Source organism: Bombina bombina, chromosome 9 (assembly GCF_027579735.1).
Source record: "Bombina bombina isolate aBomBom1 chromosome 9, aBomBom1.pri, whole genome shotgun sequence".
NCBI classification, from domain to species: domain Eukaryota; kingdom Metazoa; phylum Chordata; class Amphibia; order Anura; family Bombinatoridae; genus Bombina; species Bombina bombina.
Genome location: NC_069507.1, coordinates 265,960,045 through 266,104,223, shown reverse-complemented (window position 1 = coordinate 266,104,223; position 144,179 = coordinate 265,960,045). Strand labels below are relative to the sequence as shown.

The 144,179-nt window shown below is 40.1% G+C and overlaps 2 protein-coding genes across 2 annotated transcripts; both read right to left on the bottom strand.

The window, feature by feature from the left end:
• Nucleotides 1–31,252: 31,252 nt before the first annotated feature.
• Nucleotides 31,253–57,053, bottom strand: LOC128639704 (claudin-10-like). The gene is made up of 5 exons (XM_053691822.1): nucleotides 56,834–57,053; nucleotides 35,280–35,441; nucleotides 33,486–33,567; nucleotides 32,769–32,876; nucleotides 31,253–31,850 (listed from the first exon to the last, which is right to left on the bottom strand). The coding sequence occupies exons 1-5, from the start codon at nucleotides 57,051–57,053 to the stop codon at nucleotides 31,724–31,726; spliced, it is 699 nt and encodes a 232-aa protein (XP_053547797.1). The 3' UTR covers nucleotides 31,253–31,723.
• Nucleotides 57,054–64,117: 7,064 nt separating this feature from the next.
• On the bottom strand, nucleotides 64,118–138,929 carry STYK1 (serine/threonine/tyrosine kinase 1). The gene is made up of 11 exons (XM_053692799.1): nucleotides 138,833–138,929; nucleotides 137,658–137,707; nucleotides 104,931–105,027; nucleotides 87,449–87,577; nucleotides 85,168–85,404; nucleotides 81,001–81,182; nucleotides 75,436–75,519; nucleotides 75,127–75,335; nucleotides 72,780–72,820; nucleotides 70,996–71,092; nucleotides 64,118–64,456 (listed from the first exon to the last, which is right to left on the bottom strand). The coding sequence occupies exons 3-11, from the start codon at nucleotides 104,998–105,000 to the stop codon at nucleotides 64,252–64,254; spliced, it is 1,254 nt and encodes a 417-aa protein (XP_053548774.1). The 5' UTR covers nucleotides 105,001–105,027; nucleotides 137,658–137,707; nucleotides 138,833–138,929; the 3' UTR covers nucleotides 64,118–64,251.
• Between the last annotated feature and the right edge of the window lie 5,250 nt (nucleotides 138,930–144,179).

Here is a 144,179-nt window from a genome sequence, read left to right as displayed (position 1 = left end):
TTGTTTTCAGACAGACAATGTCACAACTGTGGCATATATCAATCATCAAGGAGGGAATCACAGTCCTCTGGCTATGAAAGAAGTATCTCGATTTCTGGTTTGGGCGGAATCCAGCTCCTGTCTAATCTCTGCGGTTCACATCCCAGGTATAGACAATTGGGAAGCGGATTATCTCAGTCGCCAAACGTTGCATCCGGGCGAATGGTCTCTTCACCCAGAGGTATTTCTTCAGATTGTTCAAATGTGGGAACTTCCAGAAATAGATCTGATGGCGTCTCATCTAAACAAGAAACTTCCCAGGTATCTGTCCAGATCCCGGGATCCTCAGGCGGAGGCAGTGGATGCATTATCACTTCCTTGGAAGTATCATCCTGCCTATATCTTTCCGCCTCTAGTTCTTCTTCCAAGAGTAATCTCCAAGATTCTGAAGGAATGCTTGTTTGTTCTGCTGGTAGCTCCGGCATGGCCTCACAGGTTTTGGTATGCGGATCTTGTCCGGATGGCCTCTTGCCAACCGTGGACTCTTCCGTTAAGACCAGACCTTCTGTCGCAAGGTCCTTTTTTCCATCAGGATCTCAAATCCTTAAATTTAAAGGTATGGAGATTGAACGCTTGATTCTTGGTCAAAGAGGTTTCTCTGACTCTGTGATTAATACTATGTTACAGGCTCGTAAATCTGTATCTAGAGAGATATATTATAGAGTCTGGAAGACTTATATTTCTTGGTGTCTTTCTCATCATTTTTCTTGGCATTCTTTTAGAATACCGAGAATTTTACAGTTTCTTCAGGATGGTTTAGATAAGGGTTTGTCCGCAAGTTCCTTGAAAGGACAAATCTCTGCTCTTTCTGTTCTTTTTCACAGAAAGATTGCTAATCTTCCTGATATTCTTTGTTTTGTACAAGCTTTGGTTCGTATAAAACCTGTCATTAAGTCAATTTCTCCTCCTTGGAGTTTGAATTTGGTTCTGGGGGCTCTTCAAGCTCCTCCTTTTGAACCCATGCATTCATTGGACATTAAATTACTTTCTTGGAAAGTTTTGTTCCTTTTGGCGATCTCTTCTGCCAGAAGAGTCTCTGAATTATCTGCTCTTTCTTGTGAGTCTCCTTTTCTGATTTTTCATCAGGATAAGGCGGTGTTGCGAACTTCTTTTCAATTTTTACCTAAGGTTGTGAATTCCAACAACATTAGCAGAGAAATTGTGGTTCCTTCATTATGTCCTAATCCTAAGAATTCTAAGGAGAAATCGTTGCATTCTTTGGATGTTGTTAGAGCTTTGAAATATTATGTTGAAGCTACTAAATCTTTCCGAAAAACTTCTATTTTTAGTCTATTTGTTATCTTTTCCGGTTCTAGAAAAGGCCAGAAAGCTTCTGCCATTTCTTTGGCATCTTGGTTGAAATCTTTAATTCATCATGCCTATGTCGAGTCGGGTAAAACTCCGCCTCAAAGGATTACTGCTCATTCTACTAGGTCAGTTTCTACTTCCTGGGCGTTTAGGAATGAAGCTTCGGTTGATCAGATTTGCAAAGCAGCAACTTGGTCCTCTTTGCATACTTTTACTAAATTCTACCATTTTGATGTGTTTTCTTCTTCTGAAGCAGTTTTTGGTAGAAAAGTACTTCAGGCAGCGGTTTCAGTTTGAATCTTCTGCTTATGTTTTCATTAAAATTTATTTTGGGTGTGGATTATTTTCAGCAGGAATTGGCTGTCTTTATTTTATCCCTCCCTCTCTAGTGACTCTTGCGTGGAAAGATCCACATCTTGGGTAGTCATTATCCCATACGTCACTAGCTCATGGACTCTTGCTAATTACATGAAAGAAAACATAATTTATGTAAGAACTTACCTGATAAATTCATTTCTTTCATATTAGCAAGAGTCCATGAGGCCCACCCTTTTTTTGTGGTGGTTATGATTTTTTTGTATAAAGCACAATTATTCCAATTCCTTATTTTATATGCTTTCGCACTTTTTTCTTATCACCCCACTTCTTGGCTATTCGTTAAACTGATTTGTGGGTGTGGTGAGGGGTGTATTTATAGGCATTTTGAGGTTTGGGAAACTTTGCCCCTCCTGGTAGGAATGTATATCACATACGTCACTAGCTCATGGACTCTTGCTAATATGAAAGAAATGAATTTATCAGGTAAGTTCTTACATAAATTATGTTTTTGCTTACTTATATATGTTTTCAATCATTGATGACATCATGTGGGTGGCACTACGGGAGCTGACCTTCCCATTGGTTATCTGGGAAGTCTATTCGGATTGGCCCTTGGTCACCACGGAAACGCATCCTTTAAGCAGTTAAATCTCAACAATCAGACATAGCAACATTTGAAACAACTTAAATCAGTATTTTTATGAAATGGTTATTCATTTTATCATAATTTACTGCAACAACTATTCACAATATTTGTTTTGGATAAGTTATATCTTAATGAATTTTCTGATCATTTTGATATGAAATATCAAATACATCTAACATATTAAAATAATTTATATTTCATTTAGTCTAACAAAAAAAAAAATGTATATTTCATAGTCATATCATATCAAAGTAACTTCCATATCTTCATCTCACTATATTTTAAAAGATGTATTTAAAACTTTATAAACATTTATTGCACATTTATATGATATGACTTATTGTCATTAATTATTTCTTTCCAGGTCCACAAATATTTATTTAAAAACACAGAGGTTAAGATATTCAATGCTTTCAAAATATACATATATATATTCATACACATATATATATCTATCTATATATATATATATATATATATATATATATATATATATATATATATATATATATATACATATATATATATATATATATATCTATATATATATCTCATATCCACTAAAATATATACAGTTGTTTTGAAATCATAATGTAAGCCATGTGTCTTCACTGTGTGCTGTATGTTCAGAGTCATACCTTAGCATTTGTCTGTGTTTTCTCTGTGTTATCAGCCACACAGCATGAGCCATTCAAGCAAAATCTGTGCTAATTATCAGTCCTTTGAAGAATGTTTGTATCTCTCACATCTTTTCAGACGGATCGGCATTTCCCTTGGAGGAAACCCATATATGGGCCTGTATCCTGTTCTCTTTCAAAATTACTTCCCCCCACATTCCTCTAAGTAACTGTATTAAATTGGGCAGGCCAAATGTTCCATTTTCTCCCCCTGTGTGTTCAGCATAATTTTACATAATGAGTGTGGGAGATCTCTTAGAAACAAACCTTTGTCTACAGACCATGTGCACATCCACAGATTTATTTAATAAAGTTAAATATACTTCTATATATTATTTAATAATATTTCAAATACCTTGACATCCTCAATTCCGCATATAAAAGGCATTGAAGCTGCAGAACATGTTTTGGAATCTAGAGGCCTAACATATAAAAATCATACTTATTTCATAATCTCATTGCTCCAATTTGTTCTCCAAAACAATGTGTTCATGTTTGACAACAACATGTTTAAACAAAAAAGAGGTAGAGCAATGGGGGCAGTCTGTGCCCCCACATACACCTTCCTCCATCTTGGATCCTGAGAGATGGACATTTATGAACAATTTAATATGATTGTTGAGGAAAATATATCTGTTTGGATACGTTATGTGGACAACATCCTTCTCTTTGGGGATGGTCCACTCACAGATCTAAAAGAATTTATTGGGAAATTGAATAAAAATATTTTTCTGACCTATGAAGTAAATGAGAAAAGTCTTCCATTTCTGGATGTTCTCATTAGCAAAGAAGGTAAAAACATTGCTACAGAGAACTACAGAAAATACATAGCCAGTAATAGTATTTTACAAGCTGAACGTAGTCACCCAGATCACCTAAAGAGAGGAATTCCCTTTGGACAGTTCCTCAGGCTGAAAAGAAACTGTTCATCTAAGGCCAAATGCAATAAACATGCAGAGCTAATGAAATCTAGGTTTATCGACCAAGGGTATTCTAAAAAATGCATAGGAAGAACAATGTCTAAAGTTAAAAATCTAAAAAGAGATGAAATACTTTACAAGAAAAGGAAAGGTTTAACCACTAATGAAAGGATAAGGTTTATATCCACCTATAATTGCCAATGGGAACCCATAAAATTGATAATGCAAAATCACTGGCATCTTTTGACTTGCAAAGAGAAAATCAAGGAAAAGGTTGGGTCTTTTCCCTTGATGGTAGCACGAAAATCGCCAAATTTGGAAGACAAATTGGTTAAAAGTATGTATACTAGAAGCCCATCCATGGCTTATTGGTTAAGGAAAGATAGGGGTGTGAAAGGCAATTACCCGTGTGGCCAATGTGTATACTGCCCCTTTATAGAGAAAGCAAAAAAGTTCTCTGCAGGAGGGTAAAAGGTATTTAATGTTAAATATTTTTTCAATTGTAACTCTATAGGAGTAGTGTACTTATTACATTGTTCATGCCCCAGTTTCTATGTGGGAAAAACGAAAAAAAGGCCTTGAAAGACAGGATCCAAGAACATAGGGATGACATATTGAATGATAGTGACACTGCCATAGCAAGACACACATCCTATCACCAATCTAATGCTTCACTTTTGAAAATCATGGCAATAGACTAAGGGATCACGAATGGTAGAGGAGGGAATAATGATACAGTGTTGTTGCAAAAAGAGACCCGCTGGATTTACACTCTAAAAACGAGATACCCTAAAGGGTTAAATGAAAAATTGGAGTTTGCTTCCTTCCTATAATAGGTTACCTATCTATGTAATATGGGGATGATCTGGTAATTTTTAGGATCAAGGCAAGATGAAACATGTTTAAATGTATCTATGTATATATTTTCTTTCTTTGTATATAGTCTTAACCATGACTTTTATGTCGTCAAGTTCCGGCCCCTTCAAAACCACATTCTTACCTTTCAAAAAAAAAAACTTCCCCAACAACCCTGTAAATAAAGACATTAGACTTAATTGTTGGTGCAACTTGGCCGCAGTGCCTTTATTCAATAAATAACCTTTATTTATTATAATATTGCATTATTATTATTAATAAATATTATTTATTATAATATTGCAATAACATTGTTTTAAATTACACATTAAGCGGTGCTAGTTTGATCTAATATTTTTTTATATGACTGTCATTCCACTGGACCCAACCGTGCATGTGATTGAGCCCGTCAACGATAACTAACATAAGTCTCTATGGAACCCCTTGCCTTTAGAGACCCCAAATTGCATTCCACCCCATGGGAAAGCAAAATTCCGCCACAATAACAATTGGCAATAACCACTGTAATTGCAAGGACTAGCACCCCCACCAACGACTGGCCTGACACCTCAGTCCAGTCCCGCCAACCCTCCAACCTTACACAAGGCCTCCTTTAAATCAAGGATAAAGAACTGCTGACCAAAGTCATTTAAATGCACCTCATCCGGTAAATAAAATTCACCCTGCCCAACCTCCTCCAAATCTGGGTGATGCACGACTGAACCTCCAATCCTCCTATCTATGTAATATGGGGATGATCTGGTAATTTTTAGGATCAAGGCAAGATGAAACATGTTCAAATGTATCTATGTATATATTTTCTTTTTTTGTATATAGTCTTAACCATGACCTTTTATGTCGTTAAGTTCCGGCCCCTTCAAAACCACATTCTTACCATTCAAAAAAAAAAAACCTTCCCCAACAACCCAGTAAATAAAGACATTAGACTTAATTGTTGGTGCAACTTGGCCGCAGTTCCTTTATTCAATAAATAACCTTTTAAATAACATAAATAACAGTGCAAATATTGCAATAACATTGTTTTAAATTACACATTAAGCAGTGCTAGTTTGATCTAATATTTTTTGATATGACCGTCATTCCACTGGACCCAACCGTGCATGTGATTGAGCCCGTCAACGATAACTAATATAAGTCTCTAAGGAACCCCTTGCCTTTAGAGACCCCAAATTGCATTCCACCCCATGGGAAAGCAAAATTCCGCCACACTAACAATTGGCCATAACCACTGTAATTGCAAGGACTAGCACTCCCGCCAACGACTGGCCTGACACCTCAGTCCAGTCCCGCCAATCCTCCAACCTTACATAAGGCCTCCTTTAAATCAAGGATAAAGAACTGCAGAGCAAAGTCATTTAAATGCACCTCATCCGGTAAATAAAATTCACCCTGCCCAACCTCCTCCAAATCTAGGTGATGCACGACGGAACCTCCAATCCTCAGAACAAAAGACCCCATCAGCTTATTAATCTTGCGTCTGCTTTTATCTAAACCAACAGAGTCCCATGCCGCCCTCCAAACCATTTGTGGTAAAATATCAGACCACACAATCTGCAATGTGGGGTATAGCTCAACTAACCTCCCTAGATCTCTCTTAATATGCCTTACCAATTCCCTCTGTGGCACAAAACCCAGATCATTACCCCCAGCGTGCACCAACAACACAGTTGGAGGCTGAAACTGCCTGCAATAATCCACCACCAAAGGCAAGACTCTGTCCCATCAAAGTCCCCGGACACTAAACCACTTTACTTCACAACGGGACTTATGAAAACCCAACTGCAAGCTATCCACCTTCACAACTGCCGCTCTTCGTGCCCAATAAATAAAAGAGTGGCCGACCATCCATAACCATTCCAGACCTAAAAAACAGAAATAAAAGTTAATGCACAACACCGTCACATGCCCAATTCCAGATGGACATACAGGTGGTACCTCCCAGATCCCCACCTACTGATGCCCTTAACTACAGTCTCAGACAAACCCCTAACTGAAGCCTCAGTAGCAGCCCCAATTCGGAATGAATGGGTTCCGAAATCCTCCGCAGAGAAACCCAACCTCCGTAACGATTTATCAAGAACAGCCCAAACTGGTACTGTGAAAAGGTTGACCATCCTGATGCACCAACAACGAACCCCCAACCATGGGTTGAACACCCAAATAAGTCTTTAGACAATTCAAAGGACAAACTTTAAAACCACTAGGAAAAAGGACCACAGTCTGACCCATCCCCACCTGATCTGTTTTACTCCGCCTCAAAAATATTTCAACCTTGGAGTCATACAACGCCACATCTGACACACCCAAACCAACCATGGTCTTCAAATTTCTACTGACCAACTCAGAAATCCTAAAAGCCCCAAAAAAGGCTAAAACAAACGCCAAACAAAATAAACAAACCTCAAAATCCGACAAACACACCACTGACAACACACCATAAAGTCGATGCAACACTGAGAACGTAATCGGACGCCTACTATCAGGAAGACTAACACTAGGACCCTTCTTCAAACCCTTCAGAACTTGTCGAACACCAAAAGCCTTTGGAAATATCAGGTAAACCCAAGAGCTTAAAACGGAAAGCCAATGCAGCCAAGCATCTATCCATAGCAGTAGATGACAATTTTCTGGACCCCCACATCCAATCCAACAAAACCCCAGTAAGGTCAATGCCACCTTCACTGATACCATGTGAAGCCAACAAGGCCTCCCACTCCAACCATACTCTAGAGTAAGCCCCCAAAGTACCTGGCGCTAGTGAGGCTTTCACCAGTCCAGCCAGTCCTCCACTCCAAGCCGCAACAGGGAATTTGGACACGGACAACCCTCCTTGTCTTCATGCGGAGTCAATGCTGAAAACCGCTGCCACTGGGAACGAGATAGGGAGTCTGCTATAGAATTACACACACCTGGAATGTGTTTTGCCCTAATGCAGACATTCATCTTCTAACATTTCAAAACTAGCAATCTTAACAATCACAATACAGGAAGAAACGTTGCCGTCAAGGTATTCAAGGCATACACCACTCCCATGTTGTCCAAATAAAAAAACACTGACTGATCGACCAAATAAGCTTCCCACACAAACAAGGCAACCACAATTGGAAACAATTCCAAAAAGACCAGGTTCTTAACCAACCCCAATGAGGACCACTCCTCCGGTCACTGAGCAGAACACCAATGGTCCATAAAATAGGCCCCAAAACCACAACCACCAGCTGAGTCAGTCACCAAACCCAGCTCCTCGTTAGACACCCGCAACTTTTGAATCATAGTCGAGCCATTAAAACCCAGTAGGAAACGCTTCCACACCCTCAAATCATCCTTAAGTTCCTTGGAAAGCCGCACAAAATAATGCAGCTTTACAACCCCAGCAGTGGCCAAAGATAGTCTCCTGCAGATAACCCTCCCAATTGGGATAATTCTGCATGCAAAGTTCAACTTGCCCAACAGGGATGGGAGTCCATTTTAACAGAGTCAATGGTAATGCCCAAAAAACTGAGTGACGTTACAGGTCCCTCAGATTTTTCAAGTGCAATGGGAACACCAAACTCCTGCCACCTGGTAGTAAATGTCCCTCAACAGCCTACAAGCATCCGAACCGGCCGGACCCACAAACAAAAAGTCGTCAAGGTGGTTCCCTGATCACCCATTGAAGGAATGTACTGAAACATTCAAAAAGTGAACAAGAAATAGAGCACCCCATAGGGAGAAACAGGTCTATGTAGTAAAAACCATCGACGCAACAACCTAAGAGATGATGCAGCGTCGGGTGCACAGGCAGCAAACGAAAGGCGGCCTTAATGTCAATTTTGGCCAACAAGGCAAAACGCCTGGCCTCCCTTACCAAACTAACAGCTTGATAAAAGGACGTATATTTCACCAAAGACAACTCATCAGGAATACCATCATTCAATGACCCCCCTTTTGGAAAAGACAAATGGTGGATTAACCGGAGTTTGCCCGGTTCCCGTTCAGGAACAACCGCGAGTGGTGAAATCCTCAAATCTGCAATGTGAGGACCATCAAATGGACCGGCCATGCGACCCAAAGACACCTCCTTTTGAAGTTTATCACACACCACCTCTGGCCATAGGTGAGCAGACTTCAAATTACCTCAAAATACCCCACTACTCCCTTGAAAAGGGATAAGGAAACCATTTGCAAATTCTTTCATTATAGGCAAAACAAAACCCTCTCTTAACCGACGTCGGTGACCCCCTGTTAGATTGGCCACCGACTCCAGACCGAAAGGACTGAGAGGTTCTCAGTGGCATCATAAACATGAGCAACAGCCCCATGGTTTCTTACGCTCCTCTTCCTCCTTCTTGGCAACCTCTTTCTTTGAATCCTCTGGGATCTCAAAAGACTGCTCAAGCGAAAGAAGGGAGAATAATTCAATAAATTCCCTCTTATATATTTTTTCCTTTACCTCCGCCGTCAAATGCATACCCAAGGGGCCAATTGAGCAGAGGCAAGACCTAGACATGGCCGTGTCCGCCACCCTCAATTCAGCCCCCCCCGACCCGTTTAGCAACTACACTAGCAGGTGTTTCCACCACCCCAACCCCTGAGCAGCTGGGAGAACACCGGTGTCCTTACTGTCAGCAATCACCTCACTGCACACATCGACCCTTCCTAAAACTGGCGCACTTGCCGCCCCAGACGCCGGCACCCAGGCCCTCTCCACTGAAGCACTAGGAGACACCGTGCTACCTTACAATTTTAATAGCAATTCCCTCAAACCAGCCACTACTTGACCTGTCACTGACTCACTTTCACACCCATGAACACACCACTCTACAACTTCCCTCCCCCCAACATTCAGCAACCCCGTCTCACCTGCCAATGCATCCGCCGAATGCTGCCTCGAGAAGCTGTCAGGCACCGACTGGAGCCCGCCCACGTGTTGCTCCGTTGTCCTATGACCACCCTTCGGAATTATGGCAGCCGCCCTCCAAGGCGGATCCGACTGTAGTAGCTGATCCTGAAAAACAGCAGCACGTGAACACATATCCAGGGGAAGGAAACCTTTACCTCCCCGTCCCCCCCTGTGCAGGCTTGTACCCCTAGCCATAACACCACCCCTCTCTCTCTTAGGGGCCACACTTCCCCCACCACCAGACCAGGCAACTTCAGACACTGGCTCTCTCTGCAACCTGCCCCTTGTTGCACCAGCATAGTCCCCAGGCCTACCTGGCCATTTAATTCCTACCCTACTTCCCCTAGTGGCAGCTGTAGACAACCTGGCCCCACTCTGACCTCTGGCCAACTCTAACACCCCGGCCGTACCCCCCGGGCCTCACCTAGCTAACACCAACAGGACAAACCTCCTGCTGCAGGCTGTCATTAGGCTCCAAATGAACGGACTCCGTCCAGGAGCCATGCAGACCAGAGAAGTCCTCCTCAAGGCCATCATTCCCATCTCCTGCTGCGGACGGGCCTGGCTGGGACACAGGCCATTTTCCAGAAGAACTATAACCTGAAAAAGAAAGACCACCATGTGAGGTACCCTCCACACAATCCTCAACCACCCTCGAAGACCCAGACACCCCATGAGGAGACTGAGAGCATACAGACCTGGCCGCAGGAAGGGGCCTATCACCCACTCCCTTAAAATGGACAACAGGCCGACCCTGGGCCTGAGGTGAAGGGGGGACATATTCATCCTCTGAGGAATTCAAATAAAGCTCAACTACCCCAGTATCCAATTCAAATTCCTCCTCATCTCCAGACCCATACTCCACATCAACCAACATCCTCTCAAATACAACCCCACTACCATGGAATTGGGCCCCCTCAAGAGGAAGCTCCAGGAAGCTCCTCCCCCAAGTGTTCAGGCCCACACGGACCATGCGCCACCTTACCACTACTACTTGGACCCTTGGTGGCTAGCCTGGTACAGGCAATCCAGACCCGCTCCCCGTAGCTCTGCGGATGACCCTGCAGCCTACCCCATGTGCTCTGCCGACGCCTTCTCAGCCTCCGGTCAGGCCGACCTCTTCACAGAACTCAAGCTGCTCCTCCTGCCGCCTCCTTGGCACCTCCCACCATCAGGGTTGAGACTATCCGGAGGCCTGGAACGCCTAGAGAACTTCTGCCGCGTAATGACCTGCTCCACGAACGGAACATCAGGCTGGACCTCCAGAAGGGATCGCATTTGGGACTCCAGCCAAGTAGGTCCTTTGTCATCGGCAGCCTCCCTGTGTTGCTGCAAAAGGTCCTCAACAGATGCCATGCCGCAGGCTGAGCAGGAAAGACACGCAGCTATAGATGTTTGCCCTAACCAGTTTACAACAAACTGCTGTCTTTACCGCCAGTCTTCCTCTAAAAACAGCCTTCTTAGCTCTACCCTTGACACTCCTACACCCAATCCTGGGCCTCCTCCTCCTTAGGTCAAAGCTCCCTCCAGCTAGGCTCTGCCCGCCTCCAGGAGCAACTTACTCTAGGGATTTAAAGTAACAGCATGAAGATAAATATGCTAACTTAGTAGGTCCTCAGGATAGAGTGGACGCCTTTAGAATGTATACATTTCTATGCATTATATTTTATTATTTTGGTCCTTTCATGAATGGTTGAGTCAATGTTAGCTTATATTGAATATTCGGATTTATGCTAATAATGATTTAATGAAAATAGGCGGGGCCTACAGGTATAAAAGGAAGCACCTGTATCACAAAAAGTAACCCTGATGAAGCCCCTGTTTGTTGGAGCAATATGGCAAGCTCCTGACCATTATGCACATTCTGCTGCCAAGCCATTTGATTACGCTATGCACACGGACACATGTTAACTTAAAGAGAATAGGGGTAATAAATACTCTGTGAAAGAAAAAAGTGCAGCTGAAAATCTGCTGAAGTAGTGAGAAGTAGTCGTATTCCGGTACTGACACCTGCCCCAGAAGGAGAAATTGACGTGAAGATGAACACATCTCCTGGGAAGACCGGTAACGGAGTGTCTAACAGGCACGTCTGGACAACCTCACAACTGGGGTCCTCCCCACACTCAGCTGACCGCTGACCTTTGAAAACTTGTAGCCCGACGCGAGCGGGAGGTGCTGGTCTAAGTGCACACAGACACAGGTTTTAGAAAACAATACGGATAAGGCCCTTTCATGTAAGCTGCTTGACAGAAGACATCGGGGTGCCAGTATGAACGAGACGGTAACAAACCTTTCCGTATTTCTTGATGTTTTGTATCAATCTGTGGCAAACAGCGGTAACTACGGTTACCATTGACTCTTGTACTACAGTCTTTTTTCTATCATAGGCTCTGTGACATCTGAGACACGTTACAGTGTAGCTTTGAGGTGTTACATCCTTAGGTCTTATCACCGACATTTGGTTATCGGGCCTTTAAGGCTATTTTTTGATGAACTGGATACCTATATAACGTTATCTTAAGACACCTGTGTTTTGATTTGGGACATTGCTTACAATCCTAGCGTATACCGCTGTATACATTCTAGTGGGTTTTGCTTAGGATTGTACTTTCTATTTATGTTTTTATATGAGACCTCATATGAATTTATATTGGCTGCCCAGCACAGTGCATAGAAATTTTTAAATGTATAGTTTTGTGTATAGGAATTTTTTCATTCACCATCAATAGTTGTTTAAACTGTGTTTATTAATATAATATATTTTATATATTTGATTAAAAGAGTGCTGTATTCCCTCGCTTTATTCAGGATTTTCCAAAATCCTGTCCAATCTTTCTTCTTTTTTGGTTAAATTACTTTTTTGAAGGTCTGCACTAACTTTGCTGCTGCAAATTAAATTAGAATTGAGACTAACTTCCCAATTCTTTTAGTCATCTCTCGTCCGCTTCTTTATATCTACATTATATATAAAGAATATATTATTTGTAGAGCAACAACTGATTTCGCAGTGCTATATACTGTATAAATATATATATATAGCTATTTGCGATCTTTAATATAAACACCCGATCGCTACTAATTGAAGTAGTAGTGACGTATTCATGCATACCCCCAGCACGTCACTAAGACAAATAACAAACCTATTGGATAAAAAGGAGGAGTGTGTACATTCACACCCCCAATACGTCACTATGACATTACTTTCACCTCCAATAAGAATTAGGAGTTCTCTTAGGGGCGGGCCGCACCACCTCCGTTTTCTCCTATTTAAGGAACGATCCTCTCCACTCCCTCACATTTATCCTCTGACGAAGAAGACTAGTATTATCTGTAAAACACCTTTGATACGCGTTAGGAAGACATTTGGTGAGGTTCACGCTCCTTGGGCTATTACTTTGATCACTGTATGGACTGTTATATACAAAGTTTTCTTTATACCTCCAGTGTTATGTGAGTGGTTATACCACTGTTACAATAAGTGCTACTGATACCTCATATGAGGATTGAGGTTGCTAAATGTGAGCAAGTTTTACCTATGTGCTTTTAATTAATAAATACTAACGGCTAGATTAAGAGTTTTGCGTTAGGGTAAAAAAGCAGCGTTAAGAGGTCCTAACGCTGCTTTTTTACGCCCGCTGGTATTACGAGTCTTGAAGGTTTAGGGGCACCGCACACTTTTTTGGCCTTACCGCAAAACGACTTACGTAAACTTCATAAAGTTTTTTTTCTATGGAACTTCCATAGCGCCGGTATTACGAGTCTGTCCTGGGAGGCCAAAAAGTGAGCGGTACACCCTACCCCGTCAAGAGTCCTAACGCATTTAAAAGTCAGTAGTTAAGAGTTTTATGGTACAACGCCGTAACATAAAACTCAGAACTAAAGTGCTAAAAAGTACACTAACACCCATAAACTACCTATTAACCCCTAAACCGAGGCCCTCCCGCATCGCAAACACTATAATAAAATGTTTAACCCCTAATCTGCCGCTCCGGACACCGCCGCCACCTACATTATATTTATGAACCCCTAATCTGCTGCCCTCAACATCGCCGCCACCTACATTATATTTATTAACCCCTAATCTGCCGCCCCCAATGTCGCCGCAACCTACCTAAATTTATTAACCCCTAATCTGCCGCCCCCAACGTCGCCGCCACTATAATAAACATATTAACCCCTAAACCGCCACACTCCCGCCTTGCAAACATTAGTTAAATATTATTAACCCCTAATCTGCCGTCCCTAACATCGCCGCCACCTACCTACATTTATTAACCCCTAATCTGCTGCCCCCAACATCGCCGCCACTATACTAAATGTATTAACCCCTAAACCTAAGTCTAACCCTAACCCTAACACCCCCTAATTGAAATATAATTAAAATAAATCTAAATAAAATTACTATAATTAACTACATTATTCCTATTTAAAACTAAATACTTACCTATAAAATAAACCCTAAGCTAGCTACTTTATAACTAATAGTTACATTGTAGCTAGCTTAGGGTTTGTATTTATTTTAACTAGGTACAATATTTATTAAATAGTTATTAACTATTTAATAACTACCTAGCTAAAATAAATACAAAAGTACCTGTAAAATAAAACCTAACCTAAGTTACAATAACACCTAACACTACACTATAATTAAATAAATTAACTAAATGAAATGCAATTACCTAAATTAAATTAGCTAAATTACAAAAAAAAAAACAACACTAAATTACAGAAAATAATAAACAAATTACAGATATTTAAACTAATTACACCTAATCTAATAGCCCTATTAAAATAAACCCCCCCCCCCTCAAAAAAAAAAAACCTAGCCTAAACTAAACTACCAATAGCCCTTAAAAGGGCCTTTGCGGGGCATTGCCCCAAAGTAATCAGCTCTTTTACCTGTAAAAAAAAAATACAAACAACCCCCTCAACAGTAAAACCCACCACCCACACAACCAACCCCCCAAATAAAATACTATCTAAAAAAACCTAAGCTCCCCATTGCTCTGAAAAGGGCATTTGGATGGGCATTGCCCTTAAAAGGGCAGTTACCTCTTTTGCAGGCCCAAACCCTAACCTAAAAATAAAACCCACCCAATACACCCTTAAAAAAACCTAACACTAACCCCCGAATCAGCCAATAGAATGCAAGCTCAATCCTATTGGATGATTGGATCAGCCAATAGGATTGAACTTCAATCCTATTGGCTGATTGCATCAGCCAATAGGATTTTTTCTACCTTAATTCCGATTGGCTGATAGAATTCTATAAGCCAATCGGAATCTAAGGGACGCCATCTTGGATGACGTCACTTAAAGGAACCTTCATTCGTCGTGTAGTCATCGGATGAAGAGGATGCTCCGCGTTGGATGTCTTGAAGATGGATCCGCTCCGTGTCGGATGGATGTAGATAGAAGATGCCGTCTGGATGAAGACTTCTGCCCGTCTGGAAGACCACTTCGCCCGGCTTGGATGAAGACTTCTCCCGGCTTCGTTGAGGACTTCGGCCCAGTTGGATGAAGACTTCTGACGCTTCCTTGAGGATGGATGTCCGGTCTTCAGAACTGTAAGTCGATCTTCAGGGGGTTAGTGTTAGGTTTTTTTAAGGGTGTATTGGGTGGGTTTTATTTTTAGGTTAGGGTTTGGGCTTTAAAAGAGCTAACTGCCCTTTTAAGGGCAATGCCCATCCAAATGCCCTTTTCAGGACAATGGGGAGCTTAGTTTTTTTTAGATAGTATTTTATTTGGGGGGTTGGTTGTGTGGGTGGTGGGTTTTACTGTTGGGGGGGTTGTTTGTATTTTTTTTTACAGGTAAAAGAGCTGATTACTTTGGGGCAATGCCCCGCAAAAGGCCCTTTCAAGGGCTATTGGTAGTTTAGTTTAGGCTAGGGTTTTTTTTATTTTGGGGGGGGGGGGGGGGGTTTATTTTGATAGGGCTATTAGATGAGGTGTAATTAGTTTAAATATCTGTAATTTGTTTATTATTTTCTGTAATTTAGTGGGGTTTTTTTGTACTTTAACTAATTTAATTTAATTTAGGTAATTGTATTTAATTTAGTTAATTTATTTAATTATAGTGTAGTGTTAGGTGTAATTGTAACTTAGGTTAGGGTTTATTTTACAGGTACTTTTGTATTTATTTTAGCTAGGTAGTAATTAAATAGTTAATAACTATTTAATAACTATTATACCTAGTTAAAATAAATACAAACTTGCCTGTAAAATAACTATTAGTTATATTGTAGCTAGCTTAGGGTTTATTTTATAGGTAAGTATTTAGTTTTAAATATGAATAATTTAGCTAATTATAGTAATTTTATTTAGATTTATTTTATTTATATTTAAGTTAGGGGGTGTTAGGGTTAGGTTTAGGGGTTAATACACTTAGTATAGTGGCGGAGACGTTGGGGGCAGCAGATTAGGGCTTAATAAATGTAGGTAGGTGGCGGCGATGTTAGGGACGGCAGATTAGGGGTTAATAATATTTAACTAATGTTTGCAAGGTGGGAGTGCGGCGGTTTAGGGGTTAATATGTTATAGTGGTGGCGATGTCCGGAGTGGCAGATTAGGGGTTAATAAGTGTAGTTAGGTTGCGGCGACATTGGGGGCGGCAGATTAGGGGTTAATAAATATAATGTAGGTGGCGTCGATGTTGGGAGCAGCAGATTAGGGGTTCATAAGTATAATGTAGGTGGCGGCGGTGTCCGGAGCGGCAGATTAGGGGTTAATAAGTATAATGTAGGTGTCAGCGATGTCGGGGGCGGCAGATTAGGGGTTAATAAGTGTAAGATTAGGGGTGTTTAGACTCGGGGTTCATGTTAGGGTGTTAGGTGTAGACATAACTTTTATTTCCCCATAGGAATCAATGGGGCTGCGTTACGGAGCTTTACTCTGCTTTTTTGCAGGTGTTAGACTTTTTCTCAGCCGGCTCTCCCCGTTGATTCGTATGGGGAAATCGTGCACGAGCACATACGACCAGCTCACCGCTGACTTAAGCAGCGCTGGTATTGGAGTGTGGTAAGGAGCAAAATTTTGCTCAATGCTCACTTCTTGACTTTTAATGACGGGTTTGTAAAAACTTGTAATACCAGTGCTGCAGGTAAGTGAGCGTTGAGACAAAACTGCTCGTTAGCACTGCATAGCCTCTAATGCAAACTCATAATCTAGTCGTAAGTGTGTTATGTGAAAAAACGATATTGCACTATTTTGTATTTATTTTTGTTTCCACATTGAAACCTGATGGGACCACAACACATTTGAGAGAGGAAACAGAGAAGAGATCGATATCCGGAGACGTTCAAAGGGCGGATCAACTTTCAGCTGGAGAGCCTACTACTTAACAATCTGTGCGGCACTTACCTCATTCTGATTGAGGTAGTTTTTTGTAAGTAGGCAGTTCTTCTGTTACCACTGGTCTTTTGGGCACACCAACTTACCTGAACTTTGGATTCAAATTTTCTTTACCTGGGAACTTTGAGACTTTTATGATATATATTTCACTTTTGGGACTCTTGAAGGCTCTTTTCACAGTGTGCTCAATCTCTCAAGTACTTATAGCCTAATGATATTTGTATTATTGTACACTGTAATGTCCTTACATAGCAAACATTAAAGGGACACTATACCCAAACATTTTCTTTCATGATTAAGGTAGAGAATATAATTTTAAACAACATTCCAATTTACTTCTATTACCTAATTCGCTTCATTCTTTGGATATACTTTAATGAAGAAATAGCGATGCACACGGTGAACCAATCACAGGAGGCATCTATGTGCAGCTACCAATCAGCAGCTACTAAGCATATCTAGATACGCTTTTCAGCAAAGAATATCAAGAGAATGAAGCAAAATAGATAATAGAAGTAAATTAGAAAGTTGTTTGTAATTGTATGTTCTTTCTAAATCATGAAAGAAAACATTTGGGTTTTATGTCCCTTTAACTTATATGAATGATGTACTTGCAACTTCTAAATGTAAACTGGCACTTTATTTACTGGATTACATAACAAGGTGCTCCTGTAGATTTGCACACAGTAATATGGATAGACACACACATATATAGTCCTTTATAATGAATGGCTGCTGCACTCCTTATTAGCAGTCCTGTACACTGTGTATGCAGCACTATAGTAATCCAGGGAAACTTATAACTGTATAACTGTATAACTGCAATATAACTTATAATGTGTAACTGACAGTTCTTACTCTTCCTGACTAGCTGATGCTGTATCCTCTGCAGTGATCTGTAGCTGACATTACACTTATTATTATTATTATTATTAACACTTGTCAGTGCCTGAGGTTCAGTCCTTGTACTTTATAACTGCATCACAAACTGTCACAAGATGGCTTCTCTGAACTGTTTTGATTCTAAGCACAGCCCACTTGATGATATCATCTTTGTATGGAAGCCTCAATGTGCCATCTAACCAAACCAGGAAGTAAGCACAACACTACAGCTCCTTTCCTACTTTTTTTTTTTTTTTTTTATAAACTTAACTGCACAACAACAACTGTAAGATAAATCAGTCTTCTCCAGCATCCTCTTGTATTGTGGAAGTGAAAGTTGCTTCTGGTTTCTTCCGTTGACGAAAGTTTCTCTGATATGTTGCATGTTGTCTCCGTCGAGTGTCTCTGAGATTCACTTCAGGAGACCAACGAACAACAGGTGTTCGTTGCCTGGGAGTATGAGCATGGCTATTGTGGTCCTGGATAGAATTTCCTGACTCATCATTACAAGGTTCTTCTATTGAGGCTGGTATTTCTGAGTCATCTTCTGTAGTTGAGTCAGAGCCTGTGTTTGGATCATGCCAAACACCACCCCAGATATCAAAGTCATTGTCTGATTGCATTTTTATGTGATGGTCCTCACCAGCCTGTTCTCTCCTTTCTAGCCATGGTCGTAGTTGGTTCACATGGCGGCGACACACACCTGATTGAGTGGTTATCACATACATCTTTGGACCCTCAACCTGGGCAACAACACCTGGTGCCCATTTTTCCTCTGTATGGTACACCCTATACCAAACCAAGTCTCCTTCTGTATAGGTCCGTGAAGGTTTTCCCACTCTCATTTTATCTTGCATGATGCAGACTGTTTCTGCTACATCTGGTGGGATTAAATCCAGCTTTGTACGGATCTTCCTGCCAAACAATAGTTGAGCTGGGGCAACTCCCGTGGTGGGGTGTTGAGTAACCCTATATTGTTGCAAAAATTGTAAAATGTTTTTAGTATTAACCTGCTTCTCTGCTTTTAGTGCTTTCAGTGCCCTTTTAAAGGTTTGGACAAATCTCTATGCTTGCCCGTTGGTGGCTGGGTGATATGGTGCCGTCCGATGATGGTAAATTCCATTTGTATGTAAAAAATTCTGAAAGTCTTGTGACACAAACTGGGGACCATTGTCTGTGACCAGTTTTCTTGGCAACCCAAACACTGAAAACAGTCTTTCTAATGCTGATATGACTTCAGTAGTTGTAGTCCTTGTCATTGGAATTACTTCTGGCCACTTAGAGTGTGCATCAATTATGATTAAGTATGAGATTCCATCAATAGGACCGGCAAAGTCCAAATGTAGTCTCTCCCAAGGAGTAGTAGGCCAGTCCCATGGTTGTAGAGCTCCTCGTGGAAGCTGTCCTTGAGCTTGAACACACCCTTTGCATGCCATAGCATAGTTCTCAATGTCCTTATCAATGGCCGGCCACCAAACATGGCCCCTAGCCTTCTGTTTCATTCTGACAATGCCTGGGTGTCCTTCATGAAGGAGTTTTAACGTAGCTTGCCGTAGCCTGTTAGGAACCAGAACTCTCTCACCCCATAAAATACATCCATTTCTGAGTGTGAGTTATTTCACTCGTAGTATGTATGCTCTAAAACAGAAAACAACAGAGGGGCGCCTCATGTGTAGTATTATCATGGTGATGACAGAGATATAATTGAATAGCCAAATAGGTACTCACATATTCCACAAGCACACTTATGTGCTGGTAGGGACAGGCTGTAGATTTGTATAGGTGTAACAGCTCACCCTTTCTGAGATATTTCCAATACAGTGATGCTGCAGCAAATGGAAAAGCCAATAGAAAGAACTATATGTGCAGACCATTAAAAGTAAAACATAGGTGTGTACTTAGTAGCAGAAGGTGGGTACTCACATACTCCCATAGCACACCAATGTGCTAGTAGATGCAGGCTGCAGATTCAAACAGGTGTGGCAGCTCACCCAAACAGATAATCCTTCAAGTATTGATGAAATGAGAAGAGATGCAGGTTTAGAGCTTTCCAGTGGCTGTGTCCTTCTCAGTACAAATGAGCAGATGGTAGGAAATGAATTCCACTCCAAAGATAGAAGTTAAAAAATATTTATTAAAAACAAGTAGAAAATTAAAACAACACCAAGGTTGTTACATAGAGTGGATTGTGGGGTCACCCAGTTGGCCCCAATAAAAACTGAGTGACCCCACAATCCACTCTATGTAACAACCTTGGTGTTGTTTTAATTTTTTACTTGTTTTTAATAAATATTTTTTAACTTCTATCTTTGGAGTGGAATTCATTTCCTACCATCTGCTCATTTGTACTGAGAAGGACACAGCCACTGGAAAGCTCTAAACCTGCATCTCTTCTAATTTCATCAATACTTGAAGGACTATCTGTTTGGGTGAGCTGCCACACCTGTCTGAATCTGCAGCCTGCATCTACTAGCACATTGGTGTGCTATGGGAGTATGTGAGTACCCACCTTCTGCTACTAAGTACACACCTATGTTTTACTTTTAATGGTCTGCACATATAGTGCTTTCTGTTTGCTTTTCCATTTGCTGCAGCATCACTGTATTGGAAATATGTCAGAAAGGGTGAGCTGTTACACCTATACAAATCTACAGCCTGTCCCTACCAGCACATAAGTGTGCTTGTGGAATATGTGAGTACCGATTTGGCTATTCAATTATATCTCTGTCATCACCAAGATAATACTACACATGAGGCGCCCCTCTGTTGTTTTCTGTTTTATAGTTCTTCTCTGGATCATCTGGTGAAGAGGAGGCTGCCAAATACCAACTATCAGTTCATCATACAAAAAGACTTTTTCTTTTCTTTTCTTTTCTCTATACTAAAGGAGATTTTACTATATTATATTTTGGTCTGTATTAAGATCTGTTTGCACTATTTACCATATTTACAAATTGCCTCTAGGGGCCAGTATTGATCACTTTTACTTTTTTTATATATAACCTTGTGCGCCCCCTCCACAGTGATTGTATCACATATTAGTATGTATGCTCGCTGCACATCACAGCCAGTTCTTGGCCAGCCATCTCTCAAATACTTTGCCAGAAATTGTAATTCAGTATCACAAACTGTCTCCTTTGCAATTTGTTTGGCATGTACTATACCCGTAAAACACACACTTGGAAGGCTTTCTTGAACAACTGGTAAGGAATTCATTAGTGGAAGCCTGGACATGGCATCAGCATTGCCATGGGAATCATGGGCCCGGTATTTGATGCAGTAATGATATGCTCCCAAAGTTAGAGCATACCTTTGCAATCTAGCCGTTGTAGTGGTTGAAATTCCTTTCCTTGGATTAAAGATGGTCAGCAGTGGCTTATGGTCAGTTAAAAGAGTAAATTGTCTACCATAAATATAGTTATGGAACTTCTTAACAGCGTATACAATGGCCAATGCTTCCTTGTCTAATTGGGAATAGTTCTTCTCTGCCGTCGTTAGAGAACGGGAAGCAAAGGCTACCGGTCGGTCTGTCCCATCTGGCATTGTGTGTGACAATACAGCCCCTAAACCATAAGACGAAGCATCACATGCTATCATGAGTGGTTTCTGAAGATCATAGTGCATTAACATGCGGGAACACTGGAGTAGGTTCTTGGATTCCTGGAAGGCTTTATTGCATTCACTGCTCCACAACTAGGGTCGATTTGTCTCAAGAAGCTGATGTAGTGGGTGTAACGTATGGGCTAGCTGGGGAAGAAAATGGTGGTAATAGTTAAGGAGACCAAGGTATGATCGTAGTTGTGATGCATTCTGTGGTATAGGAGCTTCTTGCAAGGCCTTGACTTTGTCATCAGCAGTGTGTAGACCATGCCAATCTATAACATGGCCACAAAATTCTAATTTGTCACGCATGAAAGCACACTTCTCCAAGTTGACCTTCAACCCGTAGGTCATTAGCCGCTCCATGGTGCGTTGCCAGATGGCTGGTGCAGGAGCAATGCCAAAGACCATACGATTATATTGAAATAAACCACAGTGAGTATTGATGGTGAGTAACCTGCGGGAATCTAGATGTACTTCAAGTTGAAGGTAAGCATTTTTTAAATCAATCTTTGTGAAATGTTGTCCCCCAGCTAAGTTAGCAAAAATCTCTTCTGTTCTGGGTAATGGATACTTATCCACTGCTAACTGTTCATTCAACACCATCCTAAAGTCTCCACATATTCGGATCTGTCCATCTTTCTTTCTTACCGGTACAATAGGAGAAGCCCACTCACTACAATGCACTTGGGTTATAATCTTTAACTCTTCTAACCTCCTCAGTTCAGCATCAACTCCTGCCCTTAAAACGAATGGCACAGTTCGTGCTTTGAAAAACTTTGGCCTTGCTCCAGGTTTTAACTGTAACCATACCCTTTTGTTCTTAACTTTTCCCAGAACATTTTCAAACACCGGGGCATATTTAGTCTTAATGTTCTGAATCCACTGGGCACGATCAACTCCAATATGATGAACTTCACTGTTTTTGAGGCTCTCAGGCATGCCAAGGGTCCGTATCCAGTCCCTTCCATAAGGAGGTGGGCCACCTGATTTTAGTATATATAGTGTAAGACTGGCAGTTTTACTGTTTGTACACACAGATACAGATGCACACCCCAGTGGTGTCAAGACTTATCTGGAGTATGTTTGTAGCTTCAAGGTAGTGGGCTGCAGCAATACTGGAATTTTCAGCTGTTTCCAATCTTTAATTGTCATAACTGAAACTGCAGCCCCAGTATCTAAGTCCATGGTCAAATCTTTTCCTTCAATATTAACATGAACGGTCAAAGGCTCAGACCCTGCTGCCATGGTGTATACAGTCAAACTCTGAACAATCATTTCCTCTTCTGAATCTGATGTGGCTCCCTTATAAGCCATGTGGTAATTTCCCTTCTTATGAGTTTTGCTTGAGACACTCTGCTGAGATCCTCTGCAAGCCTTCTTTAAGTGTCCTATTTTACCACAGCCATGACGAGCATTTTTAAATCTGCATTCAGAAGCTACATGATTCTGTGCTCCACATCTGTAACAGTTAATAGGCAATGCTGCTTTTGCTGAATATTTACTGGCTGGTTTAGTCTGTTGCTTCACATTAGAGAAAAATACCTGTTCTTCCTTAGTGTGAGAATGCGTCTGCAGTAAACTAGTGTCTCGTGTCGCCTGTTCCAAAACAGAAGCAATCTCTAGTGCTTTATGGAAGGTCAGGCTCTCCTCTGTCAAAAGTCGCCTTTGAATAGATTCTGTACTGATACCCATAACGAACTGATCTCTAAGGGCCATATTCAGATACTCCCCAAAAGCACAATTGCTGGCCAATTTCTTTAAACTGATTGCAAATGTAGATACAGTCTCTTGTACCCCTTGGCGCCTGCTATAAAACTTGAACCGCTCAGCAATCTCTAATGGCCGTGGTTGGAAATGTTGTGTTAAGATCTGTATTATTTCAGACAAAGACTTGGTGGCTGGCTTTTCTGGGTGTAGCATATCTTCTAGAATCTCATATGTTTTAGCACCAATAGTTGTCAGACAGACAGCAACAGACTTAGTATCTCCAATGTCATTGGCAAGTAAATACTGCTGTAGCCTTTCAGTCCAGGAAACCTAGTTATCTGTGTCAGGGTCAAATTCTTTCAATGCGCCAAATACAGCCATTATAGCGTGAGTTTGTGGTAGTATACTCGTCGCCAGATGTAATGTCCTTACATAGCAAACATTAACTCTTTATATGAATGATGCACTTGCAACTTCTAAATGTAAACTGGCACTTTATTTACTGGATTACATAACAAGGTGCTCCTGTAGATTTGCACACAGTAATATGGATAGATACACATATATAGTCCTTTATAATGAATGGCTGCTGCACTCCTTATATTAGCAGTCCTGTACACTGTGTATGCAGCACTATAGTAATCCAGGGAAACTTATAACTATATAACTGTTAACTGTATAACTGCAATATAACTTATAATGTGTAACTGACAGTTCTTACTCTTCCTGACTGACTGATGCTGTATCCTCTGCAGTGATCTGTAGCTGACATTACACTTATTATTATTATTATTATTATTAGCACTTGTCAGATTCAGTCCTTGTACTTTATAACTGCATCACAAAACTGTTAATAAGTGTAGTTAGGTTGCGGCGACATTGGGGGCGGCAGATTAGGGGTTAATAAATATAATGTAGGTGGCATTGATGTTGGGGGCAGCAGATTAGGGGTTCATAAGTATAATGTAGGTGGCGGCGGTGTCAGGAGCGGCAGATTAGGGGTTAATAAGTATAATGTAGGTGGCGGCGATGTCGGGGGCGGCAGATTAGGGGTTAATAAGTGTAATATTAGGGGTGTTTAGACTCGGGGTTCATGTTAGGGTGTTAGGTGTAGATATAACTTTTATTTCCCCATAGGAATCAATGGGGCTGCGTTACGGAGCTTTACTCTGCTTTTTTGCAAGTGTTAGACTTTTTCTCAGCCGGCTCTCCCCGTTAATTCGTATGGGGAAATCGTGCACGAGCAGGTACGACCAGCTCACCGCTGACTTAAGCAGCGCTGGTATTGGAGTGCGGTAAGGAACAAAATTTTGCTCAATGCTCACTTCTTGACTTTTAATGACGGGTTTGTAAAAACTTGTAATACCAGTGCTGCAGGTAAGTGAGCGTTGAGACAAAACTGCTCGTTAGCACCGCATAGCCTCTAACGCAAAACTCGTAATCTAGTCGTAAGTGTGTTATGTGAAAAAACGATATTGCACTATTTTGTATTTATTTTTGTTTCCACATTGAAACCTGATGGGACCACAACACGTTTGAGAGAGGAAACAGAGAAGAGATCGATATCCGGAGACGTTCAAAGGGCAGATCAACTTTCAGCTGGAGAGCCTACTACTTAACAATCTGTGCGGCACTTACCTCATTCTGATTGAGGTAGTTTTTTGTAAGTAGGCAGTTCTTCTGTTACCACTGGTCTTTTGGGCACACCAACTTACCTGAACTTTGGATTCAAGTTTTCTTTACCTGGGAACTTTGAGACTTTTATGATATATATTTCACTTTTGGGACTCTTGAAGGCTCTTTTCACAGTGTGCTCAATCTCTCGAGTACTTATAGCCTAATGATATTTGTATTATTGTACACAATTTTATTTTCCTAAATATTATTGTGACAAGTTATGTGAGGTTTGTTCCCCAGTGTGACAAATTATGTGAGGTCTGTTCCCCATTGTGACACGTTATGTGAGGTCTGTTCCCCATTGTGACACATTATGTGAGGTTTGTTCCCCAGTGTGACACGTTATGTGAGGTCTGTTCCCCAGTGTGACAAGTTATGTGAGGTTTATTCCCCAGTGTGACAAGTTATTTAAGGTCTGTTCCCCAGTGTGACAAGTTATTTAAGGTCTGTTCCCCAGTGTGACACGTTATGTGAGGTTTGTTACCCAGTGTGACAAGTTATGTGAGGTTTGTTCCCCAGTGTGACAAGTTATGTGAGGTCTGTTCCCCAGTGTGACACGTTATGTGAGGATTGTTCCCCAGTGTGACACGTTATGTGAGGTCTGTTCCCCAGTGTGACACATTATGTGAGGTCTGTTCCCTAGTGTGACAAGTCATTTGAGGTCTGTTCCCCAGTGTGACACGTTATGTGAGATCTGTTCCCCAGTGTGACAAGTTATGTGAGGTTTGTTCCCCAGTGTGACAAGCTATGTGAGGTCTGTTCCCCAGTGTGACAAGTTATGTGAGGTCTGTTCCCCAGTGTGACAAGTTATGTGAGGTTTGTTCCCCAGTGTGACAAGTTATTTAAGTTCTGTTCCCCAGTGTGTCACATTATGTGAGGTCTGTTCTAAATTGTGACACGTTATGGGAGGTTTGTTCCCCAGTGTGACAAGTTATTTAAGTTCTGTTCCCCAGTGTGACAAGTTATGTGAGGTTTGTTCCCCAGTGTGACAAGTTATGTGAGGTCTGTTCCCCATTGTGACACGTTATGTGAGGTCTGTTCCCCAGTGTGACACGTTATGTGAGGTCTGTTCCCCAGTGTGACACGTTATGTGAGGTCTGTTCCCCAGTGTGACAAGTTATGTGAGGTCTGTTCCCCAGTGTGACACGTTATGTGAGGTCTGTTCCCTAGTGTGACATGTTATGTGAGGTTTGTTCCCCAGTGTGACAAGTTATGTGAGGTTTGTTCCCCAGTGTGACAAGTTATGTGAGGTCTGTTCCCCAGTGTGACAAGTTATTTAAGTTCTGTTCCCCAGTGTGACACGTTATGTGAGGTCTGTTCCCCATTGTGACACATTATGTGAGGTCTGTTCCCCAGTGTGACAAGTTATGTGAGGTCTCTTTCCCAGTGTGACAAATTATGTGAGGTCTGTTCCCCAGTGTGACATGTTATGTGAAGTCTGTTCCCCAGTGTGACACGTTATGTGAGGTTTGTTCCCCAGTGTGACAAGTTATGTGAGGTCTGTTGCCCAGTGTGACACGTTATGTGAGGTTTGTTCCCCAGTGTGACACGTTATGTGAGGTCTGTTCCCCAGTGTGACAAGTTATTTAAGTTATGTTCCCCAGTGTGACACGTTATGTGAGGTCTGTTCCCCAGTGTGACAAGTTATGTGAGGTTTGTTCCCCAGTGTGACAAGTTATGTGATTTCTGTTCCCCAGTGTGACAAGTTATGTGAGGTTTGTTCCCCAGTGTGACAAGTTATGTGAGGTTTATTCCCCAGTAAGACAAGTTATGTGAGGTTTGTTCCCCAGTGTGACAAGTTATGTGAGGTCTGTTCCCCAGTGTGACAAGTTATTTAAGGTCTATTCCCCAGTGTGACAAGTTATTTAAGTTCTGTTCCCGTGTGACACGTTATGTGAGGTCTGTTCCCCAGTGTGACAAGTTATGTAAGGTTTTTTCCCCCAGTGTGACAAGTTATGTGAGGTTTGTTCCCCAGTGTGACAAGTTATGTGAGGTTTGTTCCCCAGTGTGACAAGTTATGTGAGGTCTGTTCCCCAGTGTGACAAGTTATGTGAGGTTTGTTCCCCAGTGTGACAAGTTATGTGAGGTCTGTTCCCCAGTGTGACAAGTTATTTAAGGTTTATTCCCCAGTGTGACAAGTTATTTAAGTTCTGTTCCCCAGTGTGACACTTTATGTGAGGTCTGTTCCCCAGTGTGACAAGTTATGTAAGGTTTGTTCCCCAGTGTGGCAAGTTATGTGAGGTTTGTTCCACACTGTGACAAGTTATGTGAGGTTTGTTCCCCAGTGTGACAAATTATGTGAGGTCTATTCCCCAGTGTGACACGTTATGTGAGGGTTGTTCCCCAGTGTGACAAGTTATGTGAGGTTTGTTCCCCAGTGTGACAAGTTATTTAAGGTCTATTCCCCAGTGTGACAAGTTATTTAAGTTCTGTTCCCCAGTGTGACATGTTATGTGAGGTCTGTTCCCCATTGTGACACGTTATGTGAGGTCTGTTCCCCAGTGTGACACGTTATGTGAGGTCTGTTCCCCAGTGTGACACGTTATGTGAGGTCTGTTCCCCAGTGTGACACGTTATGTGAGGTCTGTTCCCCAGTGTGACACGTTATGTGAGGTTTGTTCCCCAGTGTGACAAGTTATGTGAGGTTTGTTCCCCAGTGTAACACGTTATGTGAGGTCTATTCCCCAGTGTGACAAGTTATTTAAGTTCTGTTCCCCAGTGTGACAAGTTATTTAAGGTCTATTCCCCAGTGTGACAAGTTATTTAAGTTCTGTTCCCCAGTGTGACACGTTATGTGAGGTCTGTTCCTCAGTGTGACACATTATGTGAGGTCTGTTCCTCAGTGTGACACATTATGTGAGGTCTGTTCCCCAGTGTGACAAGTTATGTGAGGTCTGTTCCCCAGTGTGACATGTTATGTGAGGTTTGTTCCCCAGTGTGACAAGTTATGTGTGGTTTGTTCCCCAGTGTGACAATTTATTTAAGGTATATTCCCCAGTGTGACAAGTTATGTGAGGTCTGTTCCTCAGTGTGACAAGTTATGTGAGGTCTGTTCCCCAGTGTGACAAGTTATGTGAGGTCTGTTCCCCAGTGTGACATGTTATGTGAGGTCAGTTCCCCAGTGTGACAAGTTATGTGAGGTCTGTTCCCCAGTGTGACATGTTATTTGAGGTCAGTTCCCCAGTGTGACAAGTTATGTGAGGTTTGTTCCCCAGTGTGACAAGTTATGTGAGGTCTGTTCCCCAGTGTGACAAGTTATGTGAGGTTTGTTCCCCAGTGTGACAAGTTATGTGAGGTCTGTTCCCCAGTGTGACAAGTTATGTGAGGTTTGTTCCCCAGTGTGACAAGTTATGTGAGGTCTGTTCCCCAGTGTGACAAGTTATTTAAGGTCTATTCCCCAGTGAGACAAGTTATTTAAGTTCTGTTCCCCAGTGTGACACGTTATATGAGATCTGTTCCCCAGTGTGACACGTTATTTGAGGTCAGTTCCCCAGTGTGACAAGTTATGTGAGGTTTGTTCCCCAGTGTGACACGTTATGTGAAGTCTGTTCCCCAGTGTGACAAGTTATGTGAGGTTTGTTCCCCAGTGTGACAAGTTATGTGAGGTCTGTTCCCCAGTGTGACAAGTTATTTAAGGTCTATTCCCCAGTGTGACAAGTTAAGTTCTGTTCCCCAGTGTGACACGTTATGTGAGGTCTGTTCCCCAGTGTGACAAGTTATGTGAGGTTTGTTCCCCAGTGTGACAATTTATGTGAGGTCTGTTTCCCAGTGTGACAAGTTATTTAAGGTCTATTCCCCAGTGTGACAAGTTATTTAAGTTCTGTTCCCCAGTGTGACACGTTATATGAGATCTGTTCCCCAGTGTGACACGTTATTTGAGGTCAGTTCCCCAGTGTGACAAGTTATGTGAGGTTTGTTCCCCAGTGTGACACGTTATGTGAAGTCTGTTCCCCAGTGTGACAAGTTATGTGAGGTTTGTTCCCCAGTGTGACAAGTTATGTGAGGTCTGTTCCCCAGTGTGACAAGTTATTTAAGGTCTATTCCCCAGTGTGACAAGTTAAGTTCTGTTCCCCAGTGTGACACGTTATGTGAGGTCTGTTCCCCAGTGTGACAAGTTATGTGAGGTTTGTTCCCCAGTGTGACAAGTTATGTGAGGTTTGTTCCCCAGTGTGACAAGTTATGTGAGGTTTGTTCCCCATTGTGACATTGTGCTGTCTGGGGTTCATTAAGGGCTCGGGGTCTATGGAATCGGGAGGAGTCGGTTCTTCCAATAAATGTTTTGGAACTGAGAGCAATTTTCAATGCTCTTCTAACCTGGCCTTAGCTAGATTCAACCCAGTTTATCAGGTTTCAGTCGGACAACATAACGTCAGTGGCTTACATCAATCATCAAGGAGGAACTCGAAGTTAATTGGCCATGACAGAGGTAGCCAAGATTATTCAGTGGGTAGAGATTCCAGTGGTGGACAATTGGGAAGCGGATTTTCTGAGCAGACAGACTTTTCATCCGGGGGAGTGGGAACTTCATCCAGAGGTATTTTCCAGCTTCATTCTAAGTTGGGGGTAGCCAGAGTTTGATCTCATGGCATCTCGTCAGAATGCCAAGCTCCTGAGGTACGGGTCAAGGACAAAGGATCCTCAGGCAGTTCTGGTAGATGCTCTGGCAGTACCTTGGACTTTCAGTCTGGTATATGTGTTCCCTCTGTTTGCTCTTCTTCCTCGGGTCATTGCTCGGGTCAAACAAGAGAGGGCATCAGTGATTCTCATTGCTCCAGCGTGGCCTTGCAGAATCTGGTTTGCAGATCTGGTGGAGATGTCTTCTCTTCCACCTTGGCATCTTCCATTAAGGAAGGACCTTCTTCTGCAGGGTCCCTTCCTTCATCCAAATCTCGTTTCTCTGAAGCTGACTGCTTGGAGATTGAACGCTTGATTCTTTCTAAGCGTGGTTTTTCTGAGTCAGTCATTGAGACTATGATTCTGGCTCGTAAGCCTGTGACTAGGAAGATTTATTATAAGATTTGGCGAAAAAATATTTGTATTGGTGTGAATCCAAAGGCTACTCGTGGAGTAGAGTTAGGATTCCTAAGATTTTGTCTTTTCTTCAGGAGGGTTTGGAGAAAGGTTTATCTGCTAGTACCCTGAAGGGTCAAATTTCTGCTTTATCTATTTTATTGCACAAGCGCCTGGCGGATGTGCCAGATGTTCATTCTTTTTGTCAGTCCTTGGTTAGAATTCGGCCTGTGTTTAAGTCTACTACTCCACCTTGGAGTCTTAATTTGGTTCTAAGAGTCCTTCAACAGGCTCTGTTTGAACCTATACATTCTTTGAATATTAAGATGTTATCCTGGAAGGTTTTGTTTCTGGTGGCTATTTCTTCAGCTCGAAGAGTTTCAGAGCTTTCAGCCTTACAGTATAAATCGCCTTTTCTTATTTTTCACTCTGATAAGGTAGTTCTGCGTACTGCCTTGGGTTTCTTCCAAAGGTTGTTTCTGATAAGAATATTAATCAAGAGATTGTTGTTCCTTCTTTGTGTCCTAATCCTTCTTCTCATAAGGAGCGTTTGTTGCACAACCTGGATGTAGTTAGTGCATTGAAATATTATTTGCAGGCGACTAAGGATTTTCGCCAGTCTTCTTCTTTATTTGTTGTCTTTTCTGGGAACCGTAAGGGTAAGAAAGCTACGGCTATATCTCTTTCTTGTTGGTTGAGGAGTGTTATTCGCTTGGCATATGAGACTGCTGTTCAGCAGCCTCCTGAGAGAATCACGGCTCACTCCACGAGGGCTGTTTCATCTTCTTGGGCTTTCAAAAATGGAGCTTCTGTAGATCAGCTTTGCAAGGCTGCGACTTGGTCATCTTTGCATACTTTTTCTAAATTTTCTAAATTTTATACTTTTGCTTCAGCAGAGGCTTCTTTTGGAAGAAAAGTTCTTCAAGCAGTGGTGCCTTCTGTTTAGGTTAACTGTCTTGTCCCTCCCTTATCATCTGTGTCCTCTAGCTTGGGTATTGGTTCCCAACAGTAATTAAGATGATCCGTGGACTTACCGTGTCATTAGAAAGAAAACATAATTTATTCTTACTTGATAAAATTATTTATTTCTTGACACGGTGAGTCCACGGTCCGTCCTGTTTTTCAGACAGTTTGCTTTTCTATAAACTTCAGGCACCTCTGCACCTTAGATTACTTCCTTTCTACTTTCCCTTTGGTTGAATGACTGGGGATTGTGGATAGGGGGAGTTGTATTTAACAGCTTTTGCTGTGGTGCTCTTTGCCTCCTCCTGCTGGTCAGGAGTGATATTCCCAACAATAATTAAGATGATCCGTGGACTCACCATGTCAAGAAATAAATACATTTATCAGGTAAGAATAAATTATGTTTTAATTTATATTAAAGCAAAAACAAAAATATTTTCTTAAAACAAAGGTTTATTTATTATTACAAAATATTTAGATTTCAAATGTTCTTAGATCATCTTAAACCCAGTAAACCTGAGCAATAGGTTGGAAGAAGACGGTAAATTAAAATAATGTTTCATTAAGACTCAGTCGTAAAGAGTAAGGAAGCATTTGTATATCTGGTTTCTTTCCAGGAAAGCATTTCTGGGGACATAAAAAAGATATGTGACATAATGAGCACTGTGAGATTGTTTGACAAATGCAAGTGCTACGTATTGCGCTGATAACCAGGAAATAGGTTAATATGACAGCATATGAATTTAGTTACTTTAGGAGGTCCACACTCTCACTATAAATGCACAAGGGTCCTGTTGTCATTTTGTCATCTCTTTTTGTCCCAATCCAGTGAGATCTGTATGGCTGCACCTGCCACACATGGGTTTCACACATAAGCGTTCTTGTCAAAGTGTCTGGGTATCCCACGCTGTGCTCCTCGCCCGTTGCTTGTGTCTGCCAGATGTGTACGAGCTGATCTCACTGAGGTGACTCCGTTGTAAGAATAATTAACCCTATAAGAGACAAATACATATGTTTGGTGAGGGTATGAACATAAACATTGTGCCATAACTACACAATGAGAAAAGCATGTTCCCTCACTGTCAATAACACATCAGTAGATCCCTAACCTAGCAACCTCACCATCAACACCTCATTAGTAGATCTCTAACCAAGCACCCTCACCATCAACAACACCTCAGTAGATCACTCACCTAGCCCCCTAACCATCTACAACACATCAGTTGATCACTAACCTAGCACCCTCGCCGTCAACAACACATTAGTAGATAACTAACATAGTGCCCTCACCATCAACAACACATTAGTAGATCACTAACCTAGTGCCCTCACCATCCACACCACATCAGTAGACTAACTTAGCACCCTCACCATCAACATCATATCAGTCAATCACTTACCTAGCGCCCTCACCATCAACACCATATAAGTAGTTTACTAATCTAACACCCTCACTATTAACACCACATCAGTAGATCACTAACCTAGTACCCTCACCATCAACAACACATCCGTAGATCACTAACCTAGCACGCTCACCATCAACAACACATCAGTAGATCACTAACCTAGTACTGCCTTCACTATTAATATATCAACCAATAACTGTTAACAGCCAATCACTAACCTAGCACTGTCCTTAATATACAGGTCAATCAATCACCAGTGAGAACAAACCCATGCTCATCTACAGTGCAGCTGTCAGTACCCTCACTATTGATATATTAACCCATTCTCAGCTACAGTGCAGATTATTGTCGCTATTGATCTCTTAACCCATTCTCAGTGTTAGCGCGTTAACATATTGGCTTTGAGTTGTTATGACTATATAATCCAACCTTAGTATGGACAAAACACAATTAACCACTAGTATCCTCACTATTAATTTAATAACTGGATTTTCTGGGTACCTGGGGGCCCTGATGTTGTCACTTAAGGAGAAGCAGAGAACACATCCTCCAATGACACTGAGAGAGGATCCTCCCCAACCGATAAAGAGTGCGGCTCCCAGTTCATACCTACAGAACACAAGTAACAAAAGTCCTAGATCAGAGACATCTAGTAACAACGGGAACAAGTTTGTGAGATCTGATCAACTGAAAGAAAAATATTCAAACAATTCTTCATTAAAGGGATATGAGATATGTTGATATTGTTATATAAAATATTTATTAATGAGTAGTAAAACTTTTTGTTATACCCTCTGCACATACATTATTATACTGCAAAACAATGCACATTTGTCTAACAAAATGACAGTGACAAACTCATCTACTTCAGTAGCAAGTCCCTAGTGGTGAGGGGAGTTTGGCCAATAAAGTACAACTGTATTCAGAAAATATGTTCATTTATTGCATCACTGCACAAAAACATTGTACTTGCAAGATGGTCTATGTCCCTTTAAGATAGCACAAAGTTATAAATACACATGGAACCAAACACACAAAGTCCATTGGCTCTGCACAGCATGAATGCACCACCTGTAAGTAAGTGCAACACCGAGTTTAGCAAATGAGCAGATACAAAGCAATCAAAGGCACCAGTTTGTCCCCAAGTGTTAAGTTAGACAGTGTTTTCGATGAACCATCAACTGGCTATGGCTTTCTTCACAATATATATTCACTCACTTCTGCTCCAGAAATGTTGGGTCAAAGAATTCTGAGGTTATTTTGTGGGCATAAAGTGACACCCCAGTCAAGGCACAGATACCTAGAACACAAGCATATGGGATCATTATACCCTGGTGACATCCAGTCAAGGATTGTCAGCAACACAGAATACATATACAATACAAATTCACACACATACCCATAAGTACACACAGAATACATATACAATACACACACACACATACCCATAAAGTACACACAGAATACATATACAATACAAATTCACACACATACCCATAAAGTACACACAGAATACATATACAATACACACTCACACACATACCCATAAAGTACACACAGAATACATATACAATACTCACTCACACACATACCCTTAAGTACACACAGAATACATATGCAATACACACTCACACACATACCCATGAGGTACACACAGAATACATATACAATAAACACATACTCATAAAGTACACACAGAATACATATACAATACACACTCACACACATACCCATAAAGTACACACAGAATACATATACAATACAAATTCACACACATACCCATAAGTACACACAGAATACATATACAATACACACTCACACACATACCCATAAAGTACACACAGAATACATATACAATACACACACACACATACCCATAAAGTACACACAGAATACATATACAATACAAATTCACACACATACCCATAAGTACACACAGAATACATATACAATACACACTCACACACATACCCATAAAGTACACACAGAATACATATACAGTACTCACTCACACACATACCCTTAAGTACACACAGAATACATATGCAATACACACTCACACACATACCCATGAGGTACACACAGAATACATATACAATAAACACATACTCATAAAGTACACACAGAATACATATACAATACACACTCACACACATACCCTTAAGTACACACAGAATACATATACAATACACACTCACACACATACCCATAAAGTACACACAGAATACATATACAATACTCACTCACACACATACCCTTAAGTACACACAGAATGCATATGCAATACACACTCACACACATACCCATGAGGTACACACAGAATACATATACAAAAAACACATACCCATAAAGTACACACAGAATACATATACAATACACACTCACACACATACCCTTAAGTATACACAGAATGCATATACAATACACACTCACACACATACCCTTAAGTATACACAGAATACATATACAGTACACACACACACACAAAAAGTACACACAGAATACATATACAGTACACACTGACACACACATAGCCTTAAGTACACACATAATACATATACACACACACACACATACACGCACATACATAGACACACACATATACACACATACTGTACATATAGACACACACACATACATAGACACACACATACATATATACACACACATATACACACACATACTGTACATATATACACACACATACATAGACACACACATACATATATACACACACATACTGTACATATATACACACACACACACATATACACACATACATAGACACACACATATACACACACACATACATATATACACACACATATACACACATACTGTACATATATACACACACACACATATACACACACATACATAGACACACACATACATATATACACACATATATACACACACACATACATAGACACACTCATATACACATATTATCTGTCTGTCTATCTATCTATACATACATACATGCACACACTAACATATTTATATACTCACCACACAAGATGTAAAGCAGGCCAGAGAAGCAGGTGATTTTGGATTTTGTGGTTTCTGAGCCACCAATCTTGGTACATTTCATCCCAACAAGAGCAAAGATTGATCCAAAAAATCCCAGACTGACCGCAGCTATGAGCAGCCCCCGGCAGGCCTGGATATACCCTGTGATACAGACAGAGACACCTGATAGGCAAGGCGTGTCCTGGTGCCAAGTAAACCATTTCCATATATAAACATTGTTAACTCTATGGCATATTTATGGGCACAGAACAATGACATCTTTTAACATGGACCATGTGGTTTTCATCCTCAAAATTATAAATGGGACATAGTGAATATTTATTTATTTTGAAAGAATAATCTGGAGAATTGTAGAACTGTACTCGCCATTACTACATCCTAGATGTTTAACTAAATATGGTTCTCCTGGTGACATAACCCAGCTCTGCTACTCATTTAGCAAAACTAAACCTAAAAACTCATGGTCAGGTCATAGAAAGAGGACAGCGCTATATAATATCTGTCCCAAGGAGGAGAGAAATTCCCAAGAACTGAAGCAAATGTTTATTTGTGAGCTGATAATGGAACACTTTGGGCACTTTCAGGAAGTCACCACTCAACAGTATGAAGACATCTCTTGAGTTGCGCCTCACATCATGTTCAGTTAAACCCTATAGAGCAGATAAACTGAGAATTAGATCGGTGGCATAGTTAGGTTTTGTGTTGCTTGTTGCCCATCTCAGGTCAGCTGTCTTCTAACTAACACACACCAAGAATACAAGTTTTGCGCTATACCGGGTGCGTAAATAACACAAAAAAATGAGCGGTATCGCACTTTCCATAGCGCTGCCATTACAAGTTACTGAAAAACCTTCTCTTGTTGTGCGGTATGGTACGATAAGCTTCATACCGCACAAAACCCAGGGCCTGACTTGACGTACTCGTGCACGCTTTCCCCCATAGACGTCAAATGGGAGAAAGTGTCAGAAAAAAACTAACACCTGTGATCGTGGAATGGGGATTTCCGCAACGCAACCCCATTGATGTCTATGGGGAAAACAAAGTTATGTTAAAGCCTAACACCCTAACATAACCCCCTAGTCTAAATACCCCTAATCTGCCACCCCCGACATCGCCGACACTAAATAAAATGATGTACCCCTAAACCGCCACCTCCCCACATCGCTACTACTATAATAAACCTATTAACCCCTAAACCGCCAGCCCCCCACATCGCAACTACTATAATAAACCTATTAACCCCTAAACCGCCAGCCCCCCACATCGCAACTACTATTATAAACCTATTAACCCCTAAACCACTAGCTCCCCACATCGCAACTACTATAATAAACCTATTAACCCCTAAACCTCCGGACCCCAACATTGCAACTACTATCGTAAACCTATTAACCCTTAAACCGCCAGCCCCCCCACATCGCAACACACTAAATTAAACTATTAACCCCTAAACCTAATACCCCCCCCCCCCGATTTTAAATAAAATTTACAATATAACTATTTTTAAATAAATAAAAACTTACCTGTGAAATAAAAGAAAACTAAGTTTAAACTATAAAGTAACCTAACATTACTATTTAAAACAATAAAATTAACGAAAAATAAAAAGACTAAATTAAAAATTAAAAACATTCTAACACTACGAAAAAATTTAAAAAATTACTTTGCAAAAAAATAAAAACTCTAAAATTACGAAAAATAAAAAACTCTAGGATTAAAAAAAATAAACAAAATCATCCAAAATAATAAAAATGACACCTAATCTAATACCCCTATAAAAACAAAAAAGCCGTCCAAAATAAAACCACCCCTTAACCTAACAATAAACTACCAATAGCTCTTAAAAAGGGCCTTTTGTAGGGCATTGCCTTAAGTTAAACAGCTCTTTTACATAAAAAATTACAAAGTCCCCCTAACAGTAACCCCTCCCAAATAAAAAAACTAAGTCTAAAAAAAACCTAAGATACCAATTGCTCCTAAAGGGGCATTTGTATGGGCATTGCCCTTAAAAGGGCATTCAGCTCTTTTACTGCCCATACCTAATTTAAAAAATAAACCCACACAAAAAGACCTGTGAGTTAGCTCAGTTGGTAAATGCCCTGACTATAAAAAAAAAGCCTGTTTAAAAGATCCAAGGTTCAAGTCCTGGCAGGGCCGACTCAACCCTTCCTCCTTCCGAGGTTGATAAAATGAGTACAATTAAATTGGGTAATAATAACAACTACTATTACTATTCAGCTGCCGATTTGGTTAATTCCAAGAGCGAGCGCTGAAAAAGCATTTTGAGTCCCACTGGGAGAAAGGCACTATATAAATACTAGTCATTATTATTAAAAAAAAATAAAAAAGAAACTAACACTAAACCCAGAAAATCTACTCACAGTTCCTGAAGTCTGGACATCCATCTTCATCCAGGCAGTGAGAAGTCTTCATCCAGGCGGTGACACATTCATTAATTTGCGGGAGCATCTCCTATCTTCATCCCGGTGGCGCGGAGCTGTGGAGGCATGGAGCATCATTGCTGGCGGTGGGGACATCCAGCGTGGAGGATCCTCTTCATACGATCACCACCGTACACTGAAGCTTGAATGCAAGGTACATGTTTAAAAATGGGGTACCTTGCATTCCTATTGGCTGACATTTTTAAATCAGCCAATAGGATGAGAGCTACTGAAATCCTATTGGCTGTTCAAATCAGCCAATAGGATTTCAGTAGCTCTCATCCTATTGTAATTTAGTTTTTTTTATTGTTCGTTAATTTTATTGTTTTAAAATAGTAATGTTAAATGACTTTATAGTTTAAACTTAGTTTTTTTTTATTCACACGTAAGTTTTTTGTTATTTAAAGATAGTTATATTGTAAATGTTATTAAAATTAAGGGATATTAGGTTTAGGGGTTAATAGTTTAATTGAGTGTGTTGCGATGTGGGAGGCCGGCGGTGTAGGGGTTAATAGGTTTATTATGGTAGTTGCGATGTGGGGGGCGGTGGTTTAGGGGTTAATAGGTTTATAATAGTAGTTGAGATGTTGGGGGCCGGTGGTTTAGGGGCTAATAAGTTTATTATAGTAGTAGCGATGTGGGTGGCTGGGGGTTTAGGGGTTAATCATTTTATTTAGTGTCGGGGAGCGGCTGATTAGGGGTTAATCATTTGTTTTAGTGTCGGCGATGTCGGAGGGCGGCGGATTAGGGGTTAATAGGTTTATTTAGTGTTGGCTAAGTGGGTGGGCGGCGGATTAGGGGTTAATAAGTTTAATAAAGTATTTGCGATGCGGGAGAGTGGCGGTTTAGGGGTTAATAGGTAGTTTATGGGTGTTAGTGTACTTTGTAACATTTTAGTTATAGGTTTTGTGAAACATTTTTGATTTGCAAAATCCATAACTACTGGTCTCAGATCGCAGAATGGATCAGTGCGGTATAGTCCATAACGCAAGCATTTTAGCCGGACCACACAACCTGTAATACGGTGCTATGGAAATCCCGCACTCAAATTAAGAAATATTTTATTTTCCTCTGATCTTGCCGTTGTGGTACATTAAGGTTGCCAACAAGCCCTTATTTGCCCAAACCATAGTCTCCCTGGCTTCCTTGTTTATCTGCTCGTTTTACTCTTTTTCTTTTTGTAAAATCTTTATTTTAAACATTTAGTAATGTTCTCTTATTTAGCTAATAATTTTATGTATCTGACAGTTTAAAGGGACAGTCAACCCATAAATAGTTTTAAGTTATATCTATAAAGTTTCCATAGATCGTTTTTTTACAAATGTAGCCCAGTTTTTACATATATTAAATTTTTAAGTTAAAGCACTTACTTTTGGCGCCGCTGCCGTTTAAGAATGTCTGTCTGGCTCCGCCCCTTTTTCATCTTCAGTGACATCATGATCTTCTTGTGATCGCTGTAATTTTTCTATCTTCCTCGTAACCGGCTTTAGCGCATGCACAAATTGTGTTCCTTGTGGTTGACATTTTCTTTTAGCTCTTGCAAGCTGGGAAGGGAATCAAATCTCTTGCTTGGTGGTTAGTGTGTTGTATACAGTCTGCTTTTGATATATGTGTCTTTTCCTGTAGAACATTTTCCGCTATTATATAATTCTGTTGCTACAGTGTTGACTTTTGCCAGCCCTGTATATAGTGTTTATGGTGACAGTTTCTAAACATTTGTAATCATCTTATTCTAAAGTAGGTCTAAATAATACAACAAACAAAGGTTGCATTTAACAAGATAGAGAGGAAGACTTTAACGTCATTCATGCTGAACACTTTAAAAATAGCTTTACGAAAATGGTATAAATAAATCTAGTTTTAAACTGCATCTGGGTGTGGTACATACAAGATATGGGGCCCCATCTGATATGCAGCGTCGCCCGCAAAAGCCGGCGACGCCGGTTTTTGCGCAGGTTTGGTATCCTATATACAGTGCCGCATATAAATGCGGCACATATATTTCACCCGTCGGACGTAGTTTTTTCCCCCATAGAATAACATATAAAACCCGCGCAATTTGGTATCCAATATCCAGTGCAAGGCCTTACATGGCGAAAATGGAGAAAATTTACTCCATTTTCACCTCGCCATAAAAAGCAGCCATAGCAGGCCTTGCGCTGAGTATGGGAGCACCGTAACTCCCTAAAATGCCTACAAAAAAAATCTAACACCTAACGCATGCGCAATGTCTATCTACCTGTCAACCGCAATCCCCCACCGCAATAACTAATAAAGTGTTTAACCCCTAAACCGCCGCTCCCGGGCCCCGCCGCCAGTAAATAAAGTGTTTAACACCTAAACCGCCGCTCCCGGACCCCGCCGCCACCTACATTAAATTTATTAACCCCTAATCTGACCCCCCTACACCGCCGCCACCTACATTAAATATATTAACCCCTAATCTGACCCCCCTACACCGCCGCCACCTACATTAAATATATTAACCTCTAATCTGACCCCCCCTACACCGCTGCCACCTACATTAAATATATAACCCCCTAAACCTAAGTCTAACCCTAACACCCCCTAACTTAATTATTATTTAAATAAACCTAAATAATATTAATATTATTAACTAAATTATTCCTATTTAAAACTAAATACTTACCTATAAAATAAACCCTAAGATAGCTACAATATAATTAATAATTACATTGTAGCTATTTTAGGATTTATATTTATTTTACAGGTAACTTTGTATTTATTTTAACTAGGTACAAAAGTAAGTAAAATAGTTAAAATAATTACAAAATTACCTGTAAAATAAATCCTAACCTAAGTTACAAATACACCTAATACTACACTATCAATAAATTAATTAAATAAATTAACTACAATTATCTTTAATAAAATACAATTAAATAAACTAAACTATATTACAAAAAATACAAACACTAAATTACAAAAAATAAAAAAATATTACAAGAAGTTTAATCTAATTACACCTAATCTAAGCCCCCTAATAAAATAAAAAAGCCGCCCAAAATAATAAAATTCCCTATCCTAAACTAAATTACAAATAGCCCTTAAAAGGGCCTTTTGCTGGGCATTGCCCCAAAGTAATCAGCTCCTTTACCAGCCCTTAAAAGGGCCTTTTGCGGGGCATTGCCCCAAAGTAATCAGCTCTTTTACCTGTAAAAAAAAGAAATACAATACCCCCCCCACAACATTACAGCCCACCACCCACACACCCATAATCTAAAACCCACCCGATCCCCCCTTAAATAAACCTAACACTACCCCATTGAAGATCACCCTACCTTGAGCCGTCTTCACCCAGCCGGGCCGAAGTCTTCATCCGATCCGGGCACAAGTGGTCCTCCAGCCGTCTTCATACGATCGGGGCAGAAGAGGTCCTCTATCCGGCAGAAGTCTTCATCCAAGCGGCATCTTCTATCTTCATCCTTCTGGCGATGAGCGGCTCCATCTTGAAGACCTCCGGCGCGGAACATCCTTCTCGGCCGACGACTACCCGACGAATGGCTGTTCTTTTAAATGACGTCATCCAAGATGGCGTCCCTCGAATTCCGATTGGCTGATAGAATTCTATCAGCCAATCGGAATTAAGGTATGAAAAATCCGATTGGTTGATTTAATCAGCCAATCGGATTGAAGTTCAATCCGATTGGCTGATTGGATCAGCCAATAGAATTGACGTCGCATTTTTTTATTTTCTGTAATTTAGTGTTTGGTTTTTTTTGTAATATAGTTTAGTTTATTTAATTGTATTTTATTATAGATAATTGTAGTTAATTTATTTAATAAATTTATTGATAGTGTAGTGTTAGGTGTATTTGTACTTAGGTTAGGATTTATTTTACAGGTAATTTTGTGATTATTTTAACTAGGTAGCTATTAAATAGTTATTAACTATTTAATAGCTATTATACCTAGTTAAAATAAATACAAAGTTGCCTGTAAAATAAATATAAATCCTAAAATAGCTACAATGTAATTATTAATCTTAGGGTTTATTTTATAGGTAAGTACTGTATTTAGTTTTAAATAGGAATAATTTAGTTAATAATATTAATATTATTTAGATTTATTTAAATAATAATTAAGTAAGGGGGTGTTAGGGTTAGACTTAGGTTTAGGGGGTAATATATTTAATGTAGGTGGCGGCGGTGTAGGGGGGTCAGATTAGGGGTTAATAAATTTAATGTAGGTGGCGACGGTGTAGGGGGGGCAGATTAGGGGTTAATACATTTAATGTAGGTGACGGCGGTGTACGGGGGTCAGAATAGGGGTTAATAAATTTAATGTAGGTAGCAGCGGTGTAGGGGGGTCAGATTAGGGGTTAATAAATTTAATGTAGGTGGCGGCGGTGTAGGGGGGTCAGATTAGGGGTTAATAAATGTAATGTAGGTGGCGCCGGGTTCGGGAGCGGCGGTTTAGGGGTTAAACACTTTATTTAGGTGCGGCGGGGTCCGGGAGCGGCGGTTTAGGGGTTAATACATATAATGTAGGTGGCAGTGAGCTCCGGGAGTGGCGGTTTAGGGGTTAATACATATAATGTAGGTGGCGGTGGGCTCCGGGAGCGGTGGTTTAGGGGTTAATACATATAATGTAGGTGGCGGTGGGCTCCGGGAGCGGCGGTTTAGGGGTTAATAATTAGGCTTATTGCGTTGTGGGGGGTTGTCGGTCTAGGGGTTAATACATTTATTATTAGGAGTGAAAGGGGGGATTGCGGATATAGGGGTATACGTGCCGGGCTTATTTTTGGGAGGCGTGTTAGACAGCTACGGGAGATTTTATACTTTAGTTAGTTTTTTTAGGCGCAGGCAGTTTCTAAAGTGCCGTAAGTCACTGGCGACTCCAGAAATTTGTAGTAACGCTCATTTCTGGACATCACTAGTTTGTCCGACTTACGGCACTTTAGCAACTGCCGGCAGGGTATATGTAATACCCCGATGTACGAGGTGAAACTATGGGCGGCGCGGGTTCCCTTGTTTGCGCCGAAAACTACGCCGTATATCGGATCGCGCCCATGTAGTCTAGGATTAGGTGGTAGACTATTAACAGGTTAACTGACTTAAATCAATTGTAGTAGACAGCCAAACCTTTATTTAGGATGTGGTGAATACCATATTTCTAAAGATAAGGACTGGAAGCTATGTATATTCAGCCTGGGTAAAATGTAGACATGTGCATGGCGAAAAAATTCGGTTCGGTTCGGATCGATTCGGACTTTTTTTAATTTTGGTTCGGAGCGGTTCGAATTCGGAAAAATTTGAATCAATTCGGTTCGGATTTGTTTCGGATTCATTCGGATTTGAATAAACTCGGTTCGGATTTGTTTCGGATTCATTCGGATTCGAATAAATTTGGCTGGATTTGATTCGGTTCGGTTCGGAAATTCGGAATTTCGGTAAGTGTTAGGTGGGATTAGATTTATACTGTACAATACTAGTGTAGTCCATGGCCATCCGAATTTACCGAATAAATCCAAAGTAATTCAGATTTATTCGGTAAATTCGGCAGTTTTTTAATTCGGAAATTCAGGTCGATCCAAATCACCGAATTTACCGAATTTTCCGAAACGAATCGCACATATCTAGTAAAATGTGTGTCTTGTACATAGGTCTGCGAGACGGTTTAAGAAGGCAAATACATAACAGGGCTGGCAAAACTCAACACTGTAGCAACAGAATTATATAATAGGGGGAAATGTTCTACAGGAAAAGACACAGATATCAAAAGCAGACTGCATACAACACACTGGGCTACATTTGTAAAAAACGATCTATGGAAACTTTATAGATATAACTTAAAACTGTCTCATTAATCTCTTTGCTCCCACTGTGCCTTAAAGGGATAGGAAAGTTAAAGTTATACTTGCATGATTCAGACAGAGCAGGTTATATTAATTCACTTCTATTTTCAGATGTGCTTTGTTCTCTTGATATCCCTTGTTGAAAAAGAATACGCACATATCCTACACTAGTGGGAGCTAGCTGCTAATTGTTGCCTGCACACATGTGTTCAGCTAGCTGCCAGTTGTGCAATGCTGTTTCTTCAGCAAAGGATAACAAGAGAATGAAGCATTTTTTTTAATAGAAGTAAATTGGAAAGTTCTTTACATTTTATATGTTCAGTCCAATTCACAATAGAACATGTTGGGGTTTCCTGTCCCTTTTAATGAGAAATAGAAATGATGGATTTGCAGAAAGTTGTAGAATGTATTAAACTGTGACTGAAGATAAATTCTATGAAGAATTTTGGCTTTGGTACAAAGAAATAAAATAGAAATCATCTTCTGTATCAAAAGTTTTTTGCTTGTTTTCAGTATTTACTGTATAATATGTTACTTTCCTACACTTTATCAATTCCTTAGTCTCACTGATTTTCTTCAAAACAAGTTGGCAACCCAATCGTACATAGACAAACTGCTGTTACTCTCCCCTGTATGAGGTCACATGCACAGGCAAGGCTTTCCTCTCATCCCCTTGTCCTCAGCCAATCAGAATGCAGACATGGATCACAGCCCCCAAAAGTCTACAGGCACTGGTTCTAATTCATAGAGGTTTGTAAATGTAAACACATTCATTCCTGTAAAAACCAGTTACAAATGTGTGAAGGCTGATACACGGTTCATATCATTACTGGGGCCTTCATCAGAGACACTGCTGGTAGTTCACTTCTGCTTACAATTTAACTACAATTATTGCAAACCTCCATTACTCACTTCTACCTAGATTACAAGTTTTGCGTTCAGGTTTTAATGCTGAAAAAACAGCACCACAGCCATTGCAAGTCTTGTTGGTATAGCTGTACTGCAAGCCTTTTAGCCTGTAACGCAACGTCAGTCCTGCACTCGTAAAAATTATATTTTTTCATGGGATTTCCATAGCGCAGCCATTATGAGTTTTGCTTTGAGGCTAAAAAGCTTGCGTTGCAGCCTATACCGACAAGATCCGTTTTGCAATCTGAGAGCAGTAGTTATGAGTTTTGCTTTCAGGCTAAAAAGCTTGCGTTGTAGCCTATACCGACAAGATCCGTTTTGCAATCTGAGAGCAGTAGTTATGAGTTTTGCTTTCAGGCTAAAAAGCTTGCGTTGCAGCCTATACCGACAAGATCCGTTTTGCAATCTGAGAGCAGTAGTTATGAGTTTTGCACAACAAAACTGTTACATAAAACTTACAACTAAACTGTTACAAAGTGCACTAAACACCCATAAACTACCTACTAACCCCTAAACTGAGGCCCTCCCGCATCGCAAATACTATATTAAACTTATTAACCCCTAATCTGCCACTCCCGACATCGCCGCCACTAATAACATTTATTAACCCCTATTCCGCCTCTCCGCGACATCGCTGCCGCTATACTAAAGTTATTAACCCCTATTCCCCCGCACCCCAGAATTGCCCACACTATACTAAAGTTATTAACCCCTACACAGCCACCACTATAATAAACCTATTAACCCCTAAACCGCAAGCCACCATAATGAAATATACTAAATTAAACTATTAACCCCTAAACCGAAAGCCCCCAACATCGCAATAAACTAATTTAAACTAGTAACCTCTAAACCTAACGCTCTCCTAACTTTGTATTAAAATTACAATTTCCCTATCTTAAATTAAATTAAAACTTACCTGTCAAATTAAAAAACTAAGTTTAAACTAACAATTAAACTAATATAATTATTAAACTAAAATTAAACTAACTACCAATTAAAGAAAACTAAAATACACATTTAAAAAATCCTAACACTACTATAAAAATTACAAAATATCTAATTACAAAAAATAAAAAATACTACTATTAGTTATATTGTAGCTAGCTTAGGTTTTATTTTACAAGAAAGTTTGTATTTAGTTTTAAATAGGTATTATTTAGTTAATAATTGTAACTTTAATTTAGCTCTATTTTAATTATGTTAAAGTTAGAGAGTGTTAGGTTTAGGGTTAGGGTTACAGTTAGGGGATAATAGTTTAATTTAGGTTGTTGCAATATGGGGGGCTGGCGTTTAGGGGTTAATAGCTTTATTTAGTGGTAGTGATGTTGGAGGCTAGAGGTTTAGGGGTTAATAGCTTTATTTAGTGGCGGCGATGTCAGGGAGCGGCGGAATAGGGGTTAATAACTTTAGTATAGTGGCAGTGATATTGGGAGGGGCAGATTAGGGGTTAATAGATTTATTTAGGTGGCTGCGATATCGAGAGCGGCAGATTAGGGGTTAATAACATTATGTAGGTGTCGGCGATGTCGGGGGCAGCAGATTAGGGGTTAATAGATTTATTTAGGTGGCTGCGATATCGAGAGCGGCAGATTAGGGGTTAATAACATTATGTAGGTGTCGGCGATGTCGGGGGCAGCAGATTAGGGGTGTTTAGATTTAGGGTTTATGTTAGGTTTAAACGTTACTTTTTTTACGGAGCTTTTTATTCCGCAATTGCAGGTGTTAGTTTTTTTTCTAACCCGCTCTCCCCATTGACGTCAATGCATTTAACTCGTAATCTACCTGTTTGTTTCAAATGCATCTAATATTAACAGTATGACTCTTAAATTACCGAATACGCACAGGAATTATCTGCAGATCTTCATAATCATAATCAGTAAAACAATCAGCAAAACTGCAAATGATAGATACAAAAACTAACAGCAGCAACTAAAGTACATGTTTCTTGATGATGCTTAAAGTAAATTACAACAAATAATGATGTGAAAACAAACAGTTTTCCTGCTTTAATAAAAACTACAACTATTTCTCAGGTGACACTAGGAACATGTTAACAACTTAAAGGGACAGTCAACTCAAAAAATGTTATTGTTTAAAATGATAGATAATCCCTTTATTACCCATTCCCCAGGTTTGCATAACCAACACCTTGTATCACCTTTGCATATTACCTTGTATCTAATCCTCTGCAGACTGCCCCTTATCTCAGTTATATTAATATACTTTTTACCTCTGTGATTACCTTGTATCTAAGCCTCTGCAGACTGCCCTTTATCTCAGTTATATTAATACACTTTTTACCTTTGTGATTACCTTGTATCTAAGCCTCTGCAGACTGCTCCTTATCTCAGTTATATTAATATACTTTATACCTCTGTGATTACCTTCTATCTAAGCCTCTGTAGACTGCTCCTTATCTCAGTTATATTAATATACTTTTTACCTCTGTGATTACCCTGTATCTAAGCCTCTGTAGACTGCTCCTTATCTCAGTTATATTAATATACTTTTTACCTCTGTGATTACCCTGTATCTAAGCCTCTGCAGACTGCCCCTTATCTCAGTGATATTAATATACTTTTTACCTCTGTGATTATCCTGTATCTAAGCCTCTGCAGACTGCCCCTTATCTCAGTTATATTAATATACTTTTTAACTATGTAATTACCTTGTATCTAAGCCTCTGCAGACTGCCCCCTGATCACATGACTTTTTATTTATTATCCATTGACTTGCATTTTAGCTGTGTTGTGCACAATCCACGGGCGTGAGCACAATGTTATCTATATTGCCCTCATGAACTAGCAGTCTCCTGTTGTGAAAAGCAAATAAAAAGTAGAGTATAGTACAGTGGCTTATAAACAGGCAGAAATTTAGAGGTTTGAATGTTATAAAGTTTATTTATATAACAATGTTGGTTGTGCAAAGCTGGTGAATGGGAAATAAAGGTGTTGTCTATCTTTTTAAACAATAACAATTTTAGTGTTGACTGTCTGTTTAAATACGATCAACAGAATCTCATGAATGTAATTTAGTGTTTTGATGTTAAACAAAATATGTCAGTGACAGAACGTCACACTCTGCTATGAAACTAAGCTAAAAACTGTTCACTCACATCATGCAATTAACATAACAAATCAATTTGCTGCAGTGTTTTCGTTTTGTTTTGGCCGCGTATCCTTTGTTCCATGTAGGTCAGTGGGGAAAAGCTTATGAAACACTGCTGTTTTATTTATTGTGTGTTTATTCAATCTTTTACAATCTCTTTATCTTTTTCTCTCATTTCTTCTATCTATTGTTTCTCCTTTCCTGCTTTGTGTCTCCTCTCTTTTCTTATATCTAGACTTTTTTTTTTGGTATTCTTCTCCACTACACACTACGTAGATAAAAACAATAGTGCTTAGCATCCTTGAACCTTATGGGACCAATTTAATAATGTGCGAGCGGAGATGATACGATGTAGCGTATCATGTCCGCCTCACATCGATAAATGCTGACAGCATACGCTGGGGTATATATATCAGAGGTTGAAAATTATCAGAAAATGCAACTTTTTTGGTGTAATAAAATAAACGTCTTTATCCAGACTCCTAACTTTTAAATGAAAATTGAAGGAGCATATAAATGTATTATTTACTGCTTTGTATATTTGTTCTGTTGCATTATACAGTTATAAAGAAGAAAAACATAATCAAAATGAAACACAAACATAAGTTAACCTGTACATATAAAACCTAAAACCACTGACAGCACATTACCTAAAATATACAAAATAAATATTCCTTCAAAAAAAAAAACTTGAGTGCTAACGACGGCTCTGAGCCGTCACAGAGTTTCTCACTCAGGTGCTAACGACGGCTCAGAGCCGTCGCTAGCACTCTCCCACCTTGAGGGAGATCTGGGGGGCTCCCACCTGCTCTTACCCCGGCGATTGTGCCTGTAGACTGACAGGCATCGCCGGGGCTTCCCGTTTTGCGTGGTGACGTCACGCACAACTTTATGTAAAAAAAGACAATTAACAATATAGGGAAAGGGGGCATGCTGGTATGGTATAAGTCTTGGGAATCTGAAATGAAAAGAAAAAAGTAAAAAAAATAAAATAAATTAAAAATGTAAAATTAAAAAACCCTCAAATGTGCTTAGCACCCAGGTGGGAAAGTGCTTAGCACTCAAAGGGTTAAACAATTTATCCCAGTATATAAGTAGGAGGACTCTGCACAGGAAGTGTTAACACATTGTTATTAATAAATTAATGTGATACATTATTCTTTACTGCTCTTAAAAAGGTGGTGGGAGTGAAAATCCCCCTACATGGCTCATAGCACACACAGGATGCAAAACTTTCTGCCTTCTATGAAGCTCAATCCCCACTACTGTACAATGCATGCTGGGAATCAAAGTCCAGAACTGTGGTGGCACAATACTGAGAGGTAAATAGTGAACTACAATTCCTAGAATGCTATGTAACTCCCAAAAGTCTGTGTTTCTTCCTCTTAAACAGAGCAACATTCAGGGGAATTAAAAGAAAGGGATAAAAACGTACATCCAGTTGTCCTTTTTTTCTGCAGTTTTTACTCCAGGTGGGAGGAATATCCAGGGGGGGAGGGGGTAAGATACACCCCCCCTTGTCCTTCCTTTTGGATGCCTATGACCAGACTAATAATCATTTAAATACAAGTTGGGTTTTTGCTCTGATTTAGGAACTTTTACAACTATTTTTTATGCCACAACGTCATAAGACCTTCCAGCACTGTGCGTGGATGTGGGCCGGGGGAAATGTAGACATGAAAATAAACTGCTCTAAGAGTCTAAGGTGTTTAAGCAGTTTAAATTGCACTATTGGTCCTCTATTACTATGTTACTATGTGTTTAAACACTGCATTTTGTTTGAAAAACCTGAGGCCTAGGCTTAGAGTTGGGCGGTAGCCGTCAAAACCAGCGTTAGAGGCTCCTAACGCTGGTTTTTACCGCCCGCTGGTATTTGGAGTCAGTCAGGAAAGGGTCTAACGCTCACTTTCCAGCCGCGACTTTTCCATACCGCAGATCCCCCTACGCCATTTGCGTATCCTATCTTTTCAATGGGATCTTTCTAACGCCCGTATTTAGAGTCTTGGCTGAAGTGAGCGTTAGAAATCTAACGACAAGACTCCAGCCGCAAAAAAAAGTCAGTAGTTAAGAGCTTTCTGGGCTAACGCCGGTTTATAAAGCTCTTAACTACTGTGCTCTAAAGTACACTAACACCCATAAACTACCTATGTACCCCTAAACCGAGGCCCCCCCCACATCGCCGCCACTCTTAAATTTTTTTAACCCCTAATCTGCCGCTCCGTACCCCGCCGCCAGCTACGTTATCCCTATGTACCCCTAATCTGCTGCCCCTAACATCGCCGACCACTATGTTATATTTTTTAACCCCTAATATGCCGCCCCCGCTATCGCTGACCCCTGCATATTATTATTAACCCCTAATCTGCCGACCGCACATCGCCGCCACCTACGTTATCCCTATGTACCCCTAATCTGCTGCCCCTAACACCGCCGACCCCTATATTATATTTATTAACCCCTAATCTGCCCCCCACAACGTCGCCTCCACCTACCTACAATAATTAACCCCTAATCTGCCGACCGCATCTCACCGCTACTATAATAAAGTTATTAACCCCTAATCCGCCTCACTCCCGCCTCAATAACCCTATAAGAAATAGTATTAACCACTAATCTGCCCTCCGTAACATCACCGACACCTAACTTCAATTATTAACCCCTAATCTGCCGACCGGAGCGCACCGCTACTATAATAAATGTATTAACCCCTAAAGCTAAATCTAACCCTAACACTAACACCCCCCTAAATTAAATATAATTTAAATCTAACGAAATAAATTAACTCTTATTAAATAAATTATTCCTATTTAAAGCTAAATACTTACCTGTAAAATAAACCCTAATATAGCTACAATATAACGAATAATTATATTGTAGCTATTTTAGGATTAATATTTATTTTACAGGCAACTTTGTATTTATTTTAACCAGGTACAATAGCTATTAAATAGTTAAGAACTATTTAATAGCTAAAATAGTTAAAATAATTACAAAATTACCTGTAAAATAAATCCTAACCTAAGTTACAATTAAACCTAACACTACACTATCAATAAATAAATTAAATAAAATACCTACAATTACCTACAATTAAACCTAACACTACACTATCAATAAATTAATTAAATACAATACCTACAAATAAATACATTTAAATAAACTAACTAAAGTACAAAAAATAAAAAAGAACTGAGTTACAAAAAATAAAAAAATATTTACAAACATTAGAAAAATATTACAACAATTTTAAACTAATTACACCTACTCTAAGCCCCCTAATAAAATAACAAAGACCCCCAAAATAAAAAAATGCCCTACCCTATTCTAAATTAAAAAAGTTCAAAGCTCTTTTACCTTACCAGCCCTGAAAAGGGCCATTTGCGGGGCATGCCCCAAATAATTCAGCTCTTTTGCCTGTAAAAAAAAACATACAATACCCCCCCCCCAAACATTACAACCCACCACCCACATACCCCTAATCTAACCCAAACCCCCCTTAAATAAACCTAACACTAAGCCCCTGAAGATCTTCCTACCTTATCTTCACCATACCAGGTTCACCGATCCGTCCTCCAAAGTCTTCATCCAAGCCCAAGCGGGGGCTGGCGATCCATAATCCTGCTGAAGTCTTCTATCAAGCGGCAGCTGAAGAGGTCCAGAAGAGGCTCCAAAGTCTTCATCCTATCTGGGAAGAAGAGGAGATCCGGACCGGCAACCATCTTGACCCAAGCGGCATCTTCTATCTTCATCCGATGACGAACGGCTCCATCTTGAAGACCTCCGACGCGGATCCATCCTCTTCTTCCGACGTCCAAATGAAGAATGAAGGTTCCTTTAAGGGACGTCATCCAAGATGGCGTCCCTCGAATTCCGATTGGCTGATAGGATTCTATCAGCCAATCGGAATTAAGGTAGGAAAATTCTGATTGGCTGATGGAATCAGCCAATCAGAATCAAGTTCAATCCGATTGGCTGATCCGATCAGCCAATCAGATTGAGCTCGCATTCTATTGGCTGATCGGAACAGCCAATAGAATGCGAGCTCAATCTGATTGGCTGATCCAATCAGCCAATCGGATTGAATATGAATCTGATTGGCTGATTCCATCAGCCAATCAGAATTTTCCTACCTTAATTCCGATTGGCTGATAGAATCCTATCAGCCAAACGGAATTCGAGGGACGCCATCTTGGATGACGTCCCTTAAAGGAACCTTCATTCTTCATTTGGACGTCGGAAGAAGAGGATGGATCCGCGTCGGAGGTCTTCAAGATGGAGCCGTTCGTCATCGGATGAAGATAGAAGATGCCGCTTGGGTCAAGATGGTTGCCGGTCTGGATCTCCTCTTCTTCCCGGATAGGATGAAGACTTTGGAGCCTCTTCTGGACCTCTTCAGCTGCCGCTTGATAGAAGACTTCAGGCGGATTATGGATCGCCAGCCCCCGCTTGGGCTTGGATGAAGACTTCGGAGGACGGATCGGTGAACCTGGTATGGTGAAGATAAGGTAGGAAGATCTTCAGGGGCTTAGTGTTAGGTTTATTTAAGGGGGGTTTGGGTTAGATTAGGGGTATGTGGGTGGTGGGTTGTAATGTTGGGGGGGGGTATTGTATGTTTTTTTTTACAGGCAAAAGAGCTGAATTATTTGGGGCATTCCCCGCAAATGGCCCTTTTCAGGGCTGGTAAGGTAAAAGAGCTTTGAACTTTTTTAATTTAGAATAGGGTAGGGCATTTTTTTTATTTTGGGGGTCTTTGTTATTTTATTAGGGGGCTTAGAGTAGGTGTAATTAGTTTAAAATTGTTGTAATATTTTTCTAATGTTTGTAAATATTTTTTTATTTTTTGTAACTTAGTTCTTTTTTATTTTTTGTACTTTAGTTAGTTTATTTAAATGTATTTATTTGTAGGTATTGTATTTAATTAATTTATTGATAGTGTAGTGTTAGGTTTAATTGTAGGTAATTGTAGGTATTTTATTTAATTAATTTATTGATAGTGTAGTGTTAGGTTTAATTGTAACTTAGGTTAGGATTTATTTTACAGGTAATTTTGTAATTATTTTAACTATTTTATCTATTAAATAGTTCTTAACTATTTAATAGCTATTGTACCTGGTTAAAATAAATACAAAGTTGCCTGTAAAATAAATATTAATCCTAAAATAGCTACAATATAATTATTCGTTATATTGTAGCTATATTAGGGTTTATTTTACAGGTAAGTATTTAGCTTTAAATAGGAATAATTTATTTAATAAGAGTTAATTTATTTCGTTAGATTTAAATTATATTTAATTTAGGGGGGTGTTAGTGTTAGGGTTAGACTTAGCTTTAGGGGTTAATCCATTTATTATAGTAGCGGCTAGATCCGGTCGGCAGATTAGGGGTTAATAATTGAAGTTAGGTGTCGGCGATGTTAGGGAGGGCAGATTAGGGGTTAATACTATTTCTTATAGGGTTAGTGAGGCGGGAGTGAGGCGGATTAGGGGTTAATAACTTTATTATAGTAGCGGTGAGGTGCGGTCGGCAGATTAGGGGTTAATTATTGTAGGTAGCTGGCGGCGACGTTGTGGGGGGCAGATTAGGGGTTAATAAATATAATATAGGGGTCGGCGGTGTTAGGGGCAGCAGATTAGGGGTACATAGGGATAATGTAGGTGGCGGCGGTGTACGGAGTGGCAGATTAGGGGTTAAAAATAATATGCAGGGGTCAGCGATAGCGGGGGCGGCAGATTAGGGGTTAATAAGTGTAAGGTTAGGGGTGTTTAGACTCGGGGTACATGTTAGGGTGTTAGGTGCAGACATAGGAAGTGTTTCCCCATAGGAAACAATGGGGCCGCGTTAGGAACTGAACGCTGCTTTTTTGCAGGTGTTAGGTTTTTTTTCAGCTCAAACAGCCCCATTGTTTCCTATGGGGGAATCGTGCACGAGCACGTTTTTGAAGCTGGCCGCGTCCGTAAGAACCGCTGGTATCGAGAGTTGCAGTTGCGGTAAATATGCTATACGCTCCTTTTTTGGAGCCTAACACAGCCCTTCTGTGAACTCTAAATACCAGCGGTATTTAAAAGGTGCGGCCAGAAAAAAGCACGCGTAGCTAACGCACCCCTTTGGCCGCAAAACTCTAAATCTAGGCGTGAGTTATTCCAGGTAGCATTTGGTAAAATACAAAAATTAATAACAGTTACAATTTTCTGTGCATTTTCTGGCTAAATGTGTCCTGTACTGAGGAATAGAGGTATATGGGGGGGGGGGGGGGGGTGACACAGTAGCCGGATAAACAAAATGGAATGTGTGTATTGTTAGCCATTAACTTCCACATTAGTTGCCTCATTAACTCTAGGAACTCTAAGAATAAAGATTTATGGGACATCTTGGCAAGTTGGGACTTATTTATTTCTTTGGAACAGGAAACCTGGGAATGTAATTACCACACACGATCTCCGTGGTGCCCAGGTTGACTCCTAAGGACTTTTATCATGTTGTTACAATTATTTTTTTATTTTGAAAAGTAAATGTTTTTAAAGTCATATTAATACATTTGTGGATCAGATTGATCAGCAATTACCCCGGCACTAAATCCCTGCGGCCATAATAAGTGGTTTAAAAGCATTTGAACTGTCATGTTGATTTGTTATCAAACTAATCAATGTTGTGCAGTCTAGGGGCAGACACACTTCTTGAGTATATACTTATCCTAGCCCCTTATCTGCGGACAATTAGGGGCAGATATAAATAATCTCTGGCACTGATAAAGCAATTACTGTGTATCATGTTGCAGGGTCATTAATTTACTGTAGCCTCTTTGGGGAAGTGGAACAAAAACAGAATTTTCAGAGTTAAAAAATGCAAAAGAGGGCAAAATAAATATTGAAAGGGGTTGGTCCTTATCTTTGTTCCATCTGGGATTAAGTAGCATCTTTAACAAGATGTTATACAGAGGGTATTCCAGTATATGCATTCAACACAGTTCTAAGGGAGTTATAAAAAAACTCTTTTTGAAGGTGCTTTTGGGCTTCACAACATGAATTCAAGATGCAGCAGTAAACTGTGACTCTGTGTCAGTGCTAACAGGCACACAAATAGACTCTGTTTTAACCCTAGCCACCTAATGAGGTCTGCAAAGCAATGTAGGGGGTTAATAGACCTAAACCTGTGTCTATATTATTTTGTAAGAAAGTCTTATAGCTTTAAAGAATAACAAACTCTGAGCATATTCATTCGCTCATTATGCATTGCCAACCTATCTGGCAGTTAAGGAGTTAACCCTCAATTTCACAGGCCTTTACTGAGCATATAATGTGGTGCATCTGTCTCCAGCAGCCAACAGGTTAAATATCAATCATTTAAAGAGACCTCTGCCCTAGAGACACCGAAAAGTTCTCATTTATACTTTGCTGTTATGTCAAGTCAACAAATATGAAAGATACAAATTAATTAATTTATCTGATTTGTTCCATTTCCAAATGAAAAAATGAAACAGTCTCTCCGACTCTGCACTCAGATGACCCCAGCATGTGTGATAATTGTTTTGTTTATAGCACTAGGCTCTGGTGTAAATATGAGCCCACTCTTTGACTAATTAATTGTTTAAGAAACAGTCTCATAAGATGCAAAGACATAAGGCTAAATTACTACAAGTGGAGCGTATTTTAACATGTGCCCGTAAAGGGGCAAATTTGCCCGTTTATAGGTGCACATTAAATAACCAGCCATTACGAATGTCTGGTTAATGCTACCAGGAGCTCGTCAAGCACGCAAAAAAAATGTGCCCCAATTGCCCTGCAAATAAAGTGAACAGTTCTGTGACATAAATAAAAAAATACGAGCATTTTTCTTTTAAAGTGAGAGGATGTGCCTTTACATTGATGTAAACGGGGAATGTGTTTGTAAATATATATGTATATGATTATTTACATACATTGTTATTTGTTAATATGTGTATATACACACATAAAACATAAATATATATGTGTATGATTATTTACATACATTGTTATTTGTTAATATGTGTATATACACACATAAAACATAAATATATATGTGTATGATTATTTACATACATTGTTATTTGTTAATATGTGTATATACACACATAAAACAAATATATATGTATATGATTATTTACATATATTGTTATTTGTTAGTATGTGTATATACACACATAAAACATAAATATATATGTATATGATTATTTACATATATTGTTATTTGTTAGTATGTGTATATACACACATAAAACATAAATATATATGTATATGATTATTTACATATATTGTTATTTGTTAATATGTGTATATACACACATAAAACAAATATATATGTATATGATTATTTACATACATTGTTATTTGTTAGTATGTGTATATACACACATAAAACATAAATATATATGTATATGATTATTTACATATATTGTTATTTGTTAGTATGTGTATATACACACATAAAACATACGTTATATATATATATATATATATATATATATATATTCATATGCATATTATTTTTATTTTGCTGCCCAACACCGTGCAAATTTCCCCCTGTGCTGTGCTAGGTGCTTTGCTGTGTCTGAAGGCATGAGAACAAGGCTCCCATTGGAGCCTGTGGAAGCACGCTCTCCAGACTTCCAGGCAATGTGAACGCGAGATCGCTTTTGCATTGCGTCTTACTTGTAAAACAAGCGCACATTAACGTGCGCTGGTATTACTGAACGGAGCAAATATTGTGCTCCCGAAAGTGCAACATTGTGCTCCACTTCAAATCCAGGCCATATTGTTTCCAGATCATACAATAAACCAAACCACAGAATCAATTTTCCCTTTCTGCAACACATAACCCTAGAGCCACAAACACTAGAATTATGTATCTATGTATCCTCTGTTTCCTATCGTATTGTAGGCAGTTTATTTGCTAAAACTCACTCATCTCTCAGTACTTTGGTGAACAGACTGTTTTGCAGTGCAATACTGACCGACTCTAGGTTGTGACTCTTAGAAGAATCGCCACTTACAGAATTACTTTAGATTAGGCACTAACCTCTGTGCACTGTTTACAAGAAATTATCATTTACTCATTGTCCTTCCAATAAAAATAAAAATGTTATTTCCCAAAGTATCTATTGATAAAATGGTATCTTCTTTGACCAGTGTACTCCATGCGTACACCTCAATCCATCATTAGCCGCGTCCTTTCTTCCTGTGCCAGAGAACATCAGGTATGTCTCAGCCTAAAACTACTCAAACACCAGAGTAACCTACCTTCCAGAGCCAGCATGGATGGGAAGTCTTTACAGTTTGACACACCAGTGGAGTCAGTGACACATGTCTTCCATAGGTTGGACCAGAAGGTGGCTGTGGTTATAACTGTACCATCAATGCTGGAGACCTTCCAGTAATCAGTTGGAAGAGTAGAGCTGATCAGCACCCAGCCGGAGACGGCCAGCATAAAGGCAATAATCTCAGATGCCATATGAGACATCTTCTGAGTAGGACACAGCTCCAAAACCAGAAGAAAAGTGACCAGAATCTCATAAACTAAATTAAAACAGGGGCCTAAAAATAAAGAAAACGTATAGGCAAGGATGCATAGTAGAGACAGCAGTAAGGAGAGGAAAATCTGTCCAAAAAAAGTGAGGACAACAGAACAACGACAATGTCCCATAAACTTCAGGGTCAAAGAAAGCCCTCCCTTACCCTAGGGTCCCTCCCTCCTATAATTAATTCACTTCTAGGTCCATAATGAATTCACTACTTGCCCAGACATAAAAACAGGACCCATTCCCTGGGGTCACAAAGGTAAGGCTGAGGGGCAGAGATAGAGGGCAAACATTGGGTGTCACTGTCACCTTATGTTCAATATCTGGATATGAATTGGATTTAATACATATGAGTGTAAATAAGACACTTACATATCTCTGATCCCTGATGTATTACCTGACACACAGACAGGTGTTTTGTCCTTAAGGAGGGGCATATTTGTGTCACAGAATGCCAAGTCCCCACTCACAGATGGCACATTGACCCACTCATTACATATACAGGTATGTTACTTAGATGCTTCTCTCCCCTACACACCCTGATGTGGGGCACAGGAGCTGGGAAACACTGTTGTCAAGTCCAGTTCCCATAAATCAGTTTATGGATTCCTAGTGGCTAATGATCCCTGAACTTAACCACTTTACTGGTTAATTAGCGACTAGTAGGGGCGTGGCACTCACCTGTCAGGGCTATAATTTAGCATTGCTACTAATTAGTTTGTGTGCATTGATCTACAGGACCTGGCTGAAGTAAAACAATATAGAGGCAATGTGTGCTTAGGATACACAGATACAGACCAGAACAAATCATAATTACTCCTGGGCACCAATACAAAGCTGGAGGAGATAAAATAAATGTGCCAACCTGTATGAGGAAGGGGAGGGCATTATAAGGGCAGTGGTGTCACAGTCCTTCACTAAGGTGTGTCTAAAGTTTTTCTACAATATTCACCATTAAAGTCTAACGGGATAAATTATTTGATAAATGTTACTAAAAGATTGTGATCCAGAGTCAGATGATCAGAGAGATATTATTATTATTATTTTATTTGTATAGCAATTCCATAGTACTGGCTAGAAACAACATAAAAACATGTCTGACATCTGAGGTAGGTTTCTGTGCAATGTGCTGCTGGTCTGTAGCTGAACACAGTGAGCCAATGACAAGAAACATGTGCATAGTAGCCAATCCTCAGCCAAGTTTAAATGTAGATCAGAACTTCATAGCTGCTCTGGATATGACTTTAACTATGTGTTTAACCCATTATGGGCCAGATTAAGAGTGGAGCGGTATTTAATGCTACTGTAAATCGTGATTGCGCTCACAAATTCACGTTTACTTTCAACTTGAAATACAAGCGATACACATGACACGTACTAATACCTGTGATAAACCCCTTTTTGTGCAATAACAGAGTGCTCTAACACATAGATAGATGATATATAGATAGATAGATAGATAGATAGATAGATAGATAGACAGATGATAGATAGACACACAAACAGACAGACAGATGATAGATAGGCAGACACATAGACAGCTAGCTAGCTAGATAAACAGACAGACAGGCAGATAGATAGATATACAAATTATAGACAGAAAGATAGACAGATAGACACACAGGCATAGATCGATAGATAGATGATTGATAGATAGATAGATAGATAGATAGATAGAAATAGAGATAGACAGAGATAGATATAGATAGATGACAGATAGACAGAAAGAAATAGATAGATAGATAGATAGATAGATAGATAGATAGAGACAGACAGATACAGATAAATGATACATTATAGACATATCATCAGACAAACAGACAGATAGCTAGACAGACAGACAATAGATAGAAATTCTTATTGAATTAAACCATTGTGACAAATTATGGGAGGATAGAGCTATAGAGTTTAAAGGGACACTGCACTGTAATTTTCTATAGATCATATACAAGATCAGTAGGTAAATATACTGATTTTGTTAAGTAAAAGCTGTTTAAATGTACTCGCAAGAAATAAACACATAGATAAAGTAAAGTGTTGCTTGCATCAACCGAGCAGGCGGCAGCCAGGGATAGGCGGAGTCATGCAACTACAACTTCTGATTGGAGGACTGGCTGTGTCTTGTTTGGGACTTTACCTCTATTTAACCCCTTTTTGTGTCATTCTTGCACTGAAATATCCCTTAAATTAAAACTAATACAGCAGTTTCAGTTCCTACTGCCCACCAGTGGGTGATAATTAACTCCTACAAATGCTGATTAGCCAATAGCTCCTTCCTTCTATTGCTCATTGGTTGATACTATTGAGTACGTTGCCCCTCTTGTTCGTTATGCAACTTCTGTTGTGTTTAATTCATTTTATAGTTATAGTCTGTGCTCTTTCTGGGAGGGTAAAATGCATGATAGAAAAAGGTGCTGTCTCTTGTCCATAGACATTAGTAATAAATATACTGGGTGCTAGTGGTGTTTATGCAAAACTATTGTTGTTGGTTTTATTTGTAATTAAGGTAGCACCGGCTGTGTAACCATCTGCCTTCATATATTACTGAGACATCAATACATGCAGATGACACAGGAGGTGACACAGAGAGATATATACATGCACATGACACAGGAGGTGACACAGAGAGATATATACATGCACATGACACAGGAGGTGACACAGAGAGATATATACATGCACATGACACAGGAGGTGACACAGAGATATATATACATGCACATGACACAGGAGGTGACACAGAGAGATATATACATGCACATGACACAGCAGGTGACATAGAGAGATACGTGCACATGACACAGGAGGTGACACAGAGAGATATATACATACACATGACACAGGAGGTGACACAGAGAGATATATACATGCACATGACACAGGAGGTGACACAGAGAGATATATACATGCACATGACACAGCAGGTGACACAGAGAGATACGTGCACATGACACAGGAGGTGACACAGAGAGATATATACATACACATGACACAGGAGGTGACACAGAGAGATATATACATGCACATGACACAGGAGGTGACACAGAGAGATATATACACATGACACAGGAGGTGACACAGAGAGATATATACATGCACATGACACAGGAGGTGACACAGAGAGATATATACACATGACACAGGAGGTGACACAGATAGATATATACATGCACATGACACAGGAGGTGACACAGAGAGATATATACATGCACATGACACAGGAGGTGACACAGAGAGATAAATACATACACATGACACAGGTGGTGACACAGAGAGTTATATACATGCACATGACACAGGTGGTGACACAGAGAGATATATACATACACATGACACAGGAGGTGACACAGAGAGATAAATACATACACATGACACAGGAGGTGACACAGAGAGATATATACATACACATGACACAGGAGGTGACACAGAGAGATATATACATACACATGACACAGGAGGTGACACAGAGAGATATATACATGCACATGACACAGGAGGTGACACAGAGAGATATATACATACACATGACACAGGAGGTGACACAGAGAGATATATACATACACATGACACAGGAGGTGACACAGACAGATACGTGCACATGACACAGGAGGTGACACAGACAGATACGTGCACATGACACAGGAGGTGACACAGAGAGATATATACATACACATGACACAGGAGGTGACACAGAGAGATATATACATACACATGACACAGGAGGTGACACAGAGAGATAAATACATACACATGACACAGGTGGTGACACAGAGAGATACATGCACATGACACAGGTGGTGACACAGAGAGATATATACATGCACATGACACAGGAGGTGACACAGAGAGATATATATACACATTACACAGGAGGTGACAGAGAGATATATACATGCACATGACACAGGAGGTGACACAGAGAGATATATATACACATGACACAGGAGGTGACAGAGAGATATATACATACACATGACACAGGAGGTGACACAGAGATATATACATACACATGACACAGGAGGTGACACAGAGAGATATATACATGCACATGACACAGGAGGTGACACAGAGAGATATATACATGCACATGACACAGGAGGTGACACAGAGAGATACATGCACATGACACAGGTGGTGACACAGAGAGATATATACATGCACATGACACAGGAGGTGACACAGAGAGATATATACATACACATGACACAGGAGGTGACACAGAGAGATATATACATACACATGACACAGGAGGTGACACAGAGAGATATATACATGCACATGACACAGGAGGTGACACAGAGAGATATATACATGCACATGACACAGGAGGTGACACAGAGAGATATATACATAAACATGACACACGAGGTGACACAGAGAGATATATACATGCACATGACACAGGAGGTGACACAGAGAGATATATACATACACATGACACAGGAGGTGACACAGAGAGATATATACATACACATGACACAGGAGGTGACACAGAGAGATATATACATGCACATGACACAGGAGGTGACACAGAGTGATATATACATACACATGACACAGGAGGTGACACAGAGAGATATATACATGCACATGACACAGGAGGTGACACAGAGAGATATATACATGCACATGACACAGGAGGTGACACAGAGAGATACATGCACATGACACAGGTGGTGACACAGAGAGATATATACATGCACATGACACAGGAGGTGACACAGAGAGATATATATACACATGACACAGGAGGTGACAGAGAGATATATACATGCACATGACACAGGAAGTGACACAGAGAGATATATATACACATGACACAGGAGGTGACAGAGAGATATATACATACACATGACACAGGAGGTGACACAGAGATATATACATACACATGACACAGGAGGTGACACAGAGAGATATATACATGCACATGACACAGGAGGTGACACAGAGAGAGATATACATACACATGACACAGGAGGTGACACAGAGAGATATATACATGCACATGACACAGGAGGTGACACAGAGAGATATATACATGCACATGACACAGGAGGTGACACAGAGAGATATATACATACACATGACACAGGAGGTGACACAGAGAGATATATACATGCACATGACACAGGAGGTGACACAGAGAGATATATACATACACATGACACAGGAGGTGACACAGAGAGATATATACATGCACATGACACAGGAGGTGACACAGAGAGATATATACATGCACATGACACAGGAGGTGACACAGAGAGATATATACATAAACATGACACACGAGGTGACACAGAGAGATATATACATGCACATGACACAGGAGGTGACACAGAGAGATATATACATACACATGACACAGGAGGTGACACAGAGAGATATATACATACACATGACACACGAGGTGACACAGAGAGATACGTGCACATGACACAGGAGGTGACACAGAGAGATATATACATGCACATGACACAGGAGGTGACACAGAGAGATACATGCACATGACACAGGTGGTGACACAGAGAGATACGTGCACATGACACAGGTGGTGACACAGAGAGATACGTGCACATGACACAGGAGGTGACACAGAGAGATATATATACATACACAGGGATGGCAGATTAGGGGTTAATAAAACTTAACTAGTGTTTGTGATGCGGGAGGGCGGCGGTTTAGGGGTTAATATATTTTATAGTGGCGGCGATGTCCGGTTCAGCAGATTAGGGATTAAAAATATTATTTTATGTGGGGGGGCCTCCGTTTAGGGGTTAATAGGTAGTTTATGGGTGTTAGTGTACTTTTTAGCACTTTAGTTAAGAGTTTTATGTCACGGCGTTAGCCCATAAAACTCTTAACTACTGACTTTTAAATGCGGTACCAGTCTTGACAGGAGAGGCTGTACCGCTCACTTTTTTGCAGACTCGTAATACCGGCGTTATGCAAGTCCCATTGAAAATATAGGATACGCAATTGACGTAAGTGGATTTGCGGTATTTTCTCGTCTGATCAAAAAAGTGAGCAGTGAGCCTGTCATTTCAATACTCGTAATACCAGCGTTAGGAAAAAAAGCAGCGTTAGGACCTCTTAACGCTGCATTTTAACCCTAATGCACAACTCGTAATCTAGCCGACAGGTTCTTATATATTTATCATCTACTGCATTACACCACTATAGATATATTGACGCCAATATAGACCCTGTCATTTGGTCCCACATATTACTTTATATCCCATAGTAGTTACCCTAATTGCTATCCTTAGCGCTGCGGAATCTGTTGGCACTCTACAAATAACCAATAATAATAATCCTTAGCGCTGCTCCCCCTTCCATGTGCACAGGAATTCATACACATGACACAGAGCAGTAAACACGTGTCTCAGGGCAGTTACAGAGAGACATCAGTATGACAAAAACATATTTATTACACGGACAATATTTATACAATCACTACAAGGTGCATTTCACTTGTCAAAACTCAATCGTTTTACAAATGTATCTTAGGCAGAGACACAAAGCCTCTAAGGTACCAGTACGTGTCCGTCTCCCGTCACGTACTACAAACCCGTATTCTTCACCTTACACCGGAGGTAACTGTTGTACATTTTTGCTGAATAAATTTGCTGCCTGGGCAGCATTAATATAATTATGTTTTACATCCATTCCAAAACCGATCAACAATCAGATTACATTTTGTAGTCACAGACCACCCATTGAAATTGGCAATGTGCAAAGGAGATGCAATCCGTCAATTCAAACATGGTTAGTTTTTCATTGTCAGAACTGCACATTATTACAGACTGTAAATATCTGCTGCTAAACATAAATATGGCCCTGATTTGTCAGCCAAATAAAGTTTGTAAACAGAGTTTGTGGATAAGAACTCATATTCAGAGTCATCCAGGATGCCAGAAACAACAGCACAGAGAAAGTATCCGTCCCCTCAAGACTGGTGCTGAGTTACCCATAACTGGTGACCTGGCCAGTGCTGGTTCTTCCTGAGTGTCCTATTCTCATTTACTCATAGAGACGTTCTTGTAACTAAGGCTGCTTTGTATAGAGCAAGGAGTGAGATTTTATGGACCCTGCCTTGATATGAGCAAGTCTTTGACCATCCGCTGTGTGTGTGTTTCACCATTATAAGACAGTGTAATCAGTCTCCATTTTCAGAGCTTCGGTCCCCGCTACACCTGCATACAGCTCTGGTACCACAAGCTCAGGGACCAGCAGAACCGTCCGGTCATCAGAACTCTTCTTCCCCACTTCTAGACGTCTTTGTAGGTCTGAGATGGAGAGGCGGTCACGTGCCTTCCAGGCCCAGCAAGCCTTCATGATGTTGTATCTGGGTCAGAATAACATGGTGCAAATGCTTATTATTACATCTGGTAAACATCACTATAGCCAGACATCACAGAGCAAAGATAACTAACGTGAAAAAGACTTTATAGAGCAGTTTACAATATGTATAAAATACAGAACTAATTTTGTGTTCTCTATCACAAACTATAACTATATACCCCATAAGTGAGAGATGTATATACAGTCTTCTCTATGGGCTTTTCCTGCCTGGAGGGTGAATAGGTGTTACACCTTAGGTATGTTGGCTAGGTCTTTGCTGCGTCATATAAAGCCTGCTTGTAGCGTTATTCCTCTACATAAGGCTAACAATTACTTCTCATTCAATAGAAGCCTTTAATTTAAAGTAATAAAACATTATTTATGTTAGAACTTACCAGATAAATTCATTTATTTCATATTAGCAAGAGTCCATGAGCTAGTGACGTACGGGATAAACATTCCTACCAGGAGAGACAAAGTTTCCCAAACCTTAAAATGCCTATAAATACACCCCTCACCACACCCACAATTCAGTTTAACGAATAGCCAAGAAGTTGGGTGATAAAAAAGGAGCGAAAGCATCAAAAATAAGGAATTGGAATAATTGTGCTTTATACAAAAAAATCATAACCACCACAAAAAAGGGTGGGCCTCATGGACTCTTGCTAATATGAAAGAAATTAATTTATCAGGTAAATTCTTACATAAATTATGTTTTCTTTCATGTAATTAGCAAGAGTCCATGAGCTAGTGACGTATGGGATAGCAGATACCCAAGATGTGGAACTTCCACGCAAGAGTCACTAGAGAGGGAGGGATAAAATAAAGACAGCCAATTCCGCTGAAAAATTAATCCACTACCCAAATCAAGAGTTTCAATTTTTAAAATGAAAAAAACTGAAATTATAAGCAGAAGAATCAAACTGAAACAGCTGCCTGAAGTACTATTCTACCAAAATCTGCTTCTAAGAAGAGAAAACATCAAAATGGTAGAATTTAGTAAAAGTATGCAAAGAAGACCAAGTCATTGCTTTGCAAATCTGATCAACAGAAGCTTCATTCTTAAAAAGCCCAGGAAGTAGAAACTTACCTAGTAGAATGAGCCGTAATCCTCTGAGACGGGATTAACCCGACTCCAAATAAGCATGATGAATCAAAAGCTTAAACCAAGATACCAAAGAAATGGCAGAAGCCTTCTGACCTTTCCTAAAACCAGAAAAGATAACAAATAGACTAGAAGTCTGTCTGAAATCTGAATAGCTTCAACATAATATTTCAAAACTCTTACCACATCCAAAGAATGTAAGAATCTTACCAAAGAATTCTTAGGAATAAGACACAATGAAAAGACAATAATTCCTCCACTAGTGTTGTTAGAATTCACAACTTTAGGTGAAAATTGAAATGAGGAAAAACCACCTTATCCTGATGAAAAATCAGAACAAGGAGATTCATAAGAAAGAACAGATAATTTAAAACTGTTCTAGTTGAAGAGATGTCTAAAAAGAACAATACTTTCCATAAAAGTAATTAATGTCCAAAGAAAGCATATGCTTAAACAGAAGAGCCTGTAAAGCCTTCAGAATCAAATTAAGACTCCAAAGAGGAGAAATTGACTTAATGACAGGCTTGATACGAACCAAAGCCTAAACAAAACAAAGAATATTAGAAAGATTTAGCAATTCTTACTGTGAAACAGCACAGGAAAAGCAGAGATTTGTCCTTTCAAGGAACATGCAGACAAAACCTTATGAAGAGACTATAAAAACCTAGGAATTCTAAAAGAATGCCAAGAAAATTCATAAGAAGAGCATCATGAGATGTAAATCTTCCAAACTCGATAATAAATCCTATAAGACACAAATTTACGAGCCTGCAACATAGTATTACTTACTGAGTCAGAGAAACTCCTATGACTAAGTACTAAGCATAACATTTTCATACCATCAAATTAATAATTTGAATTCCTGATGAAAAAAATGAAAGTTAAGATATAAGGTCTGGCTATAATGGAAGTAACCAAGATTGGCAACTGAACATCCGACCAAGAACTATATACCAAAACCTGTGTGGCCATGCTAAAGCCACCAGCCACACCAAAGATTGCTCTCTGATGATTTTGAAAATCACTTTTTAAAAAAAGAACCAGAGATGGAAAAATATAGGCAGATTGATAATTCCAAAGAAGTGTCAATGCATACACTACTTCCGCCTGAGGATCCCCGAACCTGAATAGGCCCCTGGGAAGTTCCTTGTTTAGATGAGATGCCAACAGATCTATTACTGGAAGCCCTCACATCTGAAAAATTGAAAAACATATCTGGGTAAAAAGACCATTCTCCCGGATTTAAAGCTTGATTAACAGAGATAATCCGGTTCCCAATGTCTATACCTGGGAAAAAGACCACAGAAATTAGATAGGAGCTGAATTTAACCCAAGCAAATATCCAAGATATTTCTGTCACAGCCTAAGAACTGATAGTCCCACCCTGATAATTGACATACGCCACAGTTGTGACAATGTCTGTCTGAAAACAATAAACGTCTCTTCTTCAAAAAGAAACCAAACTGAAGAACTCTGAGAATGCACGGAGTTCCAAAAATATGAAATGGTAATCTCGCCTCCTGAGATTTCCAAACCCCTTGTGCTGACAGAGATCCTCAGACAGCCTCCCAACCTAAAAGACTTGCATCTGCAGATCATGGTCCAGGTTGAAAGAACCGAAGAGACCTATAGAACTAAATGATGGTGATCTTAACCACCGAATCAAAGATAGTTAAACATTAGGATTCAAAGATATAAAAAGTGATATCCTAGAATCCCTGCACCATTCTTCAGCATAAGAAAACTGGAAAGGTTTCCTAAATGAGCAAAAGGAATCGAATCCAATGGTGCAGCCATGAAACCTAAAACTTCCATGCATATATAGCAACTTGAAGGAAATAATAGAGAATGAAAATTCCGACAAACGGAACCCAATAAACTTGTCACTTGTCTGTTAGAGACAAAAACATTGACACAATTAATCTGGAAACCTAAAAAAAGGTGACCCTTGTGTGAGAAATCAAGGAGCTTTTGATAAGAAGATCCTCTAACCATGTCTTGAAGAGACAACAAAGTTGAATCGAATGAGATTCCACAGAATGAAAAGACTGAACCAGTACCACCATACCGTCCAAATAAGGAACACTGAGAAGCTTAGAAAAGATTCTTAGAGCTGTCGCTAGACCAGAAGGAAAAGCAACAAATTGGTAATACTTGTCAAAAAAAGAGAATCTCATAAAATAAAATAATCTGAATGAAAACAGAAAATGAAGATATGCATCTATTGTATCCATTGTAAACAAATAATGCCATCACTGACTAAAAAGGCAGAATAGACCATATAAACTCCATTCTAAAAGATGGTACACTTATATGACAATTCAAAAAGATTTTCTATCTTTGGAACAATGAATAGTCTTGAATAAAACCCCAAAACCCAGTTCCTAGAGATGGAACTGGAATAAATACCCCAGAAGACTCCAAGTCTGAGCAGTGCTTGAGCCCCAACGGGTGACCAGCCGCGCTTCACCAGTACCCAAAACATATAGGTCTGAATACACTTCAGGAAAGTGTTAGTCTTACTGAAATAGCTGGAATACGATAGAGAAAAAAGACTTCTCACAGATGGTTTTACTCTGAATCCTATTCTGTACCCAAAGTCTAAGAAGTTTGGACCGAATAGAACCAAACAAATTTCAAAAAAGTCTTAACCTGCCCCTTACCAGCCAAGCTGGAATAAGAACCGCACCTACATGCAAATTTGGGGAGCTGACTTAAAAAAGGCTTAATTGAATGATGAAAAAATACTTCCAATTATAAACATGTTACTTGGGGAAGAATTCAGGACTCCATTCTTTAGTAAGAACAGAAAACTAATATAAGCTTAAAGTTTTAGTCTTAGAACTCAATCTTGAAGCCCATAGTAACAGTTAAAGAATTGAATCCAATTATGAACCAAATAATTGATTACCTTGGAAAAAAAGAAATATGGATTTTAGAAATCAAATTAGCATTCCAAGATTGAAATCACAAAGTTCTTCTAGCTAAAATAGCTAAAGACATAGATTAAACCTCATTTGCGAAAAATATTCAATAAAATGAAGACACAAATGAAATTATTAGCATGTTAATTAAGTTAAAGGACCAGTCAACACACTGGACTTGCACAACAAATGCAAGAAAACAAGACAATGCAATAGCACTTAATCTGAACCTCAAATGAGTAGAAGATTTTGTCCTTTTAACAATGCTAAACAAATCATAATCCGATACTTGATCTAAAGTATCCAACCAGAAAGATGAAGCAATTGCAACATCAGCCAAATAAATGACAGGTCTAAGAAAAGTACCTGAAAATAATTTTCCTTAAATAAGATACAACCATCTGAAGGAAAAAAATAAATACTATTTGCTATAAGAATAATAGTATATTTAACAGGAGTAGAGATAGCCCCATTAACTTGGGGAATCTTTCCTCAAAACTAACTGCCGGCAAAGAATATAATTTAAAAACCTTAAATAAGGACTAAAAGAAAATTCTCAAACTATTCCATTTCCTAGTATCAGGAAGTGGAAAAAACCTCTGAAGAAATCACAGAAGATAAATAAGCAGAATTTAAATGTTAGCTAGTCTTTAAAATCCAAAGAACTAGTTACTTAAATATCCAAAATAATCTTTTGAACAAAGAACAAATGTACTCTATTTAAAAAATAAAAAAGTAGATTTGATAGTGTCAATATCTGATGAAGAAAAATTCTGAATGAGAAAAAAAAATACCATCAGAGAAGGATAATTCAATATGTTGTTGGTCATTTGAAACTTCATCAACTAAAAAAGAAGTTTGAAAAAGACCTAAAAATTTATTAGAAGGCGGGATGTCAGACAAAGCCTTTAAAATAGAATCAGACAAAAATTCTTATAAATTTCTAAGTATATCTTGTACATAAGATGTAAAAAGAATAGCAATATATAAAGCATAAATACTAATGGATTCTGCATGTAAAAGTTTATCATGATAACATATTACACATCATAGCTAAAGATAAACATTCATAACATTTAAAATAAATGAACTTAGCTTTGGTAGGACTGATCTCAGTAAACAGGAATCCCTCAGTATGTTCTGATCCAGGAACAATGAATGGAAAAATCTTGCAATATGTAATAGAAAAAAACAACATATAAAGCAAAATTATCAAATTCCTTAAATGACAGTTTCAGGAATGGGAAAAAATGCAAAACAAACAAGCTTCTAACAACCAGAAGCAACAAAAAAGTGAGACTTAAATAATGTGAAAAAAGTTTTGGCGCAAAAAAATGTCTGAACACACATGCGTCAAAAAATGACGTAACAACGAACAAACTTCCGGCGTCAACTACGGTGCCGGAAATGACAAAATTTTGCGCCAAAAAAGTTTGTGCCAAAAATGATGCAATAAATTGAAGCATTTTCTGCCCCCGCGAGCCTAACAGCCCGCAGGGAAAAAAGTCAATTGAAAATTTTCAAGGTGAGAAAAAAATATTAATTCATATGCATTATCCCAAATAATGAAACTGACAGTCTGAATGAAGGAATACTGATTATCCTGAATCATGGCAAATATAAGTTTAAAGACATATATTTAGAACTTTACATATAAAGTGCCCAACCATAGCTTAGAGTGTCACAAAAAATAAGACTTACTTACCCCAGGACACTCATCTACATATAGTAGCTAGCCAAACCAGTACTGAAACGAGAATCAGTAGAGGTAATGGTATATAAGAGTATATCGTCGATCTGAAAAGGGAGGTAAGAGATGAATCTCTACGACCGATAACAGAGAACCTATGAAATAGATCCCGTAGAGGAAGACCATTGTATTCAAATAGGCAATACTCTCTTCACATCCCTCTGACATTCACTGCACTCTGAGAGGAAAACCGGGCTCCAGCCTGCTGCGAAGCGCATATCAACGTAGAATCTAGCACAAACTTACTTCACCACCTCCATGGGAGGCAAAGTTTGTAAAACTGAATTGTGGGTGTGGTGAGGGTGTATTTATAGGCATTTTAAGGTTTGGGAAACTTTGCCCCTCCTGGTAGGAATGTATATCCCATACGTCACTAGCTCATGGACTCTTGCTAATTACATGGAAGAAATTCATTTTATATCAGTTGTATTAACCTAGATAACTATCTTTGTATTCCAGTGGAGTATTACCTATAACACTAGAGATATTACGTTTTTATACGTTTACTTTATCTTTGTAAATGTATTATAGTTAATGAAAATGTTACATATTGACTTGCTATGTCTTGTAAACTTGACTTATAAATTTCAATAAAAACTAAAGTAATAATAAAAATTACAGAACAGAATATAGAACATTACTGATTTATTTCTAGGTGTGTTAATAGGGCCAATAGCCAGCAAGTAACAACCTAAAATGATGTTACAGAGAAAGGAAAAGTCAGTAAGATGGCTGGCTGTGTCATCCTATGATTTGGTACTTACAAAGCCGGTTTGCAGCTGGAGGGTCTTTTCATGACATTTCCTCTCTGTAGGTACTGCAGGATGCTGGATGCAGGAACCTCGGGGTATGGAGGGGCCCCTAGAACAGAGGATTCATAGGAACATGTAATGTAGAGTGATCAGTACATCAGTTTAGGAGGTCTGATGGTGCTCAGGTAATGGGGACAATATTATACTCTACTCACTGAGTACAGCTCAGGTAATGGGGACAAATAACATATTATACTCTACTCACTGAGTACAGCTCAGGTAATGGGGACCAATGACATATTATACTGTATTCACTGAGTACAGCTCATATTATACTCTACTCACTGAGTACAGCTCAGGTAATGGGGACCAATGACATATTATACTGTACTCACTGTGTACAGCTCATATTATACTCTACTCACCGAGTACAGCTCAGGTAATGGGAACCAATGACATATTATACTCTACTCACTGAGTACAGCTCATATTATACTCTACTCACTGAGTACAGCTCAGGTAATGGGGACCAATGACATATTATACTCTACTCACTGAGTACAGCTCATATTATACGATACTCACTGAGTACAGCTCATGTAATGGAGATAAATGACATATTATACACTACTTACTGAGTACAGCTCAGGAAATGGGGACAAATTACATATTATACTCTACTCACTGAGTACAGCTCATATTATACGCTACTCACTGAGTACAGCTCATGTAATGGAGATCAATGACATATTATACTCTACTTACTGAGTACAGCTCAGGTAATGGGGACAAATGACATATTATACTCTACTCACTGAGTACAGCTCAGGTAATGGGGACAAATGACATATTATACTCTACTTACTGAGTACATCTCAGGTAATGGGGACAAATGACATATTATACTCTACTCACTGAGTACAGCTCAGGTAATGGGGACAAATGACATATTATACTCTACTTACTGAGTACAGCTCAGGTAATGGGGACAAATTATATATTATACTCTACTCACTGAGTTCAGCTTTGTATTTAGATTACACTCACTTAACACTCATATTACACACACTTTACAATTAGATTACATCCACTTTACACTCAGATTGCACTCACTTTACATTCACTTTACAGTACACTCAGATTACACTCCTGTTAGACTTGCACATTTATACATTTTATGTTCACTTACATTACACTTATGTACCTTTTGCACCTACACTCACTCATTACACTTGTTTACCTTATGCACCTACACTCACTTAAACATTACACTTAGTACCTTATGTATCTACACTCACTCACTTACATTACACTTACGTACCTTATGCACCTACACTCACTCATTACACTTATTTACCTTATGCACCTACACTCACTTACACATTACACTTAGTACCTTATGTATCTACACTCACTCACATTACACTTACATACATTATGCACCTACACTCACACTACACTTATGTACCTTACCCACCTACACTCACACTTACATTACACTTATGTACCTTATGCACCTACACTCACATTACACTTATGTACCTTATACACCTACACTCACTCACACTTACATTGCACTTAGTACCTTATGCACCTACACTCGCTCACATTACACTTAGTACCGTATGCACCTACACTCGCTCACATTACACTTAGTACCTTATGCACCTACACTGACTCACACTTACATTACATCCTTCTTACATTCACATTATACTCACAAACTGCACAAATGACAGTTGCTCACCTAACCTTTACATACCTAACTTTTACACTAACACCTAGAAATTCCTTACCCAGTGTTATCATCTCATACAGGAGGATTCCAAAGGACCAGCTGGAAATATAAATAAAAAAAAATCACTATCAGTGTAACAAACAGATTGCACGTATCACAGTATAAAATGTTTGAGGAATTGTTTATTTAGGTTTGAAACTACAACCCATTAAAATAGGTTGAGCTTGCAGGTAAAATCTGATCTCATTATCAATTTCTGTACACACAAATGCTTCCTTATCTTATATCTGTCATAAACCAATGCCCTGTACTTGGGCTTGATGATCAAAATTTCTTTAGTGTGGAGAGAAATCACAAAAAAATATTTGAGGTTTATTTGTAGACCTTATGATGTAATATAGGAATCTATCCTTCTCATATAGAACCTGCAAAGTGAGATAACATCTATCAAGGTAAAATTTGTGTTTTTAACATTATTTGAGGAACACAAAACTTCATAGACCATCTCGCTTGAGCAGAGAGCTTTAGATCATCTCGCCTGAGCACAGAGCTTTAGATCATTTCGCCTGAGCAGAGAACTTTAGATCATCACACCTGATCAGTGAGCCTTAGATCATCTCACCTGAGCAGTGAGCCTTAGATCATCTCGCCTGAGCACAGAGCTTTAGATCATTTCACCTGAGCAGAGAACTTTAGATCATCTCGCCTGGGCACAGAGCTTTAGATCATTTCGCCTGAGCGGTGAGCTTTAGATCATCTTGCCTGAGCAGTGAACTTTAGATCATCTTGCCTGAGCAGTGAGCTTTAGATCATCTCAACTGAGCAGTGAGCTTTAGATCATCTTACCTGAGCAGTAAACTTTAGACCATCTGATCTGAGCAGAGAGCTTTAGATCATCTCACCTGAGCAGTGAGCTTTAGACCATCTCGCCTGAGCAGTGAGCTTTAGATCATTTCGCCTGAGCAGTGAGCTTTAGATCATCTCCCCTGAGCAGAGAGCTTTAGATCATCTCACCTGAGCAGTGAGCTTTAGATCATCTCGCCTGAGCAGTGAGCTTTAGATCATTTCGCCTGAGCAGTGAGCTTTAGATCATCTCACCTGAGCAGAGAGCTTTAGATCATCTCACCTGAGAAGAGAGGTTTAGACCATCTCGCCTGAGCAGTGAGTGTTAGATCATCTCGCCTGACCGGAGAGCTTTAGATCATCTCGCCTGACCGGAGAGCTTTAGATCATCTCGCCTGACCGGAGAGCTTTAGATCATCTCGCCTGAGCAGAGAGCTTTAGAACATCTCGCCTGAGCAGTGAGCTTTAGATCATCTCGCCTGACCGGAGAGCTTTAGATCATCTCGCCTGAGCAGTGAGCCATTCGGACTGATATTCTAAATCTCGTCTCTAAGGCAAGTTGATCTAAGAAGTCTCATCAGTATGACTAGGTCCCACCAATAATTAGAAAAACACAAATTTTAAACTTGAGACTTGGTTATGTCGCTATGTAGTTTTCTTTATGTGAAACAGAGACTCCTACGTTACAATACAAGGTCTAAAAAAATTAAAGTTAGCAAGAGAACGAAGAAAAATTAATAGGAGTAAATTAGAAAGTTACTTAAAATTGCTGCTCTATCTGAATCATGGAAGAAAAAAATGTGGGTTTAGTGTACCTTTAATGTATAGCGCACTTAATGCTATTAGCGCATTAATTTCTCTCGTAGTACTAGTCGTTAGTTAAGTGTTTTGCTTGAGCACGTTCAAAAATACTACTGTAAAATTTAGCACTTTTGAGACTTGAGGTAAACCATAATTATTATATAGTATAGCACAGAAATACACTACATCAGTTTAGCGCAACCTCAGCTCAGTGCACTGTCGGCTTAGCAGTCGAGAGATATCCAACATGAATTTTACTGTGTGCTCCCATAGAAGTCTTTTATATGGGGCATTTAGCACAACCAACATGCACTCATGAAGATGATAGCGCTTCCTAGACTATCGCTCAAGCAATAAAAAACAAACTTTAGACTTAATATGGGACAAAAATAGAAGCAATATTGATTGCACTTAAGTGATGTTATCGCACAACAGTGCTAATATTTTTATGCTCCACTTGTAATCTAACCTTTTATCTTTCTCTAACTGGCCACAGTAAAGCAAATAAGATAAACATTCTAAATAAGTTTTCCAAAGGGTGTGATCCTGGACCTCAAAACAGTGAATTTTGCTAACACAATGACATTTTTAAATATTTGAAAATATTTATTTTGTAGAAAGATCTTTTGTAGTAATGCACTTAATTTCTTATCCAAAAATAAAAATACTTTCATGTTCCTTTAATGAATTTATATTACTGGCTTGTTTGATCACTTCCCATTTTGCTCTGACAATATATGTTTAGCGCACGTCACACTCACACATCAGACTTAGTGGTGATGGGTAAGTGCAGGAGCCGCTCTGGTGCCATCCATTTTAAAGGAGCAGGACGTCGAGAAGGGAATGACCCCAGGAGATGCATATCGCAAGCCCCACCTAGACCGGCCAGCTTGACAGTGAAGTTGCGCTGGATGAGGATATTGCGAGTCGCCACATCACCATGCAGGAGGCTGCGATGGTTCAGGAACTCCTGTGGTAGGAAAAGGAGAGATAAAGTAGGGGCTGAAGGATAGGAAGTAGCTAGGTCATGTAATTTAAGTGGGGCGTCTGTGCGCAGGAGAGGTACCTACCAGTGCGGACACAATCTGCAGCCCTATCGTATACACCTGGCACTCGGTGAGGTCATATAGTATCCCATCCATTGACATGACATCCTGTGACAGAGATACAGTATATCAGAGCAGTCAAATCACGCTATGAGACAGTGTGACACACTATTTGTAGTCTGTTCTCCAGATCACGCTATAGATAAGTAAAATAACACCACTAAATCCCATTGTGCAATTAGGTTGCTGTGTGATCACCCAGGATTAGAAATGTGCAACAGGTTTGCATTTATCTTATCTAATGCTTAAAGGAACAGGGAAGGAAGTGTTAAACTTTCATGATTCAGACGGAGGATACAATTTTATCATTCCAGTTTTTTTTTTAATTCTACACAGTTCCTCAATCATGAAAGTTCACTTTGCGTTCCCTGGCCTCTAGTTATGAAAGTCTGGCGGACCTAATCAGCCAGTGCGGATCAGGTCCGCCAGACCTCGCTGAATACGGCGAGCAATACGCTCGCCGTATTCATCATTGCACCAGCAGCTCACAAGAGCTGCTGGTGCAACGCCACCCCCTGCAGACTCGCGGCCAATAGGCCGCCAGCAGGGGGTGTCAATCAACCCAATCGTATACGATCGGGTTGTATTGTTGCGATGTCTGTCCGCCTGCTCAGAGCAGGCGGACAGGTGTGGAGCAGCGGTCTTTGTGACCGCTGCTTCATAACTGCTGTTTCTGGCGAGTCTGATGACTCGCCAGAAATACGGGACATCAAGCTCCTTTCGGAGCTTGATACATATGCCCCCATGTCTCTTATTGTGTCCTGTCACATTAAAAAGAATAAAATACTAATGGAACAGTAAAATAACCTTACAGAAACTAGATAAGGTTATAAACCAGATTACTACATTATCTAAAAACATCATTTTAAAATGAAAAAAATTATATTTATCAAAGCACAATAACGCATTATCGGCTAGATTATGAGTTTTGCGTTATAACCTGATAACGCTGCTTTTTCAGTATAACGCTGCTTTTTCACTACCGCTGGTATTACGAGTCTTGCAGGTTTAGGGGCACCGCACACTTTTTTGGCCTTACCGCAAATCAACTTACGCAAATTGCGTATAGTCTTTTTTCTATGGGACTTCCATCGTGCCGGTATTACGAGCTTGTCCTGGGTGGCCAAAAAGTGAGCGGTAGACCCTATCCTGTCAAGATTCGTAACGCATTCTAAAGTCAGTAGTTATGAGTTTTACACTACAAAGCTGTAACATAAAAGTCATAACTAAAGTGCTAAAAAGTACACTAACACTCACAGATTTTATCTTAGGGGATAGACTGGTAGCGCTGGATGCTCTTGCTCAGAACTGCAACATACATCCCAAATTTCGATTCATTCTACTCAGACTTTCTTCTATACTCAGATCACTGACTCCTTGGGAAGGACGATTGTCCGCGAACACGCAGCATATATCCCCCTTGTCCTTCCATTAGCGAATTCTACTAGATGCCTCTGAACTTGTTAAAACAAGACATATGGAGGAGTGGGAAGAGAATGGGGTATGACATTACCCACAGAGGTATGGGCGGATGCGATTCTACACACAAAGTCATCCATTCACTGTATCACACTCTTTGAGCTGTTTTATAAGCTTCTAACCAGATGGCATTATGTGCCGGCCAAATTGCATAAAATGTTTCCCAACAGCTCACCCCTCTGTTGGAGAGGCTGCCAGATGGTAGGTGACCCTCATCATATTTGGTGGGCATGTCCTGCAATAGCCCCATTGTGGTCCAGGGAAAGATTATGCTGCCGTCTGGGACTAGTCAGCTCCCTACCTTCGGAGACGGCTCTTGTTCATGCCGGTCTGCGTTCTTCTCCCGTGCCGAGCCGCATATTGTTTATAACAATCATAATGGCCGTCAAATTATCTATTGGAAGAAGCCTAACAGCCCTTCTTGGCAAGGTGTGGTTCACCTCATTTCATATTTTCGCTCTATGGAAAGCTATGTCTACATCTCCCGTCAACAAACGGACCTATATGCTGTGACATGGGAGCCTTGGGACCTACTTGGAGAGAAATCAATTCTCCTGATCTGAAAAGTAGGCAGATGGCTCCTGAATTAATTATATTCTGCCTGGCGGAGACTTGCTACAGTCTCCTCCCTTATACTACATTCCCCTTCCTGTCCCTATATGATACACCCTCCACATGATTATCCCCCTCCCCCCCCCCCCCCAATTTTTTTTTCTTCCTCTCTTCATCTCCTCCCCCTCCCTCCTGTCCTCCCCCCGCTCTCATTTCTTGGCTGGTGACCTAGCATAAGGATTTTTTTCCTTTAGTAATCCTGCTCAAATCTAGTTCTATATGTAATATCCTAGACTCTATTCGGACACTCAGATAAGGTTCCACAAACCAACTAAAATGGTTGATTTCTCACTGTTTGTAGTTTATTGGTTCATGGCGAGAGCCCCTGTTTGCCATTCTCGCTGCCTGCCTATGGTAGGCTCATGTTGTACCTTGGCTCTTTGTTGTCAATGTTGAATTAACCGTGTTATTTATACACTGTATTGTATTGTTATTTACTTCTCAATAAAAATTATTTAATAAAAAAAAAAGTACACTAACACCCATAAACTACCTATTAACCCCTAAACCGAGGTCTTCCCGCATCGCAAACACTAAAATAAAATTATTAACCCCTAATCCTAACACTAACCCCCTGAAGATCCACTTACAGTTTTGAAGATTTGAAGATGGGCAGCAATAGAGCTAAATGCCCTTTTAAGGGCAATGCCCATCCAAATGCCCTTTTCAGGGCAATGGGGAGCTTAGGTTTTTTTAGTTAGGGTTTTATTTGGGGGGTTGGTTGTGAGGGTGGTGGGTTTTACTGTTGGGGAGGTTGTTTGTATTTTTTTTTCAGGTAAAAGAGCTGATTTCTTTGGGGCAATGCCCCGCAAAAGCCCCTTTTAAGGGCTATTGATAGTTTAGTTTAGGCTAGAGTTTTTTTTATTTTGGGGGAGGCTTTTTTTTATTTTGATAGGGCTATTAGATTAGGTGTAATTAGTTTAAATAACATGTAAATTGTTTTTTATTTTCTGTAATTTAGTGTTTTGTTTTTTTGTAATTTAGCTAATTGCATTTAATTTACTTAATTGTATTTAATTTAGGTAATTTATTTAATTGTAGTGTAGTGTTAGGTGTTAGTGTAACTTAGGTTAGGTTTTATTTTACAGGTAAATTTGTATTTATTTTAGCTAGGTAGTTATTAAATAGTTAATAACTATTTAATAACTATTCTACCTAGTTAAAATAAATACAGACTTGCCTGTAAAATAAAATTAAACCCTAAGCTGGCTACAATGTAACTATTAGTTATATTGTAGCTATCTTAGGGTTTATTTTATAGGTAAGTATTTAGTTTTAAATAGGAATTATTTAGGTAATGATAGTAATTTTATCTAAATTTATTTAAATTATATTTAAGTTAGTGGGTGTTAGGGTTAGACTTTAGGGGTTTAGGGGTTAATAAATTTAGAATAGTGGCGGCGACGTTGGGGACGGCAGATTAGGGGTTAATAAATGTAGGTAGGTGGCGGCGATGTTAGAAGCGGCAGATTAGGGGTTAATAATATTTAACTAGTGTTTGCGATGCGGTAGTGTGGCGGTTTAGAGGTTAATATGTTTATTCTAGTGGCGGCGATTTCCGGAGCGGCAGATTAGGGGTTAATAAGTATAATGTAGGTGTCGGTGATGTCGGGGGCAGCAGATTAGGGGTTAATAAGTGTAAGATTAGGGGTGTTTAGACTCGGGGTTCATGTTAGGGTGTTAGGTGTAAACATAAAATGTGTTTCCCCATAGGAATCAATGGGGCTGCGTTACTTAGCTAAACGTTGCTTTTTTGCAGGTGTTGGACTTTTTCTCAGTCGGCTCTCCCTATTGATGTCTATGGGGAAATCGTGCACGAGCACGTACAACCAGCTCACCACTGATTTAAGCAGCGCTGGTATTGGAGTGCAGTATGTAGCACAATTTTGCTCTACGCTCACTTCTTGCCTTTTAACGCCGGGTTTATAAAAACCTGTAATACCAGCGCTGTATGTAAGTGAGCGGTGAGAATAAAGTGCAGGTTAGCAACGCACCCGTCTTACCGCAAAACTCGAAATCTAGCCGAATGTTTTTAATGATACCTCTATAACAACATATTAAATTAAATAAGAATACAATAAGAAATAAAATTAATATATTAACATTTTTGCGAGACTTTGCAAATATGATACACACACATATACTCACAGACACACATATATAGATAATACATAAACACACACACAAACATATATAGAAACACACACACACATGCATACACACATACACACATATGCATACACACAAACACATACACACATATGCATACACACAAACACATACACACATATGCATACACACAAACACATACACACATATGCATACACACATATGCATACACACAAACACATACACACATATGCATACACACAAACACATACACACATATGCATACATACAAACACATACACACATATGCATACACACATATGCATACACACATATGCATACACACATATACATACACACACATATGCATACACACATATACATACTTATACATACACACACACAAACACATGTGTACACACGCACACACACAAACATATACACTCGTATACACACAGATATGTACACACACAATAAAATTAATATATTAACATTTTTACGAGACTTTGCAAATATGATACACACACATATACTCACAGACACACCTATATAGATAATACATAAACACACACACAAACATATATAGAAACACACACACATATGCATATACACATATACATACACAAGCGTACACACACACAGACAAAAAATTTACAAACACACACGTATACACATGTATACACACGTACACACACACATACACACACACACACACACACGTACACACATACGTACACACACACACACATACGTACACACACATACACACACATACACATACACACATACACACACACACATACATACACACGTACACACACACACATACACACACATACACATACGTTCACACACACACACACATATACAAACACATATACACACACACACACATACACATACGTACACACACATACACATACGTACACACACATACACATACGTACACACACCCACACATACACACACATACATACACACACACACACACACATACACATATACACATACGTACACACACACACATACGTACACATACACATACGTACACACACATACACATACGTACACACACACACACACACACACACACACATGCACACACATGTTACTTACTGAGATGTATAATAACAGTTCTCTGTTCCTCTCCCTTCCATCAGAGCAGTTATGTGTGCTATGTTTGTGAGCAACCAGCAGTTGTCCCGCAGTAATTACTTATCCTGGATTATTCAGGCTCACATACATTGCTCTGTGTAATATCCCTGTTCTATCTACTATTATATGCCCATATCCCTCGGCACACAGTGCTGGACTTCCTAGTTATCTCACCCTGCGACAGTCCCATAGGAATTGCAGCAAAGAGCCGGGCTCCAGACTCTCTAATACCATACAGTACGGCTTCTGCATAGAGTGACACCCTAACAACCCCACCAGGTAGGGGTGACGTCCCAGCCAGGCCTGGAATCTTATCCTGTACAGGAAGGTTTGCACCTCACGGGGTCCTGCCGAGTCTGCACCAGAACACAACAGGGAATCAGAAAACAAAAGGAGAGAGAAAAAACAATGGTAAATTGACAGGTGAGGTAGGTTTCACATTTATATCTGTGTAGTGCATATGAGTGACACCTGTGTGCACAATAAGGGCTAGATTACAAGTGGAGCGCCAAATTATTGCACTCTCGCAAAGGGGCAAATTTGCCCGTTTGCAGGCGCACGATAATTAATCAGCCAATACAAGTGGCTGGTTATTTCTACCATAAGCTAGCAATTAGTGCTTATAAAATTAACCACAAGTCAGATCTCTGGTTCATTTTATAAATATGCCCCAAATGCCCCCAATATACTGTCTAGTGTATTTTATATATAAAAATATAAAATATGGCAGCATCTCTATTTTTATTTAATAAAATTACTTCACTAGGCAGTATTTTGTGTTCCCAGTAAATATATATGTATGTGCTTATATATATATATATATATATATATATATATATATATATATGTATCTGTTAATAAATATATATGTATATACACATAGTAACACATAAATATATATGTATATACACATAATAACACATAACTATATATGTATATACACATATTAACACATAAATATATATGTATATACACATAGTAACACATAATTATATATGTATATACACATAGTAACACATAACTATATATGTATATACATATAGTAACACATAAATATATATGTATATACACATAAATATATATGTATATACACATAATAACACATAAATATATATGTATATACACATAGTAACACATAAATATATATGTATATACACATAGTAACACATAAATATATATGTATATACACATACTAACACATAAATATATATGTATATACACATAATAACACATAAATATATATGTACATAGACATAGTAATACATAAATATATATGTATATACACATATATATGTATATACACATAATAACACATAAATATATATGTATATACAGATACTAGCACATAAATATATATGTATATACACAGTAACACATAAATATATATGTATATACACATAGTAACACATATATATATGTATATACACAGAGTAACACATAAATATATATGTATATACACATAGTAACACATAAATATATATATGTATATACACATACTAACACATAAATATATATGTATATACACATAGTAACACATAAATATATATGTATATACACATACTAACACATAAATATATATGTATATACACATAGTAACACATAAATATATATGTATATACACATACTAACACATAAATATATATGTATATACATATAATAACACATAAATATATATGTATATACACATACTAACACATAAATATATATGTATATACACAAAGTAACACATAAATATATATGTATATACACATACTAACACATAAATATATATGTATATACACATAGTAACACATAAATATATATGTATATACACATAGTAACACATAAATATATATGCATATACACATAGTAACACATAAATATATATGTATATACACATACTAACACATAAATATATATGTATATACATATAATAACACATAAATATATATGTATATACACATACTAACACATAAATATATATGTATATACACATAGTAACACATAAATATATAGGTATATACACATAGTAACACATAAATATATATGTATATACACATAGTAACACATAAATATATATGCATATACACATACTAACACATAAATATATATGTATATACACATAATAACACATATATATATTTATATACACATAGTGACACATAAATATATATGTATATACACATAGTAACACATAAATATATATGTATATACACATACTAACACATAAATATATATGTATATACACATAGTAACACATAAATATATATGTATATACACATACTAACACATAAATATATATGTATATACACATACTAACACATAAATATATATGTATATACACATACTAACACATAAATATATATGTATATACACATACTAACACATAAATATTTATGTATCTACAAATACTAACACATAAATATATATGTATATACACATACTAGCACATAAATATATATGTATATACACAGTAACACATAAATATATGTACATACACATAGTAACACATAAATATATATGTATATACACAGTAACACATAAATATATATGTTTATACACATAGTAACACATAAATATATATTCATACACATAGTAACACATAAATATATATATGTATATACACATAGTAATGCATAAATATATATGTACATACACATAGTAACACATAAATATATATGTATATACACATAGTAACACATAAATATATATGTATATACACATAGTAACACATAAATATATATGTATATACATATAGTAACATATAAATATATATGTATATACACATACTAACACATAACTATATATGTATATACACATAGTAACACATAAATATATATGTATATACACATAATAACACATAAATATATATGTATATATACATACTAACACATAAATATACATGTATACACACATAATAACACATAAATATATATGTATATACACATAGTAACACATAAATATATATGTATATACACATAATAACACATAAATATATGTATATACACATAGTAACACATAAATATATATGTATATACATATAGTAACACATAAATATATATGAATATAACCATAGTAACACATAAATATATATGTACATACACATAGTAACACATAAATATATATGTATATACACATAATAACACATAAATATATATGTATATACACATAGTAACACATAAATATATATGTATATACACATAGTAACACATAAATATATATGTATATACACATAGTAACACATAAATATATATGTATATACACATAGTAACACATAAATATATATGTATATACACATAGTAACACATAAATATATATGTATATACACATAGTAACACATAAATATATATGTATATAAACATAGTAACACATAAATATATATGTACATACACATAGTAACACATAAATATATATGTATATACACATAGTAACACATAAATATATATGTATATAAACATAGTAACACATAAATATATATGTACATACACATAGTAACACATAAATATATATGTATATACACATAGTAACACATAAATATATATGTATATACACATAATAACACATAAATATATATGTATATACACATAGTAACACATAAATATATATGTATATACACATAGTAACACATAAATATATATGTATATACACATAGTAACACATAAATATATATGTATATACACATAGTAACACATAAATATATATATGTATATAATCATATATACAGTATATAACACTGCTGCCCATTGCTGTGCTACTTACCCCTGCGCTGCGCTAGTTCTCATGCCGTGTCTGACAAGATCAGAATGAGGCTCCCATAGGAGCCTATTTAAGCATACTCTCGTGAGCATAATGCTTCCCGGCAATGTGAATGCGACCTTCGCATTGCTGTGCACTTGTAATACCAGCGCAATTTAGCGTGCGCTTGTATTACACAGTGGAGTGCAAATATCACTTTCATCAAAGCGATATTTACAGCTCCACTTGTAATGGGTTTTGGTTGCATTGTTGTGCACTCCAGGCACACACCCCTCAAAAATCCACTCATGTTACAGGGTGAGGGTACTACATGTTACAGAATGCACTCTCAGCCTCAGTACAATTGGGATAAATTAATAATGAATGTATGTTGCACAGTTTTGTATCACAAATATTTGATGCAGAATTACATTATTAGTTTTATATCCCTTTAAGATACAGAGAATAAGGAGGATTCAGATAAAATGGAAAGCTGAGATAAGAAGCTGAAGTTACAGTGACAGAACTGGGTGTACTGCATGCGCACAGGGCTGACACCCCCTACTAGACAGACAGAGGGTTCTAGTCGCAGGGTCACAAGTGCTGAAATAAAGTGCTGTCTCCCACCTCTCAGCTGTTTGATGATAATGTCCTGTTCTCGCCCATCTGCTTCACTAAGCACCGTCCTGTATATGGGGCCGAACCTCCCCTCTCCTACCAGCTGGAGGGGCTTCCTGATATTTTCCCAGGGGACCTCCAGGTCCTGCAGCGAGGAATCTTGTAACTTTAGTGCTCTGTCCAATGACAGCTCACCTAGGGAGATCCCTGAGTTCAAGTTACGGTGGTTCTTCTGAGACTGCGGATCTGTGACAGGGAGACAGAGTTGTGATTAGACAGCCAGATGGGCCTATTATCTACATACTGTGCTCATAGTACTAAGGGGTAATATGGCATGGGGCTCATAACCTGTGCCTAGGGCAGCAGAATTGTTTGTTTGTTTTTTTTGGGGGGCAGTACATTTTAAGGGGTAGATCTATGGCCTGATGCCCCACTCTAGGGCATTAGCTTTGTATTCTTGCTATTCTTTGTTGAAAGTTAAACCTAGGTAGGCTCATATGCTAATGTCTAAGCCCTTGAAGGCCGCCTATAATCTCAGTGCATTTTGACAGTTTTTCACAGTTAGACAGCGCAAGTTCATGTGTGCCAAATAGATAACATTGTGCTCACACCTTAAGAGAACAGTCTGCAGAGGCTTCGATACAAGGTAATTACAGAGGTAAAAAGTATATTAATATAACTGAGATAAGGAGCAGTCTGCAGAGGCTTAGATACAAGGTAATTACAGAGGTAAAAAGTATATTAATATAACTGAGATAAGGAGCAGTCTGCAGAGGCTTAGATACAAGGTAATCACAGAGGTAAAAAGTATATTAATATAACTGAGATAAGGAGCAGTCTGCAGAGGCTTAGATACAAGGTAATCACAAAGGTAAAAAGTGTATTAATATAACTGAGATAAGGGGCAGTCTGCAGAGGCTTAGATACAGGGTAATCACAGAGGTAAAAAGTATATTAATATAATTTAGATAAGGGGCAGTCCGAAGAGCCTTAGATACAAGGTTATCACAGAGGTAAAATGTATATTAATATAACTGAGATAAGGAGCAGTCTGCAGAGGCTTAGATACAAGGTAATTGCAGAGGTAAAAAGTATATTAATATAACTGAGATAAGGAGCAGTCTGCAGAGGCTTAGATACAAGGTAATTACAGAGGTAAACGTATATTAATATAACTGAGATAAGGAGCAGTCTGCAGAGGCTTAGATACAAGGTAATCACAGAGGTAAAAAGTATATTAATATAACTGAGATAAGGAGCAGTCTGCAGAGGCTTCGATACAAGGTAATCACAGAGGTAAAAAGTATATTAATATAACTGAGATAAGGGGCGGTCTGCAGAGGCTTAGATACAAGGTAATTACAGAGGTAAAAAGTATATTAATATAACTGAGATAAGGGGCAGTCTGCAGAGGCTTAGATACAAGGTAATCACAGAGGTAAAAAGTATATTAATATAACTGAGATAAGGGGCAGTCTGCAGAGGCTTAGATACAAGGTAATCACAGAGGTAAAACGTATATTAATATAACTGAGATAAGGAGCAGTCTGCAGAGGCTTAGATACAAGGTAATCACAGAGGTAAAAAGTATATTAATATAACTGAGATAAGGAGCAGTCTGCAGAGGCTTCGATACAAGGTAATCACAGAGGTAAAAAGTATATTAATATAACTGAGATAAGGGGCGGTCTGCAGAGGCTTAGATACAAGGTAATTACAGAGGTAAAAAGTATATTAATATAACTGAGATAAGGGGCAGTATGCAGAGGCTTAGATACAAGGTAATCACAGAGGTAAAAAGTATATTAATATAACAGTGTTGGTTATGCAAAACTGGGGAATGGATAATAAAGGGATTTTCTATCTTTTTAAACAGTAAACATTTTGAAGTAGACTGTCCCTTTAAAGACAAATGGAAGACAATTTAAACTGTCAGGATTTAGATAGTGTGTACAATTAGAAAAATGCAAATAAGATATATATACAGTATATATTTATATAAGAGCATACTGTGGTAGCCTCAGTAGTGTGCATGTGTGCTCACAATATGCATATGATTTTTTATTTTGCCTAAAAAAAATGAAGTTATAGCTGCCTAAATTTAAGATGACACTGATCCTGCAGTATTGGATTTGTATTTCCTACTAATCCTTAGTATAGATATTACCTCTGCTATTGGATGAGATGGGCAAACCTCTAAAAATGCAACAGGAAAACTTTGGTTTATTCTGTAGAAACAACTTCACATAAATTCCACTAATGAGCGAGCACAATAAAGAGCAGAGATTACCTTGTGTCTGTCCCTTTCCAGATTTTCTCTTTCTGTACCGGAGAAAGAAAATTATGGCGAGGAGGATGACAAAGACCCCAATCAGAAATGTGGGGACCACGATCACTTCATACTCATAGGTCCGTACAACTGGGGAGAGTGAAAAGACAATCAATGCGTGAGTGGGAAACGAGAGAGTGAAATAAAACACAATAGCAAATTGTCTAATAACGTTATTGGACCCTGAGAAATGTCTTCTTAACTTTTAGTGTCATCTAAGCGGTGACTGAAGCGCTGCGGAATCTGTTGGCGCTCTAAAAATAACTGATAATAATAATAATAACAGAAGGACACTGAGGGCTAGAATACAAGTCAGGCTCCACTGATAATGTGAGCTGGGTTATTTTGTGCTTGGCCTTACATAAATAATAATTCACGCTCGGGTATTGCTATACATGGAGGCCGATTTATCAAATATCTTGCGGACCTGATCCGACAGTGCGGATCAGGCCCGCAAGACCTCGCTGAATGCGAAGAGCAATACGCTCTCCGTATTCAGCATTGCACCAGCAGCTCACAAGAGCTGCTGGTGCAATGCCGCCCCCTGCAGACTCGCGCCAATGGGCCACCAGCAGGGAGGTGTCAATCAACCCGATCGTACTCGATCGGGTTGAATTGTGGTGATTCCTGTCCGCCTGCTCAGAGCAGGGGGACAGGTTATGGAGCAGCGATCTTTAGACCGCTGCTTTATAACTGCTGTTTCTGGCGAGTCTGAAGACAAGCTCCATACGGGTCTCTCGGTGTGCCCTATACTGGGAATCGATAGCAGTGCGTTCATTCGCTCATTTTATGTCATCAGTTATGTGTTCTTAAATACGAATATACCACTTAAGAAAAGCAGGTATTAAAGGGACATGAAACCCAAAATTTTTATTTCATGTTTTAGGTAGAACATACAATTTTAAACAACTTTCCAATTTACTTCCATTATTTAATTTGCTTTCTTCTCTTGTTATCTTTTGCTGAAAGGTTTATCAAGGAAAGTTCAGGAGCAAAAAAGAACCTAGGTTCTAGCTGCTGATTGGTGGCTGCATATTTATACTTATTGTCATTGGCTCACCCATGTGTTCAGTTAGAAACCAGTAGGGCATTGCTGATCCTTCAACAAATGATACCAAGAGAATAAAGCAAATTAGATAATAGAAGTAAACTGGAAAGTTGTTTAAAATTGTACGTTCTAAATAAATCATGAAATAATTTTTTGGGGTTTAATGCCCCTTTAATGTTACCGCTTGCTACTGTGTATTAAACAACAAGTCAGGGTATAAAGAACACAAACTTCACTGACTTCTGGCTAGATTACAGGTGGAGCACTATTTAATGCTTCCACTCGTGCGTTAACTTTTCTGGATGGAGGTTTTTTGTGCCTGTCCGGTTACGCTTGTGTTATAAGTTAAAAGTAAAAAGATAGCGCACAAGCAAAAACCCAATTTGTACAAAAAGTGGAAATTTGAATATTGCAAATGCATTAACGTATTTTCCCACAGACTGAAGCGCAGAAAAAACAAACACCCATACTAGAGCGCAAACCCGACAGCACTAATGAAGGATCCAAATCCGCAAGTTCTATCTATCTATCTATCTATATGTCTGTCTATCTATCTATCTATAATTGTGCACACAGTGTATATGTCTATGTATTAAAACAAATGTTGGGGTGAGTAAGGCGCTACGTATAAAACTATACTATGCCACAATATAAGGGAGATCCCCTCAAATGACTCCCAAAAGGAAATACAGAATTAAAAAAGTGTCTAGCTATAAGTGCAGAAATGCACCTAGGTAGACTAGAATAGAGCGGCGTCTAAAAAAAGACTAAATATATAGTTATAGGCTGACAGGTTACCAAATGTGATACGATCCAAATGCAAGGAGGCTAAAAATGCAGTATCAGATAAAAAAGACTGAGATAATTACATATATTATGCAAAAATAAAAATAAAAATTAAAATACACATTTAATCTCAAAAAATAAAAGCATATAAATAATACATATAAGTGGAAGAAATACTCCTATATCATAGGTGATCACAATGTATTAAACAATATATAAAACAATTCATGTGCATGAAAAAAAGTCCATAATGTTTATGAAGTTTAAAAACAGCTCAGAAAGTTATCCTGCAGTGAGAAAAGAGCGACAAGGGGATCTTGTCAAAAGTATGCCAAATGTAACAACTTTAAGGTGCTCACCTTTACTTACACCATAAAGTTGAATGAGTAGGTTCAAAGTTGTTCCTAATTGTGTGTGTAGTCCGGTCTATTGCCAGGTTCCAAACCGCTTTTCCTTCTCGCAGTCTTTGGTAGTATGACCAAACAACGGATCGTCTCAGTAGACACAAATAGCGGTAAAGCGTTGCTTTTTCTTATCCCTGTAAGGCAAAGCTACGGAACTCGCCCAGGAACACTTGCAGAGACAAACAGAGTAACGCGTTTCGGCTTTGATGCCTTTTTCAAACTCTGTTTTACTGAAATATCTGCAGCTCTTTTATACCCTTCTAAATTAAAGGGGAAGTGATACTTATGATGCTTGATAACTTATTGTTGGATTACTTAATTGAATAACTTATTCTTGGATTACTAATGTTAATACTTATATAATAATAAAATACATAGAAAACTATTATATGTGACTATATTTAATTATATTTGACTACCAAAAAAAAAAAAAGGAGGTGCAGATAATCCGTTTACAATTACATGACAAATGCCTAAATACACCTATTAAAAACATTATCAGGATATTACCAAATTTCATTGCCTTACTCAGCCTATATAAATAAATGAAATTAGAATAAATTAAATATTATAAATAAGTGACTAATATATTAAATAGAATAAGTGTCTATATAAATGCTATTAATTTTATAAATATAAAATTTTGAAAAAATTATTTAGGTGTGTATAAAAAAAAGGAAATTTATGCTTACCTGATAAATGTATTTCTTTTACGATATGACGAGTCCACGGATCTCATCCTTACTTATGGGATATCGCCTCCTGGTCAGCAGGAGGAGGCAAAGAGCACCACAGCAGAGCTGTATATATAGTTCCTCCCTTCCCTCCCACTCCAGTCATTTGACCGAAGTTAGGAAGAGAAAGGAAAAGCCAAGGTGCAGAGGTGACTGAAGTTTAACAAAAATAAAGACCTGTCTTAGAAAATGACAGGGTGGGCCGTGGACTTGTCATATTGTAAAAGAAATAAATTTATCAGGTAAGCATAAATGTACTTTTCTTTTACAAGATATGACGATCCACGGATTTCATCCTTACTTATGGGATACAATACCAAAGCTATAGGACACGGATGAAAGGGAGGGACAAGACAGGAACCTAAACGGAAGGCACCACTGCTTGAAGAACCTTTCTCCCAAAAACAGCCTCAGACGAGGCAAAGGTATCAAATTTGTAAAATTTGGAAAAAGTGTGAAGAGACGACCAAGTTGCAGCCTTGCAAATCTATTCAACAGAAGCATCATTTTTAAATGCCCATGAGGAAGCCACAGCCCTAGTAGAATGAGCCATAATTCTTTCAGGAGGCTGCTGTCCAGCAGTCTCATATGCAAAACGGATGATACTCTTCAGCCAAAAAGAAAGAGAGGTAGCCGTAGCTTTCTGGCCCCTACGTTTTCCAGAAAAAACAACAAATAATGAAGATGATTGACGAAATTCTTTAGTCGCCTGCAAGTAAAACTTCAAGGCACGGACCACGTCCAAGTTATGTAACAGACGTTCCTTCTTAGAAGAAGGATTAGGACACAAGGAAGGAACAATAATTTCCTGATTAATATTTTTGTTGGAAACAACCTTAGGTAGAAAACCAAGTTTGGTACGTAAAACCACCTTATCAGAATGAAAAATAAGGTAAGGAGAATCACATTGTAAAGCTGAAAGCTCAGAAACTCTGCGAGCAGAAGAAATAGCAACCAAAAATAAAACTTTCCAAGATAACAATTTAATATCTATGCCAGACGTTTGTGTAGCAAAATAGATAAAGCAGAAATCTGTCCCTTTAAGGAACTCGCTGATAACCCTTTCTCCAATCCTTCTTGGAGAAAAGACAAAATCCTAGGAATCCTAATCTTACTCCATGAGTAGCCCTTGGATCCGCACCAATAAAGATATTTACGCCATATCTTAAGGTAAATCTTTCTAGTAACAGGCTTACGTGCCTGGATCAAGGCATCAATGACCAAATCAGAGAACCCTCGCTTAGATAAAATCTCCAAGCAGTCAGCTGCAGAGAAATTAGATTCGGATGATGGCAGGGTCCCTGAATGAGAAGGTCCTGCCTCAATGGAAGCTTCCACGGTGGCAGAGAGGACATGTCAACCAGATTGGCATACCAAGTCCTGCAAGGCCACGCAGGAGCGATGAGAATCACCAAAGCCCTCTCCTGTTTGATCCGAGCAATCACCCGGGGAAGGAGAGCAAACGGTGGAAACACATAAGCTAGGTTGAACGACCAAGGCACTGCCAAGGCATCTATCAGTTCGGCCTGAGGATCCCTGGACCTGGATCCGTATCTCGGGAGCTTGGCATTCTGGCGAGATGCCATAAGATCCAGCTCCGGTCTGCCCCATCTGAGAATCAGGGCGGCAAAGACCTCCGGATGGAGTTCCCATTCCCCCGGATGAAACGTCTGTCTGCTCAAAAAATCCGCTTCCCAGTTGCCACTCCTGGGATGCAGATTGCTGATAGATAACAAGAGTGAGCCTCCACCCTCCGAATTATCTTGGATACTTCTGTCATCGCTAAGGAACTCCTTGTTCCTCCCTGATGATTGATATAAGCCACAGTTGTGATGTCCGACTGAAATCGGATGAATTTGGCCGAAGCCAACCGAGGCCAAGCCTGAAGCGCATTAAATATTGCCCTCAACTCCAGAATATTTATTGGAAGTAGAGACTCCGACCGAGTCCACACACCCTGAGCCTTCAGGGAATTCCAGGCTGCGCCCCATCCTAGTAGACTGGCATCCGTTGTTACTATCACCCATGAGGGTCTGCGAAAGCACGTCCCTTGGGACAGATGATCCGGCGACAACCACCAAAGAAGAGTCTCTTGTCTCCTGATCCAGATCTATCTGAGGAGACAAGTTTGCATAATCTCCATTCCACTGTCTGAGCATGCTCAGTTGTAGAGGTCTGAGACAAAAACGAGCAAACGGAATGAAATGATGTCCATTGCCACCACCATCAATCCAATTACCTCCATGCACTGAGCCACTGATGGCCGAGGATTGGACTGAAGGGATCGGCATGTATTCCGAATCTTTAATTTTCTGACTTCCGTCAAGAAGATTTTCATGGATACAGAGTCTATTAGAGTTCCCAGGAAAGGAACCCTTGTCTGTGGAGTTAGTGAACTCTTTTCTAGATTCACCTTCCACCCATGAGTCCTTAGAAAGGATAGAACCATGTCAGTATGAGACTTTGTCAGCTGATAAGACGACGCCTGGCTCAGAATATCGTCCAGATAAGGCGCTACTGCAATGCCCCGTGGCCTGAGAACCGCCAGCAGAGACCCTAGAACCTTCGTCAAGATCCTGGGTGCCGTGGCAAGCCCGAAGGGAAGGGCCACGAACTGAAAATGTTTGTCCGGAAAGGCAAACCTCAGCAACTTGTTATGATCTCTGTGGATAGGAATATGAAGTTATACATCCTTTAAGTCCACGGTAGTCATATATTGACCCTCCTGGATCAATGGAAGAATTGTCCGAATGGTCTCCATCTTGAAGGATGGAACTCTGAGAAATTTGTTTAGACTCTTGAGATCTAAAATGGGTCAGAACGTTTCCTCTTTTTTGGAAACCACAACAAGATTTGCGTAAAACCCCTGTCCCTGTTCCTCTTTTAGAACGGGAAAAATTACTCCCATAGTGGAGAGGTCTTTTACACAATGTAAGAATGCCTCTCTTTTTATCTGGTCTACAGACGATCATGAAAGAAGAAACCTTCCCCTTGGGAAGGAATTTTTTAACTCCAACTGATACCCTTGAGACACGATTTCTAGTGTCCAGGGATCCTGAATGTCTCTTATCCAAGCCTGGACAAAGAGAGAAAGTCTGCCCCCTACTAGATCCGGTCCTGGATCGGGGGCCACCCCTTCATGCTGTCTTGGGAGCAGCAGCGGGCTTCTTGGGTTGTTTACCCTTGTTCCAAGCCTGGTTGGGTCTCCAGGTGAGCTTGGCTTGAGGATAATTCCCTCCCTGTTTAGCAGAGGAGGAAGGTGGGGCTCCTTTGAAATTATGAAAAGAACGAAAATTACTCAGTCTACCCTTTTGTTTGGATGTTTTATCTTGAGGGAGGAGGTGACCTTTACCTCCCGTAATGTCAGAAATTATTTCTTTCAGGTCAGGCCCGAATAGGGTCTTTCCCTTGAAAGGAATAGCCAAAAGCTTGGATTTAGAGGACACATCCGCAGACCAAGATTTCAACCACAGGGCTCTCCGTGCTAAGATGGAGAATCCCGAACTCTTAGCCGCCAATTTGGTGACCTGAAAGGCAGCATCCGTAATAAAAGAATTAGCCAGCTTAAGGTCCTTAATTCTATCTTGTATTTCCTCCAAGGAAGTCTCAGTCCTAAGAGACTCTTCTAGAGCTTCAAACCAAAAAGCAGCCGCAGTCATGACTGTTACAATGCAGGCCGTTAGTTGCAATAAAAACCCTTGATGAACATAGAGTTTTTTAAGAAGACCCTCCCACTTCTTATCCATGGGGTCTTTGAAAGCACAACTGTCCTCGATAGGAATAGTCGTACGCTTTGCCAGGGTAGGGATAGCTCCCTCCACCTTAGGGATCGTCTGCAAAGAGTCCCGGACGGTGTCAGCTATAGGGTACATTTTCTTAAAAATAGGGGAAGGAGAGAACGGGATACCAGGTCTTCCCCATTCGCTTGCAACAATTTCCAAAATTCTCTTAGGAACTGGAAAAACATCGGAATAAGAAGGGACCTCTAAGTATTTGTCCATCTTACACAATTTCTCTGGTGGGACCACAATAGAGTCACAGTCGTCCAGAGTCATCAAAACCTCTCGCAGCAACAGGCGGAGGTGTTCAAGTTTAAATCTGAAAGACATGACGTCTGAATCTGTCTGGGGCAATGCACTTCCTGAGTCAGACAGTTCCCCCTCAGACAGGGTCTCCCTACCCCTCAATTCAGAGCCCTGGGAGGGTACATCGGAGATAGCCATCAAAGCATCAGAAGTCGCAGGGACCACATGGGCTTCTGTCCTGCTACGTTTGCCTTGTAACACTGGCAACTTAGATAAAACTTCTGTAAGGGTGGATGACAAAACTGCAGCCATATCCTGTAGAGTGAATGAAGTGGACGCGGCTGAGGAACACGGCGTCGCTTGGGTGGGCGTTAAAGGTTGTGACGCTTGGGGAGAATGTTGCGGCATACCCTGATTCTCATCAGTCTGAGAAGTATCCTTAGACATACTTGCATTAAAGAACATTTGCTCTTTACATTGTAAAGCCCTTTCAGTACATGAGGGACAAAAAGTAATAGGGGGTTCCACATTGGCATCTAAACACATAGAACAGGTACTTTCCTGAAGTTCAACCATGTTAAACAAACTAGCAATAGCAATATTGGTCGTTTTTTACTTGATTATAATTAACTTTGAAAGTCAAAACTTATAGGAAATTTTTTGAAATAAAACAAGCCTACTGTGTCTTTAAAAAATAAAACGCAATAATTTTTCTGCTCCACAAAAATTATGTTTGCAACAATAGGGAGCACCGTTTGCCCAGTTCAGCTATGCATAAAGTTTAACAAAACTTTTGATACTTGCACCTCGCCACAGCTCTGCTGCGGCGCCTACCTGCCCCCAGAAAAACACTGAATCTTCCGTGAGCGGCCCTCCCAAGTCTATTTGTGAACTTGCATACACAAACTGACTTAGGCCACACCCGAGCCCAGAGACCTGCTGCCGATTGAGGATCCAGATGACTACTGCGCGGCCCCGCCCATCGTGGGGGTAATTCAAGTCCCCAACAGAGAAACCGCATGGGAAGGAAAAAAAAATGTCGGTTTAACCCCATAAACCAAATAAAGAGAACCGCCAATGTGCCCCTCTTAAAACACACACTCCCCTGACCAGTCATAAGTTTCACCACAGATAACGTTAGCCCTTGGGGAACAATCCGCATCTCCCAGCGTCAGCCCACAACACACTATACTGAAGCATAAGTTAACTACACAAAACACAGTTGAAAGCACCCAAAACAAAAAGAAAGGGGAATTCCAGGCACACCATTTCATTTTAAACTGTGCTTACTGATTACCACTCCCTGGTATAGGCAATACATGTCAGTCTGTTCTGATATATCTAGTTTCCCCAGAAGCAAATGACTGAACATACCTCAATGCTGAGCGCAGCATGACACGGTTCCACACAATGAAGATGTTCTTTTCACTACCTTCAACCGATCTGTGGGAACAAGCAGGATCTTAGATAATGTTGGCTAAGATCATCATCATCAGGGCAGAAAATAATATGTCTCCACCCTCTTGGGGAGTCATTGAATGACGATTTCTCCCTGAGAAAAATAGTACTCACTGGTACCATTTTAAAAATAAAAAACCTCTTGAAGAATCTAAACTAACACCTCACATTACCTCTTCCTATAACTAACACAGGCAAAGAGAATGACTGGGGTGGGAGGGAAGGGAGGAGCTAAATATACAGCTCTGCTGTGGTGCTCTTTGCCTCCTCCTGCTGACCAGGAGGCGATATCCCATAAGTAAGGATGAAATCCGTGGACTCGTCATATCTTGTAAAAGAAAAGTATTTTAAAATACATGATCTGATTATTCTGAAAAAGTGCTAAGTGCTTAGTTCTATATAAAAGTGTTAAGTGCTATTTATTTATATATATATATATATATATATAAAACCTATTTAATATAATCCAAGAGAAGATACCAATTTAAAAATCAAAACATAATATTTTTGAGTGTGTTCATGTATATATTTGTATATGTTATATATTTTTTATATTTTATTATTAAGTTAAAAAACAGTTAATTTCAAATTCTTGATTTAAACCATTGGGAGTTAGGGTCTTCATTTGGTTTCAAGTTTCATTAATTCCTTATTTGGATCCATCCCTCTCCAATTCTTTTTTATTTTGGCTAATCCTGTATAAGTTAAGTATTTTGTATTAGCTCCATTACATATTTTAAAGTGCCTAGGTATTGGTTGTATCTTGTTCCTGTCAGTGTTGCAATTTTCTATAGACCAGAGATGCTCCCTTATCCTGTCACGTAGGGGTCTTGAGGATTCTGCAACATACTGTATTCCACACTTGCATTCAAGGAGATACAGCACATTCCTATCTGTGCATCTAATGGTGTCTTTTATTTTATACTTTTTGTGTGAAATAAATGATTGCACTTCTTTTTTCTTTTTTGCATGTTGGCATGCTTTACAGTTTAGGCATGGAAAGAAACCCTCTAGTTTCCTTCCACATAAATCATTGTTCTTCATAAGTTTCTTTCTTATTTCTGTTGGTGCCAATACTGTTTTAACATTTTTTGCCTTTTTATAGACTATACTTGGGTATTTTGGTAGTAGATCACCTAATTTGTCATCAGTTTTCAATATGGGCCAGTGTTTTCTAATAATCTTTTCTAATTGTTGATTATTTTCATGGGAGTTCGTTACAAAGGGTACAAAAATTTTCACACTTTTTTGATCTTTTTGGTCTCTTATTTGGATCTTTTTCTTAGGATTTAACAGATTATCCCTATTCATATTTTTAACTATATGGATGTTTTTTTCTATTCCTTCTTTCTCATACCCTCTCTCTACAAATTTCTGTTTTAATATTTCTGTTTGTTCTAAATAATCTCCTTCATTACTACAATTTTTTCTAATCCTCATTATCTGGCTTTTGGGTATATCTTATTTCCATTTATGGTAGTGGCAACTTTTTTGATGTATATAGTTATTTGTATCTATAGGTTTAAAATAGGTTTTTGTATTTAATTTCCCAACTTTTAGAAAGATGGGTTCCTGTGTATTGTATTATTATATAAGTATTAACATTAGTAATCCAAGAATAAGTTATTCAAATAAGTAATCCAACAATAAATTATCAAGCATCATAAGTATCACTTCCCCTTTAATTTAGAAGGGTATAAAAGAGCTGCAGATATTTCGGTAAAACAGAGTTTGAAAAAGGCATCAAAGCCGAAACGCGTTACTCTGTTTGTCTCTGCAAGTGTTCCTGGGCGAGTTCCGTAGCTTTGCCTTACAGAGATAAGAAAAAGCAACGCTTTACCGCTATTTGTGTCCACTGAGACAATCCGTTGTTTGGTCATACTACCAAAGACTGCGAGAAGGAAAAGCGGTTTGGAACCTGGCAATAGACCGGACTACACACACAATTAGGAACAACTTTGAACCTACTCATTCAACTTTTTTTCTCACTGCAGGATAACTTTCTGAGCTGTTTTTAAACTTCATAAACATTATGGACTTTTTTTCATGCACATGAATTGTTTTATATATTGTTTAATACATTGTGATCACCTATGATATAGGAGTATTTCTTCCACTTATATGTATTATTTATATGCTTTTATTTTTTGAGATTAAATGTGTATTTTAATTTTTATTTTTGCATAATATAATTATCTCAGTCTTTTTTATCTGATACTGCATTTTTAGCCTCCTTGCATTTGGATCGTATCACATTTGGTAACCTGTCAGCCTATAACTATATATTTAGTCTTTGATTCTTATAAGGTGAGTTTAACTACAAATTACAGGAGCATCACAAACTTGTAATGCAATTATTTCTTACAATTTTGAGAAGGTGCCAAAAATTGTGTCCAGTCTATTTTTGAAGTTTTGCTTGCACTGTGTCAGATTTGTGTTTTTTTTTCTCCACTTTTTTGTGTCATACCAATACAAACAAAAGAAATAAACCTGAGAATGCCTAAACATTTGTAATTGCAACAATTTTCTAGGTGAAGTGGTGCATTATCTGACAGAAATGCAGGGGTGCTAATATTTTGTATCTCTATGTCTATCTTTGCATTTTTGATGTGTTTTGTGCAACTTTTTGTCTTTCACAACAATTAACCAGAGCTCTGAAGTCACGCTAACCCGACGCACAATAAATACTACCCTTGCAACTTATATATTAACCACTGACTTGCTATATGAAAGGAAATACGCAAGTGGCATGGATTTCATACAAGCAGCACTAACGCTCTATACAGCTTGTGCTCCACTACATCACCACCTTGTCTTTGGCGCATATCACTGGTGCTTACTAGTGCTGCTAAAGGTCATATGCACTCCAGTTACTAGATCAGACCCCCCCAATCACAAAGCTGTCAAACACATGCATTGTCCCCTTTTTGTATTCCCTTTGCATGCATAAGTAGACTGAGGAAACATGATGTAGAGTTAGGTTTACTTACAATAGAGTGAGGGACATGATGTAGAGTAAGGAAGGAGTACTTACAGTAGAGTGAGGAGACATGATGTAGAGTAAGGAGTACTTACAGTAGGGAGTGAGGAGACATGATGGAGAGTTAGGTTTACTTACAATAGAGTGAGGGACATGATGTAGAGTAAGGAAGGAAAACTTACAGTAGAGTGAGGAGACATGATGTAGAGTAAGGAGTACTTACAGTAGGGAGTGAGGAGACATGATGGAGAGTTAGGTTTACTTACAATAGAGTGAGGGACATGATGTAGAGTAAGGAGTACTTACAGTAGACTGAAGAGTCATGATGAAGGAAAGTAAGGAGTACATACAGAAGAAAGTGAGTAGACATGATGTAGAGTAAGTAGTACTTACAGTAGATGAGGAGACATGATGTAGAGTAAGGAGTACTGACAGTAGAGTGAGGAGACATGATGTAGAGTAAGGAGTACTTACAGTAGGGAGTGAGGAGACATGATATAGAGTAAGGAGTACTTACAGTAGAGTGAGGAGACATGATGTAGAGTAAGGTGTACTTACAGTAGAGAGTGAGGATACATGATGTAGAGTAAGGAGTACTTACAGTAGAGAGCGAGGAGACATTATGTAGTTAAAGGAGTACTTACTGTAGAGAGTGAGGAGACATGAAGGAGAGGAGTACTTACAGTAGACTGAAGAGACATGATGTAGAGTAAGGAGTACTTACAGTAGAGTGAGGAGACATGATGTAGAGTAAGGAGCACTTACAGTAGAGTGAGGAGACATGATGTAGAGTAAGGAGTACTTACAGTAGAGAGCGAGGAGACATTATGTAGTTAAAGGAGTACTTACTGTAGAGAGTGAGGAGACATGAAGGAGAGGAGTACTTACAGTAGACTGAAGAGACATGATGTAGAGTAAGGAGTACTTACAGTAGAGTGAGGAGACATGATGTAGAGTAAGGAGTACTTACAGTAGAGAGTGAGGCTACATGATGTAGAGTAAGAAGTACTTACAGTAGAGAGTGAGGATACATGATGTAGAGCAGTGTTTTTCAACCAGTGTGCCATGGCACACTAGTGTGCCGTGAGAGATCCTCAGGTGTGCCACGGCAGACTGACAACAGTGCGGGGTGTCCCTCTTTCAAATTTTGAAATATTGGGAGGTATGTGACAGGCTCATCAGGCATCATTTACAACCATGACATTGACATTCATTCACAGACAATCATTATGATTGTTTGTGAATGAATGTCAATATGTCATGTATAGTTTGTAGGAGGCATGGCATGACAGCACAGTACAGTGTGTATATATATATATATATATATATATATATATATATATATATACACTGTATATATATCCTGTATTAGGCTACAATGTGTGATTTTGTAAAATTTTGGGATGGTGGTGTGCCACAGGATTTTTTAATGTAAAAAAGTGTGCCACGGCAAAAAAAAGGTTGCAAATCACTGATGTAGAGTAAGGAGTACTTACAGTAGAGAGTGAGGAGACATGATGTAGAGTAAGGAGTACTTACAGTAGAGAGTGAGGAGACATGATGTAGAGTAAGGAGTACTTACAGTAGAGAGTGAGGAGACATGATGTAGAGTAAGGAGTACTTACAGTAGATAGTGAGGAGACATGATGTAGAGTAAGGATTACTTACAGTAGAGTAAGGAGACATGATGTAGAGTAAGGAGTACTTACAGTAGAGAGTGAGGAGACATGATGTAGAGTAAGGATTACTTACAGTAGAGAGTGAGGAGACATGATGTAGAGTAAGGAGTACTTACAGTAGATAGTGAGGAGACATGATGTAGAGTAAGGATTACTTACAGTAGAGAGTGAGGAGACATGATGTAGATTAAGGATTACTTACAGTAGAGAGTGAGGAGACATGATGTAGAGTAAGGAGTACTTACAGAAGAGAGTGAGGAGACATAATGTAGAGTAAGGAGTACTTACAGTAGAGTGAGGAGACATGATGTGGATTAAGGAGTACTTACAGTAGAGAGTGAGGAGACATGATGTAGAGTAAGGAGTACTTACAGTAGATTGAAGAGACATGGGCCTCTATTTATCAAGCTGTCAACCGCAATTACGCTGGAATTCCTCAGTCCGACACAGATTGATGGTTACGTCACTCCAGATGTTCCGAACGCAAGTTCGGCACAATCTGACTACTTTTGAAAGTTATCAAAGAACTACCAGGTACGCTCGCCACTTTTCCGCCCCAGCGTACCTGGTTTTCAATCCGCCGCCCTGGAGGCGGCGGATGCCATAGGAATCAATGGGAGTCCGACAGCAGCGAAAGCTTATGTTCGCTGCTGCCTGATATCCCATTGATTCCTATGGTAACGTCTACACCTAACACCCTAACATGTACCCCGAGTCTAAACACCCCTAATCTGTCCCCCCTACACCGCCACCACCTACATTATACTTATTAACCCCTAAACTGCCGCTCCTGAACCCCGCCGCAACTCAATAAACTTATTAACCCTTAAACCGCCGCTCCCGGACCCCACTGCAACTCTTATAAATGTATTAACCCCTAAGCCTCCGCTCCCGGACCCCGCCGCCACCTACATTATACCTATTAACCCCTCCGCCCCCTATACCGCCGCCACCTACATAAAGTTATTAACCTCTATCCTGCCGATCCCGGACCCTGCCACAATTAAATAAATTGATTAACCCCTAAACTGCCGCTCCCGGAGCCCACCGCCACATACATTATATATATTAACCCCTAATCTGCCCCCCCTACACCGCCGGCACTATAAAAAACATATTAACCCCTAAACCAAAGTCTAACCCTAAACCTAACACCCACTAATTTAAATATAATTTAAATAACTCTAAATAAATATTACTATAATTAACTAAATTATTCCTATTTAAAACTACTTACCTGTAAAATAAACCCTAAGATAGCTACAATATAACTAATAGTTACATTGTAGCTATCTTAGGATTTATTTTTATTTTACAGGCAAGTTTGTATTTATTTTAACTAGGTAGAATAGTTATTAAATAGTTATTAACTATTTAATAACTACCTAGCTAAAATAAATACAAATTTACCTGTAAAATAAAACCTAACCTAAGTTACAATTACACCTAACACTACACTACCATTAAAATAATTAAATAAATTAACTACAATTAAATAAAACTAATTACAATTAAATAAAATTAACTAACAAAAAAAACCAAACACTAAATTACAGAAAATAAAAAAATAATTACAAGAATTTTAAACTAATTACACCTAATCTAATCCCCCTAAAAAAATAAAAAAAGCCCCCCAAAATAATCAAAAATCCCTACCCTATACTAAATTACAAATAGCCCTTAAAAGGGCTTTTTGAGGGGCATTGCCCCAAAGTAATCAGCTCTTTTACCTGTAAAAAAAAATACAATACCCCCCCAACATTAAAACCCACCATCCACACTCCCACATTCTATCAGCCAATCAGAATTAGGGTAGGAAAAATCCTATTGGCTTAGAATTTAGCTCGCATTATATTGATTGGATCAGCCAATAGGATTGAACTTCAATCCTATTGGCTGATTGCATCAGCCAATAGGATTTTTCCTACCCTAATTCCGATTGGCTGATAGAATCCTATCAGCCAATCGGAATTCAAGGGACGCCATCTTGGATGACGTCATTTAAAGGAACCTTCATTCGTCGGGAGTCGTCGGAAGAAGAGGATGCTCCGCGTCGGCTGGCTTGAAGATGGACACGCTCCGCTCCAGATGGATGAAGATAGAAGATGCCGCCTGGATGAAGACTTCTGCCCCTCTGGAGGTCCACTTGTGCCCCGCTGGGTGAAGACGGCTCAAGGTAGGGTGATCTTCAAGGGGTTAGTGTTAGGTTTTTTTAAGGGGGGATTGGGTAGGTTTTAGAGTAGGGTTGGGTGTGTGGGTGGTGGGTTTTAATGTTAGGGGGGTATTGTATTTTTTTCACAGGTAAAAGAGCTGATTACTTTGGGGCAATGCCCCGCAAAAAGCCCTTTTAAAGGGCTATTTGTAATTTAGTATAGGGTAGGGATTTTTATTAATTTGGGGAGCTTTTTTATTTTATTAGGGGGGGATTAGATTAGGTGTAATTAGTTTAAAAATCTTGTAATTATTTTTTTATTTTCTGTAATTTAGTGGGGGGTTTTGTACTTTTTTATTTAATTGTAATTAGTTTTATTTAATTGTAGTTAATTTATTTAATTATTTTAATGATAGTGTAGTGTTAGGTGTAATTGTAACTTAGCTAGTTAATAACTATTTAATAACTATTGTACCTAGCTAAAATAAATACAAACTTGCCTGTAAAATAAAAATAAACACTAAGCTAGCTAGAATGTAACTATTAGTTATATTGTAGCTATCTTATGGTTTATTTTACAGGTAAGTATTTAGTTTTAAATAGGAATAATTGATTTAATTTTAGTAATTTTATTTCGATTATTTTAAATTATATTTAAGTTAGGGGGGGTGTTAGGGTTAGGGTTAGACTTAGGTTTAGGGGTTAATATGTTTATTATAGTGGTGGCGGTGTAGGGAAGGGGCAGATTAGGGGTTAATAAATATAATGTAGGTGGCGGTGGGCTCCGGGAGCGGCGGTTTAGGGGTTAAACAATTTATTTAGTTGCGGCAGGGTCCGGGATCGGCAGGATAGGGGTTAATAACTTTATGTAGGTGGCGGCGGTATAGGGGGCAGTAGATTTGGGGTTAATAGGTATAATGTAGGTGGCGGCGGGGTCCGGGAGCAGCGGTTTAGGGGTTAATAACTTTATTTAGTTGCGGGGGGCTCTGGGAGAGGCGGTTTAGGGGGTAAAACAGTATAGTATAGTGTGGGTGCTTAGTGACAGTATAGCAAGAAAGCTGTGAATAAGCCGAAGAGCAGCGAGATCGATGACTGTTAGTTAACAGCAGTCCGCTGCTCATCGCACCGTACTTGGTGCACAGCTTTTTTACAGCTTTCTTGATAAATTTGGCGAACGTATTCAGGTCCGCGGCGGCGATGTTAGGCGATGTTAGGCGAGCGTATCAGTGCCGTCGAATGCAAGAAAGTCGACGGCTTGATAACTAGAGGCCATGATGTAGAGTAAGGAGTACTTACAGTAGAGAATAATGAGAAATGAAGGAAAGTAAGGAGTACATACAGAAGAAAGTGAGGAGACATGATGTAGAGTAAAGAGTACTTACAGTAGAGAGTGAGCAGACATGATGTAGATTAAGGAGTACTTACAGTAGAGTGAGGAGAATGATGTAGATTAAGGAGTACTTACAGTAGAGAGTGAGGCGACATGATGTAGAGTAAGGAGTACTTACCGTAGAGAGTGAGGATACATGATGTAGAGTAAGGAGTACTTACCGTAGAGAGTGAGGAGACATGATGTAGAGTAAGGAGTACTTAACGTAGAGAGTGAGGAGACAAGATGTAGAGTAAGGAGTACTTACAGTAGAGAGTGAGGAGACATGATGTAGAGTAAGGAGTCCTTACAGTAGAGAGTGAGGAGACATGAAGAAAAGTAAGGAGTACTTACAGTAGAGAGTGAGGAGACATGATGTAGAGTAAGGAGTCCTTACAATAGAGAGTGAGGAGACATGAAGTAAAGTAAGGATAGGAATACTTACAGTAGAGAGTGAGGAGACATGAAGGAAAGTAAGGAGTACTTACAGTAGAGAGTGAGGAGACATGATGTAGAGTAAGGAGTCCTTATAAAAGAGAGTGAGGAGACATGATGTAGAGTAAGGAGTACTTACAGTAGAGAGAGTGAGGACACATGATGTAGAGTAAGGAGTCCTTACAATAGAGAGTGAGGAGACATGATGTAGAGTAAGGAGTACTTACAGTAGAGAGAGTGAGGAGACATGATGTAGAGTAAGGAGTCCTTACAATAGAGAGTGAGGAGACATGATGTAGAGTAAGGAGTACTTACAGTAGAGAGAGTGAGGAGACATAAGACAGAAGAGTGAGGAGGTTGAGTAAGTACTTACTACATAGTTGGTCGGTGCTGTCACATTCCAACAGTGAGCGAGTTGGGGGCCGCAGGACTGTGTCACCCATTGCTGATACGCAGCTATTGGATACAATCTGTATAAACACAAGAGTTATATTAGCTATCACCTTCTTGTAGACTGAGCAGCAATGAAACAACCTTTTCAAATACAAGGTTACTGCAAGTTACTCTGTGTTGCTATTTTAGACATGCAGGAAGCTCAATCAACATTTCACAAAACTAGCATGAACAATCAGCAGTACAGTATTGGTGTCATCCTTGCTTAATCATCAGATACTGCCCCTTAGGTAAACTGTCTATAACACAACACACCAGTGTGTATATATATATATATATATATATATATATATATATATATATAGCATTAATTCCACTACATTGCTTGTAGTCACACACAGGCAAGTATATAGTTAGTAATAACACCTAGGACATATATACAGCTCATAGTCACACCTAGGACATACAGTATATACAGCCCATAGTCACACCCATGTCCTATATACAGCCCATTGTCACACCCAGGACCTATATACAGCCCATATTCACACTCAAGACCTATATACGGCCCATAGTCACACCCATGACCTATATATGCCCCATAGTCACACCCATGACCTATATACAGCCCATAGTCACACCCATGACCTATATATGGCCCATAGTCACACCCATGACCTATATATGGCCCATAGTCACACCCATGACCTATATAAGGCCCATAGTCACACCCATGACCTATATACAGCCCATAGTCACACCCAGGACACATATACAGCCCATAGTCACACCCAGGACCTATATACAGCCCATAGTCACAACCAAGACCTATATACAGCCCATAGTCCCACAAGGGCAATTATAAAGCAAACACTTGCACACAATGCAAATTTACAGATCATAGACAAACAGCGGTAGATTATCAGCTCTCAGTAACACGCATACTTTTATAGCCTGAAGTCCCACACAGGGGCAGATATACAGCTCATATGTCACAAACAGGGGCAGTTATGTGGCTTAGAGCTGCACACAGGGGCAGTTATATGGCTTAGAGCCACACACAGTGGCAGTTATATGGCTTAGAGACGCACACAGGGGCAGTTATATGGCTTAGAGCTGCACACAGGGGCAGTTATATGGCTTAGAGCTGCACACAGGGGCAGTTATATGGCTTAGAGCCACACACAGGGGCAGTTATATGGCTTAGAGACGCACACAGGGACAATTAAAGGCTGGATTGACCTGCCGGGATACCAGGAGATTTTCTCTTCGGCTGCAGCCGCTAGGACTGGAAAGCTACAATGTAAAGATGTGATTAATAGATGCAGTAGGGTTGTAGGGTGCCTATGTAACAAATGTTTGGAACTTTTGTTTAGTACAAACTAATATATATATATAATTTTTTTTTTAATTATTGGGAAGGAGTATTCCAGTAATCCCCTTTGAGAAAAATATGGTGTGTGAATTCTACTGACTCCATGAAAAAAATTTCAGGGCTGCTTTTTATTTCCAGTCTGGCCCTGGGCAGTTATATGGCTTAGAGTTGCACACAGGGGCAGTTATATGGCTTAGAGCTGCACACAGGGGCAGTGATATGGCTTAGAGCTAAACACAGGGGCAGTTATGTGGCTTAGAGCTGCACACAGGGGCAGTTATATGGTTTAGAGCTGCACACAGGGGCAGTGATATGGCTTAGAGCTAAACACAGGGGCAGTTATATGGCTTAGAGCTGCACACAGGGGCAGTTATATGGTTTAGAGCTGCAAACAGGGGCAGTTATATGGCTTAGAGCTAAACACAGGGGCAGTTATATGGCTTAGAGCTGCACACAGGGGCAGTTATATAGCTTAGAGCTGCACACAGGGGCAGTTATATGGCTTAGAGCTGCACACAGGGGCAGTTATATGGCTTAGAGCTGAACACAGGGGCAGTTATATGGTTGAGAGCCACACACAGGGGCAGTTATATGGCTTAGAGCCGCACACAGGAACAGTTATATTGCTTAGAGTCGCACACAGGGGCAGTTATATGGCTTAGAGTTGCACACAGGGGCAGTTATATGGCTTAGAGTCACACACAGGGGCAGTTTTATTGCATAGAGCCGCACACAGGGGCAGTTTTATTGCTTAGAGCCACACACAGGGGCAGTTTTATTGCTTAGAGCCACACACAGGGGCAGTTTTATTGCTTAGAGCCACACACAGGAGCAGTTATATGGTTTAGAGCCGCACACAGGGGCAGTTTTATGGTTTAGAGCCGCACACAGGGGCAGTTACAGCAAGAGATCATTATTCAAAGGATAAAGTGGAGGTGGTTAAATACAAGTAAGAGCTAATACAAACAGAAAAAAAAACAATCTGTCAGGAATGAACAACAGCTCGATGGCTTGATCTATGGCCCAGTTATAATCTGGGAGTAGCTTCTTTTAGACCAATAGTAACAGTAGGTAAAACAGCTAGACGAATAAGTTACACAGCTAGAACAATAGGTTACACAGCTAGAACAATAGGTTACACAGCTAGAACAATAAGTTACACAGCTAGAACAATAGGTTACACAGCTAGAACAATAGGTTACACAGCTAGAAGAGTAGGTTACACAGCTAGAAGAGTAGGTTACACAGCTAGAACAATAGGTTACACAGCTAGAACAGTAAGTTACACAGCTAGACCAATAGGTTACACAGCTAGAACAATAGGTTACACAGCTAGAACAATAAGTTACACAGATAGAACAGTAGGTTACACAGCTAGAACAATAGGTTACACAGCTAGAACAATAAGTTACACAGCTAGAACAATACGTTACACAGCTAGACGAATAGGTTACACAGCTAGAACAATAGGTTACACAGCTAGAACAATAAGTTACACAGCTAGACGAATAGGTTACACAGCTAGAACAGTAGGTTACACAGCTAGAACAATAGGTTACACAGCTAGAACAATAGGTTACACAGCTAGAACAAAAGGTAACATAGCTAGAATTATAGGTTACACAGCTAGAACAGTAGGTTACACAGCTAGAACAGTAGGTTACACAGCTAGAACAATAGGTTACACAGCTAGACCAGTAGGTTACACAGCTAGACCAGTAGGTTACACAGCTAGACCAATAGGTTACACAGCTAGAACAGTAGGTAACACAGCTAGAACAGTAGGTTACACAGCTAGAACAGTAGGTAACACAGCTAGAACAGTAGGTTACACAGCTAGAACAATAGGTTACACAGCTAGAACAAAAGGTAACATAGCTAGAATTATAGGTTACACAGCTAGAACAATAAGTTACACAGCTAGAACAGTAGGTTACACAGCTAGAACAGTAGGTTACACAGCTAGAACAATAGGTTACACAGCTAGACCAGTAGGTTACACAGCTAGACCAGTAGGTTACACAGCTAGACCAATAGGTTACACAGCTAGACCAATAGGTTACACAGCTAGAACAGTAGGTAACACAGCTAGAACAGTAGGTAACACAGCTAGAACAGTAGGTTACACAGCTAGAACAATAGGTTACACAGCTAGAACAAAAGGTAACATAGCTAGAATTATAGGTTACACAGCTAGAACAATAAGTTACACAGCTAGAACAGTAGGTAACACAGCTAGACCAATAGGTTACACAGCTAGACCAATAGGTTACACAGCTAGAACAGTAGGTTACACAGCTAGACCAATAGGTTACACAGCTAGACCAATAGGTTACACAGCTAGAACAGTAGGTAACACAGCTAGAACAGTAGGTTACACAGCTAGAACAGTAGGTTACACAGCTAGAACAGTAGGTAACACAGATAGAACAGTAGGTAACACAGAACAGTAGGTTACACAGCTAGAACAATAGGTAACACAGCTAGAACAATAGGTTACACAGCTAGAACAATAGGTTACACATCTAGAACAGTAGGTAACACAGATAGAACAATAGGTTACACAGCTAGAACAATAGGTTACACAGCTAGAAAAGTAGGTTACACAGCTAGACCAATATGTTACACAGCAAGACGAATAGGTTACACAGCTAGAACAATATGTTACACAGCAAGAACAATTGGCAACACAGCTAGAACAATAGGTTACACAGATAGAACAGTAGGTTACACAGCTAGACCAATAGGTTACACAGCAAGAACAGTAGGTTACACAGCTAGAACAGTAGGTAACACAGCTAGAACAGTAGGTTACACAGCAAGAACAGTAGGTTACACAGCTAGAACAGTAGGTAACACAGCTAGAACAGTAGGTTACACAGCTAGAACAGTAGGTTACACAGCTAGAACAGTAGGTAACACAGAACAGTAGGTAACACAGCTAGAACAGTAGGTTACATAGCTAGAACAGTAGGTTACACAGCTAGAACAGTAGGTAACACAGAACAGTAGGTTACACAGCTAGAACAGTAGGTAACACAGCTAGAACAGTAGGTAACACAGAACAGTGGGTTACAAAGCTAGAACAGTAGGTAACACAGCTAGAACAGTAAGTAACACAGCTAGAACAGTAGGTAACACAGCTAGACCAATAGGTTACACAGCTAGACCAATAGGTAACAAAGCTAGAACATTAGGTTACACAGCTCGAACAATAAGTAACACAGCTAGAACAGTAGGATACAAGGCTAGAACAGTAGGTAACACAGCTAGAACAGTAGGTTACACAGCTAGAACAGTAGGTAACACAGAACAGTAGGTTACACAGCTAGAACAGTAGGTTACACAGCTAGAACAGTAGGTAACACAGCTAGAACAGTAGGTTACACAGCTAGACCAATAGGTAACAAAGCTAGAACATTAGGTTACACAGCTAGAACAATAAGTAACACACCTAGAACAGTAGGTTACACAGCTAGAACAATAAGTAACACAGCTAGAACATTAGGTTACACAGCTAGAACAATATGTTACACAGCTAGAACAGTAGGTTACACAGCTAGAACAGTAGGTTACACAGCTAGAACAGTAGGTTACACAGCTAGAACAAGTAGGTTACACAGCTAGAACAGTAGGTAACACAGAACAGTAGGTTACACAGCTAGAACAATAGGTAACACAGCTAGAACAGTAGGTTACACATCTAGAACAGTAGGTTACACATCTAGAACAATAAGTTACACATCTAGAACAATAAGTTACACAGCTAGAATAATAGGTTACACAGCTAGAACAATAGGTTACACAGCTAGATCAATAGGTTACACAGCTAGAACAGTAGGTTACACAGCTAGAACAGTAGGTTACACAGTTAGAACAGTAGGTTACACAGCTAGAACAGTAGTTTACACTGATAGAACAATATGTTACACAGCTAGAACAGTAGGTTACACAGCTAGAACAATAAGTTACACAGCTAGAACAGTAGGTTACACAGCTAGAACAGTAGGTTACACAGCTAGAACAATAAGTTACACAGCTAGAACAGTAGGTTACACAGCTAGAACAGTAGGTTACACAGAACAGTGGGTTACACAGCTAGAACAGTAGGTTACACAGAACAGTAGGTTACATGGCTAGAACAATAGGCAACACAGCTAGAACAATAACTTACACTCCTAGAACAGTAGGTTACACAGCAAGAACAATAAGTTACACTGCTAGAACAGTAGGTAACACAGTGAGAAGAATAGGGAACACAGCTAGGACAGTAGGTTACACAGGTAGAATAATAAGTTACAATGCTAGAACAATAGGTTACACAGCTAGAACAATAAGTTACACAGCTAGAACCATAGGTAACAAAGCTAGAACAATAGGTACAGCTAGAACAGTAGGTTACACAGCTAGAACAGTAGGTAACACAGAACAGTAGGTTACACAGCTAGAAATATAAGTTACACATCTAGAACAATAAGTTACACAGCTAGAATAATAGGTTACACAGCTAGAACAATAGGTTACACAGCTAGAACAATAGGTTACACAGCTAGAACAGTAGGTTATACAGCTAGAACAGTAAGTTACACAGCTAGACCAATAGGTTACACAGCTAGAACAATAGGTTACACAGCTAGAACAGTAGGTAACACAGAACAGTAGGTTACACAGCTAGAACAGTAGGTAACACAGAACAGTAGGTTATACAGCTAGAACAATAAGTTACACATCTAGAACAATAAGTTACACAGGTAGAATAATAGGTTACACAGCTAGAACAATAGGTTACACAGCTAGAACAATAGGTTACACAGCTAGAACAGTAGGTTACACAGAACAGTAGGTTACACAGCTAGAACAGTAGGTTACACAGAACAGTAGGTTACACAGCTAGAACAGTAGGTTACACAGCTAGAACACTAGGTAACACAGCTAGAACAGTAGGTAACACAGCTAGAACCATAGGTAACAAAGCTAGAACAATAGGTAACACAGCTAGAACAGTAGGTAACACAGCTAGAACAGTTGGTAACACAGAACAGTAGGTTACACAGCTAGAACAGTAAGTTACACATCTAGAACACTAGGTAACACAGCTAGAACAGTAGGTAACACAGCTAGAACAGTAGGTAACACAGAACAGTAGGTAATACAGAACAGTAGGTTACACAGCTAGAACAGTAGGTAACACAGAACAGTAGGTTACACAGCTAGAACAGTAGGTAACACAGCTAGAACCATAGGTAACAAAGCTAGAACACACCAGGTTACAAGAACGCACCAGGCTACTAGAACACACCAGGCTATTAGAACACACCAGGCTATTAGAACGCACCAGGCTACTAGAACACACCACACTAGCAGAACACACCAGGCTACTAGAACACACCAGGCTACTAGAACACAGCAGGCTACTAGAACACACCAGGCTACTAGAACACACCAGGCTACTAGAACACACCAGCCTACAAGAACACACCAGGCTATTAGAACACACCAGGCTACTAGAACACACCAGGCTACTAGAACACAGCAGGCTATTAGAATGCACCAGGCTACTAGAACACAGCAGGCTATTTGAATGCACCAGGCTATTAGAACACACCAGGCTACTAGAACGCACCAGGCTACTAGAACACACCAGGCTATTAGAACACACCAGGTTACTAGAACACACCAGGCTACTAGAACACACCAGGCTACAAGAACGCACCACACTAGCAGAACACACCAGGCTACTAGAACACACCACACTAGCAGAACACACCAGGCTATTAGAACGCACCAGGCTACTAGAACACACCAGGCTACTAGAACACACCTGATTACTAGAACACACTAGGCTACTAGAACACACCTGATTACTAGAACACACCAGGCTACTAGAACACACCAGGCTATTAGGACGCACCAGGCTACTAGAACGCACCAGGCTACTAGAACACACAAGGCTATACGATCACAGCAGGCTATACGATCACACCAGGCTATACGAACACACCAGGCTACTAGAACACAACAGGCTATTAGAACACACCAGGCTATTAGAACACACCAGGCTATTAGAACACACAAAGCATTTAGAACACACTTGGCTATTAGAACACACTAGGCTACTAGAACGCACCAGGCTTTTAGAACACACCAGGCTATTAGAACACACAAAGCATTTAGAACACACTTGGTTATTAGAACACACTAGGCTACTAGAACGCACCAGGCTTTTAGAACACACCAGGCTACAAGAACGCACCACACTAGCAGAACACACCAGGCTACTAGAACACACCAGGCTACTAGAACGCACGGCTACTAGAACACACCAGGCTACTAGAACACACCACACTAGCAGAACACACCAGGCTACTAGAACACACCAGGCTACTAGAACGCACGGCTACTAGAACACACCAGGCTACTAGAACACACCTGATTACTAGAACACACTAGGCTACTAGAACACACCTGATTACTAGAACACACCAGGCTACTAGAACACACCAGGCTACTAGAACGCACCAGGATACTAGAACGCACCAGGATACTAGAACGCACCAGGCTACTAGAACACACCAGGCTACTAGAACACACCAGACTACTAGAACACACCAGGCTACTAGAACACACCTGATTACTAGAACACACCAGGCTACTAGAACACACCAGGCTACTAGAACACACCTGATTACTAGAACACACCAGGCTACTAGAACACACCTGATTACTAGAACACACCAGGCTACTAGAACACACCAGGCTACTAGAACACATCAAGCTACTAGAACACAACAAGCTACTAGAACACATCAGGCTACTAGAACACATCAGGCTACTAGAACACAACAATCTACTAGAAGACAACAAGCTACTAGAACACAACAGGCTACTAGACTACACCAGGCTACTAGAACTCTGAGAAAGCGTTCTTGTGAAACGCGCGTCAGGGCTCCTTAGAAAAAGCCTTGTCTCTCTGGTTTTAATCAGCTTACCTTAACCTAATGACATAAACTTGTATTGATACTTACGTACCTGGCACTCTGCAGCTTAGACATTTATTGTAATAATAAAAGTGGCTCCCGGATTGAAGGGTCCTAGCCGATATTTTTTTCCCAGTCTGCTGCAGTAGTCCCAGTACTTATTAGTAAATACTCTTCACTCCATGTAGTGTTAAAGGGACACTGAACCCACATTTTTTTTTCTTGATTCAGATAGAGCAGCAATTTTAAGCAACTTTCTAATATACTCCTATTATCAATTTTTCTTCCTACTCTTGGTATCTTTATTTGAAAAGCAGGAATGTAAGCTTAGGAGCCGGCCCTTTTTCGGTTCAGAACCTGGGTAGCTCTTGCTGATTAGTGGGAAAATGTAGCCACCAATTAGCAAGCGCTACCCAGGGTGCTGAACCAAAAATGGGCCGGCTCTTAAGCTTACATTCCTGCTTTTTCAAGGAGAGATACCAAGAGAACGAAAAAAATTGATAATAGGAGTAAATTAGAAAGATGCTTAAAATTGCTGCTCTAACTGAATCATAAAAGAAAACATTTGGGTTACTATCCCTTGAAGGTCTAAAGGATATTTGTACATAAATCATTAAAAAGCTTTTCTAAAGATAATGATCAACCCATTAATGTTTTAATCAAGACCCAACACAGAGTATTTGTATTATTTATGGATGTTGCCACAAATCTATATCCTTATGTGCTTCGCTGGCTACCATAAGAGCGTAGTCTCAGGTCTCCTCACCAGTCCAGCAAACTTCTTTCTATAATAAAATCAGTAGCACTTCCTGTGTCACCTGTCTGTGACATTACATGACTTCACTAAATGTTATTGTCACTAAACTACACAGCTACATTGTCAGCTTACAGGTTCTGCTGCCACAATCACTGTCTGTTATCAACAACGCGACCTCAGTGACATTATAATCTCAGTGTAAAGTATCAAAACGCGTTGTTAGTTACAATATAAAATAGATGAATGCCATCTCTTTTAACCCCTTGATTACAAGAGAGGGCTGCAATGTGCCATCCGAGAGATGACTGGTGTTTTGTTACAATGTGACGTGTGTATAATGATGTCTGCAAACTGTCACAAGGTGCCACACCTATTGCTAACGTGCAGAGATTTGGAACCTAAAGCCATAAATAAATAAAGGTGTATAGGAGGAGGGCAAAACCTCATACAATATGCAGAAGGCAGGTTCCTGTTACAACATAAACATCTCATGTGTCCACAACTAAACTCTTCTGGACGTCTTGAATCTCCAAAAGAAGCAGAAGAGACAATTTTCTAATTATCCTCTGGCTGACCACTTATATTTTATTCATTACACAACAAAGGGTCAGCTATTACATATTTACTCCCATAGAGCTGCAGCTTCGACCTATAAATATGCCCTTATCATGTGTGAGTCTGACCTGGGTATTGCTTTGTGCAAGTCTGTGCTATTCAGTGCATTCAGTACCTGACCTGCGTATTGCTTGTGCAAGTCTGTGCTATTCAGTGCATTCAGTACCTGACCTGCGTATTGCTTGTGCAAGTCTGTGCTATTCAGTGCATTCAGTACCTGACCTGCGTATTGCTTTGTGCAGGTCTGTGCTACTTAGTGCATTCAGTATCTGACCTGGGTATTGCTTTTTGCAGGTCTGTGCTATTCAGTGCATTCAGTACCTGACCTGGGTATTGCTTTGTGCAGGTCTGTGCTATTCAGTGCATTCAGTACCTGACCTGGGTATTGCTTTGTGCAAGTCTGTGATACTTAGTGCATTCAGTACCTGACCTGGGTTTTGCTTTGTGCAAGTCTGTGCTACTTAGTGCATTCAGTACCTGACCTGGGTATTGCTTTGTGCAAGTCTGTGCTACTTAGTGCATTCAGTACCTGACCTGGGTTTTGCTTTGTGCAAGTCTGTGTTACTTAGTGCATTAGGTACTTGACCTGGCTATTGCTTTGTGCAAGTCTGTGCTATTCACTGCATTCAGTACCTGACCTGGGTATTGCTTTGTGCAAGTCTGTGAAACTTAGTGCATTCAGTACCTGACCTGGGTATTGCTTTGTGCAAGTCTGTGCTACTTAGTGCATTCAGTACATGACCTGGCTATTGCTTTGTGCAGGTCTGTGCTATTGAGCGCACTCAGTATCTGATCTGGGTATTGCTTTGTGCAAGTCTGTGCTATTCCGTGCATTCAGTACCTGACCTGGGTATTGCTTTGTGCAGGTCTGTGCTACTTAGTGCATTCAGTACCTGACCTGGGTATTTATTTGTGCAGGTCTGTGCTACTTACTGTATTCAGTACCTGACCTGGCTATTGCTTTGTGCAAGTCTGTGCTACTTAGTGCATTCAGTACCTGACCTGGGTATTGCTTTGTGCAACTCTGTGCTACTTAGTGCATTCAGTACCTGACCTGGGTATTGCTTTGTGCAGGTCTGTGCTACTTAGTGCATTCAGTACCTGGCCTAGGTATTGCTTTGTGCAGGTCTGTGCTACTTAGTGCATTCAGTACATGACCTGGGTATTGCTTTGTGCAGGTCTGTGCTACTTAGTGCATTCAGTACATGACCTGGGTATTGCTTTGTGCAGGTCTGTGCTATTCAGTGCATTCAGAACCTGACCTGGTTATTGCTTTGTGCAGGTCTGTGCTACTTAGTGCATTCAGCACCTGACCTAGGTATTGCATTGTCCAACTCTGTGCTACTTAGTGCATTCAGTATATATATATATATATATATATATATATATATATATATATATATATATTATATATATATATATATACACCCAAGTAAAGGGAATATGCAATATAATGTAAAAAAGGGGCGCTATCTAGATATGCAATGTAACTAAAAATACAAAGTTAAAGATAATCACAATTCTTAGTATATTATATAGTTTCAGAATGTAATATCACTTATGTATAAACATACAAGCATATAGAAAGTACAGGAATTAGACCTGTATAGGTAATAATGTCCCAATAGGCAAATAAAAGTCCAAAAAAATAAAAAAAAATCCCCAATGGTTATAGGGATGTAAGGCAGCTCTCCTCGATGTATAAGGCCATCCACACAACGAGTTAATCTATAAAGAAGCAGAGAAGGCGCCACATAGCATAATTCCGTATGGTATACCAAATATACAATTGTAGCTCAAATGCACTCACGTGTAAGAAAGCACCAAGATGTGGTGCTGACTGGGCAGACCGGAACCTCAGAGTTGTCCGGTAAACTCCACTCTCAGGCTAAGACTCCCAGAAGCCAAAATGGTGGTCACCAAAGAGGCTATGATGTTTAGATGTCAGGAAAGGCACTATTCCACCTCCAGCAGTTGGAGAGTTACTCCAAACAGGGATATCCAAAGAGAAGCAATGTAGCAAGTTTGTATAAACACGTTAAAAACACAGCAACGGTTTTCTCAGTATCATGTACTGTTTCCTCAGGCTGAATAAAACTATACAAAACTTGCTACTTAATATACTCTATACCAGTTATTTTTAACCTTTTTTTGCCGTGGCACACTTTTTTACATTAAAAAATCCTGTGGCACACCACCATCCAAAAATTAAAAAAAAATCACACATTGTAGCCTAATACAGCATATATATATACACATACACACAAACACACACATACTGTATGTATTGTGCTGTTATGCCATGCCTCCTACAAACTACCCCTGCACTGGGAGTAAAAAACAAGTAAAGTTTAAAAAATATGTCACACTGTTGTCAGTCTGCCGTGGCACACCTGAGGATCTCTCACGGCACACTAGTGTGCCACGGCACACTGGTTGAAAAACACTGCTCTATACTAACCAATGGTAATGGCTGTTTAACAAACACACCCTAGTTTTCTCTTAATTGGTCACATGATTGTCAGATGTTTACAAATAGCATTCATGTCAAGTTTAAGTTGATAAAAAGTATATCATGTAACTACTTCGATCCTACAAATAAATAAATTTTGTAGGATCGAAGTAGTTACATGATATATTTTTTATCAACTTAAACTTGACATGAATGCTATTTGTAAACATCTGACAATCATGTGACCAATTAAGAGAAACTAGGGTGTGTTTGTTAAACAGCCATTACCATTGGTTAGTATAGAGTATATTAAGTAGCAAGTTTTGTATAGTTTTATTCAGCCTGAGGAAACAGTACATGATACTGAGAAACGCGTTGCTGTGTTTTTAATGTGTTTAAATAAACACTTTTATTTATACAAACTTGCTACATTGCTTCTCTTTGGATATCCCTGTTTGGAGTAACTCTCCAACTGCTGGAGGTGGAATAGTGCCTTTCCTGACATCTAAACATCATAGCCTTTTTGGTGACCACCATTTTGGCTTCTGGGAGTCTTAGCCTGAGAGGAGAGTTTACCGGACAACTCTGAGGTTCCGGTCTGCCCAGTCAGCACCACATCTTGGTGCTTTCTTACACGTGAGTGCATTTGAGCTACAATTTTATATTTTCTATACCATACGGAATTATGCTATGTGGCACCTTCTCTGCTTCTTTATAGATTAGTGCATTTAGTACCTGACCTGGGTATTGCTTTGTGCAGGTCTGTGCTACTTAGTGCATTCATTACCTGACCTGGGTATTGCTTTGTGCAAGTCTGTGCTATTCAGTGCATTCAGTACCTGACCTGGGTATTGCTTTGTGCAAGTCTGTGATACTTAGTGCATTCAGTATCCGACCTGGGTATTGCTTTGTGCAAGTCTGTGCTACTTAGTGCATTCAGTACCTGACCTGGCTATTGCTTTGTGCAGGTCTGTGCTATTGAGCGCACTCAGTATCTGACCTGGGTATTGCTTTGTGCAAGTATGTGCTATTCAGTGCATTCAGTACCTGACCTGGGTGTTGCTTTGTGCAGGTCTGTGCTACTTAGTGCATTCAGTACCTGACCTGGGTATTTATTTGTGCAGGTCTGTGCTACTTAGTGCATTCAGTACCTGACCTGGCTATTGCTTTGTGCAAGTCTGTGCTACTTAGTGCATTCAGTACCTGACCTGGGGATTGCTTTGTGCAACTCTGTGCTACTTAGTGCATTCAGTACCTGACCTGGTTATTGCTTTGTGCAGGTCTGTGCTACTTAGTGCATTCAGTACCTGACCTGGTTATTGCTTTGTGCAGGTCTGTGCTACTTAGTGCATTCAGTACCTGACCTGGTTATTGCTTTGTGCAGGTCTGTGCTACTTAGTGCATTCAGTACCTGACCTAGGTATTGCTTTGTGCAGGTCTGTGCTACTTAGTGCATTCAGTACCTGACCTGGGTATTGCTTTGTGCAGGTCTGTGCTATTCAGTGCATTCAGTACCTGACCTGGCTATTGCTTTGTGCAGGTCTGTGCTACTTAGTGCATTCAGTACCTGACCTGGGTATTGCTTTGTGCAGGTCTGTGCTATTCAGTGCATTCAGTACCTGACCTGGCTATTGCTTTGTGCAGGTCTGTGCTACTTAGTGCATTCAGTACCTGACCTAGGTATTGCTTTGTGCAACTCTGTGCTACTTATTGCATTCAGTAACTGACCTGGGTATTGCTTTGTGCAGGTCTGTGCTACTTAGTGCATTCTGTACCTGACCTGGGTATTGCTTTGTGCAAGTCTGTGCTACTTAGTGCATTCAGTACATGACCTGGGTATTGCTTTGTGCAAGTCTGTGCTACTTAGTGCATTCAGGACCTGATCTGGGTATTGCTTTGTGCAAGTCTGTGCTACTTAGTGCATTCAGTACCTGACCTAGGTATTGCTTTGTGCAACTCTGTGCTACTTAGTGCATTCAGTACCTGACCTGGGTATTGCTTTGTGCAGGTCTGTGCTACTTAGTGCATTCAGTACCTGACCTGGGTACTGCTTTCTGCAAGTCTGTGCTACTTAGTGCATTCAGTACCTGACCTGGGTATTGCTTTGTGCAAGTCTGTGCTACTTAGTGCATTCAGTACCTGACCTGGGTATTGCTTTGTGCAGGTCTGTGCTATTCCGTGCATTCAGTACCTGACCTGGGTATTGCTTTGTGCAAGTCTGTGCTACTAAGTGCATTCAGTACCTGACCTGGGTATTGCTTTGTGCAAGTCTGTGCTACTTAGTGCATTCAGTACCTGACCTGGGTATTGCTTTGTGCAGGTCTGTGATATTCAGTGCATTCAGTACCTGGCCTGGGTTTTGCTTTTTGTAAGTCTGTGCTGCTTAGTGCATTCAGTACCTGACCTGGGTATTGCTTTGTGCAGGTCTGTGCTACTTAGTGCATTTAGTACCTGACCTGGGTATTTATTTGTGCAGGTCTGTGCTACTTAGTGCATTCAGTACCTGACCTGGATATTGCTTTGTGCAGGTCTGTGCTACTTAGTGTGTTCAGTACCTGACCTGGGTATTGTTTTGTGCAGGTCTGTGCTACTTAGTGCGTTCAGTATCTGACCTGGGTATTGCTTTGTGCAGGTCTCTGCTACTTAGTGCATTCAGTACCTGACCTGTGTATTGCTTTGTGCAAGTATGTGCTACTTAGTGCATTCAGTACCTGACCTGGGTATTGCTTTGTGCAAGTCTGTGCTACGTAGTGCATTCAGTACCTGACCTGGGTATTGCTTTGTGCAGGTCTGTGATATTCAGTGCATTCAGTACCTGGCCTGGGTATTGCTTTGTGCAGGTCTGTGCTACTTAGTGCATTCAGTACCTGACCTGGGTAAGGCTTTGTGCAGGTCTGTGCTACTTAGTGCATTCAGTACCTGACCTTGGTATTTATTTGTGCAAGTCTCTGCTACTTAGTGCATTCAGTACCTGACCTGGATATTCATTTGTGCAGGTCTGTGCTACTTAGTGCGTTCAGTACCTGACCTGGGTATTGTTTTGTGCAGGTCTGTGCTACTTAGTGCGTTCAGTACCTGACCTGGGTATTGTTTTGTGCAGGTCTGTGCTATTCAGTGCATTCAGTACCTGACCTGGCTATTGCTTTGTGCAGGTCTGTGCTACTTAGTGCATTCAGTACCTGGCCTGGGTATTGCTTTGTGCAGGTCTGTGCTACTTAGTGTATTCAGTACCTGACCTGGGTAATGCTTTGTCAAGTCTGTGATACTTAGTGCAGTGATTTTTAACCTTTTTTTTGCCGTGGCACACTTTTTTACATTAAAAAATCCTGTGGCACACCACCATCCCAAAATTTTTAAAAAATCACACATTGTAGCCTAATACAGCATATATATATACACATACACACAAATACACACATACTATATGTATTGTGCTGTTATGCCATGCCTCCTACAAACTACCCCTGCACTGGGAGTAAAAAACAAGCAAAGTTTAAAAAATATGTCACACTGTTGTCAGTCTGCCGTGGCACACCTGAGGATCTCTCACGGCACACTAGTGTGCCACGGCACACTGGTTGAAAAACACTGACTTAGTGCATTCAGTAACTGACCTGGGTAATGTTTTGTGGAGGTCTGTGCTACTTAATGCATTCAGTACCTGACCTAGGTATTGCTTTGTGCAGGTCTGTGCTATTCAGTGCATTCAGTACCTGACCTGGGTATTGCTTTGTGCAGGTCTGTGCTATTCAGTGCATTCAGTACCTGACCTGGCCATTGCTTTGTGCAGGTCTGTGGTACTTAGTGCATTCAGTACCTGACCTGGCCATTGCTTTGTGCAGGTCTGTGCTATTCAGTGCATTCAGTACCTGATCTGGTTATTGCTTTGTGCAAGTCTGTGCTACTTAGTGCATTCAGTACATGACCTGGGTATTGCTTTGTGCAAGTCTGTGCTACTTAGTGCATTCATCTGGGTATTGCTTTGTGCAGGTCTGTGCTACTTAGTGCATTCAGTACCTGACCTAGGTATTGCTTTGTGCAACGCTGTGCTACTTAGTGCATTCAGTACCTGACCTGGGTATTGCTTTGTGCAGGTCTGTGCTACTTAGTGCATTCAGTGCCTGACCTGGGTATTGCTTTCTGCAAGTCTGTGCTACTTAGTGCATTCAGTACCTGACCTGGGTATTGCTTTGTGCAAGTCTGTGCTACTTAGTGCATTCAGTACCTGACCTGGGTATTGCTTTGTGCAGGTCTGTGCTATTCAGTGCATTCAGTACCTGACCTGGGTATTGCTTTGTGCAAGTCTGTGCTACTAAGTGCATTCAGTACCTGACCTGGTTATTGCTTTGTGCAGGTCTGTGCTACTTAGTGCATTCAGTACCTGACCTAGTTATTGCTTTGTGCAGGTCTGTGCTACTTAGTGCATTCAGTACCTGACCTGGTTATTGCTTTGTGCAGGTCTGTGCTACTTAGTGCATTCAGTACCTGACCTAGGTATTGCTTTGTGCAGGTCTGTGCTACTTAGTGCATTCAGTACCTGACCTGGGTATTGCTTTGTGCAGGTCTGTGCTATTCAGTGCATTCAGTACCTGACCTGGCTATTGCTTTGTGCAGGTCTGTGCTACTTAGTGCATTCAGTACCTGACCTGGGTATTGCTTTGTGCAGGTCTGTGCTATTCAGTGCATTCAGTACCTGACCTGGCTATTGCTTTGTGCAGGTCTGTGCTACTTAGTGCATTCAGTACCTGACCTAGGTATTGCTTTGTGCAACTCTGTGCTACTTATTGCATTCAGTAACTGACCTGGGTATTGCTTTGTGCAGGTCTGTGCTACTTAGTGCATTCTGTACCTGACCTGGGTATTGCTTTGTGCAAGTCTGTGCTACTTAGTGCATTCAGTACATGACCTGGGTATTGCTTTGTGCAAGTCTGTGCTACTTAGTGCATTCAGGACCTGATCTGGGTATTGCTTTGTGCAAGTCTGTGCTACTTAGTGCATTCAGTACCTGACCTAGGTATTGCTTTGTGCAACTCTGTGCTACTTAGTGCATTCAGTACCTGACCTGGGTATTGCTTTGTGCAGGTCTGTGCTACTTAGTGCATTCAGTACCTGACCTGGGTACTGCTTTGTGCAAGTCTGTGCTACTTAGTGCATTCAGTACCTGACCTGGGTATTGCTTTGTGCAAGTCTGTGCTACTTAGTGCATTCAGTACCTGACCTGGGTATTGCTTTGTGCAGGTCTGTGCTATTCCGTGCATTCAGTACCTGACCTGGGTATTGCTTTGTGCAAGTCTGTGCTACTAAGTGCATTCAGTACCTGACCTGGGTATTGCTTTGTGCAAGTCTGTGCTACTTAGTGCATTCAGTACCTGACCTGGGTATTGCTTTGTGCAGGTCTGTGATATTCAGTGCATTCAGTACCTGGCCTGGGTTTTGCTTTTTGTAAGTCTGTGCTGCTTAGTGTATTCAGTACCTGACCTGGGTATTGCTTTGTGCAGGTCTGTGCTACTTAGTGCATTTAGTACCTGACCTGGGTATTTATTTGTGCAGGTCTGTGCTACTTAGTGCATTCAGTACCTGACCTGGATATTGCTTTGTGCAGGTCTGTGCTACTTAGTGTGTTCAGTACCTGACCTGGGTATTGTTTTGTGCAGGTCTGTGCTACTTAGTGCGTTCAGTATCTGACCTGGGTATTGCTTTGTGCAGGTCTCTGCTACTTAGTGCATTCAGTACCTGACCTGTGTATTGCTTTGTGCAAGTATGTGCTACTTAGTGCATTCAGTACCTGACCTGGGTATTGCTTTGTGCAAGTCTGTGCTACTTAGTGCATTCAGTACCTGACCTGGGTATTGCTTTGTGCAGGTCTGTGATATTCAGTGCATTCAGTACCTGGCCTGGGTATTGCTTTGTGCAGGTCTGTGCTACTTAGTGCATTCAGTACCTGACCTGGGTAAGGCTTTGTGCAGGTCTGTGCTACTTAGTGCATTCAGTACCTGACCTGGGTATTTATTTGTGCAAGTCTCTGCTACTTAGTGCATTCAGTACCTGACCTGGATATTCATTTGTGCAGGTCTGTGCTACTTAGTGCGTTCAGTACCTGACCTGGGTATTGTTTTGTGCAGGTCTGTGCTATTCAGTGCATTCAGTACCTGACCTTGCTATTGCTTTGTGCAGGTCTGTGCTACTTAGTGCATTCAGTACCTGGCCTGGGTATTGCTTTGTGCAGGTCTGTGCTACTTAGTGTATTCAGTACCTGACCTGGGTAATGCTTTGTCAAGTCTGTGATACTTAGTGCATTCAGTAACTGACCTGGGTAATGTTTTGTGGAGGTCTGTGCTACTTAGTGCATTCAGTACCTGACCTAGGTATTGCTTTGTGCAGGTCTGTGCTATTCAGTGCATTCAGTACCTGACCTGGGTATTGCTTTGTGCAGGTCTGTGCTATTCAGTGCATTCAGTACCTGACCTGGCCATTGCTTTGTGCAGGTCTGTGGTACTTAGTGCATTCAGTACCTGACCTGGCCATTGCTTTGTGCAGGTCTGTGCTATTCAGTGCATTCAGTACCTGATCTGGTTATTGCTTTGTGCAAGTCTGTGCTACTTAGTGCATTCAGTACATGACCTGGGTATTGCTTTGTGCAAGTCTGTGCTACTTAGTGCATTCATCTGGGTATTGCTTTGTGCAGGTCTGTGCTACTTAGTGCATTCAGTACCTGACCTAGGTATTGCTTTGTGCAACGCTGTGCTACTTAGTGCATTCAGTACCTGACCTGGGTATTGCTTTGTGCAGGTCTGTGCTACTTAGTGCATTCAGTGCCTGACCTGGGTATTGCTTTCTGCAAGTCTGTGCTACTTAGTGCATTCAGTACCTGACCTGGGTATTGCTTTGTGTAGGTCTGTGCTACTTAGTGCATTCAGTACCTGACCTGGGTAATGCTTTGTGCAAGTCTGTGATACTTAGTGCATTCAGTACCTGACCTGGGTATTGCTTTGTGCAGGTCTGTGCTACTTAGTGCATTTAGTACCTGACCTGGGTATTTATTTGTGCAGGTCTGTGCTACTTGGTGCATTCAGTACCTGACCTGGATATTGCTTTGTGCAGGTCTGTGCTACTTAGTGTGTTCAGTACCTGACCTGGGTATTGTTTTGTGCAGGTCTGTGCTACTTAGTGCGTTCAGTATCTGACCTGGGTATTGCTTTGTGCAGGTCTCTGCTACGTAGTGCATTCAGTACCTGACCTGTGTATTGCTTTGTGCAAGTCTGTGCTACTTAGTGCATTCAGTACCTGACCTGGGTATTGCTTTGTGCAAGTCTGTGCTACTTAGTGCATTCAGTACCTGACCTGGGTATTGCTTTGTGCAGGTCTGTGATATTCAGTGCATTTAGTACCTGGCCTGGGTATTGCTTTGTGCAGGTCTGTGCTACTTAGTGCATTCAGTACCTGACCTGGGTAATGCTTTGTGCAGGTCTGTGCTACTTAGTGCATTCAGTACCTGACCTGGGTATTTATTTGTGCAAGTCTGTGCTACTTAGTGCATTCAGTACCTGACCTGGATATTCATTTGTGCAGGTCTGTGCTACTTAGTGCATTCAGTACCTGACCTGGGTATTGTTTTTTGCAGGTCTGTGCTACTTAGTGCGTTCAGTACCTGACCTGGGTATTGCTTTGTGCCGGTCTGTGCTACTTAGTGCATTCAGTACCTGCCCTGGGTATTGCTTTGTGCAAGTCTGTGCTATTCAGTGTATTCAGTACCTGACCTGGGTAATGCTTTGTGCAAGTCTGTGCTACTTAGTGCATTCAGTAGCTGACCTGGGTAATGCTTTGTGCATGTCTGTGATACTTAGTGCATTCAGTACCTGACCTGGGTAATGCTTTGCGCAAGTCTGTGCTACTTAGTGCATTCAGTACCTGACCTGGGTATTTAATTGTGCAGGTCTGTGCTACTTGGTGCATTCAGTACCTGACCTGGGTATTGCTTTGTGCAGGTCTGTGCTACTTAGTGTATTCAGTACCTGACCTGGGTAATGCTTTGTCAAGTCTGTGATACTTAGTGCATTCAGTACCTGACCTGGGTAATGCTTTGTGCAAGTCTGTGCTATTTAATGCATTCAGTACCTGACCTGGGTAATGCTTTGTGCAAGTCTGTGCTACTTAGTGCATTCAGTACCTGACCTGGGTAATGCTTTGCGCATGTCTGTGATACTTAGTGCATTCAGTACCTGACCTGGGTAATGCTTTGCGCAAGTCTGTGCTACTTAGTGCATTCAGTACCTGACCTGGGTAATGCTTTGTGCAAGCCTGTGTTTTTGTGTGTGTGCGCTTTCTGGGGGGGGTGACACCATAACTTACCGCACCGGGTGACACCAACCCTAGTGACGCCACTGGTCTGTGCTACTTAGTGCATTCAGTACCTGACCTGGGTATTGCTTTGTGCAAGTCTGTGCTACTTAGTGCATTCAGTACCTGACCTAGGTATTGCTTTGTGCAGGTCTGTGCTATTCAGTGCATTCAGTACCTGACCTGGGTATTGATTTGTGCAAGTCTGTGCTACTAAGTTCATTCAGTACCTGACCTGTGTATTGCTTTGTGCAAGTCTGTGCTACTTAGTACATTCAGTACCTGACCTGGGTATTGCTTTGTGCAGGTCTGTGCTACTTAGCGCATTCAGTACCTGACCTGGGTATTGCTTTGTGCAAGTCTGTGCTACTTAGTGCATTCAGTACCTGACCTGGGTATTTAATTGTGCAGGTCTGTGCTACTTGGTGCATTCAGTACCTGACCTGGGTATTGCTTTGTGCAGGTCTGTGCTACTTAGTGTATTCAGTACCTGACCTGGGTAATGCTTTGTGCAAGTCTGTGATACTTAGTGCATTCAGTACCTGACCTGGGTAATGCTTTGTGCAAGTCTGTGCTATTTAATGCATTCAGTACCTGACCTGGGTAATGCTTTGTGCAAGTCTGTGCTACTTAGTGCATTCAGTACCTGACCTGGGTAATGCTTTGTGCAAGTCTGTGCTACTTAGTGCATTCAGTACCTGACCTGGGTAATGCTTTGTGCAAGCCTGAGATACTTAGTGCATTCAGTATCTGACCTGGGTATTGCTTTGTGCAGGTCTGTGCTATTTAATGCATTCAGTACATGACCTTGGTATTGCTTTGTGCAAGTCTGTGGTATTCAGTGCATTCAGTACCTGACCTGGGTATTGCTTTGTGCAGGTCTGTGCTATTTAATGCATTGAGTACATGACCTTGGTATTGCTTTGTGCAAGTCTGTGGTATTCAGTGCATTCAGTACCTGACCTGGCTGTTGCTTTGTGCAAGTCTCTGCTATTCAGTGCATTCAGTACCTGACCTGGGTATTGCTTTGTGCAAGTCTGTGCTATTCAGTGCATTCAGTTCCTGACCTGACTATTGCTTTGTGCAAGTCTATGCTATTTAATGCATTCAGTACCTGACCTGGGTATTGCTTTGTGCAAGTCTGTGCTATTGAACCCAGGGGGCTATTTAAAAATGTGCGAGTGGACATGATTTGATATTGCGGATCATGTCCGCTGCACATCGATTAATGCCGACAGCATACGCTCTCAGCATTTATCATTGCACCAGCCGTTCTGGTGAACTGCTGGTGCAATACTGCCCCCTGCAGATTTGCCGCTAACAGGGGGTGTCAATCAATCCGATCGTATTGGATTGGGTTGATTTCCGGCGATATCTGTCCGCCGACTCAGAACAGGTTATGGATACATTCTATACTGAGCAGTTTAGCACAAACCTACTTAATCACACTACACAGTTACTCTGTCCTGTATTGTGCTGTTATACACATATACATTACATACTGAGCAGTTTATCACAAACCTACATAGTCACACTACACAGTAACTCCTGTATTGTGCTGTTATACACATATACATTACATACTGAGCAGTTTAGCACAAACCTACATAGTCACACTACACAGTAACTCCTGTATTGTGCTGTTATACACATATACATTATATACTGAATAGTCTAGCACAAACCTACATATTCACACTACACAGTAACTCCTGTATTGTGTTGTTGTACACATATACATTACATACTGAGCAGTTTAGCACAAACCTACATAGTCACACTACACAGTAACTCCTGTATTATGCTGTTATACACATATACATTATATACTGAATAGTCTAGCACAAACCTACATATTCACACTACACAGTAACTCCTGTATTGTGCTGTTATACACATATACATTCTATACTGAGCAGTTTAGCACAAACCTACATAGTCACACTACACAGTAACTCCTGTATTGTGCTGTTATACACATATACATTCTATACTGAGCAGTTTAGCACAAACCTACATAGTCACACTATACAGTAACTCCTGTATTGTGCTGTTATACACATATACATTCTATACTGAGCAGTCTAGCACAAACCTACATAGTCACACTACAAAGTTACTCCTATATTGTGCTGTTATACATATATACATTATATACTGAGCAGTTTAGCACAAACCTACATAGTCACACTATAGCAGTGATTTTTAACCTTTTTTTTGCTGTGGCACACTTTTTTACATTAAAAAATCCTGTGGCACACCACCATCCCAAAATTTAAAAAAAATCACACATTGTAGCCTAATACAGCATATATATATACACATACACACAAACACACACATACTGTATGTATTGTGCTGTTATGCCATGCCTCCTACAAACTACCCCTGCACTGGGAGTAAAAAACAAGCAAAGTTTAAAAAATATGTTACACTGTTGTCAGTCTGCCGTGGCACACCTGAGGATCTCTCACGGCACACTAGTGTGCCACGGCACACTGGTTGAAAAACACTGCACTATAGAGTAACTCCTGTATATACAGTAACTCCTGTATTGTGCTGTTATACATATATACATTATATACTGAGCAGTTTAGCACAAACCTACATAGTCATACTATACAGTAACTCCTGTATTGTGCTGTTATACACATATACATTATATACTGAGCAGTTTAGCACAAACCTACATAGTCACACTACAAAGTTACTCCTGTATTGTGCTGTTATACATATATACATTATATACTGAGCAGTTTAGCACAAACCTACATAGTCACACTATACAATAACTCCTGTATTGTGCTGTTATACCCATATACATTACATATTGAGCACAGAGATTATTCAGAAAACAGAAGTACATTATGCTGTCGGGCACTGAGAATGTGTACAAGATAGTACAGTATAGAATGTAACGTCCCTTTATTGCCCTCTGCCTATCCCTTTTTTATTGTCACCATATGAGATTTCCTCCCTTCCCAGCTCTTTGTTTGTTCATTAACTTTTACCACTCACTGGCACATCCTTCTAACAGAACTGCCAAGTCTGTGTGATGTCATTTACCCTGGATCACACTATACCTAAGTAAAATCATACTATGGGACACTGTAACACGCTATGTGAGGTCTGTTCTCCAGATCACAATATACCTCAGTAAAATCCCACTATGTGACACTATGACACACTATGTGAGGTCTGTTCCCCAGATCACAATATACCTCTGTAAAATCACACTATTTGACACTGTGACACACTATGTGAGGTCTGTTCCCCAGATCACATTATACCTCTGTAAAATCACACTATTTGACACTGTGACACACTATGTGAGGTCTGTTCCCCAGATCACATTATACCTCAGTAACATCACACTATGTGACACTGTAACATGCTATGTGAGGTCTGTTCCCCAGATCACATTATACCTCTGTAAAATCACACTATTTGACACTGTGACACGCTATGTGAGTTATGTTCCCCAGATTACATTATACCTCAGTAAAATCACACTATGTGACAGTGTGACACGCTATGTGAGGTCTGTTCCCTAGATCACATTATACCTCAGTAACTTCACACTATGTGACACACTATGTGAGGTCTATTCCCTAGATCACACTATGGCTCAGTAACTTCACACTATGTGACACACTATGTGAGGTCTATTCCCTAGATCACATTATACCTCAGTAACTTCACACTATGTGACACTATGACACGCTATGTGAGGTCTGTTCCCCAGATCACATTATACCTCAGTAACATCACACTATGTGACACTATGACACGCTATGTGAGGTCTGTTCCCCAGATCACATTATACCTCAGTAACATCACACTATGTGACACTATGACACACTATGTGAGGTCTGTTCCCCAGATCACATTATACCTCAGTAAAATCACACTATGTGACACTGTGACACACTATGTGAGGTCTGTTCCCCAGATCACATTATACCTCAGTAAAGTCACACTATGTGACAGCGTGACACGCTATGTGAGGTCTGTTCCCCAGATCACAATATACCTCTGTAAAATCACACTATTTGACACTATGACACGCTATGTGAGGTCTGTTCCCCAGATCACATTATACCTCAGTAACATCACACTATGTGACACTGTGACACGCTATGTGAGGTCTGTTCCCCAGATCACATTATACCTCAGTAACATCACACTATGTGACACTATGACACGCTATGTGAGGTCTGTTCCCCAGATCACATTATACCTCAGTAACATCACACTATGTGACACTGTGACACGCTATGTGAGGTCTGTTCCCCAGATCACATTATACCTCAGTAACATCACACTATGTGACACTATGACACGCTATGTGAGGTCTGTTCCCCAGATCACATTATACCTCAGTAACATCACACTATGTGACACTGTGACACGCTATGTGAGGTCTGTTCCCCAGATCACATTATACCTCAGTAAAATCACACTATGTGACACTGTGACACGCTATGTGAGGTCTGTTCCCCAGATCACATTATACCTCAGTAAAATCACACTATGTGACACTATGACACGCTATGTGAGGTCTGTTCCCCAGATCACATTATACCTCAGTAAAATCACACTATGTGACAGTGTGACACACTATGTGAGGTCTGTTCCCCAGATCACATTATACCTCAGTAACATCACACTATGTGACAGCGTGACACGCTATGTGAGGTCTGTTCCCCAGATCACATTATACCTCAGTAAAATCACACTATGTGACACTATGACACGCTATGTGAGGTCTGTTCCCCAGATCACATTATACCTCAGTAACATCACACTATGTGACACTGTGACACGCTATGTAAGGTCTGTTCCCCAGATCACATTATACCTCAGTAACATAACACTATGTGACACTGTGACACACTATGTGAGGTCTGTTCCCCAGATCACATTATACCTCAGTAACATCACACTATGTGACACTATGACACGCTATGTGAGGTCTGTTCCCCAGATCACAATATACCTCAGTAAAATCACACTATGTGACACTATGACACACTATGTGAGGTCTGTTCCCCAGATCACATTATACCTCAGTAAAGTCACACTATGTGACAGCGTGACACGCTATGTGAGGTCTGTTCCCCAGATCACAATATACCTCAGTAAAATCCCACTATTTGACACTGTGACACGCTATGTGAGGTCTGTTCCCCAGATCACATTATACCTCAGTAACATCACACTATGTGACACACTATGTGAGGTCTGTTCCCCAGATCACAATATACCTCTGTAAAATCACACTATTTGACACTGTGACACACTATGTGAGGTCTGTTCCCCAGATCACATTATACCTCTGTAAAATCACACTATTTGACACTGTGACACACTATGTGAGGTCTGTTCCCCAGATCACATTAAACCTCAGTAACATTACACTATGTGACACTATGACACACTATGTGAGGTCTGTTCCCCAGATCACATTATACATCAGTAACATCACACTATGTGACACTATGACACGCTATGTGAGGTCTGTTCCCCAGATCACATTATACCTCAGTAAAATCACACTATGTGACACTGTGACACACTATGTGAGGTCTGTTCCCCAGATCACATTATACCTCAGTAACATCACACTATGTGACACTATGACACGCTATGTGAGGTCTGTTCCCCAGATCACATTATACCTCAGTAACATCACACTATGTGACACTGTGACACGCTATGTGAGGTCTGTTCCCCAGATCACATTATACCCCAGTAAAATCACACTATGTGACAGTGTGACACGCTATGTGAGGTCTGTTCCCTAGATCACATTATACCTCAGTAACTTCACACTATGTGAGGTCCCTAGATCACATTATACCTCAGTAACATCACACTATGTGACACTATGACACACTATGTGAGGTCTGTTCCCCAGATCACATTATACCTCAGTAACTTCACACTATGTGACACTGTGACACACTATGTGAGGTCTGTTCCCCAGATCACATTATACCTCAGTAAAATCACACTATGTGACACTATGACACACTATGTGAGGTCTGTTCCCCAGATCACATTATACCTCAGTAAAATCACACTATGTGACACTATGACACGCTATGTGAGGTCTGTTCCCCAGATCACATTATACCTCAGTAACATCACACTATGTGACACTGTGACACGCTATGTGAGGTCTGTTCCCCAGATCACATTATACCTCAGTAACATCACACTATGTGACACTGTGACATGCTATGTGAGGTCTGTTCCCCAGATCACATTATACCTCAGTAACATCACACTATGTGACACTGTGACACGCTATGTGAGTTATGTTCCCCAGATCACATTATACCTCAGTAACATCACACTATGTGACACTGTGACACACTATGTGAGGTCTGTTCCCCAGATCACATTATACCTCAGTAAAATCACACTATGTGACACTGTGACACACTATGTGAGGTCTGTTCCCCAGATCACATTATACCTCAGTAACATCACACTATGTGACACTATGACACACTATATGAGGTCTGTTCCCCAGATCACATTATACCTCAGTAACATCACACTCTGTGACACTATGACACGCTATGTGAGGTCTGTTCCCCAGATCACATAATACCTCAGTAACATCACACTATGTGACACGCTATGTGAGGTCTGTTCCCCAGATCACATTATACCTCAGTAACATCACACTATGTGACACGCTATGTGAGGTCTGTTCCCCAGATCACATTATACATCAGTAAAATCACACTATGTGACACTATGACACGCTATGTGAGGTCTGTTCCCCAGATCACATTATACCTCAGTAACATCACACTATGTGACACTGTGACACGCTATGTGAGGTCTGTTCCCCAGATCACATTATAACTCAGTAAAATCACACTATGTGACACCATGACACACTATGTGAGGTCTGTTCCCCAGATCACATTATACCTCAGTAAAATCACACTATGTGACACTATGACACGCTATGTGAGGTCTGTTCCCCAGATCACATTATACCTCAGTAACATCACACTATGTGACACTGTGACACGCTATGTGAGGTCTGTTCCCCAGATCACATTATACCTCAGTAACATCACACTATGTGACACTGTGACATGCTATGTGAGGTCTGTTCCCCAGATCACATTATACCTCAGTAACATCACACTATGTGACACTGTGACACGCTATGTGAGTTATGTTCCCCAGATCACATTATACCTCAGTAACATCACACTATGTGACACTGTGACACACTATGTGAGGTCTGTTCCCCAGATCACATTATACCTCAGTAAAATCACACTATGTGACACTGTGACACACTATGTGAGGTCTGTTCCCCAGATCACATTATACCTCAGTAACATCACACTATGTGACACTATGACACACTATATGAGGTCTGTTCCCCAGATCACATTATACCTCAGTAACATCACACTCTGTGACACTATGACACGCTATGCGAGGTCTGTTCCCCAGATCACATAATACCTCAGTAACATCACACTATGTGACACGCTATGTGAGGTCTGTTCCCCAGATCACATTATACCTCAGTAACATCACACTATGTGACACGCTATGTGAGGTCTGTTCCCCAGATCACATTATACATCAGTAAAATCACACTATGTGACACTATGACACGCTATGTGAGGTCTGTTCCCCAGATTACATTATACCTCAGTAACATCACACTATGTGACAGCGTGACACGCTATGTGAGGTCTGTTCCCTAGATCACATTATACCTCAGTAAAATCACACTATGTGACACCATGACACACTATGTGAGGTCTGTTCCCCAGATCACATTATACTCAGTAAAATCACACTATGTGACACTATGACACGCTATGTGAGGTCTGTTCCCCAGATCACATTATACATCAGTAAAATCACACTATGTGGCACTATGACACGCTATGTGAGGTCTGTTCCCCAGATCACATTATAACTCAGTAAAATCACACTATGTGACACCATGACACACTATGTGAGGTCTGTTCCCCAGATCACATTATACTCAGTAACATCACACTATGTGACACTGTGACACGCTATGTGAGGTCTGTTCCCCAGATCACATTATACCTCAGTAACATCACACTATGTGACACTGTGACACACTATGTGAGGTCTGTTCCCCAGATCACATTATACCTCAGTAACATCACACTATGTGACACTGTGACACGCTATGTGAGGTCTGTTCCCCAGATCACATTATACTCAGTAACATCACACTATGTGACACTATGACACGCTATGTGAGGTCTGTTCCCCAGATCACATTATACCTCAGTAACATCACACTATGTGACAGCATGACACACTATGTGAGGTCTGTTCCCCAGATCACATTATACCTCAGTAACATCACACTATGTGACACTGTGACACACTATGTGAGGTCTGTTCCCCAGATCACATTATACCTCAGTAAAATCACACTATGTGACACTATGACACACTATGTGAGGTCTGTTCCCCAGATCACATTATACCTCAGTAAAATCACACTATGTGACAGCGTGACACCCTATGTGAGGTCTGTTCCCCAGATCACATTATACCTCAGTAAAATCACACTATGTGACACTATGACACGCTATGTGAGGTCTGTTCCCCAGATCACATAATACCTCAGTAAAATCACACTATGTGACACTATGACACGCTATGTGAGGTCTGTTCCCCAGATCACATTATACCTCAGTAAAATCCCACTATGTGACACTATGACACGCTATGTGAGGTCTGTTCCCCAGATCACATTATACCTCAGTAACATCACACTATGTGACACTGTGACACGCTATGTGAGGTCTGTTCCCCAGATCACATAATACCTCAGTAAAATCACACTATGTAACACGCTATGTGAGGTCTGTTCTCCAGATCACATAATACCTCAGTAAAATCACACTATGTGACACTATGACACGCTATGTGAGGTCTGTTCCCCAGATCACATAATACCTCAGTAAAATCACACTATGTGACACTATGACACACTATGTGAGGTCTGTTCCCCAGATCACATTATACCTCAGTAAAATCACACTATGTGACACTATGACACGCTATGTGAGGTCTGTTCCCCAGATCACATAATACCTCAGTAAAATCACACTATGTGACACTATGACACACTATGTGAGGTCTGTTCCCCAGATCACATTATACCTCAGTAAAATCACACTATGTGACACTGTGACACGCTATGTGAGGTCTGTTCCCAGATCACATTATACCTCAGTAACATCACACTATGTGACACTGTGACACGCTATGTGAGTTATGTTCCCCAGATCACATTATACCTCAGTAAAATCACACTATGTGACACTATGACACGCTATGTGAGGTCTGTTCCCCAGATCACACTATGGGTCAGAAAAAAATCACTAGAAATGAAAAATGTAATTGTGCAAATCTCTTCTTTGTGTGATTACTCAGTCTCAGCAAGTTTATGTTTGTCATATCTAACACATATCATGGTTTTATGGTTAAATAATTGAACAACAACTAGATTTCATAAACTCTATTTAGCCTCTATATATGAAATGACTACATGAAAATGCCAAATTATTTAAATATAGTAATCAATATTGTATTGTTTTAATATATCTTTTAAGAATCAAGTGACACATCTTACATTTTATATTTTACATTACTGTAAAACTTTTCAACTATCTACTAGATTTTAAAAGATTAAATGTAAGAATTGATACAGTGTTAAACCTAACACAAATATTATTTTCTAATACAAATATTTAGATTTGATATGTTTCTGGGTCATTCTCATACTGCCCAAAAGGCCGTCCCTACTAGATAATGCTGCTCTAAGCACAGACCTAATTGTCCTAGACCCAAATATGCTCCTGTCCCTACGTCTTCTCCTCTGTATTTATTCTTCTATAATCACTTTGTTTGACAGTAAAGGAGGATACAGAATGGATTTAATTTCCATCTCACTAATAACATGATTGGTTATTTCCGTCTATATAATAGAATGTGCTATGAATAATCACCCTCTGTAATATGTTGTATGAATAATTCATGATCTGAAATAGTTATTTATGTTGTTACAAGCTTATTGGGATGCTGCTTTGCATATCTGACATTACTACATAATGACGTTTGTTTTTGTGACGTGTATGGGCTCGTTCTCATTGAGCCACTAAAAATGGAGCCGCACGCTACCGAAGTGGCCGACAACTAAAAGTAGTTTACGGCTCCATTTTAGTAACATGTTTTCATTGAAATATTTTGCGCATTGCGTGAAGTTGCTCTTTTCTGGTTGGTTTAAGTTAATGTCGTGTTAACGCTTTCATCTGACGTCGGATTTCTTGAAAATTGCACCAAAACAATTTCATTGCTATGGTAACCTGAGCTAACACTATAAGATTTATGTTTAACGTCTGCGCTCTGCGCTCCTTGTCTATGGTCGCCTCTAGAGAGAAACAAAGCTACATTATATTTATCACCGGCTGCTAGTAATGATGGAAATTATGTCATGTAAACTGGCGATAACTGTAATGACTTCCAACAGCAGTTTTTCGCTTTGTGACCTTGCAAAACCCTAATTGTGGCTCAATAAAAACGAGTCCTATGTCAGGAGCATTTTTATTCTTATGTTAAAGTAACTGTACAATAAAGTGCTCCTTCTAAAGACGGTGCCCTCTGTATTGTATCAGTGCAAACAACTGTAATTGTGTCAGTATTTTTCTTTAATTTTAAATAGTGCGTTCATTTGGAATTTTGCTTTAGTTTACAAAAATGAAAATCCCATTTTCATGACGAATGTGCACTAGAGGGGGCAATAAAAACACTACACCAGGGGGAGTATATATATATATATATATATATATATATATATATATATATATACATATACATACCCATACCCATGTGCACACACACACACACACATATAAATATACATACATATACCCATATATACCCATGCGCACACACACACATATAAATATACATACATATACCCATATATACTCATGCGCACGCACACACACACATATAAATATACATACATATACCCATATATACCCATGCGCACACACACACACATATAAATATACATACATATACCCATATATACCCATGCGCACACACACACACACATATAAATATACATACATATACCCATATATACCCATGCGCACACACACACACACACATATAAATATACATACATATACCCATGCGCACACACACACACATATAAATATACATACATATACCCATATATACCCATGCGCACACACACACATATAAATATACATACATATACCCATATATACCCATGCGCACACACACACACACATATAAATATACATACATATACACATATATACCCATGCACGCACACACACACACACATATATATATGAAGTTCAGGGAGTCTCCCTGATTGTAATAGCGACTCCCTGATGCCAGCAAATGGAATGCAATCTCCCTGAAACTCCAAGTACCATGATCCAATGTGGCCCAAATCCGGAAAAGTGTTTCTTTAAGGAATGCCTTTAGTTGCTGGGATGTTATAGAACCCTTAAAGCATCAGTAACCAAAAAGCCCCCACTGATTTTAATAAAATAAAACACAAATACTACTTTATTTACTGCACGTAATTAAACTTTGTATTCTAAATTATTTAGGCATTCAACAAGCGTACGATCACTGGAAAATAGGTTTGTTGTATGTGGTTCTGCAATAAAGCTACTTTTTTAAATGTGACTTTAGTGGGGAGCTACTTTAATGATAAGTCTCTATCTTATTTAAGGTTTCAAGGTGTCCAATATATAACTGGGGGGGGGGGGGGGGGGGGGCGGCGCAGTAGCGGGTGAAGCCACCTCCCTGAAATGAGTTTTTGCAGGTTGGGATGTCTGTGTGTGTATATATATATATATATATATATATATATATATATACACACACATATATATACATACACATACACATATACACACACACACAAATATATACACACACACACACACATATATACCCATACACACACACATACATATACACATACATATGCACATATATACCCATACACACACACATACACACACACATATATACACAAGATAAGCTCCTATATATGACTGTTCTGCCCCTCCCACCTGTCAGATATTCCCTCTGGATGTACTTACCTGGCAGTGGGGTTCTGGGGTTGAACACTGTTGACCTTAGCACTTTGCCCCTGTTTGGGAATATTGTCTCATTATTATATGAAATAATCCATCTAGTGAGTCCCTCAGTCTGTTCAGGTCACCATATGCAGACACACTCATGTAATCGATGTATCCTTACAACCGGCATGTCCTACACTTCCTTCTTCCCTGTCTATAGTGTATCTCAGGTACTGCCCCTCTTTCTAGCTCTGTGGTTACTTTCTCTTCCTCAGTAATCTCTGGTGCTTACTGCCCCCTCTATTGTTAATTAATGTGGCCCTATGTCAGTGAATTTACCCCCCTGGTATTAATGGTCTCACTGTCAGTGATTTACCCCCCTGGTATTAATGGTCTCCCTGTCAGTGAATTTACCCCCCTGGTATTAATGGTCTCACTGTCAGTGAATTTACCCCCCTGGTATTAATGGTCTCACTGTCAGTGAATTTACCCCCCTGGTATTAATGGTCTCACTGTCAGTAATTTACCCCCTTGGTATTAATGGTCTCACTGTCAGTAATTTACCCCTTGGTATTAATGGTCTCACTGTCAGTGAATTTATCCCCCTGGTATTAATGGTCTCACTGTCAGGGAATTTATCCCCCTGGTATTAATGGTCTCACTGTCAGTGAATTTACCCCCCTGGTATTAATGATCTCACTGTCAGTAATTTACCCCCCTGGTATTAATGATCTCACTGTCAGTGAATTTACCCCCTGGTATTAATGGTCTCACTGTCAGTGAATTTATCCCCCTGGTATTAATGGTCTCACTGTCAGTAATTTACCCCCCTGGTATTAATGATCTCACTGTCAGTAATTTACCCCCTTGGTATTAATGGTCTCACTGTCAGTAATATACCCCCTTGGTATTAATGGTCTCACTGTCAGTAATTTACCCCCCTGGTATTAATGATCTCACTGTCAGTAATTTACCCCCTTGGTATTAATGATCTCACTGTCAGTAATATACCCCCTTGGTATTAATAGTTTCACTGTCTGCTGCCCCTCTGATGTAGTCATTGCTCTGTGTCAGTGATCAGCCCCTTATATGAAAACCTACCTGTGCCCCTATTGTGTTAGTTCACCAGCTGTGCCCCCTGGTGTAGTGTAGGTACTGCCCCCTCTAGTGCATTCTACCCCCTGTCATTTCCTCACATTGATTCTTGATGTTGTGGTCTCCTCTCTCCCTGTCTGGCCGTTGCTCTGTGCTGCTCTTCAGACAGACAGGAATATCCCAGAATACACGTCGGTGATCAGATTTCTTCTGACTTCACACCTGTCGGACAGGTCTATCTGGCTTTGATGGGTGCTAACTTCCCCCTCCCTGCTAACTGTACTGTGTCTGTACCTTCCTCCTCACACACAGGTCACAGGCTCAGTCATACCTGCGTATAAACATAACCTCTGTATAACTGTACTGTGTCTGTACCTTCCTCCTCACACACAGGTCACACGCTCAGTCATACCTGTGTATGCACATAACCTCTGTATAACTGTACTGTGTCTGTACCTTCCTCCTCACACACAGGTCACAGGCTCAGTCATACCTGCGTATAAACATAACCTCTGTATAACTGTACTGTGTCTGTACCTTCCTCCTCACACACAGGTCATAGGCTCAGTCATACCTGCGTATAAACATAACCTCTGTATAACTGTACTGTGTCTGTACCTTCCTCCTCACACACAGGTCACACGCTCAGTCATACCTGTGTATGCACATAACCTCTGTATAACTGTACTGTGTCTGTACCTTCCTCCTCACACACAGGTCATAGGCTCAGTCATACCTGTGTATAAACATAACCTCTGTATAACTGTACTGTGTCTGTACCTTCCTCTTCACACACAGGTCACATGCTTAGTCATACCTGTGTATAAACATAACATTCTGTATAACTGTACTGTGTCTGTACCTTCCTCCTCACACACATGTCACATGGTCAGTCATACCTGTGTATGCACATAACCTCTGTATAACTGTACTGTGTCTGTACCTTCCTCCTCACACACAGGTGATAGGCTCAGTCATACCTGCGTATAAACATAACCTCTGTATAACTGTACTGTGTCTGTACCTCCCTCCTCACACACAGGTCACAGGCTCAGTCATACCTGCGTATAAACATAACCTCTGTATAACTGTACTGTGTCTGTACCTTCCTCCTCACACACATGTCACATGCTCAGTCATACCTGCGTATAAACATAACCTCTGTATAACTGTACTGTGTCTGTACCTTCCTCCTCACACACAGGTCACATGCTCAGTCATACCTGCGTATGCACATAACCTCTGTATAACTGTACTGTGTCTGTACCTTCCTCCTCACACACATGTCACATGCTCAGTCATACCTGCGTATAAACATAACCTGTGTATAACTGTACTGTGTCTGTACCTTCCTCCTTACACACAGGTCACACGCTCAGTCATACCTGCGTATAAACATAACCTCTGTATAACTGTACTGTGTCTGTACCTTCCTCCTTACACACAGGTCACACGCTCAGTCATACCTGCGTATGCACATAACCTCTGTATAACTGTACTGTGTCCGTACCTTCCTCCTCACACACAGGTCACACGCTCAGTCATACCTGCGTATAAACATAACCTCTGTATAACTGTACTGTGTCTGTACCTTCCTCCTCACACACATGTCACATGCTCAGTCATACCTGCGTATAAACATAACCTCTGTATAACTGTACTGTGTCTGTACCTTCCTCCTTACACACAGGTCACACGCTCAGTCATACCTGTGTATAAACATAACCTCTGTATAACTGTACTGTGTCTGTACCTTCCTCCTCACACACAGGTCACACGCTCAGTCATACCTGTGTATGCACATAACCTCTGTATAACTGTACTGTGTCTGTATCTTCCTCCTCACACACAGGTCACAGGCTCAGTCATACCTGCGTATGCTCATAACCTCTGTATAACTGTACTGTGTCTGTACCTTCCTCCTCACACACAGGTCACATGCTCAGTCATACCTGCGTATAAACATAACCTCTGTATAACTGTATTGTGTCTGTACCTTCCTCTTCACACACAGGTCACATGCTCAGTCATACCTGCGTATAAACATAACCTCTGTATAACTGTACTGTGTCTGTACCTTCCTCCTCACACACAGGTCACACGCTCAGTCATACCTGCGTATAAACATAACCTCTGTATTACTGTACTGTGTCTGTACCTTCCTCCTTACACACAGGTCACATGCTCAGTCATACCTGCGTATAAACATAACCTCTGTATTACTGTACTGTGTCTGTACCTTCCTCCTTACACACAGGTCACAGGCTCAGTCATACCTGCGTATGCACATAACCTCTGTATAACTGTACTGTGTCTGTACCTTCCTCCTCACACACAGGTCACACGCTCAGTCATACCTGTGTATAAACATAACCTCTGTATAACTGTACTGTGTCTGTACCTTCCTCCTCACACACAAGTCACACGCTCAGTCATACCTGCGTATGCACATAACCTCTGTATAACTGTACTGTGTCTGTACGTTCCTCCTCACACACAGGCCACAGGCTCAGTCATACCTGCGTATAAAAATAACCTCTGTATAACTGTACTGTGTCTGTACCTTCCTCCTCACACACAGGTCACAGTCTCAGTCATACCTGCGTATAAACATAACCTCTGTATTACTGTACTGTGTCTGTACCTTCCTCCTCACACACATGTCACACGCTCAGTCATACCTGCGTATAAACATAACCTCTGTATAACTGTACTGTGTCTGTACCTTCCTCCTCACACACAGGTCACAGGCTTAGTCATACCTGTGTATGCACATAACCTCTGTATAACTGTACTGAGTCTGTACCTTCCCCCTCACACACAGGTCACACGCTCAGTCATACCTGCGTATGCACATAACCTCTGTATAACTGTACTGTGTCTGTACCTTCCTCTTCACACACAGGTCACAGGCTCAGTCATACCTGCGTATAAACATAACCTCTGTATAACTGTACTGTGTCTGTACCTTCCTCCTTACACACAGGTCATAGGCTCAGTCATACCTGCGTATGCACATAACCTCTGTTTAACTGTACTATGTCTGTACCTTCCTCCTCACACACATGTCACACGCTCAGCCATACCTGCGTATGCACATAACCTCTGTATAACTGTACTGTGTCTGTACCTTCCTCCTCACACACAGGTCACATGCTCAGTCATACCTGCGTATGCACATAACCTCTGTATAACTGTACTGTGTCTGTATGTTCCTCCTCACACACAGGTCACATGCTCAGTCATACCTGCGTATGCACATAACCTCTGTATAACTGTACTGTGTCTGTACCTTCCTCCTCACACACAGGTCACATGCTCAGTCATACCTGCGTATAAACATAACCTCTGTATAACTGTACTGTGTCTGTACCTTCCTCCTCACACACAGGTCACAGGCTCAGTCATACCTGCGTATAAACATAACCTCTGTATTACTGTACTGTGTCTGTACCTTCCTCCTTACACACATGTCACATGCTCACTCATACCTGCGTATAAACATAACCTCTGTATAACTGTACTGTGTCTGTACCTTCCTCCTTACACACAGGTCACATGCTCAGTCATACCTGCATATGCACATAACCTCTGTATAACTGTACTGTGTCTGTACCTTCCTCCTCACACACATGTCACACGCTCAGTCATACCTGCGTATAAACATAACCTCTGTATAACTGTACTGTGTCTGTACCTTCCTCCTCACACACAGGTCATAGGCTCAGTCATACCTGTGTATAAACATAACCTCTGTATAACTGTACTGTGTCTGTACCTTCCTCCTTACACACAGGTCACATGCTCAGTCATACCTGCATATGCACATAACCTCTGTATAACTGTACTGTGTCTGTACCTTCCTCCTCACACACATGTCACACGCTCAGTCATACCTGCGTATAAACATAACCTCTGTATTACTGTACTGTGTCTGTACCTTCCTCCTCACACACAGGTCACATGCTCAGTCATACCTGCGTATAAACATAACCTCTGTATAACTGTACTGTGTCTGTACCTTCCTCCTCACACACAGGTCACACGCTCAGTCATACCTGTGTATAAACATAACCTCTGTATAACTGTACTGTGTCTGTACCTTCCTCCTCACACACAGGTCACACGCTCAGTCATACCTGCGTATGCACATAACCTCTGTATAACTGTACTGTGTCTGTACCTTCCTCCTCACACACAGTTCACATGCTCAGTCATACCTGTGTATGCACATAACCTCTGTATAACTGTACTGTGTCTGTACCTTCCTCTTCACACACATGTCACATGCTCAGTCATACCTACGTATGCACATAACCTCTCTATAACTGTACTGTGTCTGTACCCTCCTCTTCACACACAGGTCATAGGCTCAGTCATACCTGCATATGCACATAACCTCTGTATAACTGTACTGTGTCTGTACCTTCCTCTTCACACACAGGTCACACGCTCAGTCATACCTGCGTATGCACATAACCTCTGTATAACTGTACTGTGTCTGTACCTTCCTCTTCACACACATGTCACATGCTCAGTCATACCTGTGTATGCACATAACCTCTGTATAACTGTACTGTGTCTGTACCTTCCTCCTTATACACAGGTCATAGGCTCAGTCATACCTGCGTATAAACATAACCTCTGTATAACTGTACTGTGTCTGTACCTTCCTCCTCACACACAGGTCATAGGCTCAGTCATACCTGCGTATAAACATAACCTCTGTATAACTGTACTGTGTCTGTACCTTCCTCCTTACACACAGGTCACATGCTCAGTCATACCTGCATATGCACATAACCTCTGTATAACTGTACTGTGTCTGTACATTCCTCTTCACACACAGGTCACACGCTCAGTCATACCTGCGTATGCACATAACCTCTGTATAACTGTACTGTGTCTGTACCTTCCTCCTCACACACATGTCACACGCTCAGTCATACCTGCGTATAAACATAACCTCTGTATAACTGTACTGTGTCTGTACCTTCCTCCTCACACACAGGTCACATGCTCAGTCATACCTGCGTATAAACATAATCTCTGTATAACTGTACTGTGTCTGTACCTTCCTCCTCACACACATGTCACATGCTCAGTCATACCTGCGTATAAACATAACCTCTGTATAACTGTACTGTGTCTGTACCTTCCTCCTCACACACAGGTCACAGGCTCAGTCATACCTGCATATGCACATAACCTCTGTATAACTGTACTGTGTCTGTACCTTCCTCCTCACACACAGGTCACACGCTCAGTCATACCTGCGTATAAACATAACCTCTGTATAACTGTACTGTGTCTGTACCTTCCTCCTCACACACAGGTCACACGCTCAGTCATACCTGCGTATAAACATAACCTCTGTATAACTGTACTGTGTCTGTACCTTCCTCCTCACACACAGGTCACAGGCTCAGTCATACCTGCGTATGCACA

Bases quoted from the DNA above. Each gene is read 5' to 3' on its own strand.
- LOC128639704 (XM_053691822.1), bottom strand. From the start codon at position 57,053: ATGTCTCATATGGCATCTGAGATTATTGCCTTTATGCTGGCCGTCTCC. The intron at 33,568-35,279 runs GTGAGTATATAA...CTTGTGTTCTAG, and splicing joins CCTGCTTTACATCTTGTGTG to GTATCTGTGCCTTGACTGGG. The intron at 32,877-33,485 runs GTGAGTGAATAT...TGTGTTCTGTAG, and splicing joins CCAACATTTCTGGAGCAGAA to GTATGAACTGGGAGCCGCAC.
- STYK1 (XM_053692799.1), bottom strand. From the start codon at position 105,000: ATGGGTGACACAGTCCTGCGGCCCCCAACTCGCTCACTGTTGGAATGT. The intron at 87,578-104,930 runs GTAAGTACTTAC...CACTCTCCCCAG, and splicing joins CAGCACCGACCAACTATGTA to TTGTACGGACCTATGAGTAT. The intron at 85,405-87,448 runs GTAATCTCTGCT...TCCCTGTCACAG, and splicing joins TGGAAAGGGACAGACACAAG to ATCCGCAGTCTCAGAAGAAC.